Here is a 121,267-nt window from a genome sequence, read left to right as displayed (position 1 = left end):
TGCAAATCTATTTTCTTGAAAGGATGTCATTCACGTAGACTTTTCATATTCCTCAATATAATTATCAATCGCATGAAAATAATCAACATGGTCTTTCGATTTTTATATTTATGGGTTTGGAAAATGAACTTGGTTTTCCTCTTCAGGATAGAGCCGAGCGGTTTCGATTATGGACTTTTGCTGTTTTTTTTATAAGTATATAGATGGAGTAAAGCAGTTAAAGCTGCAGGAAGACTTAATTGGTTCATCTACAGAATTAAACAAACTAGTTAGAGTCCGGCCAACAACTGAAATGCGGAGACAAACATTGTCAAAGGGAATTTGACAATTAAGGTGCATGCAATTGTCGTTGGGTTTCTGCTTCATAAAAAACTTCAGAGAGAGAGACGCCAAGTGCGTGGCAAATTTTGAAAAATGTAACATGTAGTAAAAGCCCACAGTGTAAACGGGTTTTCATGTGTGGCCTTCGCTTGACTAAACTGGCGATTTAAAAATTGAAACCGGGGAATAAATAACGTACGTCAACCTTACTGTATGGGGGTGGGATCTGGGCGAAGCGCTCTCAGTGAAGAGCAGATCCGATGTCTGCTGGGGAGTGGAGAGGCTCAGGCTCAGGTTCAAGCTCAAGCTCAAGCTCAGGCCAAAAAGAAAGGATTATGAAGAGTTTTTTCTTGGTCGATAGACGTCTCCGACGCCAGCGATTCAAAAAAGTGGAAGGAAACAAGAAGATTCACAAATCGAGGGGTCACATCTCCCACGTCACGACCTACCAACTGCTAAATGTTTTTACACAAATTCTACGTCATTGACCTAGACTGTCTTTGTTTGTTATTTGAATGACAAATTTTACGTCATTGACCTAGACTGTCTCTGTTATTTAAATGCCCTGGAGTCTTGCCAAAATATGTTATAGATATTATTTCAGCATTTCTCTAATTACGCGGATTTATACGTACATATTTTGCAAAAGTAATCATTGATTTACGTATGCAGTTACTGTTTGGGAAACCTTCGTTTTAGCATTTCCTTTGTCGGGTAGGCGCTTATTCATTGTTTTGCTGACGTAGTGTCTAATGGCGCCTAAGTATCAATAAATGGATTTATTATTATTTAATGAATAAATGCCCACAGTTCCAAATACATATTCAATTTTTACAGTTTTAGGCCTCAGTTGGGGTGTCTCTCCGTGAGGGTTGTTAGTTTTTTAGAAGTCTGGTGGTTCGCTTTTCAATCTTTTTCCGTTTTCGTTGGAGAAAAATCCTTTTGCCGAAAGACCACATTCCAAAAAGACGCAAGAAGCTCAATTCAAGCTTATTTCGAGAAGTTAGAAAGAGATTCTTGCCTTTATTTTGCCTGCTCAAGACTTACCTGCCAAGGTCATTATGTAAAAACTCATGATGTCTTTTGGCTGTTCAAAAAAGACTTGCCAAACAGCACTTCACTTAAATTAAATAATAATAATAATAAGATTTTAGCTTTGATTTTCATTTTTAGGCTCAGTTTATTTCCGGTACAAATTTCATTTGAACTAGTGTAATAGTGTAAATGCATGGGAGCGTAAAAAGGCTGAGAATAATCAAGTAAATTCTGATTTACATTTGCTTTATATTCGATTTTGCCTTATTTGTTGATGAGACGAAAAATGAAGTAGGAACAAGGGAGGGGATTATTTTTCTAGGAATAAGATACGATGCAAAGATGATGCGGTTCCTATTTTATATGAGAAAGACTTTTACATAAATAAAAAAGTGGTGAAAATTTTACATTAGTTTTTGAAATGCAAAACTTACACTACCGAACCAATATATAGAAAGGAGACAAGAAGTACAATTTTTTAACTAAGTAAGAATGTAAATTGTCAAAAACAAAACTGAAGTAGCAATCAAACATAACCTTAAAACTTAAAAAAAAAAAAAAGAAAAATTGTACCGAAGTTTCCTGAAATTGAAGGAAGGTCACATGAGCCAACAAGGAGAATGTTTTACAATTTAATTGCATATTAAATATTAATGACAGGCTGAGAGGCCCATTACCCCCTTATTCTTCTTGGGTGTACATGGTTTGTCCAAGTCCAATCCTACTATTGGACCAAAGGCCCATACTTCAAATTAATAAGACCTACTCGCATTATATTTAATTTATATGTGCATTTATATTATCATTTTTTTTTTAATTCCTTGTTTGTTCTCTGCTGGCGGTGATAGAGCTCAGTGGGTATTTTATTTTTCAGTTGGCACAACTAATATTAAATAGTAATGCCATTATTCGTCATCCATCAAATTAATTTAGTAACTACAGATGGTGGCGTTGCATTTTCAATCATTTTCATTTAAATCATTTCTGTAAGTTGGAATATAAATATACCCATTACCCAAACTTGTCTCCTTTTTTTTAATATTCAATTACTATTTCTGAATAAAAATTTTAATCAAATAAAACACAAAGAAAGTAAAATAAAGCGAAAGCCTCATTAAACAAATTAAGGAACCAAGTATGGGATGGTGGAATTCCTTTGACTTTTTTTGTTTGCCGTATTTTTTGGGGGGGGGATGTTAGAAGGTGAGGAGGGAAATTTCTTAACAAACTTCGTAAATTTCTCTCAAAACTTTTTCGAAAAAAAATAATAATTTCTTAAAGCACTTTTCCTCAACTTCCTTTTTATCTCTTATATTTTACCAAACCAAATACAGCATGTCAAGTCTATCTTCTAGGATAGAGAGATGAATAAATAATAAAGAAACACAACGGAACAAATATAAATTCCTCAAATGGCTCAAAACATGGGAGCTCCTTGACATTGTTTAGAGGAAACATTAAATAAAACTTTCACATTTTTATTTAAATTTTCACTGTGAAAATTAAAAAAAAAAATGGCATTGCCTCGATCGTGGGAAATAAAGTATTAAGAGCTAAATCTACAATAAAGGTGCTTGAATCAATAAAATTGCAAAGGAAGCTGCAGATACACTAGAGAAGGAGAATATCCGACACCATTCGGGGTGAGAACTTTTGGCTGCAGTGCAATTCTTGTTTGGCTGCAAAATTTTTACTCAATTCACTAACAGTGCAAATTTTGCATCCCAAAAACTGATGCAAAATTTGCACCACCTTCCTCCTATGTGCTCACTTCTTCCTCGTATAAAGTGGATCATCTTGCACCATACTTTGTTCGTAGATAGCTGATTCTCCTCCTACTTTCATTTAAAGTAGAGGTCATTTTATTTTATATCTCACAAATAAACAAAATAAAGTCAAATTTGAAGCAACCATAATTTACATGCAGCCCTTTGGCATTCCCATGCATTTACACCAATGCAAATGAAATTTGTACTGCAATCAAATACAACTTAAATAATTTTATTTTTCTGGTTGGGAATTTGCTTACAAATTATAAAACCAAAACGAATGATGAATGCCTCAGTGCACATGAATCCTTTCTTATTCAATTATTGGATGGACCGGGATTATATATTGCTCATGTCCACGCATGTCCTAATATTTCTTTTGCAAAGATAAGTTACATAGAATTAATACAGATTTTGTTATATTAGGTTGTAGCTTGTACACCAAATTCTTAATTCATGTTGGCTGTCATATGGCCTATGAGTTTTCAAGCCCTCTCAATCTTCATTCATCTCCATAAACAAATGGATATGTTTTGATGCCCATGAATATATGATACATGAAAAAATATATATGGCAAGTGGCAAAATATCTACCAATGTGGCAAAATTTGTGACACATGGGTAAATACATGTCATGTGAAAAATTTGTGTCATATGGCAATATTATATATATATATATATATATATATATATATATTATATTATGTGGCAAATTTGTAATATATGAGAAAATATATGCAAACTTGATGTCTATAAATGTGACAAAATATATGCGACATGTCACAACAATAGAGTATAGGTCATATGACATTTTTATATTATAAATTTCAGCAAATAATAAGTTGGCACATGAGATTTATCATGTCACATGTGGTAAACCAACATGGCGTAACTACATATTTATTTATGATTTTATTAAAAGCTTGTTTTAAAAACAATATTTACTGAATTGCAAAAGACACGGTAGAAATGAAAAACATACTTCATGCTCTTGTACTTCAAAAAATACAAAAGCAGTAAAGCCATTTTAGTTTGATGGAAAAAGACAGAAATAGAAAGTTGATAGAAAATAATTGTATCAAAACTTTACTTTTAATCTTCTATTTCTCTCTTATTTTCTACCAAACCAAATATATATCGAGAAGTAATTTAGATAAGGATTTAATTAACCCGGTTATGTTAAATTTGATAGGAAACAAGATAGAAACGGAAAGTTGATAGAAGTTTCTATCAAACCAAACTTATCCTATGAGCGCTCACACGTAAGAAAATTAATTTTGATAAGGATTTAATTAACCCACAAATCTAGGTTTTTCCTTCTTCACCTTTTATTCATTTAGTACTCCTTTTGGGCAATTTCCTAGATTTAGACAATTAATAGAGCATTGTAGTTAATGGTTACGCCTTTAATTATACATGATAAACAAATAAAAATATACTTGTGCATACGTTTGTGTGCCGATGGGTGTTTTTGTAAAATAGAAAACATGACTGGTTAAAATAAGAAATTTAACAACTCAGGGGGTGTCGTGTGCCATTTTTGTTATTGGTAGGAAAATGAGGAGTAAATAATAAAAAAAATCAAGGAAATTAATTAGGATCAGCCGATCAGGAAAACAAAAGTTATAACTGGCCTGAAATTCTAAACTTTGCTAGAATTATCTTCCGAAGACACAGCCTAAGGACAAGGGGATAGCTAGGACTAGGAGAGAGACTCATCATCCAAACAGTGTTCTATTTTAAGTAATTTTCCTACGTCTTTTCTTTTGGAATACAACACCTTCCGAATCAAACCAATACATTCATCTCAACAACAATTCTACTCTCAGAACTTCGCTCCGGTTCCTTTTAAATACAGACTAGTTTCAGGCCTTTCGATCGATATTTCAATCTTCTTCTACTTTGTCTCTTCCTTCTGCATCTGTGCAATACTCTGCAACCATGGGAACCCAAACTACATACGACCAGAACTCCACTGTCTCCGACAAGGTAACCTCCCTCTTTCTCTCTCTCTCTCTCTCTCTCTGAGTCTCTGTATGTGTTTTGAAGTTTTTCTTATTGATTTCTTGGATATGGGTTGCCTTCACTCTCAAGTATCTTGCTATGATGTCAGTGGTGAAGCCTCAGTTATGTTTTCCTTTTTCTTCCGTTATAGCTCCATTGAATCACTGCTCTTTATTTTCCCGTTGATGGGAGATGGAACTCAACTGAATCACTGCTATGTATTAGCTTTTGGCCTTTACATACCCAGCACTCTCTCTCTCTCTCTCTCTGCACTGATTTGGTCAAGTTAGAAAACCACGAGATCGCTCACCTGATTTGTGAACTGTTATGTTGGTCACTCGAATTTAATGGCTTCCTTCACTGCTATGTATTAGCTTTTGGCCTTTACATACCCAGCACTCTCTTTTGATCTTTGACTTGCAACGCAACGTCGTTCCACTGGTTGCTTTTATAAACTTTTTATATATTTTTTGAAAATTGAAGTTCGTTGCAACTTGTCTTCTCCTGTATTTGTCTTTTGTTCAATACCTGATTTTTTTTTTTTTTTGCATTGAAAAAATAGAGTTGGTATCTCTCTTCATCTGTCAACTGAAATGTAATTTACAACTTAGCTCCTCTGTTCTACTGTGATTGGGTGCTGTGGCCTTTTGCCCTTTTCAAAAAAAAAAAAAAAAACTCAGAGAGAGAAAATTTGATGATTTATTTTAATTTTATCTCTTGGAATTTCTTTTTCTACCAGTTCAAGAAAATTTCAGTAAGGAATTAACTGGTGCAAATTATGGTATATCTTTTTCGTTTTAATTGGTTTAATATTAATACGGAAAGCATGAGGAACCGCGTGCTTTGTGTGAGTGAGAGATCACTCCAATCTCCAAAAGCTCCGTCCTGATCCATCCATGTGATTTGTTGGTACCATTCCTTACAGTTGGACATGTAACGCTAGGCCAATCACAATACGCCACATTGGACATTAGTTTGATGACGTGGCATGAGGCAACGTAGGTCGTAGGGTAGAGAGGTGACAACTTTTCTCTCCTTCAAAGTTGAGGGAAAGCACTCCCCTGGCCTCCACCGGTGGGCACGTAGCCATCCTTATTTTCAGGCTGACGCTATCACTCTCAGTCTCACTCTGGTTATCCCGTCCGCTCTGCGTTGGGCGTTGCTTGTGCTGCCATCCATGATTTGAGATTTCTGATTCTCCCTCTGTCCAGTGAGTATTTGCAGAATCGTACACGTGGCAAATATCCTGGGTCTCCCTCCCGAGATGGTCCTACTAATATTTTGACTAACCAATCAGACGGCTGGGATACACATACACTGTCAAGTATGGTGGCCCCACAAGGACGACTTTTTGTTTTCCTGCCTGCAGCGTGTAAAAGGCGCATGAGCCATTCATGACCACATCACCAAATGGAAGGAAAATTGAGAAGCAATTTCCTATGGTATTAACTATCGACCAGTCCTGATTCGTTGTCAAAACTTGAAAATGGAGATTCTGTGATCCGCAAATCCCGAACCAAAAAAATATCTCACAACGGCTTTTCTTCTTTGATACCTCAACAGTTTATTTTATTATTTTTTCGCTAACAAACTTATTTGGTCACTATGTATGGAAAGATACCCAGCAGACTACAGAGATTCGAAAATCTGTTCTAGGAATCAGGCTCGATACTTGTACTCTGTTACCAACTCAAACCCCTTACTTTTATTACCTTGTCAATTCTATCTATAAGTAACCCAGTTCATTCCATCACACATTCTTTTTATATCAGTTTGTTTATTGGTTCATTTCTGAGTGCTTTCTGGTTGTTGGATTTTAGTTCTCTTTTCAGTTTATATATATCTTGGCTTGTGATTGATTATTCTGGGTGAAAACTTAAGAAGAAATTACGACAAAAATGGTTGATGTTAAATCTCAGAACCAGGAACCGGCTAAGGAGAAGCAAATCGACGACTGGCTTCCCATCACTTCTTCGAGGAATGCTAAGTGGTGGTACTCAACCTTTCACAATGTCACCGCCATGGTTGGAGCTGGAGTACTCAGCCTGCCTTTTGCCATGTCGGAGCTCGGATGGTATGTTTATCCAAGCGACGATGATTTGTTTTCCCAAAATCAGATATCTGATATTGCTGAAGAAGCAAACCCAAGTTTTTATTTTCCGGTTGCAACTGATGTTTTCATCGCTTACCCATCAAAATTAAGTTGGAAATCTTACTTGTTTGTTTAATTTGGTTTTAATTCCTAATTAGGGGTCCTGGTGTGGCCATACTTGTGTTGTCTTGGGTCATCACTCTGTACACCTTGTGGCAAATGGTCGAGATGCATGAGATGGTTCCAGGGAAGCGGTTCGACAGATACCATGAGTTGGGTCAATATGCCTTTGGCGAGAAGCTTGGTCTCTGGATCGTTGTACCCCAGCAGCTGGTAGTCGAAGTTGGTGTCAACATAGTTTACATGGTTACTGGAGGGCAATCCTTGAAGAAGTTTCATGATACAGTGTGTAGCAGCTGCAAGGATATTAAGCGCAGCTACTTCATCATGATCTTTGCTTCTATCCACTTTGTCCTCTCTCAACTTCCCAACTTTAACTCCATTTCTGGTGTCTCTTTGGCTGCAGCAGTCATGTCCTTGAGGTACCCTCTCTCTCTCTCTCTCTCTCTAGATCTCTCTCTCTCTCTCTGCTGAAGATGCTGAAGATGTGGTTTTGTAGTTATTCAACCATTGCTTGGGGAGCTTCTGTTGATAAGGGAGTTCAAGCAGATGTGCAGTATGGGTACAAATCCGAGAGCACTGCTGGAACCGTGCTTAACTTCTTTAGCGCCTTGGGCGATGTGGCATTTGCATATGCTGGGCACAATGTTGTCTTGGAGATTCAAGCAACCATCCCTTCAACTCCTGAGAGGCCATCCAAGAAACCCATGTGGAAGGGTGTCATCTTTGCCTATATTATTGTGGCTGCTTGTTACTTCCCGGTTGCATTGATCGGCTATTGGATGTTTGGCAACTCTGTTGCAGACAATATTCTCATCTCACTGGAGAAGCCTGCTTGGTTAATTGCCATGGCCAACATGTTTGTTGTCATTCACGTTATTGGAAGCTATCAGGTGAAGCTTAATTAATTAATGGGATTCTCCTCTTTTTTTTTATTCTTCTTCTTCTTAAACCATTAATTAATTACCACCATGACCTTTCTTTGTGCTGTTTTAGATTTATGCGATGCCAGTGTTTGACATGATAGAAACAGTGTTGGTTAAGAAACTGCATTTCACCCCTGGACTTAGACTCCGTTTGATTGCTCGCACTTCATATGTTGGTAGGTTCTTTACATTCTTTCTTTCACTGACTGTAATTAAATTTCAGTGCTTGGATTGGTTTCTGTTGCTTCTTTTCTGTGTCTGTCTGAACCTTCATATTTCCATCGCTTTTGCAGCATTAACAATGTTCATTGCTATGACGTTCCCTTTCTTTGGTGGGCTTCTTGGATTCTTTGGAGGGTTTGCTTTTGCACCAACTACCTACTTTGTAAGCCAAAAATTCTCAATTTTATGAATAAATAATTTGAATAATTGCATTACAACCTTCGACAATGAATAGCTAACAAACTTAATCATGCTTGTATTCTTTATAGCTCCCTTGCATCATGTGGCTCGCCATTTACAAGCCTAAAAGGTTCAGCTTATCTTGGATTACCAATTGGGTAATGCTTAATTATAGCTCTCTCTCTCTCTCTCTCTCTGCTAGTCTGCTGTTTTGAAGAATATACTAATAACCAACTTTTGCACAATGTATTTCCAGATTTGCATCATACTGGGTCTTATGTTGATGATTTTTTCACCCATTGGTGGGCTAAGGCAGATAATTATCCAGGCCAAAACCTACAAGTTTTATTCATGATCATCTTCTGCTAACATTACAAGAGGACAGAATGCTTAGAGGGATCCATATGATGACAATGGAGAGAATGTTGATATATATATATACCCAAAGCTGACAGCTGCTGGTTGGATGTCGTGAGTTTTTAAGTAAATAGGACTTATGACTTGGTTCTTCTTGCAATTTCGTTCTATACGTACCGATAGATAGGTGGACTGTGTATATGAGCACAAAATAAAAGGGTTATTTTTCACCGAGTTTCGTGTTTGTTTTCGAACTGCTTCTCTGCATTTGTGTTTGTGAATGAACTCTATTCTTCCATGCTTTCTCTATTATCATCGTGTAAAGTTGATGTGAATTTGGAAATAAATATTTTCAGGGTTCCTACCAGTTTCAACTGAAAAGTTACTGATGTTCTAGTGATAAATTAATTAAAAGAAAGCTACTTAAATATACCCTATGGGTTCCAAACATAGCATTCAACCGTTAATATTCACGGAAAAAAAATAAAATGTCCTTGATGACTCTTGTTTGAATTTTCAAAATATACCAGCACGGCAGAAGAGGAAACCTTTCTACGGAAGAGAATCTAACGTCATAAACCCAATAGAATCCTTTGAGTCCTTCCTCTCCTCGATCGGCTGGGAACTGATAGTTGAAAACACATTCTTCTTGAATTCCCTACAAAAAACCTAGTGTTTTTACAATTAAGGCTGCGTTTGGAAACAATACAAATAGAGTGTAAATCCTAGTTCAGGGTAAATTTAAATTCTTTTCACTTTTGTCTGTGTTTGGCAACATTACATTTATGCATTGACAAATTACAAACCAATGCATATTCACATTGATAATAAGATGTAAAAGTACATCAATAAATTTGCATTTAAATGAGCTTTTAATAATAAGATGTAAAAGTACATCAATAAATTTGCATTCAAATGGGCTTTTAATAAAAAAAAGCATATGCTTTATTAGAATTCATGTTTGCATCAATTACAACTAAAAGCCTATTTGGTAAGAAGATAAATTTGTCAGTGTAAAACTAACCCAATTTTACAATTTATATTAACCGTTTTACACCATATTTACATTCACACTTATTTTCATCGTTTCCAAACGCAGCCTAATTTTCTAGATTAAGCAAAAAGAAATGGTGAATGTAATTCAGATGATTAGATGATTTTGAATCCTGAAGAAGAGGCCTGGATGGAGACTTAGAATTTTGTATATCATCGTCAAGGCGAGACAGACACTCTCTCATTGTAATTTTTCTTTGGTATTGTTATCTAAGCTTGGCTAGAATTGTTCCGTCAATGGTATTATTACCCACAACCTGAGAAATGCTCCCATTTAGTTGGGAAAGAATACGAATACAATTTTGTAGAGTGTAACAACCTTGTATTTTGTATGTATTTACACTGTTGTTGGGGACTGGGGAGCCATACTCTTCAGCCCATTATTATGGGTGCATCTCAAATTGGGCTTTTGTCAAAATTTAAATGGGCCTGGCCCGAAGGTCCAAACCCAAAGCTGTGTAAAATGGTAACTAGGGCCAACCTGAGTTGTACCCCTTAGCCATTATATGAGCTTCCCCTGTGGCCCTGTCACCAATGCTTCAGTTGTGCCTTTTTCCTTCATATGGTCTGGCTGGTGCAAAAAGAGCCCAGATCTCCTAAAAACATAGAAATTGTGCAAACACCCTGAAAAGCATAAGCATCCAGCTGAACATCAGAAATACTTGAATGTAAAGTTCACGAGGATTCCTGATATGCTATGGTTGGCATGTAATGATCAACAGCTTAATGGAACAGAAGATGATCCTAAGCAGCTTATCAAGAAAAAGAAATCATTATCTGAAATTGTAATTTCAACCATCTACAATCCCATCTCTGAGACCTTTCTCATGGCGGGAGATATTGAACTTGAAATTACAGATTCAGATGCGGGGGAGGTTGAAATGCATGCTATGCTACTAGCAACACTTGCTAGTGATTCACATTAAGGGAGACTGCTCTGTGGTCATCCCACGCATCAATTGTCCAATGGAATGCGGATGATCACAGTCAGGGAAAACAATAAAAACAAGGCTTAAACGAATGTGGATGGAAGGTCTGCTTATGTGATTAAAAACTAAAAGGGAGCATTTCTTGGATTATCACATTTATTTAGTAGTATGTTGTATCATTTCATCACCTGTTTATCTTTGGTAATAGTGGAGATTTTAGATGATTCCATGATTCAAAGTATCGATACGATATGCCCGATACGGGGCGTATCATATCGTATACGTTCCAAAATGCCGTATCTTTTGAAAAAGATACGTTCCAAAACGCCTGTTTCCAGGTGTTTTGGACCCCCAATTTTTTTAATAATAAAAAATATCTTATAAGCTTCCCAAAAAACTAAACTTTGAAAAAAAAAAAGTATGTATAAGTACGGATACGCTACGACCGAAACTCGTATCGTATCGATACTTTGAACCTTGGATGATTCTATAGGCATTCCTTTTCTATACCTTTCTTATGCAGGATTCTAAGTGAGATGAACATGAAGATACAAAAGGAGAATCCTTGGCCAATCCAGCCAACAGATCGATGTAAAACCCTCTATCCAGAGCCATTTGATTTTACGCCTAGAACCACTGGGAATAAGCTCAACTCTGTAAACCTATCCAAACTTTTGAGTAACCATTTTTGTCAACGAACAAAAAGTTTCTCCTTGGATAAGCCTTTAGATATAGAGTGCCAGAGTGTACTCTGGATCTACTACCTACAAATTGTTTACCCAGAACACCACCGTTGTGTATTGGGAATATCTCACCATGAATGATAAGGAAGATATTCCCAATGCGCAGCTGTAATTTCCCGTAGGTAGGGATGTGGGAACAACCCGCAGATCTGAGCCGGCCAGAGTGGTGTACAAGAATAAGTTGAGAATCCTGAGGACGACATAATTGGGAGGATCCATCCAAGTAAAAAGGTACTCTTTGTTCTTGAGTCACCGACCACCAACCAGGTTGCAGGTTTACATTGTATTTTGTGTGTTCTTACAAGTTTTCCTTTGGTCCAGATCTCTTGAAAGCAACATAAGAAGGCATGCAAGTGCAGATTGGTTAGTTAATTTAGGTAATAGGGGAAGGGTCAATTTTACTTCTTTGTAATGCGGATCAGAGGGGAAGAACTATCCCCAGGCTTGTGTTTTTGTGTAGCTTCTTGTGATTATCTTCCTTTATACCAAAACAAATAAAATAAATTAATGACATAAGAATTGTCATTCACCGATATTTTCTTTTGAAGCATGGACTCCTTAGTCCTTGTAGAATCTTTGGTCTCTGAATGAAGTGTTCTCTTCTGGCATGGTTGAAGTCTATCTTTTTTTTTTTTTTTCCAAAATAGAAAGGAAGCACTGAAAAGTGAAAATAAAAAGATTAAAGATAAATGATTATACCCTCCTACAGGCTACAGGGAGACAGGGAGATAAAAGCCTAGCAATAAAATGAGGAGAAAAGAAAAAGAAACAAAAGATTCATAAGTTCTGGCTTTATGACTTATGAGACATCCATAATGTAAAAGAAAATGATTGTATTTTATATTTCAATGGTATCAATATTTGGACGAATGAGATATTCCATTAAGGTAGCGACAGCACATACCTGTAAATGTTAAGTGTTACATCTGTCACCCAGAACAGAAGTACTCTATATATGAGAACAGGGATCACAATAATGTCTTATGAGTTCTATCATGCATCTAGTGGAAAAGCAAAATGTTACTTTCCAGCAGAAACTTTATCCTACCATAAGGTAGATATTACTTGATGACATCCATGTAGCGATGAAGTTATCACACCAAAAACCAGATGACGCGTAAGAATCCAATACATGCAACACTGGCATGATGTATCACCCGTCTAGATGAATGATGAATCAATTCAACATAACCTAACCTACCTACATGCTACAGGCTACAGCTTACCTGTTCTGTTGCACAGCTACCGTCCCTTGGGAATTGAAATGACGGAGAGTGGGAAGTAAAGTGCATCTCTGTAAATCCTGGTAACTTGGCTAAGCCTATAAGCATTGGACAGGGCACCTTTGCAGTAACTGCCATGGAAATGTTGACACAAGAAGTATCTCAGTAATCTGCATGTCAGCCTTCAGCTGTAAGGTTGAGCATGATCCTCGGGGCAGATGTGCTTCACTGATCCAAGAGCTTATCTATGAAACAGAAGAAAAAACTATGTAATGGGAGAATACTCAAAGCAACAGTTAAATCCAATACTAAATTGATGGCAATCGAGTGATAAACTTTGATGAGAGGTCCGTGTTCTGTTTGATGACATGACATGGCTTGAGCATCATCAGCAAGGGTTAGCTTAAAATGGGAAGGAAGAAGTTTGGGGGGTGCTAATTTTCTGATTTATTTATTTTAGCAAAGTGTGTTATTTATTTAGTTTGGGTGTTCTTCGGCCTACACTGGGATGAGTTGACCCAGTCTTTAAATTGTGCCATTCGTTTGCTGTTTGTAGGATTGTGCATCAGGTGAGGGGAAAATAGGAGAGAAACGAAACGTTTCAATTACTTTTACTCTTCTTTAACTCATTGGTTAAGCTTTACCATTAGGCTCAGTTTGGAAGGAGTACAAATACAAATATGTGCAGTGCAAATGCATACAAACTAATACAAAATATAAGGTTTTGTACTCCTTCCAAACTGAGCCTTAGAAACATTGGTTAACCCTTTTGTTTACCAATAGTGAAGATGCATTTTATTAGCTTTGTTGTGAAGCTAACAAATCCAGGAACAAAACAACCGATTTGCAAGTGAAAAATCAGAAGGAAAATGTAAAAACAAAGCACACACAAACACACCCTTGACTTACAGCTTACGTCCACGAGGGTCTCCAAAGAGAAGAAATCCACTAATGAACAATGGGCTGCCCATTCCTTAGCTCAACTAGTTAAATTCCTTGATGTATTTTTTGTAGTGTGGGAGTTGGGACAGCCCTCCAATTTGTATTGAACCCTATGTTTCTGTTTTTTGCTAATTTAGTTAAATTTATTTAGCAAAAAATAAAGAACAATGGAGATTTACAGATACAGTGTTCATAGCCTCCCACCAAAACCCTAACTCTCAAAACACCTGAAGTTCCCTCTCCCCTGTTTCTTACACTCTCTTGCCCTCTTTTCCTATCCCCCAAGATACAATATACGAGATGATACAAGATTATTTAAATGAGAAAACCCTAAACCGGGTCAGCCCCACAAAACTACTAAGAACCAGATCTCGCGAATCTCATGAGATCTCACTGTGAGTCTTAGGCTGTGACACCAGGCTATTGCGAGTCCAGATTCCAGACGATTTGCGGATCCACCTGATATGTGATGCAATATCCAAGTGGTCTGTGACCCTGGATACTTGCATTATCCACCTGTGTATGATACCTGATACTTGCGATATCTGCCTATCTGAGATTGCAATATCCAAGTGCAACTAACTCAATTGTGATACCTTTGCACTGAAGTCTTTTGCTTCCACCACAGACCACTATAAAATTGTCTTCAAGTTTTTCTCGGGTCAAATTCAAGGCACCAACACAACAAGTTTGGTATGCACAACACAGGAAAAGGGGTACCATCCAGATAAGATAACCCCCAAGACTCCAGAAATTACAGTGAACTCCATGGTTTGAATCACCAAAATCTGTAGTAGGTCAAGAAAGTGTGGAACAGCCAGGCCAGGCATTATGGTTTAAATCACCAAAAGCTTCCTTCATCAACATTAAAGAATTGTCAGTCTGGCGTTTTGTGCATAGGCAGTTTACTAGTGCCACTTTGTATATTTTCTTCACTTTCTCAATCAAACGTACCTGGCAGCAGCGTGGACAAAGATTACTGGTGAGACAATACCAAAAATGCTGCAGGAAAAATCATCATCTTCTTTCTGGTCTTTGGGGAAAAACTAAATAGACCTTGAAGTAGTTCCCCCGATACTAGTCACACCCCATCAGCTTGATCTCTACTTATAAGCTGTAATGAACAGGTCCAATTTTACAGCACTGTAAAAACTAAATTTTCAATTTGTTAATACATTTGAAATGGCATAATACTTTGATTTGTTTCCAGAATGCAATCTTAGATAATTCTTGGTGCTTTGAATATTCTATGTATCATGCATAATATGATATGTACAAGAGATTGCTTAACTACTACAGTAATTTTCTTTCGAAATGCTTTTGCACTAAAGCAAGGCTACCATTCACCAGTGGTGTCTGTAATCTCTACTCATCAAAGAGGGACCACCATGTCAAATAAGGAGACCTTACCAATTTCCACATAGCCCCATCTCGCCAAATTCTTATGGAACATTGAAGAGTGTGAAGGTTTGGGGCATTAAGTTTCAGTCTCAGATATCTCTAAAGAACTAAATTCTGACAGGTGAGCTAACACATACATCCACAAACTGCAAACAAGAAAGTGAATCATCCACATATATTTTGCAGTTCAATTGTTGGATAAACTTGATAATGCTAAAAAAAACACTTGCATTTTCAGAAGGTTTTCAAAGGAGTAACAGGGGATTGAAGGAGGGACGTACGATCCAAAGCAATTCAAAACCAGAAAATTATGCAGAAAAGGCCACAACCCACGGAATAAAAACAAAGCAAAAAAATTATGAAAAACTGCCAATTCTGTACAACATAATTTTTACCGAGAAAATATAGGTTACAGAGGAAATAAACTTTTATTACTTGGTAGTTGAGAAAAGATGGGGTTTTTTACATTTCATTACAGCAAAAAATTGTGCTGAGGATACAAAGTTAGGCAAAAGTTTAAATCCATTGTCATGAACTCTGTAGCTAATTGTTTTCATTTTTGACATAGCATGAGAGAAGAACCAATAAGTTGACATTCCGATACGAAACTCGTCAAGGATTGTTGGCAAAGATAACTGAAAAGCCGCATCTTTCATCTCACTTTCTTTTCCATTCTGACAGTTCTTTCTCTGTAAAGCTCCACCCAAAGATTTGAGATCCATAACATACTAACAGAAATTGCCACTACAACCACAACCATCCAAGAAACATAAATCCACCTTGGTATCACAGCATCTGCTGCTCCACTTGAATAGAAGACGCCCATCTCATAGATAAAGAGTGGTCCAGCAATCCCTCTAACAACAGAATAGAAGGCATAGAATGGAGGAGACAAGAAATTGTACAGTTTGGCAGCGGCAGGCACATCTGCTCTACGGGCATTGGCGAGTGTCCACGTATTCTGGCAAGCACTGGTGATCTCTGCAAGGACGAGAAGAACGAGAATGGCGAATGCCCCATGGAAAACCATGTATCGGCATGTCAAAAATACGAAGAGAGTTGCCAAATGATGAGCCATGAAGAGGATGTCGTTTGGGAAGAAAATGAGATAATGAACGAGATCCATCGAGAAATAAGCAATGCTGAAATCAAGTACCAAATTCTGGAAACTGGTGTTTGGAGAAGCAAAGCCACGAGGAGATTGTGTTGCTATAGCATAAGTGGCCAAGACAACAGCAGGAGTGCCATGAGCCAGAGAGATGAGGCAGCTGGAGGCTTCAGTGCGGTGTTTTGGGCTCCAGTTACGGAAAACGATATAGTAGGCGACGAGATAGATCGAGAGAAACATTGAAAAGAACATAGGGAGGATCGGGATAGGAGTTAGGGTTTCCATTGAGACCAACTAAACAAACACGAGGACGGCAATGTTTTCAAAATAAATAATCACAAGATTCTGTAATACCAATTAAAAAATCTGAACCTTGAACAATTCTAAAGCTCGGAACTGTCGATCCTCTGTAGAAGTCGATAACATACGATTTCCCCGTTTTCTCATCGCGGTGGCACACATTACATCAGAACGCAAAGACACTAATGCTAAAGAACTAGGGTTAGGGTTTTTCCCTGATAGAAAGTAAGCGAAGAGGAGTTGCAGAATTGTACCTGCGAAAGAAAACAGAGGCCTTGGCCTTCTAGCGCTCTAGAGAAAAAGCGACAGGATTCGCGAAAGCAATGTATTTACAGATGACACTGCAAATTTCAGCACATTTCAGGGACGAATTCGTAGCTCTAGAGATTTGATGTTGAGAACTTCGAAACCCTTGTGCCTGGAAATAAAAAGAAAACTTAAAGAGAGAGTGACGGGCGAAAGCTAATATATAGAGAGTATTAGAGCGTAAAGCAAAGAAAACAGTTTCGTGTCGTAGCCCCAACGATGATGATATATTGATATTTTGATCCCACTTCGGAGAGCCGAAGGTCAGGAGAATATACGAATATCTATATTCTTTACTACTTGTAGCGACGATAATTGCGTCTGCTTCACGTCCAGACCACCACATCAAAATTAATCTATCTATTTTCCCCTCTCTTTCTTCTATACGTGTCGTTCAATTTTTTATATGTGAATACTAGTGCCTAGTGGGACCCGTGCGATACGGAAAATCCGATATTTATTTATGATTATAATAATTGATGGATTCAAAGAAATGAAATCATTATATCATTATTTCTCAAAAAAATAAATGATTATATCATTCTCCCGGAGACAAAATAAATAATAGATAAAACCATAAATTAGTAATAGATAAAATCATAAATTAATGTGAGCCAATAATAAGAATAGAAAATTAATTATCGCTTAATTAAATTAAAAGGATATAGGTTCTGTTAATTTTTTATTCATATTTTATGCTATAGCATTTTTTAATTAATTACATAATTTGTGAAATAACCATAATTATTTATGCATTTAAATTTGTTAGTTGTAAATATCAGTACTTATTGGTAAAATAATTATAAATTTTGTTTATTATAAACAACCACAATCATAGATAACATTGATTATATTTTTTTGATAATTAAATATGACAAATAATTACAAATTATGTCAACAATAATTACTTTTTTACTTAATTTTGTCAGTTACAAATTATGCTTTGTTTCCATTGGTAAACATTAAATTAACAGTAAATAAAATAAATTAACAGTAAGTTAGAAAAACAAATAGTAATTTTGTTAATTATTTAAAAAAATGATTACTTGATTTATTGTTAATAAATAAAATATTTTGTGTAATAATTACTTAAATTAATATTAATAAATAAATAAATAGTATTTAATGTATAGTTAACAAAATGACAAACTACCCCCTAAAATTTAGGAAATTGAATAACTATACTCTTAAGTCAGATAGTAAATTACTATTTTAACCCTATATTTAACACGACAGGCATAAAGATGTTCTCCAGTAGAGAAGAGCATCGTCGCCTACAACGGCAACCACTACAACATCCAATCGGCGGTGCGCGTTGAGTCATCACCGCCGTCTCTTCAAATTAGAAATCATGTCGTCAATATTGCCATCCTTGAATGGTCTGTTCACACGGTCCTATCTCCATCAAAATTCGGATTGTTCAAACATAAGGCGTCGTTGCCCTCTTCTCTAGCGTTTCGGCTACTGTCCAGTGGCAAACAATATACTACACCATGCGTGTCTCTCACAGTGAACCACACAATGATCGTGATTGCATCGCAGCTGGCATCATACAGTCATATCAAGGAGTCGATCCTATGACACGGTATGATGAGGGATGGGCTTGGGACCCATGTGACAGAGAGTTTTGCAGCGGGGTTCGTGGTCGTAGTGGCGTCGAACCTAGTGGATGTGATCAAGACGAGAGTGATCTATGACGAGCATGAAGGCGGAGGCAGGGGCGGTGTCGCATTGCTCCGACGTGCTAGATTGCGCACTGAAGACAGTGAGGAGGAGGACTACGTTATGCTTTACTATTAGTAGTAGGACGGTGGAATAGGGGAGGGCAGAGGCAACGAGATTATGTGGGACGGTGGAATAGGGGACAATGCAACCGGTGCAACAGTTCTTTGCTCGATGAACGTAGTCGGCGGCATCTGCAGTGAAGCACTCCTCGGCGGTAACCGGTGATGCAACTGTTCCACTCCCTGTCTTTCATTCCGGTCAAGCTGAAGAACTTCCTTCTGCCCCAAGAACTCCCCTTTTTTTCTTCTTGTTCTCAACGTCTAATCTTGTTCGCTCTCTACGTCTTGTAGGCGTTCGTCGCCGTTGCTTGGCCTGCCATAAGCCCTTTTACCGCTGTCGATGTCGTGTCTACTATGATCTTCATACAAGATCCAAGTCGCAGAAGACAACGAGGATCAGCAATCCATCTTGCCATAAACCCTTTATCGTCGCCGTTGCTGCATCTACTGTGATCTTCATACAAGATCCAGGTCGTAGAAGACGACGAGGATCAACTCTTTGGTCAACTTGGTTACCTTCCGACCCCAACGGTTCTTCTCCGATATCGTAGTCTTTTCCTTATTGAGTTGCTTGAACTGCATTTGCTTCAAAGACGATCGCATGCTGTTGGAATCTCATTGCCACCAACTACGATATGATCTTGTGGTAGATGTCCAGAGGGTGTAGAGTGAGTGTGGTGGCAAGAGGCTGGCTCTTAATTGTATTTTACCCTTTTCCAATCGTCTTCCTTCCCGAAGGCTTAATATCGTTGTCGTTTCCGATTTACCACTATGAAGAGCTCGACTTGCCACTGCTAAAAGGAAGAAGAGATGGAGGAGGAGGAGAAGAGGGTAAAGGGAGAGGGACAAATGATAATATTGGGTTAAAAAAAAAAAAATTATACATCACATAGTGACATGTGTATACGGATTTTGATAGAACATTAACATATGCTAATGAGAGGGATAGAACTAGTCAATGACCCTATGGTCACAGTAGACGCGGGATCAAACCTCGTAACTGTAGGTTTTGTGTGTCGACCCGAGTTTTACACATTGGATTAGGCCATGATTGCAACCCGAGTTCCTGACCCAATCAAACCATCTCGACCCGAGTTTTACTGAAAATGTACGGTTTAGAGACATTAGTATATCTTAGTTTGGTAGTTGAGCGTATCATACAATCACCCAAACGAATTCTATCCGTTTCGAGGAAATATTTCCCTCCATCTTCACACGCAGTCACCATTGGGAGTCACTGAGGAGAAGACGATGCAATCCATCCCAACAACTCATACTTTCCTCTTCCCTTCTTTTAAACCAACTAAAACCCTAGTTAAACCCTCCAAGCTTGAGTACCCTATCTGCAGACCGCATCTCTCATGGCGCATTCGATTTCTCATAGGAACTCGACCGTTTTCGCGCAACTTCAGCGCCAAGTCCTTCAGTTCCGACGAATTCCCTGTCGACGACACGTTCTTAGAGAACTACCGCCCAAAGGAGAAAGAAACGGAAGAGGAAGCTCGTCGACGTAATTGGATTGAACGAGGTTGGGCTCCATGGGAAGAAATCCTTTCACCAGAAGCCGATTTCGCACGCAAGAGCTTGAACGAAGGGGAAGAGGTTCCGCTTCAGTCGCCTGAAGCAATTGAAGCTTTCAAAATGTTGAACCCTAAATACAGGAAGAAGAAAATGGAGGAGAGTGGATTGACGGAAGATGAGTACCTCGCAAAACAATTCGAGATAAAAGGAGAGATTCCTGAGCCCTTGCAGACAACTTGGGATGGACCCTTAGTCCTTCGCCAGATTCCACCGCGGGATTGGCCGCCGAGAGGCTGGAAAGTTGATGAGAAGGAGCTCCAGTTTATACGAGAAGCGCATAAGTTGCAGGCAGTGAGAATTCACTTGGATGAATTGGAATCGCCGAGGAGGGATGTTGATAACATGTGCTTGGAAAGGTATAAGGTGTTTCTTAAGCAGTATAAGGAGTGGGTTGCGGCAAACAAAGATGCTTTGGAGGAGGAGTCTTATAAGGTTTGGACTCGAGGATCTATTCTCTTTGTTTTGTTGCAACTATTTACTTCAACTTTCCCTAGTTCCCACTGCGTTCAATCAATATTCAAATTTGGATTGCCTCATGTACCAACAGCATGACCAAGATTATCATCCTGGTAGGAGGAAGCGAGGCAAGGATTACAAAGAAGATATGGTATGATGAGTACGTTTATTTTATTGTCGCTTGAATCCTCAAAACCTTGATCAATTTCTCACGTGGTGCTGTTTTTTTAACAAATTTGATTTTCTTTGCAGCTCGAACTTCCGTTTTTTTATCCAGGGCAGGTAAGCCTTGCGGGTTTTCATTCCTACAACATGATTTGATACTGATTATGCGTGAATGTTTATCAGTTTTATTGAGGCCATTCCCTGTATTCCAAACACCATTGCATGTTTAATATTGTGCGGGAACATTCAGCTGGACCTGCAGGAAATTGTTATGCGTCTGCAAAAAATACATACTTATGTTATTACCATTTACAGATAGTTCATCTGCATTTTGTTTGAACAATTGTAGCTGCCCAACCTAGTATTTATTTTTCCAATATTTAAGTTTTTTTTTTTTTTTTAATTTGGCTTCTGGTATATCAGACCATTTCTTCTAGAACTCAATCAGACACAGGATTGGATGTAATTTAATATCTTTTTCGGTATATATCTTGTTGAAGAAGTGACCAGGATATGTTATGGTGTAATAATAGCATGAAATGAGATTCTTTTTGTCTGCCATTGAAACAAGCCTCTTATTTTTTTTAGATCCATATTGAAGCTTCTTAGCAAAGCTAGATCATGCATAAACTGTTGAAGGCTGGTCATTATTCCTGACCTACTAATATTTGCATTATCTACTATAAACATTTTAGCTCCTGAATCTGTATCTGCTACATAATCATATTCAGCTGTTTGATCTTAATATTTACCAAGTGTAACTAATTGTGGGAGAAATCTCTGTGGCTGTGCAGATTTGTGCAGGAAAAGTGACCACCCTCCACCTTTACCAAGGAGCATTTGTTGATATTGGGGGAGTATATGATGGGTAACCTTATTTGTGAAGTTCATGTAGATTTACTTACAGTTTATTAATTAAATAGTAGAATCTATCTACATCATTAACTAATCCTTCCATGTCTCTCGTAAACATTTTTTGTATTTTGAAAATTTATAGACTAAATCATATTATGCATTATAGAAGGCAGAACAAATGGTGGAGTATCAGAATCCAAAGAGACATGACTCAAGAGATGGGAAAATATTATAAGCAGTAGCATTTAATTTGCTATTAACTCGAGGGGTGAAGTTAAAGACAAATTTATGAGGGGAGTCAATTATTATACTAATAAATAATATGGTATTTAATATTTAATGTATTGTTTACTTGAAGGGAAAAATATTGAGGGGAACCAATTATTTAATGTTTGGTAATTTTATTTTTTTGGAGAAAGGTAATGGAATTTATTCAGCACATAAAAGAGCGTTACAACAAGACCCAGACCACTAAAACTGCCTAGGCACAAGATTAATTACAAGCTCATCCATGATTTAGAACAAAACAAATGAGATACATTCTGGTTTTTAAATTCCTCATTCACTAACACCCAGGAACATAGCTTGCCCACGGCTCTTTGCACTACTTCATCTGGGCTTTTAAATTGGCCACAGAAGGTTCTGTTATTTCTTTCAGTCCAAATGGACCAAAGCACAACTGCCGGAATGGTACTCCAAACAAGCTTTCCTTTCTTGCTGAGACCCTCAATTCTCCAACACATCAGCAGCTCCTTCACAGATTTTGGCCTAGTCCAGCTAATCTCCAAAACCTTAAGAAAATGCCCCCAGACCAAAGAAGAAACTGGACAATGGATACACAAGTGCTCTGTAGTTTCTGCAAGATTTCCACACAAACTACAAGAGAGATCCAGAATCTGAATATCACGTCTCTCCAGGTTAGTCTTGGTCAGACATTTATCAAGAGCCGTTCTCCAGACCAGGAAATTGATCTTGGAGGGACTAGTTGGATTCCAAATCTGCCTGGCAGGGAAGTTCTCCTGACCTGATCTGCGCAGCTTAAGAAACAGGGATTTAACTGAGAAACTACCATCTGCATTCCACTTCCAAACCCATTCATCCTCTAAACTCAAATCAATCCTCTAATTTTGAAGCAGCCCCAACAACACCGCATACTCTTCCACCTCCTAATGTTTGGTAAAAAATTCAAGATTGATATTAACGAATTGGATGGCTAAAATTGTCCTTGATAAATTAGGATGCAACTAATTCCCTAATGCTGCCTTTTTTATTTTTATAAGCCCTAATGCTGTCTTTGTTTCATATATAAGGTAATTAGATCATCATCATCATCCATGCCTTATCCCAACTACATGGGGTGCTATATAAGGTAATTAGATAAGTGGAAATTTCTTAATGGGGTTGGGACCTACCCTAGAAATGTTTGCCTAAAGAAATCTAGAAGATATTTCTTGAGTTAGGGATCAACCTTCAAGCTAAAAGGCCATTACCAGGTTGATCCTGCTAGAATCATTTGGAGAGAGAGAGAGAGAGAGATCTAACATGGTGCCATCTGTTGCTCCTTAGAGAGCTCCCCTAATTGATTTTGATTATCCTCCTACAAGCAATCCCGAGAGGTCAAATGCATTGGTCAATCTCAGTAGTTGAAGTATGGCATGTAAGAGTGAATGAGTGCCACCAATTGCTCCATAGAGCGCCCCCCCCCCCCCCCCCCCCCCTCCGAGCAATGCTGAGAGACCAAATGTGTTGGCCAATCTCAGTCATTGAAGTACATCATCATGTAACTCAGATTTTATATAGTTGTCAACTCCAATTAGCCCAGAGAATGTTAAAATAGCATCCCCTATAATTATATGGGTCCTGAAAGTACCTCCAGTACCTGATTCCCTCAGGTTTCCAATACTGCAACCAAGTTCATTTTAATTCTACCCAATGGAGGGGAGTCCATATCATTATAGATCTATTATTTATGGAGGATGGAGTAGCCACTGTAGATTAGCTTCTAAGGATATCAATCTGTTCAAAAGAAGGATTACTCTTATCTTGTCTCCACTCAACGAATAACTCGAATTGTTTTCCTTTATTTTTTTTCAATTGGTAACACAACTTTATTGATTATAGAAACAAATGAGAAATATTTACAAAGATGCCAAGCATTTCCAAGGATGGCAACTCTAATTTTGATCAGATTTGTTATTGCTTATTTGGATTGGTGTCTTTGAAATTTCGTGTGTTTTGTTCCTCCCAAATAGTCCAGTATTCCTTCTAGATAGGAATTGTAATTTTTTTATGGTAAGAGTATAGATGTTTACTTAGTATGAGATTTATTTTTGTTTGATCAGTAGAAGGCGAGGCTCAAAGGATTTTAGACCGTTTAGACCAATGGAGGAAAAAAAATTCTGTTCTAAGATCCATTAGAGAGTAAAAAATCTTTTTGGTGGACCCTTTTCTTCCTTGCTTCCCCCTTTCTTCCCTTGGTGTTATTTTTTTCCCTGAGATCTGATTCTGACTTAAATGTTGACAATGCATGGCATGCTAATGTATTTTAAATTTGATCTAAGTGCACCATTATCACAAAACTTTACTCCTATTTCATATGCAGCTATTGATGCTTTTCAGGTGGGTACCAATAAAAGGCAATGATTGGTATTGGATCCGTCATCACATAAAAGTTGGCATGAATGTCATTGTTGAAATTCTGGTAAGCGATGGCATTTATTATTGATATCATGATATGACATTTTTTTATATGTGCAGGACTTCAACATCCATGACTTGCTTACTCAAGGTTCAAAACAACTTTTTAAAAAACGACCCGGAAATGGAACCGTTCTGGCCACCGGTTTCCGGGTCGATGGTCCAACCGTCCGGTTCGAACAAACGGCCCGTTCTGACAAACAAATTAAAAAATAACAAAATAACAAAAGATAACAAAAAACAATCAAAACCGTTGAATGGGTCAATGGGTCGATGGTTCGACCGCCCGAGTCAACAGGTTGTTGACTTTTTCAACGGTTTTTGACCAGAAACCGGGTTTTAGGTTAAACGGAACCGGTTGCCTGGACAGTTCCCGGGCCGAACGGTCCAACCGTCCGGGTCAACGACGGTTTGAAAACCTTGGTTCAAAGCATTGATATGATATGCTCCATATTGGGCATATCATACCATATCTTTGGGTCTCTGAAATGCTAAATGCTTATGGTTTTTAAGCTTATGTCTGACAAAATAGTAAACAGAATATAAGTTTTGAAAATTTCAAACTCTTGATACACAAAATTTGCTTATTAAGAATATAGATACACTGAACCATGTTCTTACTCTTGCACTGAAATGGCAAAACATGACATGGACTGTTTAATATGCTCTTATCTTTGATTTGCAATATTTAATCCCCTCAAAGGTCTGATTTATAATTGACAGTCATCTACTAACCACTTCAACCTGAGTAACACACCAGGTTTAGGTCATCATGAAGAGCAAGCATCTCTGCTCTAAGTAGGGGTGTCAATCGGCTGGTTTTGAGTTGGATCCAATCCGATCCAAACCTTATCAAATCGGATTTGGACGGTCCATATAATTATTGGATTGGGCCAATCCAAAATAAATTGGTCCATATTCTTATTGGTCTGAATTGGACCTAAACCAAATTTCCAAATAATCCGATCATGAGGCCAAACCCTTGTCCAATTTGAAACCGATCAAAACTGAAGCTGGCATAAAATCACTTTTACTTTCATAAAAGTGCTTTTATGAAAGCACTTTTATAGAAGCACTTCTACAAAACCACTTTAAGCACTTTTAAAAAAGTACTTTTACGCAAAAACACTTTTACAAAAGAACTTTTACGGAAGTACTTTTATAAAAGCACTTTTATGGAGGTATTATCATAAAAGTACTTTTACAAAAGCACTTTTGTGGTAGTACTTTTATAAAAGCATTTTTACGAAAGCACTTTTATAAAAGCACTTCTACAAAAGCACTTTTATGAAAGTACTTTTACAAAAGCACTTTTATGTAAGCATGTACTTTTATAAAAGTACTTTTACGAAAGCATTTTTACAAAAGCACTTCTACAAAAGTACTTAAGTACTTTTATAAAAGCATTTATAAGAAAGTGCTTTTACAAAAGCACTTGTACAAAAGTACTTTTATGAAAGCACTTTTACGAAAGTACTTTCATTAAAGTACTTTTACAAAAGCACTTTTATCAAAGTACTTTTATGAAAGCACTTATACAAAAGTGTTTTTTAATGTCAAAAGGGTATATTTTTGTAATTTTCAGATTCCTTCATTTTAATATATTTTTGTAATTTTTATATGTTCTGTTTTTGTATATATAATTTTTGATATTTCATTTGGTTTTGATTGGATCCAATCCAGTCCATTTACATTTTAATGGATTGGATTGGATTTGGTTTGTTTTAGATTTGGACTGGATTGGGTCCAATCCATTTGTAAGTGGACTCACATTGGACTGGATCATGGACTGGATCGGGTTGGACCAAATCCAGTCCAATTGACACCTCTAGCTCTAAGTGAGTTCTCTCATACTGGACCCAAAAAAAACATAGATTCTATTTTTCATGATGTCTAAAAACCCTGTCCACCATTGAGGTCATGGATTACCTAGAAAGCACCCATCAAAACTGAATTTTTATCACTTCACTGTCTGGAGCAATCCAATCAACAGAAAGTGCCTTCCTTTGATGTGCAAATCCAGCCACCACTTGCCACTGCCTTAGGTCAGAGTCTGTTGACACACTCTTGAGCTCTTCTAATGTAGAAATCCAATGGCTAATCACTGCAATGAAGCACCCAAGTACACCCCCCCCCCCCCAAAAAAAAAAAGGAATAACAGAATGACCAAAAGACAGGAGATAGAAACAACAGTAACCCCTTAAGGAGTTTACAACAAAATGCAGACTGAATACTGTCTTGAAGGATTTTATCAAGCTGCTTAGAAAAACGGGGGACTTGGATGTTTCGATCTTGACATCATCACTTGATGATGCATTGACATCTACTTCATGTTGATGTAGATCATATGTTAGCAATTTCAAATTTCCTTCCCAGTTTCTTGGTTATTTCTCCATGCATGCCTGATACAAGGTTTAAAATGTCGATGTCGATGGAAATGTTGCTTACCAAAATATAGGACATATGTCAGAAATGTCGAGGGGAAATATTGTAAAAATTAGAGACATTGTCGAAATACTATGAAATATGCAATGATATTTTGTAAAATGATAAAAGAAGCATTAATACATATTTGTAGACTATCATCTTATTCCCAAACTTTATATAAAGCTAAGAAACTAAGATCAATAACAAATTAGTAAATGATGATTTACTGATTTATTATGCATTTTGATGTTTTTACAAGGTTATCTGATATTTTCTTTTCTTATTTTTAATTCTGATTTATTATAAATTCTAATATATTTATTTCACACTAGTAAATAGAAATACATTTATTCTGATTTTTTAAATATTAAAGTTATAATACATTATGTTTTATTATAAATTTAATAAACTGATTCTCCTTTTTGTAGTATTAAGATTATGATAAATTCTGAATTCTTATAAGACTTAATGAATTTATTATGATGTTTAATACTAAATTTATAATAAATTATGATTTAGTATAAAATTTAATAAATTTATTCTGTTTTTTTATATTAAGTGTAGAATACGATTTATTATAAAATTTAATAATCCTTTTTTATTTTAATAAACATTTTAAAAAATACTAACTAGTTAATATTTTATTACTTGAAAAATATTTTATGTTTTATATTATAAAGTAATTAATTTATTCTTTTGTTTTATATCTTGTTAATTCTTTTTTATAAATATTTTATTTGAAATATTAAATAGAAATTATTAATGGAATAATTTATATTAATATAATATACTAATATATTATATTATTAATGTACATTAGTCGACATCCTGTCGACATAATAGAAAAAACTGTCTTTTTTTTTGTTATTTGGATCCCAAAATAATGTAATTTTTATATTACCATCCATTTTCATGTTAGTGAGCCTCGACATCGACATATGTCGGGCGACATTAGCGACATTTGAAACCATGGTCTGATAAGAGAGCTTCTTGTGAAATTACTTATTATGACATCTGCTTAGCCTATTCCTATCTGTTCTTTTTGCAGGCTAAACGAGATCCATACCGGTTTCGTTTTCCCATTGAAATGCGTTTCGTCAATCCTAATATAGATCACCTCATGTATGTAACCCAGTTCCTGAATTTTTCTTTTCCACACCCTGAAGCTCTAACTACTTTGAGTGTTGTAGTTTATATCCTGCTGCTTCAGATATACAGAGTTTTTTTTTGTGGTTCTTGCTTATTTGCTTGTTTTTTTATTTTATTTATTTATTTGCCTCTGCATTTGCAGCTTCAACAGATTTGAGTTTCCACCAATATTTCATCGTGATGAAGATACTAATCCAGATGAATTACGTGTATGTGCTTACTCTTTCTATTAAGTGTGACTTTTCCACCTAATGATATTTCTGAGTCCCACTATGGTATCGAAAAGGTGTGGTACCTAAAAACTGATAACCAATCAATTGGTTTTCATCCAAATTCACATGGGTTTCTGATTGGTCAAAGTTTTGGGTACCATACTTTTCTGGCACCATAGAAATTACTTATTTCTTTTCCATATTCCAGTTCCTTGTACAGTTATGCTTCAAGCCTGTGCTTTTTTAGACATAAAATTACATGTTTTGGCAACATTGAGGTATCATGAGGGAGAGGAGTGGAAAGGGAGATAGTTGCAATAGGGTACATAGATCAGCTAATTGAATGGCTGATGCCTTGGCTAAAAAAGGGGGATAAATAGAATACAGTTATTGTGGGGGACAGCTAAGGGACTATGGAAGTAAAAAGGGGAGGGTAGGTGGCAGTTGCCAGCCTAAGATGAGGGATGCATGGCATATTTGTATGTGATTCATCCTTTGTTCTTCATCATATTCAACAAAATTTACATTATCTATCAAAACAACAAATAAAAAAACTGTTTGTGTTGGGCTGGCAACTAGTAGAAACTATTGTCCTTATTCCTGTTCTAACATGCAGTGCTCTTCTAGGGGTAATGGACCAGTGAGCTTTTATCTGAGAATTGGTACACTTTTTCCATTTCGATCATAACCTTTGGTGATGGATTTCCATTTGTAGCATTAGTTAACTATGCTAACATGTACCTTTGGAATCTATTTATCAAAGAAGAAAAACTTACCTTTTGAGTCTTTTGGGTTATCTTTCTGTCTCCATGTTTTCTGAACTTAACTTTTGTCTGTCCTGAGTTTAGATCCCTTAACTTTAGCCAATTAAGGATACTGCTACACTGCATTTAGTCAAAACAATAATGAACTAGCAATTTATATTGTTACATGTTAAGCTCTGCTCTATTTATGCATCTGCTCACTATACATTGTGAAATGCGAGTGTTCAGTTTCTTATCATCTCCTACTTCTGCTCTTTGCAGCGGGATTGTGGAAGGCCACCAATTCCAAGAAAAGGACCAGGAGTCAAATTTGAAGAGCAGCCCCTACTGTCAAATCATCCATATGTTGATAAGGTAACTCTGACATGGAAGGGCATCGACTTTCTATCTTTTTTTGTGGTGGTGTGGGGGGGGGGGGGAGGGAACTGGCATGTAAGAAAAGTTTTTTTTTTTCAATTACAGTACCATTCTGAATCTGTTTTTATTTGATCTGAGCAATGAAAGAAAGGTTTTTTAGCTGATTTAAATAATATATTAGCTTCTAGTACACTTTTGAAGAACATGAAATATTTTTTCACACATTGGTGGGTGCCTCGTGCACTGGGCTGCCCTTTATACTTGTTATACCGACTAGGGCTGTTCACGGGTCGGGTTGGGTTGGTTTACTGGCGTTTTTCCAACCGACCTGACCTGGTCGGTTTACCTAGAAATGAAACCAAAACCGACCCAGTACTAAGTAAAACCGACCTGGTCGGTTTGAATCGGTTTGGGTCGGTTTTGTGAATGATTCTTTCGGTGTGAATGGTAAAGGATTCAAGTCTAAGAAAGAAAAGGCTGGATGCCTAGAAATTAAAAATGATTTGATGGATTAAACTGATATTTTATATATCAGAAATTTTATATATAATATGTATATTTCTGAAATAAAGCTGAAATATATCTGAAACATATATTAAAACTGAAATATATATAGTAAAACTGAAATATATCAGATATATATAATATATCTGAAATATTATATATATATAATATATATCTAAGTCGGTTCGGGTCGGTTCGGTTTCGGTTTTCATGTGTCAAACCATCGGTTTATGTTTTTTTGTAACCCGAAACCGACTGGTGCTGAAGAAAAATCGACCAACTCGGGTTGGATCGGACCGGGTTGGTCGGTTTGATCGGTTTGGGTCTTGTTATGAACAGCCCTAATACCGACTTGAAAATAAATCTGTTTTGATCTGACTTATGTAGTTAATTACTGTCCAATATTTGTGAAGAATATTACCTGTAATATTTTCAACTGAATGGTTGCTCACTTGGGTTTATTGGAATTAATTTTATTTTGACATGTATACATGACCTTGACAGGTATTTCCATTTCTGTTATGAATAATATTTGATTCCAAATTCTTCTGGTTGTCATGGACTGGAACAAGTCATTTATTACACTGTCCCAGAATTTCTGAAGGATGTGGAAGGCCCTCTATGCAGTTTGGAGCCCTCTTTTTACTTCTCTATACTTGTAGGATACGGATACAGCCATCAGTACTTAGATCTTGTACAGATCCTATTAGTATTTAGATTGGAATTGGATTCTATACGTCAGGTTCAGATTGGACATGAATCAAATTTATATATTTATTGAGAAATTAAACTAAAAATGACTTTCATATTATAATTCATTACTAAAATGAAATAGAAAAGAATTAATGTTATATAGTATTAATGAAATGACTTCCAAGACATGAAACAATGGTATTTTAATAAAAAACTTTTGGGAATCAAGGCCCAGATCCAATCCAGAAGCCCAGGCCCTCAGTCACTCACACTTACCTGAGGCAGAACCGAAGCAAGCCATCTCAGTACCTTGCCTCACCAGACAACATGTCAGCTGGTCCCTCTGCATGAATTCGTTATAGCTGACAGAGTTTGTTAGGATATTTCTGATTGTAACCCAAAACCACTATATATATATATATATATATATATATATATGAAGGAGCAGCATAATTGAATCCAATTCTCTCTCTCTCTCTCTCTCTCCTTCATCTATCTCTGTTCAGGAGGTTGGGTCTCCCTCGAAGAGACTCCTGGAGGTGAGCAGTATCTCATCAAAACCATAATACTTAAACCAATTTTACCTATAAATAAATGTTAGTTTTATATGCTGCATGTGCATTTATGTAGTAACACTTGGACTGTATTGGGGTTGATCCACACTCAATCTGATTATAAATGGATCCACTATTTGATATCCATATCAAGCATACTAGGATCAAATTCAAATCTGGATAATGATCCAACCCATGAGAGAGCCCTACATATGCTGGATTGATTTAAGATGTTAAACTCTAGCTTTTTATTTCATCAATTCTGGCCTTTAATTCATCCCAGAATATAAATTATTGTTCAATTGTCTTGCACAACATTTTGATTCGGAGGTCTGATGATCCTGAATGTAATCAAACAGCAAATCAAATTTGTATACCCAGTACCTATGTTTAATGTTCAGGCATTCATAATGAGTTAAAGACAAGAAACTTTATTGAGACAAAGCCAACTCACTATGCTTGCCTTTCACTGACCTGCAGCTGTGGCAGTTGCATGTTGCTGAACAAATGATTCTGGATGATGAGGAAGCTAATCCTGATAAATATAAAGACGGAAAATTTGCTGAATCAACTAAGAACAGTGACTTCAATGAAGAAGATTGTGTTGAATATACCCAAGCTTATTATAAGAAGACATTGCTCCCAAAGATGATTCTGGTGAGTGATATTTCCCTTGAATAGTACATAGATTTATATCAGTTAATGAATTTGCTTAATGGTCATAATCTAGTCTTGCTTAATGTTTCCTTATTTTTTTATCTGACAGAAAACAAATATTCAAGAACTTGATTTGGATGCAGCTCGTGCTGAGCGCCAAGTAAGATACTTGCTTCATAGCTTAGAAACTTGAATGTGATTTGAGAGTTACAGCATTCCTCACCCATTAAATCAGTTAATTTTCATGTCAAGATTGAATTACATGGTTTTTCTTCTTGTGCCACATGTGGTGCCATGCCTGCTACTTCATGGTCTAGATTGTATGTGGTTTTCCCGAGGGTCAGGTGGTTAGGATAAATCAGCTAAACTGGTTTTTGCCCAAATATGGATAGATATCATAGATTGGCCTTGTTGGCTGGAGCTGGACTTTGCTTTATTTACAGGAATTGTCACAGTACCTGCATTTATAGGATGTTAGAACTTAGGAGGGAATGACATTTTCCACATTGTTACTGATGCTCCTTTTTGCATAATTCTTTTTCTAGATGTATAACCAAAGATTTCCACTATACTTGTTTTCTTTTCTTCAATGTATGGTTTTCAAGGAATCATTATTAGTATTTAGTCAACTCTCCATGCCTCAATACATGCCCAATGGTTTGTAAGATTGTAGGTTCTGTAATAGATGTAGTTAAAGAGTTTCATGTTTGATTTAGTTGCCATTCACAATATCATCCCTTCTCTCTTTTTTCCCTCGTTTATGACAAAATGTATTGATGCAGCTCAACAACAAACTGAAAAGGGAAGCACAGGAGAGAGGAGAGGAATATAAGGTAACCAAGTTGAGACGAAATATTGAAATGGATGAATATGACTTAATCCATTGGCGCCGATCATTTGAGGAAAGAGAAGCCTTGCTGAGAGATATTAGCTGGTACCATCTTTAATACTATTTTCCTATTTAAATTTTTTATCAGCTATTTTCCTAGTTAAATATTTCTAAATTTATAGCTTATATTAGCTGGTACATCCTCTGCATCTTAGCAATTTTAGTTCTTCTACCTTTATGGTTTTAAGTAATGATTTCCATCCCTTCAACCACAAAGCCTGTGGTGAATTGCATAATTTATACAAATCACAGTCATGATAAAACTTTGGCTACATAGGGCCATAGGCATAAAACTTAAGCTCTAGAAAGTTGTTCAAAGGCACTACGGGAATCTTGTGAAACACTCTATTCTATTATACCTTCCATTCATTTGTCTTTTTTTTTGGTATTGAAACACTCGCCTTATGCCATCATAGGGGCGGTAAATCATTTTTCCTTCGCATAGTACAACACTTTTTTCAGCAACTATTTAATAATTCTTCTCCAAATGGTGGTGGGAGCTGATAGCAGGGCTCAAAACCGCATCTATTCTGGGACTACCCAGTTTACATACCAACCGAGCCACCACTCAGTTGGTCTTGGGTGAGTATTGTATGATTGTGAAAAGTTATTAGTTTTAAGGGAAGTTATTTGAGCACTTACCCAGTGGAAAGGCATCAGTATTCTTATGTCAAGTATTAACATCCTTCATGTTTTAAAACTTGTAGTGTTTGACTAATAATTAGATGTATACCTCACTTTTATAAAAAATGGGTTATGTCCAATCACACCTTTTTGAAGCATGGTTTTATTTCTATCTTAAAACAATTTATTATAATAATTTTGAAGCATTCACTTTTCCTTTGTTACCTTTAATGAAATTATATGCTCCTTTACAGCCGTCAAGCTCTTGGCCTCCCATTGGAAGAGCCAGGGAGATATGTTGATGACAGTTATTTTGGAAAGGATCAGTATGACCCTTCAAACCCTTTATACCGTTATGATTATTGGGGAGAACCCAAAAACTCAGAAAAGAGCAAGCAGGAGCGGATGACTGATGCCCATAACAAATCTATTGTGGGCAAGGGCACCGTCTGGTATGAAATGTCTTATGAAGATGCCATCAAGCAGCGGATGCAAAGAGAAGCTCATTCGAAAGGAATGGGCCACAAAGTGGCTGAAGATCAAGACACAGATAGCGACATGGATGCCAATGAAGACGATGATGATGACTTTGATTACAGCATTCTAGGTGAATCTAGTGTAAATTTATCAACTCAGCCTCTTGTTAATGGAACTGAATCTTCTAGACTTTTAGATGAAGGTATGTTCGAAAATTAGCTTAAGTACATATAGTCTTGGTGTGCAAGTTGTTCTGTGTACAGCAAATTTAATCTTGTTACAGACTGGAACAAACGAGCATTTTGTTTTCTCCAGGCCACGTACAACATTTCTTTCTCCCATCTAGGAGACGACATAAAAACTGATACCGCCTGCCCACTGACTGACCATCCAATCGAGCTCATACTTTTGGATGTTTAGAAAATTACCTAATGGATCAGAATGTTACAATTACATAATTGAGTACAGGTTTCCTAGGTGTTCAAACAGGGATCAATTATACGGTAGGTCGAATTGCACCCTAAATCACTGCTTTTGGCCTCAGCACCTGCCAACCCATTTCCTTAATTACCACTGATATGGGTCATTCAATTCATTATAAAGCGCTAGGTTCCAGGTTTTTTCTAGCTTACTCCTCTCCCTCTCCTGTTTTCTTCCTATTTTTAGTAACGATTTGTAAGAAAAATAAAATACAACCGATGGAAAGGAGTTGGAATCAGACTATCGAATGCGGGCTAAAAGGCATATGGCTTTCATCTATTGGGTTACTGATGCAAAGTTGCGTACACGGCCAAAAGAAAAATATTGAACAAAACAAGTGGAGGAAAAATCATTGTAGTTATCGAATAGGGTTGCAATTTACATCCAAGGTGATCTGAGTTCCATTCATTTATAATTGGATAGAATACAGATCCGGTACAATCCGATCTAATTTGATAACATTTAAATGTACATTGTTATATTTGCATAAAATGAAAATGCATCCATTGATAAAGTTGGTTCGATTCTTGTAGTTTTACAAATTCGATAATGTCGCATGTCTCAGTACAATATTTCAGTTCATTTCATTGATAAAATGCAATATTCTGATAATTTTTAGTTTAATTTATTAGTAGTATTCCATATCCAATCATTGTCTGAATTCTAATTGAATCCATTGATTTCTATCTGAATATTAGCGAATCAACTTCTATCAAATTCTATCCTCTAGTACCCATCTTAGAGTCAAAGAAATCAACTTTTCCAAGGACAGTTTTCAACATGTGAAAAACAACCTACAAGACATATCTTATGGAAATGCATCATACTCAAGGTTCAAAGTATCAATGGGCCGATACGTATCATGCCGGTGGCTTCCCGATACACCCCTAGTTCTAACTGATTCAGGGGGTGAAGGAAACTTAAACCGGTCACCTGAATCGGTTTTAAAAAAAATAATAAAAAAAGGGTTGAAAACACTATCAATATCACCCGATATGCCCCTACCGGCGTATCAAGCATATTGATATTTTGAACCTTATATTAGTCAAACAATAAAAACCAGCTCAAGACAGGAGAAAGGTTGAGCCATTAGCACAGTTTTGCATTACTTGGTTTGATCTGGGATGCCAACCGCTACAAGGGTGGATACGGGACACACTACAAATGGACACTTTAAAATTTTAGAATCAAGAAATCAATTATTCCATGAAAGAGTTTTCCTCAAGCGCTACAAGTACAAGCCATAACTTGTAGAAATGCATCATACAAGTCAGACATTAAAAAACAGCTCAAGGCAGGAGAAAAGGTTGAGCCATTGGCGTGGTTTTGCATCACTTGGTTTGGTTGGGATGCCACTATGCCAGGAACAACAATAGCGTATCCAACGCAGTTTTCATTATAGCTTTTGGGTGAACACTACTATAATGTAGCATAATCCATACCTAGAGCATAAACTGGTCATCGACTTATCCTGCAAATGCATATTCATATAATTACGTTTATGGATGGATCATGGAGCATATATGGAAGTGCGATTTCATTGGATGTGATGAGGAAGGCCTACATCACATATTAGTGGGTCGGTGGGTTCAAGAAACAGCATATCCGCCGTATGGAGAAACCTTTGGCTGTCCACATCAACGTTTTAAAAATCGACCCGGAAACGGAACCGTTCTGGCCACCGGTTTCTAGGTCGACAGTCAGGTTCAAACGGACAGCCTGTTCTGACAGCAAAATTAAAAAAATAAAAAACAGTCAAAAACCGTTGAACAAGTCGACGGGTCAACGGTTCAACCACCCAGGTCAACGGTCTGTTGATTTTTTCAACAGTTTTTGACCAGATTCCGGGTTTGGGGTAAAACGGAACCGATTGCCTGAATAGTTCCCGGGACAAACGGTCCAACCATCCGGGTCAACAGCGGTTCGAAAACGTTGGTCCACATGGCTCTCCCTGCATGACATGCTAGTGTACAGTTGACACTGATAAGGCTACAAGGAGTCCGTGTGAACTGAGTTGTCCTGCGGGGGAAGGCCCTGTTGAGTGTTGACAACCTAAAGATGTTGACCGTGGACAGCCAAATTCCTCTTGGGCTTTCTTAAGGGATGGCTCTTTTGGTGTTTTAAGCCTGGTTCGGTTCACAGGAACAAGGGTTTGGAATCGGAATCAGAATAGCAACTATTCAGTTGGCTGGAATCGAAATCCTATTTTCATTCCTGCTAGAATGGCATTCCTCCATTTGAGGGAATGACCATTTCCTGCCCCTCCCTTGGGAATAAAATCCTATTCCTGCTGATTCCAATTCTCATTCCCATTCCTGTCTGAACCAAATAGACTATGGGAATAAACCATTCCGATTCTGATTCTGACTACAAAACACACGGACCCTTAATTTAAATCAGGAGCAATGGAGGACCAATTCAAGAATACAGAAAATGAAAGAATGGTAGGATCCATCGTATGGACACCAAAAAGGTTGCGGAATGGGTGGGCGAATTTCAAAAATTTCCTACCTTTCTTCCAACTGGGAATCGCATTCCCTTATTTTAGAATCAAATATTCAAGGATCTACTCGAACCAAACCAGACCAGATCCGAACCAAAGATCAGGGGAAGGGTTATACCTGATACGGAGAATCAAAATCTCCCAACGTCGGTGTTCACGCCCAAAGAAAGATCCAAGATCTACTCCCGCTGAAGATGACACAACGATGGTGGGGCAAAACCAACAGTATATGTCTCACGTACCAAACTCTTCACAAGAACTCGTTGGAGGCTTAGAACACCGAACCAAATCAGTCTTTCGGCAAAGACTGATATCAAGAACAGATTTCTTGATTCTCTCTTCAATAGAGTTCGAACTATGCAGTAAAGTGGCGGCGGTTGGAGGAGATCCCTAAGGCTGAAAGAGGCGTGAATGCAGTTTTTAGCTTAGGGGAGGTGAGATCCTATCTCAGATTGCAGAGAGTATAACTGCATAACCCTAGGTCGAATTCTTGTAATTCTTTATTAGGGTTTCCTCTTTTTTTAGTGATTAGGAAACCTCATAATCCCATTAGGAGTTATCTCAATCCAAATCTGTATTTGAATAGGAGATAATCTTAATCCTATCTACAGATTAGATCAGCCCATTCCTGATCTCATCAGGAGGTTAATCCTATCTGCAGATTCGCCCCCTTAAATGGGTGATCATATCAGCCCAGTTCGGCTTCTTTGTATGGCGTGGGACCCAAACATTGATCTCCACATCAGCCACATGGATTCGGCCCAGCCTTTGTTACAAGGCTTAGCCGAATTCACTAGAAAACCTAATGAACCCCTTGAGCCCATCACATGGACCCTATGAGCCCAACACTTACACTAAGTGGTCCCTGGGCCAAACCATCTTATAAAAACCCAGGGACTGTGGGCAGATGCATGATTAGCCCATCAGGTATTATCCTTAATGGTCTTACACTTAACCTCTCAACCCATAATGATCAAGCACTGCTCGACAAGAGAGGACATCTCCCTCGACTACAAGGAACAGTGTTGCACTCTCTACTCACATGGATCCCGGGAATTAAAACCATTTGCAAACATTTTGAAACCGTATATAAGTATATATCATATATATAAATTTTGCAAAACAAAATTCCAACGATTGAAATCAACTGCGACAGTTTGGTTTCCATCAGAGAGAGTGCATCCCCGATCATTACCTTTGTCCGACAAAGGGGCTGATCATGTCACTATGATCATCCACTCAAATGAATTATCAGACTGTCCCAATATGCCCAGGTTTTGAACCCCGCATAGGATCATGTCACTATGACACCTAGTGCAGTATCATAATCGAGACTAGGGGTTAGGTGTAACTTTCCAGTTTTGCCCATCAATCTCCAAGATCCAGGGCAATACTGGAAATCTGGTCTGGTTCAAGGGTTCAAGTAATCCTACATTGCGTGTGCCTTGGGTCTCACCCTGGCGGCTGAGACAAGCCACCCCAACAGTTGGCAGCGCACCAATGTCAGCCTTGGCAAGATAAATCTCCCCAGACTTATCCAACGACTGTGAACATTTAAAACTAACATAAGTCTCATTAAGTGTCCAGTTTTAAGGTCTTACATAGAAGCATACCACACAAAATGAATCAAACATGTACTTTATTTATTACATTAAATATCAAAAGTACATCAAAACTTATTGGAGCTAAGGGCATACAAAACTGTTTAACAGAAAATTGCATCCTCGCTTGGTTTTCAATATGATGCCTATCCCAAAACCTACCAAAAAAATGCTTAAATATGCCCATTACCGTTAATCATTCTCACACTGTTATTCCTCATATGAACATGGGGTGTCCATTTAACCATAGTGAATTATCCCAAAGGCCTTTGGGAATCTTACCAGGCAAGAGGATCGCCAATCCTTCTACATTACCATGCCTCCATCAATTGTGAATACCTGTAAAACAATAGTAACGATCTATATGAGATGCTTGGTGAGGGCCTCATAGGGTATATGGGGAAGTAATAAGGGCTCACAAGGAGAAGACAATTAGTAATGACTTTCTGCAAGCCATAGTGATTAAGTTTATCAAAAGTACCTGTCCAGTAATGTAACTGGCTGCAGGGCTCAAGGCTAAAAATTCCACCAGTCCAGCAACTTCTTCTGGTTGCCCGTACCTCCCTACAATCACAATTGATAATAAGATTGTCACTTTGTTTATTTAAATGGACAGCATAGGCAACGTTTCAAGTTTCTCTTCATCCAGATCATTGTCAATAAACAAACAACAAATCAACCTCAAAATTCTTGCTTGATACATAAAATCCAGATCAAAATAATTTATATATTAATATGACACCTAATAGCAATCTGACCAACTGCTAATCTACTGTCTTGCAGATACCAATTATGGATAACCAAAAAGCACCCAACACAGAACAGAATGGCAGAACAGGATTCATGTAGACAAGACTTAGATGATGATGATGATGATGATGATGATGTATTGACCAAAAAGACAAAAGGGATAGTTATTATCCAACATTATGTGTGAGCCATCCCCATCCAGAAAATATTTTGCAGATAAAATGTTTCTAACAAGTTTAGCATAGAAATTCCAAGGACAATGGACCACAGCCAGTTGGCTCATCATGTATGATCTCTATAACAAATGATCTAGCTAGCAATTTTGACTACTAAAGAACTACTTGGCCACTTTAACAGGTAAATATCTTTAATGAATTTAATACCAATTTTCTCCCAGAAGAGCCAACAACCAGCTAATCTGCTCTTACCCAAAGGGATGGTCTCCAAAATCTTCTTCTCAATGTCTTGTCCAAGCTTGGCAGTCATATCAGATGCAATGAAACCAGGAGCAACAGCATTCACCTGTGCAACCAGTGCAATAAATGTTACACACACTAGCACTGGATAGGTCAAAAAAAAAGTATTGGCAACTATTATGACACACTCACATTGATATTTCTGCTTGCATATTCCTTTGCTACGCTCTTTGTGAGACCAATAACCCCTGCTTTAGCAGCACTATAATTAGCTTGTCCAATATTGCCAACTAGACCAACAACAGATGCTATATTAATTACTCTTCCCTGCACAATAAATTATTAAATCAATAGGTAGAACACACATGGAAAAGCACAAAAAAAAAGAAACTAAAAAGATGACAGGCAAGCCAGAAATAGCCAACATAATTTAGAAACTTCACTTCTTATCTTTGGTAGTAAGAGATCCGTTCAGGAATTTCAACATAAGGTGCACTAACCACAAAAAAGGGAAGGACAAGTTGTTTCTATTACAAATGTGAATAAAGCCCACTGGAATGTATGATAGTTTTTCAAGGTACCAAGGTGATGCTAGGTGAAAGGGGGAGCACCTTGTTGCCTAGTCGCCTAGGTACGGGTTTGAATAAAAACCATGAATCCTAGGGTAATTCCCTATTTTTCGTAGCAAGCAGGAACCATCTTTCACTATTATTTTCTATATTCTTCATAAAAAATGTATGGAAGAAAAGAAAGAAATTTCAGAAAATAGAGGGGCTGAACCTCTATTTTTGTCCTAGGAAGAGAAGAAGATCAATATGTGTTGATTGGAGAACATTTGAGATACACATGCTTATTAGTTCAGGTTTTAAGTCTTCGAGAGTTCAAGACAGTATACATCTTGATACCCAAACAAATAAGAAAAATAAAAAACAGAAACTAGTATTTTAACTTAAACTGAATAATTTGGTTTAATAATGTCTATTTTACTATTATAATCCCAGAAAGTTAAGAATATAAACATATCCAAGTGCACTGTGTAAAAAATATCTTGGTGATTAAGTGAGGCAACCCTCCATGAGTGCCTTATTGTCTACGTATCATTCTATTTGTTAGTCTACTTTGGTATTACCTGATTGTCATGGTTAGGTAGTATATATCTTAGAAGTAATCTCTATTTTATATGATAGTAGGGTTGTTTTTCTATTATTTGGTGTAGCAATAGCAGACATGACTTCGTTGGGTTATTTGGTTTTTCATTTTTTTTTTTATCAGCAAAGAAGAATTAATTTTATAATCAGTGAAAAGTCAGAGCCAAATTACAATAAAGCCAACATTCCAGCAAAGCCAAAAAAACTACAATTGAGCCCAAAACAGCTGCTGCCTATGGACCCCTTGCTTAGCTAAAGAATAAACCATTCCATTTGCAGTCCTTCTGATCCAAGTGAATGAGGCATTGAGTTCCCTTGCCAGACTTTCTATCTCTCTCAGTGTGTATCTATTACACCTTGTAACAGCGCTAGCAGCTCAGCCTTTATTGAATCTCCTACCCCTAGAGGACCCGAGTACATTGCCAATACTTTCCATGAACAATCTCTAAATACACCCCCTATGCCTGCCGGTCCCAGGTTTCCTAAAGAGCTCCCCAATGGAAACTTCCAGAGCCACTTCCCTAGCAAAGATGTATTCCTTTGGATTAGATTCCCTATTCCAAGTCCATCATTCTCCTTAGTTTTGCACACTTGTTCCCACTTAACTAAATGATTCCTTTTCTCATCTGCAGGTTCCCACAAAAAGTCCCTCATTAACTTCTCTAGATGTTTGGCTATCCTAGCAGGGATCCTAAAGGTGGAAAGGAAGTAGACTGGTAGGTTAGCTAAGGTTGCCCTGATTAGGATGATTCTCCCTCCCAAGGAAAGGTAGTTTCTTTCCCATTGAGCCAATCTCTTTGTAAACCTCTCCACCACCGTCTTCCAAAACACTTTTAATCTTGGGTTCCCTCCCAACAGTATACCTAAGTACTCCAAAGATCACTATTTAATCTCACACAAGAATTTTGGCCAACACACTTAAAGCTTTTTCTTCCAAATTATTCCCTGCTATGCAGTTATTTTCCCAATTCACCTTCAACCTAGAAACAGATTCAAAAGAAAGGATGAGCTTTCTCAAGTTTTTTATATCCTCCCGACTCCCTCCCTCGCAGAAAATAATGATGCCATCTGCAAATTGCAAGTGAGTGACTGTCACCTCAAGCCTTCCTACCCTCCAACCTCTAAATAGGTTGACCTGATCAGCCTTTACAATCATCCGACTCAGGAATTCAGCAACTACAATGAACAGGAACGGAGATAAAGGGTCCCCTTGCCTCAAGCCTCTTTTAGTAGGAAAAAAAGTCTCTAGCCACTTCATTAATCAGAATTGAGCAAGGTTCAAAATATCGATACACCCGATATGCCAGTAGAGGCATATCGGGCGATATCGATAGCTTTTTTTTTATTTTTTTAGTTTTTAAAATCTGATTTAGAGGGACCGGTTTAAGGTCCGTCCACCCCCTGAACCGTCGAAACCCTGTACACCCTCTGTAGGGGTGTATCGAGAAGCTCCCGATACGATACATATCAGCCAATACGGCCCGATACATGTCGATACTTTGAACCTTGGAATTGAGTAATGCATTGAGCTCAAGCAACCTTTTATCCACATCCTCCACCATGCACCCAAACCTATTCTCTCTAACAGCTCGAGGAGAAATGATGAATCAACTAAATCATATGCCTTCTCTAAGTTCAATTTACACACCAGCCCCTTTACCTTTTATTTTCCCCTTTTCTGCTACACATTCGTTTGCCACTAGTATCTGATCAATTATTTGTCTCCCTTCAACAAAGGCTCCTTGAGACTGTGAGATCACATGTGGAGCTTTTGCCTCCTTTTTCTTGGAGATTAAAGCAATAAAGGTTGACTTAATTCCTTGAGAAATTTCCCCTTCATGGAAGATATTCTCCATGGCTGCAAACAAAGGATTCGGCACTCTATCCTTGAGAAATTTCGCTCTATCCATCGAAAAAACAGCTTCTCTAATTTCTTCTAGGGTGAAGATATTCTCCAAGGCTGCAAACAAAGGATTCGGCACTCTATCCCACTAGAGGTCTAGGAAGACAGAGCTCCTCTATCCTAGGCTCGGAAAAATGCCTTTGAAATGATCCACAAAGATCTTCACAGTTTCATGCTCCCTAGTTACCTCGTGACCATCCACCTCTAGTCTAGAAATCAGGTTTCTCCTCCTTCTACCACTAGCTAAAGAGTGAAAAAAAGTTGTATTCCCATCCCCTTCCAACTCACTTTAACCTCCATCTCTCCTCTTTGTCTCCCTCACTGAGGCTTTTCTGACCTTTCTTGTCCAGTTCCTCAATTCTTACAACAATTCTTTCTTTAGCTTCCTCCACTTTACCAAAAAGCTCCTTATTCCAGGCTTTTATTTTCTCTTTTAGTCTCTTTAGTCTTCAAGAATCCAACCCCTTTCTTTAAGCCTCTGGTATCCAACTTCGGCCACCAAGACTTGATTTTCTCCACAAAGGTGGGATCTTCTAGCCACATGTTTTCGAACCTGAACAAAGAGGGCCCACCTAACAAAGTTTCTTGAGATAACCTAATAGGGCAGTGATCTGAAGTTACTCTAGGCACGGCTCGTGTGGTCAGATTGGGACAGCTTGGAAGTTTAACCAAGTATAGTCCGCTTGTAGCAAAGGAGTTTCCTTCAATTCAAAAGCGTCCACAAACTCATTAAACTTCCTCATGCTTACGGAATTTCTTTGATTTGGATTGTTTATCCCTGCCGAGAACCGTATTACATTAAAGTCACCACCCAAGCACCAAGGTCCCTCCCACAAACCCCTTACTACACTCAGCTCCTCCCAGAAAAGAGGCCTTTCTTTATAAGAATTTGGGCCATATACATTTGTTAGCACCCACTCCTTTCCATCTATCAGACTTCTCACTTTGACTGACACTGAAAACCAAATCACCCAAGCATGCACTCACTAGGTGATTTGGTTTATCCTTTGACTTATAGCATGTCTGTTGCTCAACATGTTAGGCTACCTTCGTATTTCTTGATACTCATGATAAGATATTGGATCCTAGAGGTAACCTCTATTTTATCATAGGGTTAGACTATGATATGGAAAAGATATGATATCGGAAAAATATTTGACTAATAAAGTGGAATCAGAAACATGGAAGCGAATCAGGTGTTATTTATCAAAATTCATGGGTGGGTTTTGATTGGTCAAAACTCTCTCCATATCATATCTTTCCCGCATCGTAGATTTTCCCGTTATCATACGATAACGGGTAGTTCATGTATCACTTGGGGTAGCAACAGCAAGAATGCATGCATTGCGTAATTTTATCTTTTATTTGATTGATATAATCTTTATGTTTTATTAAAGGGTTGCAAAAAGTGTTTTGACCATGTGGCCTAATTGAAACCAAATCACCCAGTAATGCACTCACAAGGTGATTTGATTTTAAATTTGATTACTAGCATGTCCGTGTCTTATTGGAGGGTCAAGAGAAAGTGTTGCCATCACTTGACTCATTGGAACCAAATCACCCATGCATGCATTCATGCATTCAATGATTTGATTGACAGCATGTTTATGTTTCATTGGAGGGCCGTATGAAAGTGTTGTGGTCGTATGAACTCATCACATACATGGTCACAAGTAAGTGTTGTGACCATGTGAACACATCGAAACCAAATCACCCAAGCAAACACTCATTGGGTGACTTGGATTTTCATTTGGTTGATAGTATGGTGTGTCTTATTCAATGGCCAAAAGAAAGTGTTGTGGCTACATGAACTCATGGCTACAAAAGTTAAGCTATCTTTGTATGTCTTGATTGTCAAAGTAACGGGAGTAGAGCCTATAGGCATACTTTAAAGCCTCAAAGTGAATCTAGGTGTCTCATCGCCTAGTCACCTAGGCAATAGCTTTTTTTAATAAAAACCATGAATCCTAGGACAATCCCCTAGGTTCCATAGCAAGTAGCAACTAGGGATGAGAATGTTCCCCATCCCCATTGGGTACCTAGTCTCCCTGACCTGATCGGGTCAGGGAATGGAGAGTGCCTTGGTGGGGTCGGGGATGGGGACGGGGATAGGGACAAAGGGGAGTGAAGTCCCTACCCCACCCTGACCCTGATGACATATATAAATATTTTAAATATTACGTGTGTTTTAAATTTTGAAAATAATCTGGTACAATTATAATGCCACTACATAAATTTCAATTTCTATGTTATTTATATTTAAATTTTTCTTTATTTTGAGTAAATCTTTTTCCCGAAGAAATTGTAATTAAAGAAATCAAGAATTCAAGTCCCTAATGGGGAAGCCTGTCTCAAAGATTGGGGATGGAGGTTAATTTTTATATTTTAAGTTCTTCCATGCTTATCAGTTCAGGTTTTAAAGTCTTCGAGAGTTCAAGACATTACACATGTTGATTGAACCCTTACAAATAAGAAAAATAATGAAAAGAAACTAATATTTTCACTCAAACTGAATAATATTTTGGGGGAAATCATACCTTTTATTGCAGAAGAAAAGGGAAGGGCAAACAAAATCATAGCTTTTATTGCAAAAGCTTTAGCAAGGTTGTTTACACATTATTAAGTCCTCAAGAAGATCTTTGGAGATTTGAAGAATACAAAAGCATCCAAGAGCATTGCATAAAAAATATCATAGCGACTAAGCAAGGCAACCCTCCATGAGCGCCTCTAGGCGTTGCCTAGGGATCACCTTGACAACTATGATATATTCTAATTTCATAGTTAGCATGAAACCAAATGGAGGAAGAAACTCAGATGTTGTGTTGAACAATGAGGTGAAGGGGTGTTGCGTCCCAGTCTGAAAGAAAGCAGGAGGAAAAAGTGCTTGGAAGCTAAACTACAATAATCTGAAATACCTTTTTCTTTTTCATCATAACTTTAGAAGCTGCCTGCACATAATAGACAACCTTGGTTATAAGAAAAAATATAAACTCAAAAATAGTAAAATATTTCAACATACATACCTGGGTACAGAGAAATACACCTGTAAGATTCAAATCTATAACCTCCTGCCACTGAGGTTTCTTCATTCTCATAAGCAAACCATCACGAGTAATTCCTATTAAAGAACATTGTGGAACAGTTAGGGGAAAGGATGCAAGTAACATAATGCTTAATGTTTATCAACCACATGCAAACTCATGACAACCTGCATTGTTTATCAATATATCGACCGTTCCCCATGTATCTACTACCTGGAGACAAAGATGCCATGTGTTAAATCTAAAAACTTCAAACCATAACAACTTCAAAAGCCACTCAATGAATCCAATAAACACAAGGAATGTTGCCTCACAGTTTTTATCATTGATTCCGCTTCTTCTTCTTTCGAAACATCTGCCCCAAAAGTAAGAGCTTGACCACCAGATGCCTCAATCTGGCAAAAGAATAAAAAACAAAAGAGGAAAAAAAACTGTTTTAAAAAAGGAAGAGGGATAGAGATTGTTAACAGATGTTCCCAAATTTCACAAAGTAGACATAACAACCCAAAAGTTGAAATCATAAACTGTTGGCCTTTCTAATTAAAATCCATCTAGTAGACAAGCATGAAGGGTGGAAATGGACATCCCTCTATTTGGGAATTCATTTTTTGTTTTAAGTCTCTTTAACAATGCAACCCCAGAAGGAATGAAAAGAGAAGAAAACCAAAGGGAGCTTCAAATAGTGAAAACAGTTTAGTTCTACATGATCAGGTCTCAGTGCCAAAAGAATTAGGATATAAGTTTTGATTAGATATCTAGAAACTTAATGGCATTCTCCAATCCCAGCCTTTCTCTAATGCAAAGAGGAATTTAATGAGATGAGGTTGAGGTTTGATGGAAGCTCTCTAGGAAACCCAAATTCAAGGCTCAAGTCTTAGAGAGTGATCTCAAAAATGGCAATGTGATTTGGACTTATCATTGGCCTCATTAGTGAGTCAATCTCTATAAAAGTGAAGGTGATGTATTTTCATTTGAGACTCAAAGCCACAATAGACGAGTGGATGAGTGACAAGACATGCACAAATGATCAATTAGCGACAAGATAAGAGAAAGTTGATTGAGATGGTGTGGTCATGTGTACAGATGGTAAATAACTGCTCTACCGAGGACTGGGAGAAATTTGGTGAAAGTAAATGGGTCTAAGAGGATAAAGGGAAAACCGAAGATAGTGTGGTCTGAAGTCGTAAAAAATGATTTAAAGGCTTATAAATTGACAGAAACATAACTCTTGATCGAGCAGAATGGAATGACAGGATTAGTTGTAGTTACTTCTCTCATTATTATTGCATATGCAGAATAAAAATATCACTTCTCTTGGGTTCTCATCCTCCAGTCATCAAATATGGAATTGTAGGAGTTTTAGCATTGTTGTTTACTGGTGGCTAGATCAGGGACTAGCCGAAATGAAATTTATTTTGTCATCATTGTCATAAAACTTGTAGATGACCCCATATAGTCAGGACAAGGCTCAGATGATGATGATTATGTCATAAAAGGCTTCAATAGCTTACGACTTGTACAGTTCTTTGGCGGTCATCTTCTTTTATCTAATGTCTATTTTGTGCATCTTTTTGTTACATCCTTCTTATTGATACAATTAACATTACTTCTCAAAAGAAGTATACTTGTATACCAAAAACATTCCTAGCCCTCTGTCATGTTATTTCATAGGATGCTAGAGGATGCATATATCACCTATTGTAATCTCCTTAGTCAACAAATAAGGTCAATGTCTACCTTAACCCCCAGCTTATGTACTGGAACACACGGTAGTAAAGAACCACTTCTCTTCAGTTTCCATTTTTATATGAAAGAGGAGGTTAGAAAGGGAGGCCAGGCCAAATGGGAAATAAAAATGAGTCTTTCCACTTTTTCATTCTTGATAACATCAGAGACAGAGAGAGAGATGTGGGTGAGAGTTTCTACAAGTGATTCCCTTTCTTAGTGAAGATGCCATTTGTTTTGATTGATGTGAAGATGCCATTTTTTATAGGTGTGAAAATTGCAGATTGTGAGTGACACTTTATCTCTGTCACATTATTAATTACTAATAATCACCTTTTTAACCCTGCTTTGAACTAATATCTCATGTCATTTCCCTTTAAAACCATTACCCTTGAAACTGTGAATTGAAGCCATGTTTCCGCTTTATACAGTAAATATAAGAATTATTGTTCATTCCTTGGGTTGGAATAACTTAATAATAGAAAGAAATTTTAGTTTTGTAATTAGGCCTTGAACTTAAACATCTTGTTCAGGTGGGTACTGAGATCAGCCAATGATCTATCGGACACTCTTGCTAGAAGAGAGGAAGGGAGATTGAATGACATTTTCATGAATGGGAGCACCCACTCCTAGTGTTCATCTAAGTGGAAAATGTAAACAATTTATCTCTACTTGGGTCAGCTTTATCTATTCATAGCATCACTTCTTTTGACAACTGCACAAATGCAGAGGTCATGTGTTACTGATTAAAAAAAGTTATTTGGATCTAGTGTTTAGAGAAATATCTTATGAAGCCAAGATTGACTTGCCAGTGGAAGATTGCTTAAAACTCAGTTGTTTCTTGCCACAATAACTGGCTATATATGTAGATAAATAAATTTCTTTTTTTCTCAAAAAAAAAATATCTTATGAATCAAGAGAGAGTTATTTGCTCCAATGAATTTTCATCATAAAAAGATATCTTCTTGAATAAAAAATATGTTAACACCAAATTATATAAAGGGGATTAAGATAACAGATACCAACTCAAGACAAGCTGTATGCACTAGATGCCTTTACCATATGAAAATCACCTTGATTGTCACAAGCATTATTGCATGGCTGATGGCTCATAAACAACAATATAGTACTAGAGAAAGAATTTCTAAAAAAACGTTCATCGGAAATGATAAAACTCACCTCCTTGGAAACTTCCTCAGCATCTTTAGATGACCTTGCATAATTCACCAGGACCTATCAAAAACATATGCATATAAATGGATGCATCTTTAATTACTCTGACCAAATTAATCACTGGTGCTGCATTAGTAGCTTCTACTTTAATCTCCTTAGGCATGCCAACAGTAGAAAGTAAAGAACAGTTCAGTGACCATATCCATGAAAATTGAATTAAATGAACTAACCTTACAACCAGCTCTACCCAAGGCCAAAGCAATAGCTTTGCCAATTCCTCTAGAAGCACCAGTGACAACAACCACAGGAGCTTCCAGATTTTGAGATACTTGAACACTGGCTTGTTCAGCAGCTGCAACCTGAGCTTTTACTCCTGCATATGCCATCGAAATCAGTTCGCTCTATATTCTTTTACAAGAAAATTTATGGATCATCTAAGATGCAAGGAAGGCCTAAAACATAAGAAACAAGGAAGCTAAAAAGGGAAAGAAGACTCCTAAAACCAACATTATTGTGCAATTAGAAAGTACAAGGACAACGGTCGTACACATCACTTAATAACTGGATTTCCATAAGCAAGTAAGCAAACGAATGAATCACGAAAAACAAGCAAAGTATCAAAGTAAAACGTCTAGAATTAGATAAGTTACTTTCATATATTCGGTTTCCTCTGTATGCATTTCACCGATTGAAGAAAGTGATCTACTTCATGATATAGAATATCCATCAGAAAGTGCGTACACAGTGAGAGAAATTATATGGAAATCCCCGACTTCAAAAGAAAACGATTTCAACAAAGTCAATTCAGTTTCACCATTCAAATAGAAAAGGAAAAACAAACAGATTAATCACAAGAAGGAACCAAAAGATTACCAACAACAACTAAACAAGACAAAACAAAAAATAATAATAATAATAATAAAGAAGTGCAGATTGCAGAGAACACTAAAAAAAAGTTCCGAGAGGAACGAAAGTGTATTACCAGAAGAAGCAGAGGAACTATTCGATCTGTAGTGGAGGCCAAGGCATGATTGCAACTGCAACGATCGATTGTTCTTTCCAATAGGAGGGCATTGCCGGAAGTGAACGATGTTCCGAACAGTTTGTCCGGCGTGAAGTGACGATTTGGCTGGAATTCCTGCGGAGTTGAAGGCTACGGCAGCGGATCTGGTAACAGCAGCCATGAACACTCTGGAGAATCTCCCAATGGCTGCGGTTGAAGAAGAAGAAGAAGAAAAACTAGCAACGACGTTGAATAAAGTGGAGGTGGAGTAACGAAGAAATGCTTGTAGTGATGTGAATGCGATTTTATTTCCTTGGAATCTCCGAAGACGTAAGCACTGGCAGCGGCAAACAAATGCAATGTCCCGGCAACTTCACATCAAAACTGCTTTTTTATGTAAAAAAAAAAAAAAGTGTAAATGTGTAGTGTACAACCCATTTAATCCATCTGGTTGGACCAATTGACCCGAAAAACTGGTTTATTTTACTCCAAATTCAATATGGGCTTCAAAAAAAATCATTGATATTAGTCAAAATCCATCGACCTGAACTGAATAGTTAAACTGGTGAGTGGAGAGTCATTTGAACCATGGGTGATGGTTTAAAGTACATTAAATTATATCAGATATGTTTCTATCACACATGTAAAAGGATCGGGTCCACATCGGCAATATTTTGTGTACTTTGTGATTCTTTCAAATTTTCATTTTTTATATTTTTAAATAAAAAATAACCGAAAGTTATTAGGATCCCTGTTGTCATTTATTTACAAAAGGACTTGTAGGAGTTCAATTGTCGTATTTATTATGTTTTTGCTTTAATTTAGTATTAATTTAATGTTCAGAACTTATACAATGTAAAGTATAGGAAGTAATAAAGGTTAGTTGTCTAAACATATTAAAAACAAACAAATCATAGAAAATATCAATTCGAAGTGTTACTTTTCTTCGAGTTTAATTTTTAATATTCTATGTGTAGAAAAATTGTATACATTCTTGGGGAGATAGATATCTACAAAGTGGAAAGATAGAGCAAAAGAAGAAGTCTTCTTGCGTTGTCTTTCAGGTTTTTCAAAGCTTGAATTTGGTCTTTTTCTTTTTGGCAATTAAAGACATGAAACATCTCTATAGACCATGGAAGCCTAAAATGGTCAAAAATTTAGAATTGACTTTACACCTAAAATCTTTTATTTTAACAAATGGTTTAGAATTTTAAAGATAGGACCCCAAAAGCTTATGGCCCCATTTGGCATGTATTTCCGTGTGGGCTATCGGCTGTATGGAAGCCCGCGTTTTCATCTTTTTCCCGTTTGATTAGAAATAGATCTAACCGCCGAAAGGCTACACCCCAAATATATGCAAAAAGCTTGATTCAAGCTTATTTCAGGAAGCTAGAAATGGAGCTTCTCACCTTTCTTCATCTTGTCTTCGTACGAAAAGACGCACCTCCAACCAAAATCAGTCAGTGGGCCGCCAAAATCTTTATGTAAAAGCCCACTACGTCTTTTGGTTGTCTTGCAGAAGATCATTCAAAAAAAGACTTGTCAAACAACACATCTTTTGGCCATCTAAGCTATCAGAAGATCTTCTTGTGCCAAACAGCACCAAAATTTAATGACCTTGGAACTCCTACTCACTACAGCTGTACATTATACACATGTTCCATGTTTACATGTTACCATTCATGGGGAGATATTCCTAATGTAGAGCTATAGTGTCCTATGGGTAGGAAATCCAGATTCAAATTTAATTGCTATAGAAAGTTTAATAAAATCAAACCGAGACACAGGGTAGCAACAACCTCATGTATCTCTTTTCTCTCTTTCATTTCAAAAAATTGACAATGAAAATCATAAGAATAGTTCATCATCATCTAAGCCTTGTACCAACTATATGGGGTTCACCATCACATTATCTTTAGTGCCATATCTATTGTCAAATTATGAATGCAAAGAAATAAGACGAGTTAGGCTCCAAAAAGTTTTCCATTCATAGATTACGTCTAATGTTGAGGGACCTTAACCAACTGAATGGCTCAATTGGCATACTGAGGTGAGATGTGGTTTCTAGTCCTGTTATTAATGTTGCTAGAAAAAGTAATCTACTATGCCAAGAAAAACCATGGGCAAATTGGCATGCTAAAAACAGTACTGTACTATACTAAGAAAAACCAAGGCAATGGACCATTCTATTTGCATCACCGAATCCGTGGTGGAAACTAAGGCGGTATCTGTTCTGGAAACATCAAACATGTGATTTGTTCTCTTAGACTCTACTCTCCACATAAGCGATAAGCCTCATCATGTAGAAATGTAGGCCTTCCAGACTATCAACATACATGAATGAAAAAACACATAAATTTCTTTAGGTAGATTAAACTTCAAACGTTAATACTATTTTACATCTTTTTTGACAGTCTACTGTGGCACTTGTGTTACTAAACTACAATAAACCATTGTAAAGCATTTTGTGTTTAATGCAATGTACCAAAACACGTTACTTCTCCCCATTTAAGTACGAAGGTTGAGAACTTAAGATAAAGTATATGTTTGGCATCGTTGCCGTTGATCCAGAAAACGGCATCACATCAGCGCCACATCAGAAAAAACGGTGCTTCAAGAAATGGGCATTTGTTTGAATCTGTTTTTCTATAAAAAATGGATCTCCAAGCCACACCTTGAATATCAGCAAGGCATGGCTTGAAACAATACCAGAAATTTAATGCGTAATCTCAGCATTCAATGTGTATTCCTGAATAATCTCATTTTTCAATTATTCAACCATTTCATTTTATCAAGTTCAATGTTAACCAGATTAGTCAACATTTATATGTTTCGATGCAACAACAAGATGTTATTTGTAACAAGTAGTTTTGTTGGTTGGTTAATTGGTCACATTTTATTCATGAAATGGGTTGGATTGGTATTATTCTGGATATGCAGATCCATTCTTTTTTCTATTCAAAGATCAGCCCTCTATCTCTGTGTTTTCACGTCGAGAATTCTTTGCAGATGAAGAGATGTCAAAGGGGCTTCTTATTTCCCAAACAAATCCTCCATCTATATATAAACACTGGTTCATCAAGAATACACAAGAAAAGTACTTCGAATTGTTGATTCACGTAATCGTTGACCTCTTGCCAATTGATTCTGAGTAGCTTTATCGAGATCAGAAGCGCCGGGATCACTAACTAATACTAATATAATAGAAAAGAGTTGTCTTTTCTGTATACTTTCCCCGGTTCCGTTGCTACCGCGGGCCTTACGCAATCGATCGGATCATATAAATATCCCTTCAACACAACATAGGTCATCGAAAGGATCTCGGACGACCCACCAAAACAATTTGGCATTTTATGGAGCTGCAGCTCATTGCTGCCAACAGGGATGTGATGTGGCAGTTATGTGGCACTGGATAATGGATACCAATGCTGAAAATGTATTTTGGAGCATTGGTACCAAACAGAAAAAGTTGTTGCTACAGGAAACTTCCTACCTGACAACAACAATTCCAAACGAAAAAAAAAACACAGTTTTCTCAGAAAACAACGCTTCCATCCCACACATTAGCAACATCGTTCCTTGAGAAAAATGGTGTTGCATCCACAGCATCAATGCCAAACATATACTAAAAAAACAACCATGTAACAAAATCACTTGATCTTGGACCAGAATATTTCTCCACCTTGACCCTCACCCTCACAGTTCAACTTCAATGCCCATTTAATCCACCAAGAGCAGAAGGAATATCACACATACAGGAAGAACAAAAATAAAGAAAAAGCACGCTCAGATTTTATACTTCCCCCTTATAATTAACAAAATGGATTAGATACATAGAATCCACATCCATAGGCGTTTCAAAAAAATGGTGCCACATCGGATCCACAGGCGTTTCGCATTTCAACAAACACCTGTGTATCTCATTGTCTGATTCAGCCAATTATTAAACAATCAGGCATGCCTCAAAAATTAGGACCCAACCATGCATGAAACGTCAAATTTGGCGTTTGACTGATGTGTATCCTATGTAGTGCTTACCTGTCGGCACATACATGAAAAACGGTGATAGGAATCACCTTACCAAACAACATAGTACTGCTCACTGCCTACATGACAAGCATTTTTTTGTGAAAAACGGGTCTTAGAAGCATGTGCGTTTTTTATTGAAAATCAGTTCCAAAAAGTGTCCACACTTCCAAACACCATACTAATTTGTGCAAAAGAACATTAATAGAGAGTGCCATGCATGGATAGTGAGAGGCTCAGGAGACCATCTGAATATCTGATTTTAAGAATGAAAAGAAATGTCATGTATCTTCAGATTTTATCTTTTGTACAGTTTAGGAGTCAAGACCATTAGCCCATTCGGTCCATTACGGCATGAACACAACCCCCGTGAGATGCAACAAGCTTCCCTCTTTCTCACTCTTGAACATCGATGCCACCTACTACCCCCATGCCAGGATGCAAGTGTATGTATCCTATTTACAGCAAATAAACACAAGCTTAACACGACGTACTTGGACTTGGACATCATTGGCTACTTACCCTTTTGGCTTTTGGAACCCAAAATACAAACACTCTTCAGAAAGTGCAGAAATAACATACAGGCCACTCCGCGCAAGTCAAAAAGCCAAAATCAAGCCACAAACCCAAATAGAGTAGATGTATGATGCATCTCCAGTCTCCAGTCTGCACCCCAAGAGTCCATGCGTATCATCACTTGGCTGATCTGATCAGAGAGTCGGAAGAGATATTCTTGTGCCTCGTTGCTAAAAAAAAAAAGAGAACTCGAGTGCCCCGCCGATGTTACTTACCAAGCTGTTGGGACCAAGCCCTTTGGTTTGGTTAGTGCAAGAATATTTATAATTATATATTTTTTATATGCAGGCAAGAATTAAAATAGATCCAATCAATCAATCTATTTCTCCTTCCTCTACATCATTTACTGGGTCCGGTACACTGCTTGGTTCAACATCTTCCTCCTCCTCATCATCCATTTTCATGTACAATCCAAGTTGTTCCAAGGGGTTACTACTACCCCGGAATTTGAAACCACCCATACCATCTTGAGAGTGATCTGGACTTGTTTCATCTACAGAACTTGGCAAATGCTCAGCAGGTGCTGCCCTAAGCATTTCTAAGTCTTCTAGGAAGTGGCAATTTTCATTTATCTCAACCGTCTTCTCCATCTGTACACGGACAAACCAGCATCTAACTAATTGTCAGAGTTAAGCAAGAAAAGATCCAATAGGGCCAAACCCATAAAAATATTCCGCTTAATTACCTTCTGCAGTGCCTGACGTGCCGCCTCTCTCTCAAGCTCCCTCTTTCGTTTCGCTTCAGCTGCAGCTTCTGCTTCAGCTTGCCTTCGAGCATCTTCAGCAGCCTTTGCTTCAGCTTGCAACCTAGCTTTCTCTGATTAAAGAGTAGAAAACCCATAAGTTTTCATTGGGTTTTACGTTCGAACCATTCATTGACAAGGTGCTCTTAACATTTTATATATATATAAGAAATAAGTACAAGTTCCAAATGTCTAGTCCAAACCTTCTCTTTGCTGCTTTTCGAGTTCCTCCCTCTCACGTCGCAGTTTCTCAGGATCCCCTTTTTCACCCTGGCCTCAGAGCAGATTACATTGTACCCGATCACATCCAGAGTAGAATACACTCGGGAAAATTGACAGGTACAAAGTAAAAATAGGGTAAATTCAGAATACATAGCCCAATTTTGTAACCAACCTGATCAAGTGCCTTTTCTCGAGCTTTGAGGATAGTATCAGCAAAACGGCTTCTCAGCAAAGCTGCCCGATACAACTTTTCAGGGGAGACGTGTCTCTCGGATGCAACACTGTCCCCTAAAAAATCACTGCAAAGGGTGAGATGATGTGCCAGTCAGAATGGCATACCACCAAATAGCTCTATGCTTACCCTCATGGTGCTCATTTGTCTCAACAGAAACTGGTTTAGCTGGGGCATTTTGTTCAAGTTGATCTAATCCACTGACAGATTCTACACAATCAGCAACAGGATATTAGTGTCACCTGGAGCATTCTTGAACAATATACAAAGAATTATATCAAACAATGCACATAGAATAGAAACAAAACCCAAAGAACTTACGATTTCCATCATGTGAATCAATAGGATTGCTTCTCTTTTGTTCTAGCTCCATCCCAGAACCTAAAGTTTCCAGTTTCTGAGAATGTCAAATGGTTTAAGTGTAAGCACTAAAACAGAAAAAGAGTCGTAGAAAATGAGAATGATTTTAATTCCCATATAGCCCCCTGAAGTAGTAAAGCTGCTTATTACACAACATCTAGAAATACCTTGGTTGTATTCATTGGAGATGTAGCTTTAGCACCCTCTGACTCACTGCCGGAAGAACTGGCTGAATCCGAATCTAGAGAATGAAGTAAAAAACTAAGAACCAGAACAAAAGTACATGCACAGTGAAAAGTAACCAGATAAATTGGAAACTCGAGAGCAAAAGTCTATAATAGAATAATGATAATCTAGATTTAAATAAACTACAAGAAACAGTACCTCAAGATAAAATTCTAAAACATCTCCAAAAACATTTCAACATGTGACATACTTTCAAAAGAACACCTTAATAAAATTTTAGAGAATTATTATTTTTTATCAAAATTTTAGAGAATTATTTACCAGGAAAGAAAATCCTAGCTATAAGGAATAAGCTTGTACACTATTCAAGTGATTGATCGTAGTTCACAAAATAAATCAAGCCTGCAAACTACAATTACCTTATAATAGTATTACTAGTTCACTTGAAGCAGGTATTTCTGAAAGAGTACTAATGGTTCTTAAAAATAATATCACAATCTAACATTTTATTATAACTCACGACTCAAACTATGAATCTCAAGGGAAGCAATTTGAATCTAACTATCAAATACTTTTCTGGAAAAATCTATCAGTTATTGCTAGAATTTTATAAATTTGTCAACTGATGCAAATTCAATCAATTTGAATAGGAGCCAATTCAATAACTTGACACTTCCATCCTTTCTTTTCTGATTGATATTTGTCCTTTCTATTCTTTTCCTATGAAAAGGCTTTTACTTTAAAAATCCCTTACCAAAGACAGGCTTCAATTATTAAACACCTTTTTAAAAACCCTTCTTGAGTTTATTTTCCATCAATATATGGATTAATGAACCTTTATATGTGGCCCCAGGCTCAATGAAGGAACAATATGATTCCTGGATTCTATGAAACTTTGGGAAAATATTATTGATCAAAAAAAAAAAAACTTTGGGAAAATACTCTGAACATGCATTGTTAATTTGGTGAATCTCAAAAGGGAAAAAAACAAGCAAGGTAACAGTTTGGCCATGAAGATGGAGGCCTTTGGCAAAGGGGAATATCCACAGTGAAGCAAGTATATGAATAGAGAAAGAAAACCCATCCAAATGGATTTGATATGGTTTTTCAAAGTACTTAGGAATTGATGAAGATTCTGGAAGAGAAATATTGATCTTATTTTGTATATGGGGCGACTGTAATGGCTATTATTCCCAAGTGAGGGGTAAGCAACTACTTGCCAAGTTGGAGGTGCCCAGCGATGGCAAAACTTATGCCTTCTCCCTACCTATTTCCTATCCCTTTTTCCAATTCTAGCTCAATAACATTCTGGAAAGGAAGATGAGAAACTTCCTGTGATGTGGAGAAAATCCACCTGGTAAAGTGCAAGGGACAGATTGGGTTTGAGGGAGTTAAGAGTGGCAAACAAAGCCTTGTTAGGTAAATGGTTTTAGCATTTTAATGAACAGCCAAACAGCGTATGGAGAAAAAAATAATTGCAGAAAGTATAGCACAAGAAACTAGGAGTGTGATCCATGAAGCTCTAGAGATCCTTATGGGGGTGTTCCCTTATGGAAAGGGGTTGAAAAAAGCTATAACAGTTTCAGCTCGGGTATAAAATATAAGGTGGTGAATGATCTTTGGGGCAGAGGTTTTGGAATTCATGGTGTTCAGATAGAGCTCTTATGGACCTTTTATTGGAGATAAATAAAAAAGGAATTTTATTGAAAAAGAAAGCAAGGTACATCAACTAGGTGACAAGGAGTCACCAACCATTATACAAACTGTATTCTACTTATCCAAGAAAAACAAACAAACTGTATTCCAGCAACTAAAATAACAAAAACAAATCCAACTACCAATATTAACATTCAAAGTACAAAAAAAAATCCGCTGCAAAATTTTCTTTTCTAAGGCCCTCAAATTCTGGAAGAAGCAACACCCAGCCGATAATCCTTGAGCTGATCAACATACAGCACTCTTGTCAAGCTTGATAAAGTACCAAAATTTTCTCATAATCATTGATCATTGGGCACCCACCCAGCCATACTGAAGAGCTTGATAAAGTAGGCTCAAATACCTCTTCCACGATTCTTATTCTGGAAGTAGAGGGTGCACCTCCACCTCATCGACCTATTCCAGGCACTCTTATCAGATTGCCAGGGACAGAAATGCCCTGGTGGCTGATTGCATCCACATAAACAGCCAAGTAGACTGGAACCTGTCTTTTAGAAGACATGTATATGATTGGAATGTAGACCATTTAACAGAGTTACTTCCATGATTCAAAGTTACAAAGTCAATGTTAATCAAGAGGGCAGAAGAATATGGAAATTTATCTACTTGGGTAGATACTTAATAAAGTCCTTTTACAAACACTTACAGGGGCAGCCTCTTTCTGCCTTTCCCAGCTCCAAAGGTTTGGCTTTCCTATATCCCTACCAAGGCGGCTTGCTTTGTGCCACTGCATTAGACAAATGTTTGACAAGATGCAATCTGACGAGGAGAGGGATGATTTTAGACTCTGTCTTGTGTGCTATCTGTCAGCAAGTGGAGGAGACTCCAGGTCACTTATTCCTTTGCTGTAAGCTAGCTTCTGCACTATGGGGAAGATTTCTCAAAACAGACTCTGGGTCACTTATTCCTTTGCTGTAAGCTAGCTTCTGCACTATGGGGAAGATTTCTCGAAACAGACTCTGGGTCATTTATTCCTTCGCTGTAAGCTAGCTTCTGCACTATGGGGAAGATTTCTCAAATGCTTTGAGGTATATGGCTGTATGCCAGCTTTGGTTGCTGATTTGTTATGGTGCTAGAAGAAGAGGGAAATTATTTGGAATTCTATTTGGCATGTAAGGAAAGAAATGACAGCTTTCAATCACCATCAAGCATCGGAAGAGGAAACAGTAAACAGAATACATGGTTCCCAGCTCCCGTTGCCTTTACTCAGGGTAACGAATCTTGTGTAAATGGGCTATACATTGTATCTCTTTTTCTTGTACTAATACCAAAAAGGCAGAAGATATGGATGGGGTCTGTTGTCTGATGTATTTAAAAGAAAGGTGCTCTACAGAGATGATCAACATATACTTTTGATCAAAGGACAATAAAAAACAACTGAGTACTGCCACAAATCTATGTTTCATTCTTTAGAACTTGCAGGTGGAAACAGAAACATATAACTTCATACAACTTGCAGTTCTTTTGGGACATTCCAAAATATGAGATTAAAATCATTGGACAATAGGGCTCAAGGCATACATATCAATGGCATAAAGGTGACTCCATCAAACAGACCAGCTCCAATTCCATATTTCTTAACAGGAACTTCCAGAAGACACTGGAGAGGTTTGGGTGCAATAGTGGGTCATTGGTATTACTTCTTACTATTTTAAGTGATTCTCTTTTTTCTTCATTAAACACCTGCATGACCTTTTGTGTTTCTTCAGATACAGGGCTTCAAGATGGATTTAGACCTTGATGATGAATATGAAGGAAGGAATTTACATAGGTGAAGTAATTTCCAGACAAACCTTTACAGGACGAGGGGGAATGGGAGAGCTAAATCAAGCAATGAACATGATGTTAGACCTATTAGATCCATTCTCCACATATCTAATCAATTTATGTTGTTAATACTTAGCTGATGAAGAATCTGACGATCACTTTCTTTTTTCATCAGCAACACAGAATTGATTTCATTAATAAAAAAAGGCATGAATAAAACAAGAGGTTGTGAAAAAAGAAAAAAAAAACGCAGCTATAGAAAAGCTTATTCAACCCAGATATTACAATTGAGTTCTTTGTACCCCTTGCTTAGCTAGACCATCTGCCAAACTGTTGGCAGTTCTTCTCACCCACTTAACTCTGGTTGCCAAGTCCTTTGAATTTGATAACCATTTAAATCGCCTGAAATCATTCCTCAGGTGCCATGTCACCCCCACCCTTTATTCAGTCAATTCACAACAGTTCTCAAATCACCCTCATTGACCAGACTATCAATGGCCAACTCCTTTGCCTTCTCAACCTCATATACTGTAGCTAACAGTTCTGCTCTTGCCAACCACATCACCCTGTTCAGCAGGCCTGGAGTACAAGGGTATAATGTTTCCTTCCACATCCCTAATTACCCCCTATGCCCGAGGGGGCCGGGTTACCCAAACAACTCCCATCAAAATTCAGTTTCTTCTAGCCGCATAATGGGAGTGACCACATCTCAGTGGGTTTCTGTACTCTAGAAGATCTAGCAGCAAGAACAGCCCAGGCCCTAAAAAATCGCCAACCTTAAAGTCTGAAAACAGTTTCAAACTTTTTGCCCATTGTGCCACTTTTAAGGTTATGATTTCTACCAAGGAGGCTTCCTTGCTCCTTTAACTTTCTTCAAACATTCTTGAAATTCTATCCTCCCAAACTGTCCATAGTAGCGCTGCTCCAGTACATCTCCCCAATATCTTGCCCCTCCTTTTAGTACAGCTAAAAACAGAAGGGCTAAACAATCCTTCCAACCCATCAGGAGGAGACGAAATGCATCAAAAGAGGGAACAAAACCAATTCCAAATAAAGTTAACAAGAGGGCAAGAAATTAGGAATTAACTCCAATTTGTATACAATTTTGTATTTTGTATTTTTGGAGGAATTAATTATTAGTCCAATAAAGGGTTGCATTTCTTCCTGTCACTATTCCATTTTGGTTAATGGGGTTAGCTACTAGCTAGGGATTTCTTCCCAGCCAAGAGAGGTCTTAGACAAGGAGATCCCTACCCCCCTTCCTCTTCTCCCTAGTAGCTGACATCTTTAAGTGTTCTGATTGCTAGGGCTGACTTCTAATAACTTGATTAGAGGCTAGAGAATCAGGAGGGATGCAGTGGTGGTTACACATTTGCAGTTTGTGGACGATTCTTTTTTTTTTTTTGTGAAGAACAAGAGGAATTAATCAATCTGAAGAGGATGGTGACTCACTTTGAAAGGGCAGCTAATCTCAAAATAAACTAGGGAAAGAGTTGTGTAGTAAGGTAAATAAATCGGAAGAAGAGGTGGGAAACCTTGCTAGAGTGTTGGGATGTGAGGCTGGTGAGTGGCCGTTACAGTATCTAGGATTACCTTTAGGAGGGAACCCAAAATAAGAAAGTTTCTGGTATTCGATCCTGGAGATATTCTCAAAGAGACTAGCAGGGTGGAAGAAGATTACACCTCTTTGGGTAGAAAAAGTACTTGAATAAAGTCAATTTTAGCAAACTTGCCAATAAAGTCATACCTGGATAGCAGAATTTGGGCAGCCTCTCCTTCTGGGTTTTTACTAGTGCTTCTTTCTACAATGTTCTTTAATCCTCTAACAAGGCAGAAGGCACCAAGGTGAAAAGGAAGCAGGAAAATATGATGGAGGGCAAGTTCGAAGTAGTGGGAAGGTGGAGAAAGTAAGTTTCATTTGAAGCAAAGCTATACAAACTAGAAGAAGTGAAAACAAGGTCTCTGGTCTTCCTGAAATGCTTGGCTGAAATGCCTTCTGGACCCGTAGCTTTAGTTTCGAGGAAATCACAGGCCTGGAAGAACTCAATCAAAATCAATGGAAAGGTATTCATAGCTGAACTTTGTTTCAATAGGAAGGGATGGTTCGCAAATGTCTCAGAATGGTTAGGAGAATGTAGAAGACAAATGATTTGTATCCCCATGGAAAAACAGAGTAAGGGGTGGATGCTGTTCGTAAGGGAGTTGCAGAGCTTTCTATGGAGAAATGAAAACAGACCAAGAGATATCCAACCCAACCAAGCACCGGAAAATCAACCACAACCAGATGGTGAAAAGGATGTTGCAGGGAGTGAAGATCAAACCTACCAGAACTGGCGTAAAAAGTATGTGATACTTGCAAACAAAAGAGTGGTTAGTTGGGGCTGTGTTGCAGAGGAGATTAAACGAAAGCTGAAAGTGGGAGGACGCTTCGATTTTCGACCGTTTCAAGAAGATAAGGCGCTTCTAGAAGTAGAAGTTGACAATCTGATGGAAGAAATACATGTATTTCCTATTCAGACTTCTGAAGGAGTAATGGTGATCAGTCAGTGGTGTCTGAATGCAAATCGTGTAGATTAGACAGATATTTTCCGCCTCAAAGTGCTAGGGCTCCCATTTCATCTTTGGTCCCTTGCAAACTTCAAGAAAATCACAGCTCTGTGCGGAGGAATCATGGAAGAATTGGACTTGTCCAATCTCAGTGCAGCTTCAATGAAATTGGGAGGAGTTAAAATAAAGTCAATACCGAGAACAGTGGGGTTGGAACTAGGTGAAACACATGAGGTAGTCTGGTTGCTGTCGTCGGTGGAGGAGAGACTTTGTAGAAGCCTGCAGGAGGTAGAAGACGATGACATGACAAAGGTCAAGGCAGGGGAAAGTATGAAGGAGAAGTCCGACCGTTTTTACAAAGACAAGACAAATGGGCAGACGGTAGAATCGAAAGAGGACGGTCAGAATTCTAAAGAGGGACTAGAATCTGGGCCATCAATCTCAGATCAAGGGGCTACCAAAATGTCCTATGCTGAAGTGGCAACTAGAGGGGGCAGTAATAAAGGAAAAAATTTTGAAAGAGCACCAAAACTTGACCTAGGGGTTAAACCGGTTGAACCAGACACCCCAACACCAACTTTTAATCTAAACAGGTCATGTGAGCACTTAAAAATGCATGTGAGCAGGCCGGCCCAAAGGTTTGGGGACGATTGTTGGGGTCTATCATCGTCCAAATCGATGATAGACCCCAGGTTTGGGGATGATTGCTGGGGTCTATCATCGTCCAAATCGACCCCTGCAACTTCCTCTGTTGCAGCAGTTGCGAAAACCCTATCAGGACCCCTTTGAAAGCATTCGGCGACGCTGGTTTTGGAAGCACCTGGTCAAAGAGCAACTAGAAATAGAAGCTGGTTGTGAAAACGAACTCCACAACCCTAGACAAGCCGAACCCGGAATTTAACAGGCCCGAGCATGAAGACTTTGAGGAAGAAGATGATTGGGAAGACCCAAGGCAAGTTGATGTTTGGAATGACAAAAGTAGCATCGGAAGTGCCTCGTCCACTAAAACTTACAATCTGTGGAACGATGAGCTAATAGGAATGCAAATATTGTTTGAAGAACCCTCTAATGCCTCCCTGTCGACCCCTGAAGAAGAAACAGTGGTGAGACCTACCTCAATCTCTAAGGTGGACCTAGATGTAGCCGACAGTGGTCCAAGAGAAATACCAAGGGGGAGGCACAAGTTCAGGATATTCAAGATAGAGAACCGGATATCAGCACTATCCAAAGCAAAGATACACAAGAGGAACAGAATTTAGATGCTATCCCAGTTTTACCTGCCAAGGACTCACTCAGCGGGTTTTGATCGAAGGAAGGATTTGGACTTGTCGAATCAGGGAACCCCTACACTTTTATTTATTGTTCAGTCTTTTATTCCTTTGCTTCCTTCTAAAGAGCTTTCTAACTTGTGATCGGCTACCTATGCAGGTCCTGTCAGATTCCCACCTGTTATGGAACTCTCAATCCGAAGTGCATCAGTCTTGGAGCCAAAGAACTTGGTGGTTGATAAAATAGAGGAAGAGAGGCTGAATTGTATCTTTAATCGTGGAGGTTCTAGCTGACCCAACCTTAGGTCTGGATTGTGCTGATGCTAGCCTAAACCAACCCATTACCCAAACAAAGCCAACCCAGAACGAGACCCTGGAGGGAACAGAGGAAGGAAGGCAAGAGGGGAAGGAGGGCTTAGAAGGAGCTAGGATGGTCGGTATAAAGGCAGAAGGAAAGAAAGTTTATCTAAGAAAGAAGAGTAAGCAATGGAAAAGGAAAATGAGTGAGATTGAGAAGCTTAAGAGTGGAATAAATTATGAGGAGAACAGGAGTATAAAGAAAAGAAGAGGGGAGTGTTGAGTAATACCAGCCCAAGGTGTCACAAATCATTACTATGAAAATAATAAGTTGGAATGTAAGAGGATTAGGAAGTGCCAAGAAGACAAGGCTAATCAGAAATGTATTCAGAAAAGAAAAACCAGACTTGATCATGATTCAAGAATCAAATTATCAGAGCTGAATAGAAGGTGGATAAGGAGCATTTGGGGAGGCAGGGGTTTAAATTGGTCATATGCACCCTTGTGGGGAGCTTCAAGGGGAATTTTGACCATATGGAGGAATGAGGAAATGGAATGTGTGGAAGAATTGATTGGTCAGAATTCAATCTCCCTAAAAATTAAAAGAAAGCCGGACGAAAGAGAATGGGCATTAACAAATGTGTATACTCCTAATTCTTACAGAGACAGAGAAGCTTTCTGGGAGGAATTATGTGCTATCAGGGGCTTGTGGGATGGTTCATGGTGTGTGGGGTCTGATTTTAATGTCATCAGATACTCGGGAATCAAACAATCCAAACCAAGGATTTACTACTAGCATGAGGAAGTTTAGTAGGCTAATTGATTCTCTGGAATTAAGAGACTCCCCCTTGCTTCAAGTGGACTATACTTGGTCAAACATTCAATCCCCCCCAACCTGCTCTAAGCTGGACAGATTCCCCTCATATCTCCTAAGTGTGAAGAAATGTGGGGATCCTTAAAGCAAGAGGGTTACCTAAAGTTACTTCAGACCATTGCCCTATTTGTATTGAGAAAGAAATCCCAGGAAGAGGCCCTTCTCCTTTCAAATTTGAGAGTATGTGGTTTGAAGACCTTACATTTAAGATTAGGCTAAAGGAGTGGTGGGAGGCACTCAGGCCTTTGGAGAGGTTGAAAATGATAGGTTTCTCCAGGAAACTAAAGAGGCTAAAAGAAAAAATATAAAATTGGAATAAAGCCCATTTTGGAAGGTTAGAAGAAATAAAAGATAACTTGGTGGGGAGGATTGAGGAGCTAGATAAGAAAGAGGCTCTCAAAGTTACTTTAGAAGAAGAAAGAGGGGAAAGATGGAATCAAAAGCAAAAACTGGAAGAGATATAACAAAAAGAGGAAATTTGTTGGAGACAGAAATCAAGGTGTTATTGATCAAAAAATTAAAAGAAATCAATGTGTCAATGGCTTGTAGAGGGGGATGAAAAGACTAAGTTTTTTAATTCTCTTGCAATTGGAAGGAGAAAGAAGAACTTAATCCTTAGTGTGGAGGAGAAGGGACAAGTGGTAAGAGAAAGTCGAGGGATTACAAAGATTTTCATATATCACTTTAAGGAAATTTTCTCAAGCCCACAAGGAGTGTTGCCAAAATTGCCAAAGTTGGAAGGGGATGTTCTGTCAGAAGAGCAATCTCATGCTTTAGAAAGGAGATTTTCTTTGCAAGAAATCAAGGAAGCTATTTTTTCAATGGACAGATCTAAAGCCCCTGGGTCAGATGGTTTCTCCATGGCCTTTTATCAAGAGTATTGGGATATGGTGAAATCAAACATCTTGGAAGTCTTTAACTAATTCTTCTCCAAAGGGGAGGTTTCACCAGAAGCAAAGAAAAGGGAGGCCAAAACTCATAAAGACTTTAGACCAATAAGCCTCATTGGGAGTGTATACAAAGTATTGTGAAAGGTTTTATCAGAAAGACTAAAAAGGGTGTTACCCTCGATCATCTCTCCTTTCCAAGGTGCTTTTGTAGAAGGAAGGCAGATTGTGGATCAATATGCGTTATGGAAAGAAGAAATGGTAGAGAAAAGGGGTTGGTTTGTAAAGTAGATCTAGAAAAAGCCTATGACTTGGTTAATTGGGAAGTCCTTCTAAAAATATTAAAAAGACTGGGATTTGGAGCTAAATGGAGGTCTTGGATTAAAGTATGTTTAAGTTCAGCTCATTACTCAATGGTACAGCAAAGGACTTCTTCCTTGCCAAGAGAAGAATTAGGCAAGGTGACCCCCTATCCCCATTCTTGTTTACCCTAGTGGCAGAAGTGTTAAGCAGAATGGTGGCAAAAGATGATGCTCAAGGCCTTATTAGAGGTTGGAGGGTAGGTAGAAATCGGGAGATTGTTACCCATCTCCAATTTGCAAATGGCACTATCTTTTTTTGTGAAGGAAACAACGAGGAAGTTGTGGAAAATTTGAGGGTGCTGCTGAATAATTTTGTGGGAGTGACAAGGCTGAGGATAAATTGGACCAGAAGTGGAATTGTAGGGGTTAATTAGGAGGAAGGAGAACTAATAAGATTTGCGGAGATCTTGGGATACAAGATCAGAAGCTGGCCTCTCAATTACTTAAGTCTACCCTTAGAAGGAAATCCCAGGTCAGTTGGGTTCTAGAAACCAGTTTTGGAAAGGTTTGATAGGAAGTTAGCCCTTTGGAAGAGGAATTATATTTCTTTGGGTGGAAGAATAACCTTGATTGGAGCCACTCTGGCAAACCTCCCCACCCATTCCTTTCAACCTTTAGAATCCCTTCTAGGGTAGCAAGGTGCATAGAGAAGTATATGACAGATCTCCTTAGAAGCCTAGGAGAGGAAAGGAAAGACCATTTGATTAAGTGGGAGCAGGTTAGCAAACCAAAGGAACAAAGGGGTTTAGGAATTAGGAACATCCTTTTAAGGAACACAGCTCTACTAGGTAAGTGGCTTTGGAGGTTTCCCTTTTGAGGGCGACAGACTATGGCACAAAATGATTGAGAGCATTCATGGAGTGGGACGGAAATGGCTGGGATGCAAAAGTTTCCCCTCACAATTCTTCAACTTCTCCTTGGAAAGCAATTCATGAAACCTACCCTACTTTCCTCAATTCCATCCGATTCAATGTGGGACATGGTAATAAAATTCTGTTTTGGAAAGATCTATGGGTAGAGGAAACCCCACTTAAAGACCAATTTCCTGATCTCTTTGCACTATCTAACCTCAAGGGGGAAGCTATCTCCATGTTGGGAACACCATGTCCAAACGGTGTGAACTGGAATTTGGGCTTTAGAAGGGGACTAAGGGAAAATGAGTGAGTCTTTAATCCGACTACTAGACCTCCTAGGGCAAATCCACTTGGACCCTTTGCTGGAAGACTAGAATTTGGGTAGGCTCTCCAGATGGCCTCTTTTCTTGCTCCTCTTTCTTCAAAGTACTTGCTTCCCCCAACCTCCTAAGTGGGGATTTCCCTGTGAACGAAATTTGGTGCAAGCCTATTCCCCCGAAGATCTAAGCCTTCTACTAGGAAATATTCCTTGGTAAGGTAAACACTTACGGTATACTATAGAAAAGAAGGCCATACATTTGCCTCTCTCCTCATGTGTGCTCGTTGTGTAAGGAAAATGGTGAGACCCTTTCTCATTTAATGATATCATGTTCTTTTGTGACTCGAATTTGGGAATTCTTTTGTACTCTCTTTGGTTGTAGGTGGGTTCCCCCTCAAGATGTGGCAAGACTCTTCAACCATGAATTCTTGAGACAACGAAAGAAAAGAGGGATGGTAAAGTGAAAAGAACCAAAGGCAACAATTTGTTGGGTAATATGGAAAGAGAGGAACAACATAATTTTCTTGGAAAAAAGTAGAACGATAGAGGAAGTGATTGATAGTATCAAGGTGAAAGTAGCCCATTGGGTAACACCCTTGGATAGCTTTCAAGTCTTCTCAGTCACAAACATTCTAAGAACATGGTCCGAAGTAGCACACTCTTCGAGAGTAAGAGATAAAGGGTAGAGTGGAAACCACCAAAAGGCAATAAAGTAAAACTGAATTTTGACGGGAGCTCCTTTGGAAATCCGGGCATCTCAGGAGTAGGAGTACTAAGAAATTCTGAAAGGATGATATTGGGTATGTTGTCAGGACCGATTGGCATTGAAAACTCACTGAAAGCTGAACTATTGGCATTACTACAAGGGTTAAAGCAACCCAAACAGCTAGGATACAGACATGTTGAAGTGGAAGGGGATTCAAAAGTAGTAATTTCATGGGCAGCAAACAGAAGGCATACCCCATGGATGTTTAAACATGTGATTAGGGAAGTGGAGAAGATTGCAAAGGAGGTTGAGGCTGAATTTAAATGAGTCCAAAGAAGTGCAAATGGGCTAGTTGTTGGTTTAGCAAAACAGGGGGTATTGAGACAGCAATTGTTTTGGGCTGCACTATATTGAGGAATAGAATAGAGTGATAAAGGGGGATAAATAGTCCCATCACCAAGTTGTATAAACTGTTTACAATCTAAATTTTAATAAAATACATGTTTACTGATAAAAAACAAAAAAAAACAAAAAATCCCCTAACAAGGCAGTCTTTTCAACAAAGAAGGTTTGGTGCAACCCTGTAACCCCAAAGATGAGGGCCTTCTGTTGGGAGGTGGTGCTCCAGAAAATCAACCCCTTATAATATGGCTTCAAAGAAGGCCAAACTGTTGCCTTTCACCCCATGTATGTAGCCTTTGCTTGGCACGTGGTGAGACAATTGCACACTTACTAATATCTCGTCCTTTTGTTTCCTATGTTTGGAATTGGTTCTCTTCACTTTTTGGTTGTAGGTGGACCCCTCATTCGGATGTAGCAACACTCTTTGATCCATACTTCTTTAGACATCCAAAAAAGAAAGGAAAAGCAATGTGGGTTGTGACAAGAGCAGTTGTTTTGTGGTCAAATCGGGAAGAAAGAAACAATAGGATCTTTCAATGAACTGAAAGATCTAAGGAGCAAGTCATTGATTGCATAACTACCAAGATCTAAGGAACAATGGCTCCCTCCTGTACAACAATTGGTGAAGCTGAACTTTTATGGAAGCTCTTTAGGTAACCCAAGCCCCTCTAGAGTCGGAGGAGCTTTCAGAGATAGAAGGGCAGATTAATTGAACTTTATTCTGGTCCAATAGGTGTTGGAGACTCTTTGAGAGCAGAAATTTTGACCCTGCTCCAAGGCTTAAGGTTGGCTAACTAATGGGGACTACAACAGATTGAGGAAGAAGGGGACTATAAATTATTAACTGAGTGGATATAGTCACACAATTTGGGGGTCTGGGTACATCGTCAAATCATGAGGGAAGTAATGTGCTTAGCAATGGAGATTGGATTACAGTTCAGGTGGACAAGGAGGATCGCCAACTCATGAGGGAAGTAACTTGCTTAGCAATGGAGGTTGGGGTACAGTTCAGGTGGACAAGGAGGTTGGGGTACAGCAAGGAACTTTCAGGGAGAACTTGTTTTGGGCTGTTCTGTAATTTGAAAACATTCTTCTAAGGGTCAACACCCTTATCGTGGGTGGTAACAGTGTATTTTATTAAATATTGTCTAATGAAAGCTACCGATTCTGATCAAGAGAAAAGACGATCTAGCACCTATCTACATGTGGGTTTAGATGGATTCCTAGAGATATGAATACCACTGCAGACAAGATGATCAGATCTGGAGTTCAGAAAGGATATACAGTACATCGTTGCTTTAAATCTCACATATAGCAATATTTTTGTTCAGTGTATATTTTTTATTGACCTTGTTCCATGCTTTTTAAATCTCATGTATATCCTCCATAATTCTCATGTTAGTGACATTTCTTTGATGATTACTGAGTAGCAAAAATAATGGTCTGGCTTATCACAATGATCCTTATATGCATCAATTAGAAATCGGCAGGAGGATTCCAGTAGCGTGTTACTTGTTTTGGGGAGGTTTTCATGAATCCCACAGTGCTATACCTGTTTCTATGAAAGCAAAAGCCTTGCTACGGCATCCACTAAAGATAAAGCATCTCCAATCACTTGCCAAGTGAAGTAGATTGATTATATAACCAAGAGACTTGGTTGTCTCAAAAGTGAAGGCCTGTTTAGCAAGCTCTCCTTGAAATTGTGGTCCCCATTTTTCTTACGGAAGCAGGTGAGGGGAATACAATTATCATTGACCAGAACCAGCACATGCTAGAAAAAATACAAATAATCAAGACTGGCCCAAGAGAACTGGTCCCCCCCTCCTTGAGAACCTGTTAGCTATGGTACTTTGCTGATCTTGGAATCCACCAGAACAACCTGTTCAACCAGAATGGCAAAGATTTGGGTTCTCTAATGCCAAAAATTTAGCTACAATCCACATAGACACCACAAAAAGGAACTCTTTGAGATAAAGAGTTCAACTCCCCAAATAAAATAACCAAAAAAGATTCCTTATTTGCCTATGTTTAAAATACAAACAGTGTATAGAACATTGGAATAGCCCATGTAAAACAGATGATTCTAATCCATAATTGTAATGTAAATGTCATGGAATTTCAAATTAACAAACAAGATATAAATCCAACTACAACTTAAGAAATATATACAGGTGACTTCAGATGTCATTCATCATCTTCATCATTTAAGCCTAAATCCAACTACTTATATCTACATGGATTCTGTTCAAATCAAGATTCATAGATCTTGCAATGCCAACCTGAGCACCACCCCCTTCATCAGATGGGCATGTATCATAAACACATGATGAATAAGTAGGAAAACATCTAGTCATAATGATAAATTATAATCATAAATAAAAAGAAAGAACACCAGTATCTATTTTTTGTGTTTTTTTTCTGTTTTTGTTGTGTGGCTGTGTTCATTATAGATCAGGTTGTTTTAGAGCTGGTTTGATTTTGTTTCTTTACTCTTGTACTGTACTTAAAAGCAGTGGTTCTCCTTAATGAAATTTATCTGTTGCTTATCAAAAATAAATAAATAAATAAAAAGAAAGAGCTGCTTCAAATTTTCACTGGGACACAAAAATGCAGAACTTTCCTAATAGAAAGAGTTCCTCTCTAATGAAGTTTCTGATGTTTTTTTAAGCCACGAAGTTCCTGATGTTAAAAAAGAAAAAAGTACTTCTTTAACAATGAAATTAAAAGTTTTCCTTCACAAGACTTAGTGACCAATAGAAAATAAAGAAAAATCGGAAAATATATGCCAAAAGGAGATACAAACCACTAGATGAAGAACCAGAATCACTGCTGGAGCTACTAGAACTACTGCATTTACTGTTTCTGTGTGTTGTATCCTTTTCTATCTCGATTGAAGGGTAGCTCGAGACTGGTGGATCATTCCCACCAATATCTACATCCTCATCAGCAGGTTCATTGCCTGTGGATGTACAAAAATGAAGATGCAAAAACAAAATTATGGAATTTTTGTTTATCAAAACAAAGAAAAAATAGGGAGTTTTTTTATATTGATAAAGAGGGAGAGTTTCAGAATTCTTTCAAGTGAAAGGGAAAAAACCTTTGCAAGGCTGCATTGACGAATTGCTAAGTCCAGACTCATTCAAAATCTGTAACCAAAGAAACATAGATGATAAATAGTCCAACATATGAATATATGATAGTTTTTTTTTCCTTTTTTTTGGGGTGGGGGTAATTGCAATACCTCCATTTCACATGGTTCGACTTTTGCCTGGTTCATTTGTTTCTCCCGCAAGTGATCATCTAAAAGCTTTCGTAATGTGTACAATGTTTCATCACTCAGAGCATCAATATCAACCTCAATCTCATCCTCTCCCGTCTGAGATGAATTAAAACTATGTCCTCTCAGGAAATCAACAATATTTTCCGGAATATCTCCTAGCAAAGATTCCAATTCTTTGCTCAATTTATGCTTCTCTTCATCTGTCATGATCCACTTAACTGACTCTGGCTTAACCTTATGATTTGTTGAAAAGATTTTCCTTTTTTTAGATGGTGGCATTGGTTTACCATCATCTTCTCTAGGAATGCTCAATTTGGCAGGAATTGGCTGTGGATCATTTACCTGAAGTTTCTTCTCAATAGGTTTCCACCTCATTTCGAAGTATTTACTGAGAGCATCAGCCATAGCGTGAACATCATTCCCAGGGGGATTATAAGTCATCGCATTGGAAAAAGTAAGCCTCACATCAGCAGCGAAACCCATTGGACTTGAGTATGCACCAGAATGGAGCTTGCTCTTAATCGTGCCTAAATCCATCGGATGCTTGATGACAGTAAAGTAATCAGGAATGTTCAATTTAACTGCATCAACAGGAGTATTGAAGACCCATGCATAATTATGACTCATTAAACGTTTCAAAAGTGCCTCACACTGTTTCATTAACATTGCATCTGTTGTGCTTGATGGGGGTATCTGCTTCACAGATTCAAACCTTCCTGAAAGACCTCGCTTCAAGTTGGGCCCATTCCGACCAGGAGGAACCCGTTTCTTACCCTGCCCAGAAGATAATTCTAAAGACTTCCGTAAATTCTCGTGTGTAGGCCTCTTTTGCCCATTACTGCCACTGCGAATGTCACTGGTAGATGAGACAGCAACAACACCATTTGTGCACCGCACGGCAATCTTCTTTTGAAGAACCCTAACCTGTTCAAGCTCCGTCCTGAGTCTCAGTACCAATTCCTTCCTTTCTGAGCGTGACATCTTTGATACTGACAGGACCTGTATGGGGACGGCAAAACCATCACACCTATCAACATTCAGACTAATGCATTTTCTCTTGGGAGCACAAGAATCCTCTGAAGCTGTCATCTCCGTGTTCACCCGACCTGAACTACCAAGCCCTTCGGACTCACCGATTGTTTCAGCAGCATGACGATAATCCGGTACGAAACCAGAAGAGTATCCTTTTGAGGACCTCTGCGTCCTCCCCATCATTGCAACCGAAACTTTCCGTGAGTATTTCTTCGACTCTTTCTGCCCAGTGTACTCTACAAGAACTGTCGGTGCCATAAGACTAACCCCTTAAATCTGCACATGTCAACCGCGGGAGTAAGATTTATCCCCGCAGGCCCTAGAAAACCCAGGTTTGCGCTATTCCAGGATAAGACAATAAAAGCAGTGTACCCGGTCAAAATCTTGTATTGTTGATTGAGGATAAATATTAGTTCAATGTTTCCAGCGAACAGAATTTCTTAATTATTTTACTCTGTTCTTCCAATATGAGACCAACAAACAATATATTCAGCTTAAAAGTCGAGCTTTCGTTAAATAATTAGACGTTTACGCCAAATCTAGTTGTATTTCTCCTCCAATAAATCAAATTCGATTTACACATACATTTACAGAAAAGCACAGCACTCATAATAAAAACTCTAACCTCGACGCATTCACTGGATTCAAAACAGACACGGAAAACAAAGAAAAAAAAGGGAATTCGAGAAAAAAAGGACCCAAACCCTAGATTATAATTACCATCAAAACCCGCGATTCTTCTGTCTTCAACACACCGGAAACCCCTCCTCCTCGTCACAAATCACGAACTCTTTGCTAAGGCGAGTGTAAATAAGAAGATAATGAAAGACGCCACGAAATCTCGGAAACGAATACCGCAATCCCCCCAACCCTATCTCAAGCATAAACCCTAGATCAAAAGAGAGAGAATATATCGACGCTCGAGAGAAGCTGGAGAGGGGGAAATAATAGAAGAAACCCTAAGAATGCTTCATGAATCCAATACAGAACCTGGATCTTGAGTAAAGCCGCTCTATGCGAAAGAACAACCCTTCTTCGTATTCTTCTCCTGCCAGAGAGAAGTAGATACCCAATACACCTCGGATGGAAAACGAAAATCTGCGATCTCTCGCCTCGTTCGCTGCTCTACTTAAAGACCACTGACCCTCTTCCCACCGCTTCTCGGGAGATCTGGACCGTTCAATTAGCCAGCCTACTCAATCTGACGGATGTATGCTACTTTTATATTCATACCCTCGGATCTAGATCTAACGGTTAGGATTCTTGTCCATGACTATATGCATCTTATTTTAACAATTTTTATCTTGTTTTTAGATTATTTTTTTTACCTAAGGTTAATCTAATTCTGATGATATCGATCAGGGCTAATCGCTTGACGAGCTAATCAGTTTAACTAAATCACCTCGGATTTTCTAACCTCACGTGCACACTCTCTCACGCTAGCCGATAAACGTCCCTCCAGCACGGTAGAGCCCTGCGGAGTGCGGATAGCACAGGCTGTCGTTGATTGGATACACACGTGCTCAATAATAAGATTCTAGGGGGTGTTCCATATGGCTGTCAATGGTCGGGTCTACCCGATTGAACCGAATCTTCCAAACCGTATTTATCGGTTCTGGTTTTATTTTATGTCTTCTGATTAATATCGGTTCGGAACCGGTTTTGACTATCCGGAACCGATTGGATGTATATCTTTTAGAGTTATAGGTAATGCCTAAAATTGTAATTTTGCTTTTAACACCTAAAACCTTCAAGCTCAAACCCTTTGACCTTTACCCTTTTGTTTTTGCTTTTGCTGCTTGAGGCTTTAGCTTCTAAAGTTCCACTCGTCACTTTCTCTTTTCCAGGGAAAATTTCTCATCACTGTCTTTGTGTCTCACCGGTTCTCATGCTTCACCAATTTTCAGTCACTGTCTCCTTAGTTTAGTTTCTCAATCACCGCTGCTTTAGCTTTTAATCGGACTTCGACACTTTAGGCTGACACGACAACACTTGAAATTTACTTCAGACCTTTTGTAGAATATAGTTATGTTCTTCCTCAGCTCGTCACTTTTTTCTGTTCGGAAAAACCAAAAAAAAGGGAAAATTTTGTGAAGTTTTGGTCTTTGTCTTCTAATTTTTTGTTTCATTTTCTCTCATTATTTTTTATTTTTTGGTAAAGAAAAAATGGGTGTATTCCAATATTTGGAACTCAACATTTCGGTATTTGATAAAGAATAATTTATTTACATAATAAATATACAATTAGTGGTGGTAGGTGGTGGGATTGATGATGTTGTAGCCTATAAATGGGACAAGATAGTCTGGGGGGAGGAGACATTGTTATTGATGGGTTTTGTGATGCTACAGATTATATAGGTTGTTTACATGTTGATTCCTAGCAATATTACATAAGTAGAATGGTTTTTCTTTTTTTTGACAAATATCCTACTGATATTCTGATTTATTGAACCAACCGTTATTTTCTTATCAAACTAGCATCAAGTAAGTAATTCCTTGTTGTTGTATTCATATATTAATTAATTAATATGCATTTTTATTAATACAAAATATTGTACCAAAAACTGCAGGTCTTACCAACTTAAGTATGGGTTTTTATTTAATCGGGTCCAACCGAGTTAGACCCGATTGGGTCGCCGATTCAATAGCAGTTGTGAAATAATATAACTGATCGGGTCTGGTTCAGTTCCAGTACTGTCGGTTTTATCAATAGGTTCGAAGCAGTTCTACCCTACCCCGAACCAAACTCGAACCATTGACAGCCCTGGTGTGGCACAACATGATTGGTTTTGTTGTAAAAAATGGACAATTCTCGATTATTACCCTATATTTTTGGGCGTAGTGCCACATTGGTCATTAAATTTTAAAATACAATAATTCAGTACCCAAACTTTTAAAACATGCCAATCCAGTACTTGTCATTAACCAAACGTTGAATGGCATTTGAAAAGACACAATGCCCTTTTGAGTGTCATCTAATTCTCCTTGGAAGCATTGACAAAAAATGAATAATCACAAATCATTGCCTCTTCTACTCAATAAAGTTTGGAGACACGTCTAAGAGGACATTCTAATGACCCCAACTTTATTGAATAGAAGAGGCGAGGATTTGGGACTGTTCATTTTTTTTATCAACATTTGGATGGTTGATAAAAGAAAATTAGATGACATTTAAAGGGTATTTGTATCTTTTTAAATGCCTCTTAAATGATGGTTAACAGTAGATACTAAATCGACACGTTTTTTAATGTTTGGGTACTAATTTGTCATGTTTTAAAGCTCATGGACCAAAGTGTCATTAGGCCCAAAGTATATGGTACTGATTGGGAAATTTTCCCTTTTAGAAACAAAAACAATGACATATCAGCAAAAATAATACAATTTTGTTGATGTAGAATTTGTTTGTGTTTTAAAATATAAAATCAACCATGTTGTTGAATACCCCCATATTTTATTTTATTTTTTTGTCTGGATTTTTCGGACTGTGAAAATAATGAATTTTGACATAAATGAGCCTCGTCGTTGAACAAACAACAAGAAAATCATTAGAGAATCACATAATATAGATTATTACGATCACATTCATCTGGAGGGTAATCAAGTTGCGGATTGACTAGTAAATGAAGGTCAACTCAGAGAGTTTGTTGCATGTAAGGTATTTTTTTTCCACAGGGCTACACGATAGGGGTAGCCCACCCTCAACCCTAGTGGTAGTGGGATTTGATACCAAGTCTCTACTCCATGAGTGCATCCTTATCATAGATGCCATAGATTGTTCCTTCAGAAAGAAAAAAAAAAAAAAAGTTAGATTAGCCTCACACCAAGCCAAAATGGTGATATTTCTTCTCAAACCATTTCCATATGTGTTGCTTCCACAAACCCCCTATATCCCCAATCATACACTTGAAGTACTTTTTTATAAACTACATTTGAAGTACTTGATCCCAGTTATCTACTATTCTACTACACCAAGCTAAAAACTATACTAGCAAATTAGTTGGTACCTTTAGCTCACTTAGAGATATCAATGGGTCAGGTCTATTTGACAAAACTGAACTAATCAACCAATTGTGTTAGTTTTAATTGCATGGTTTGTGTCTAAATTTAATTGGATTGGGTTTCGTTCTTGCAATTCCGAATTAATTAAGGCCTAAAATATAGACGTGTGATGACTTTTTAGAAATTTTTGTTACATTTTTATTTATAAGAAGGATAAATCTTGTAGAAAAAATGTATAAAGAAAATTTTGGTTAAAACACATGTTTTTATCAACATATAAAAAGTATAATATTTTACTGCCATTTTTATTAAGATTATCTATACTATTATATGGGTTTGGTGCAAGTCATGAAAGTGATAATTTATATCTTCACCTTTACCTACATACACGCATAACATACATCCTCACATTAATATTGTTAACTATGAAATTCTAAGTTATTATTATCATCGTTAATTATCAATATAAAGTATAATAGGGTTAAACCTAAATATCCCAATTGATAATTGGTTTGGCTTTCGGTCTATCATATAAATCCGATTAATAATTGGACCAAGATTGAATCACATTGTCCCAGACCAGGCCTGACCCGTTGACAACTATAGACCCGATACTTACTAAATTGAATGTGTTAGAATTGTTGGTGTATCGTTCACCCAAGATCAATCCCCTTTTTTGACAATGATATGTCCTTCCAACCAGGGTGGTTTTGTGATGATCAGAAAGTTCCTATAAATCTAGTTAAATTTGTTGAGTACGAAGAAGCTCCATCGATGCTCAATAGTTTGAATTCATTTTTTAAACAAATGTTCCTTTTAAATGGGTTATTCTTCGTACACACATAACAACAAAAAAAAAATCATATTAACTAAGAAAAAAAATACAGTAAGTTTTAATTGCACATTAAAATTTCGAGAAAGGGCTAAGGATCATCAGGGACAAGGTTGGGGGTTTAGGCCTAAATATAAGTTGTAATTTATATATATATATATATATATATATATATATATATATATATATATATATATATATATATATATATATATATATATCTCATTGCTTCAAACCCCTCTTCCTAATTTTCTGTTTTTTTTGAAATTTTTATTTATTTTTTAATTCTACACAACTACCCATTAAACCAATCAAGAAATCACATATGTTTAGCTATTTCTAATAATCATAAAGAAAGAGGGATTTGCTTTTCTAATGTTTAGTCAAGTGGCACCACTTTCCTCCACTTCCTCCTAAATTGTCTCTAATTCCTATTTATCTCCTAAATTATCTCTAATTCCTATCCTCTCCCCCACTTTTTATCTATATCTATTTAAAGAAAGTTTGAATTAAAAAAAATTTAGAACTATTTAAATGCTATATACTAAATTTAAAATATTTATTCAAAACACAAAAAATTAATATATTTAATAATATTCATATTATTAATAAATCAATATTTTTACAAAATTCAGCATGATATTATGTAGTAACAATATAAATTATAACTTTATGAATTATTCAAATTAAATGTTATAGCTAAATAATATAACAAAATATTTAATGTTACATAATAACATTAAAATAAGTAAAATTCAAATAATTAGATTTTTTAAATATTTTACATGACAAAATTTTAAATAATCAAAATAACGAAATTATGTAATAAATAAAAAAAATCTTAAAAGTAGAAAATAATTATAATAGAACTCATAATATTCATATTAGTAATAATTTAATATTTTACAAGATTAATAACGAATTATGTAATAATAGTACAATTATTATTTTATGGATTATTAAATTCAATAAATAATTAATATTTTAATAATTCAAATAACAATATTATTTCAATAACTAAATAATATTGTAAATAACTAATTTCACTTATATCAATTAATAATTATAGAAAATAACTATCAACAAAATTGTATTTATTCATAATAATTTTACCATAATAGTCTATATTCATTATATATTTATATATACTATAATTAATATTTATTTTATTTTTAGTATTTATTTATTTATTTTTATAAATATGATTTCAATAATTATTTATAAATGTATTCTGATTTTTGTTATTTAATAGAAATTTATTGGAGATTAAACAACTATTATTTAACTTTTGAAATTTAATTTATCGTATTTATTGTATTTTTCTTATAAATTTATTTTTAGTAATTATATATTTTTATAATTTATAGATTGATACTTATTAGAGATTAAACTATTATTTAAGATTACACTATTTATTGACTAATTTAGTATATTTTCAATATTTATTATATTTTTATCATATATCTATTATAATTTCATTGTAAGCTTATTTTCAATGATTGTGTACGTTTGCTATAAATTTTCAATAATTATTGGAGATCAAAGTATTGTTATTTATTATATATTAGACTATAAATTTAGTTGAAATTATGAGTGTTAAATGATTGGTTCAGTTCAGTTGAAGGTTGTTTCGCAAACCAAATCGATCTGGTCAAGTCCGCAGTTTGTCACTCAAAACTGATTAACCATTAGCGAAAATCCACTAACTCGAGTTGTATCGATTTGGGTTTATTTTCAATTTAGTTTGTTTGTTCAAATGATTTAAACTTAAAATTAACTTTAAATTTCATAAATTACAAGGATATTATTAAAAAATAAATTACAAAAATTAAATATATGATATAAAATATTTTAGACTAACAAATATGAGAATTTTCCTACTTTCCCGTATTAAAAAATTAAGTTTAAAATATAAAATATTAATATATTTATTAAACCAAATCCGATTTGAGATACTAGAAAACCGACTAACTCGGTTTGACTTTGATTGGATTGTTTATTAAAAAGTTAAAATATAAAACAATTATATACTCTTATGTATTTCTATTCTTTAACTTTCGCTTAACAAAGCACCGTCACCATACCTCTCATTGCTCCATTATCCCCACCCTACATTCTCGCTCTCCCCTTCCCACCACTCCCATTAAGTCATCTCACCCAACTACCTAAAAATATTCCTATAATCTCTCTCATAAGGTTCAATAGGAAAGTATCATGTTGCCCCACTCCCTAATCAATTCCTAAAATGCATCCCCCCAATCTATATCCACTCTCCCTCATTTAAAATATTCATATTAATTAATAAACAGTTAAATATAGCTAATATTTAACCACCCATATTCAATGAGTATTAAATAGTGTTATTACCAAAAGTTAATAAATATTTTATTAATTAATTCATTAACAACATTTTATAGAAATTGAAAACTCTTTAACTAATTTCTATAAAATTGAGAATTATATTTAACAATTATAAAAAAGAATAAAATTTTAGTTATTGTTATTATTATAATTAATAACCAAATACAAATGGGGAACAAAATATTATAATGTTAGAAAATTAATTTATATTGAAAAATAAAAGATAAAATAGTGTAAGTTTGTTAGTAAACTACAGAATAAAAAATATATATTTAATAACAATTTAAAAAAAATCAATAAATCCCCGTAGTTACACAAATGTAATAAATTGTTTAAAATTTTTCATAAAATAACCTTTTTGAAATTAAAAGATATAAAGTATTTGAAAGTTTATTTAAAATGCATTAAATAATTATTGAAAATTATTAGAATATTTTGGAAATTATAGGAAAATTTATTACATTTGATAAATTTTGGGAAACCATTGAAAAATTATGTAATTTTTGTTGCAAATTACTAAAAATTATTAAAGATAAATGACTATGGGAAATGGAAAACTATAATTTGAACAAATAATTACACAAATTATTTAGATAAATTAGTATAATATTAGAAAAAGGAAATTATTGGTTAGTTTATATTAGAAATTATAAGATAAATTACTAAAATTCTATACGTAAACCATTTAAGAAAAATAAATTATTTAATAAATTTTCAAAATTACACAAGTACAATAAATTTTCCAAAATTTTCATAAAATTACATTTTTGAATATTAAAGACAATTTAGTGTACTTTTAGAAATTTACATTGTGGTTGATACTCAATATATCATTTTGATCATTTCTATCATCAAATTGAATATTGGGTTGACAGGGACATTGTTTTCAAAACTGGATCAAACTAGATGGTTATACCGGAAAAAATGGGAACCAGACACCGTTTCACCTCAAAACCGCTTTTTGTCAAAAAATCGTTTGTTTGGTTAGCGAACCACTGACCTAGGTAGTCGAGCCGTCAACCCGAACAATAGTTTTTGGCCTTTTTTTGTTTTTGTTTTTTGTTTTTGTTAGAGCAGGTCATCCATTCAAATCGAATAGTTAGACCATTTGACCCCAAAACAGTTTCCTATCCATTCCAATTTTAAAAATCTTGGATGGGGAATGGGTGCCTTGCCTTGAGCTTGGCTTGGTGTGCGGCATGGCTTGGCCCAAGGCTCGGCATGGGCCTGTGCGTGCCCGAGCCATGGGCCATGCTGAACTGACCCCCCAAATTATTCTAGAGGAGGGAGGCATGGCCTGGGACGCCTTGTGGGCCAGCACAACACGACTCAGACTTTATGCGGGCTACATGCAGTTCGTGTTGTGCCGACCCAACACTACCCAATTTACACCTCTACTTGAACCTGCCCAATACTGGGGGCGGGGCAAGGAAATTCAAGGATTCTCCATCCTTGATGAGGAGTGGGGTGCCTTGACCCTGAACTCACCCAACATTGAATAATGGTTACCTTGCCCTAAACCCACGTGACACTGAGGACGAGATGGGGATGGGGTAGAGTGTCTTGACTATGGGGCAAGGAAAGGGATGGTGTGCCCTGTCCTGAACCCACCCCATTGTCATTACTATATAATTATTAATTATTAGTGGAATTAATAAGAATATTATCTTTTATAATTATTTTTATTTATTTAAAATTAATCAAAATGTCATTTAAAAATAATAAAAAAATAAAAATTATTAAAATTGTTCATATTCAATTAACAATAATTATTTTTTATAAATCAAGATTAAATGAAAAACAAAATTATTAAATATTTAAGATTTTTCCGTGCATCGCATGGGTTATTTCATTATGTTCCATTACGATACTATAAAAACTTATAACCAATCAACCGAAATCTTAAAAACAATAACTAATCAGGTGATATTTATCATAACTCATAGGAGATTTTGATTGGTCAAAGCCATGTTTTCCAACAACATAGATTTTCTTTTTCTTTTTTGTGCCTCTTTTTAAAGCCCAAATAAACGAAATTTCTTTCATAACTCGGAGAAAAATTAGAAGATATACAATCCTTTAAAAATATGGCGTTCCTGCTCAAGTCACACAATCAAAATCTAAAAGAGTCGATTTAGCCACCCGATGAATAGCAGTGTTTGTAGAAGCAGGAAATAAGACATTGAGCAACTAGGACAGCGACAGATTATAGCCTTGCAATCTGCTATCAATTGATTGATGCGCCATTGCGGGTTGGAACACCCCAACGAGAGCTTGGATAATAGTCAAGGTGTCGCCCTCCACGAGCAGTATGGGTGTAAGCGATTTGGTTCGATTTATGCTCAACCCATGCCTAATCTTAATATTTGGGCTTAAAAATCAAGCCCATACCGAGCATGAGGTCAAATCTGATATTTCAAATTCAAGCCTACCTTGTAACTTGATGCACTTGAATTGGATTCGGGGTTATGCCAGGTTTAGGTTGGTCAATGAACCTATTCTAAAATTATATAAATATATATGTCTCTCTCTCTAGTTGGATTGGGCTTGGATCGGGTTCGAATAAACTAAGGACTAAGCCTAGGCCCACCTCCAAAAGTTAGAAAAAAAAAACGGTACAAACTCAACCATATGATTGAAAATTCAAACCTAGCTCATATAAAATTTTAGATTGTATTAATTCAGGCTCAAGTTGGACCCCACCCAAGTTGCACCCTTAACAGGCTCGTAGTGCCATCAAAATTTGAGCCTAAGGAATTTATTTGGTGAACGGGCCAGATGACACACAAATTTTTTTTTGGGGGGGGGAATGTGAGCCCGCCCGAGTTAAACACAAGACCCATGAAAATTGTAGAGTGGGATAGCAGCGAACATCCCTATAAAGAATCCTATCAATAATTTGGCTACGGCCCAATTTGGCTTTTGCCAAGAGGCCTAATCCAAAGTCTGAGCCCAATGCAGTGCAAAGTTAAGCTCGAAACCCAGACGATGAATGGGTATAATTTCAACACATCTATGAAAATTGATTGAAAAAAATTTGGAAAACTACGGGCATATCCAATGCAGATTTCTGAATTCCACTACAAATCTATAAACATTTAAAAAGTCAAAAACCCCCACTCTAGACATCAATGCCCGCCTGTGAAGTGGCATCAATTCCAGGCTGGCACCTACCCCAACTGTATTTTGGGCCTAAAAATTCTAACCCTGGGCTGAACCATCATTCTCCCCCAAAAAATATAAATTGAAGGTTCAAAGTTTCTCCACTGTTTGTCTCTTCATATGCTTATTATTGATAACATCTTTGTTGTTAAATTTAGAAGTTTATTTTGTCTTTAGTGGGGCTCCATATTATACTTAAAGGACCGCAAATGGGATTGTCTCACACCAACCTCACTGGCATGTCTCCCACTGTATTGAGAACATCTCCCGTATTTATGTGTTATTATTTATAGGAGATGGTTCCAATGCACAGTGGGATGTGCCTATGAGGTCATTCTGAGGCGCCTTATGTGAGGAGCAGATTCCACCTCGTTTAGAGGTGGTAAAAAACAATAGAATTGACAGATTGTATTGGGATAGGTCATCTATATCCATACTAGACTAAAATACTCCATCTCTAAGGTGTTTTTTGAACTTATTTAAAGGATGACCACACGGGGCTCGCTGTTTTGAGAATTGATTGATGTGTACCATCTTTGGTTTTTGTTGTCATCGGGTACGGTTGAGTGGAAAATGGAAATGATTGTTTGTTGTTAGCTTCTCATGGTAAGATCTTTCCCTATTTTTTATTATTCTTTTGATTGGTTTGATTAATAAAATTTAAGATGGCCACCTTTCCTTCCGGTGGAATAAAGTTTGGGGTTAAAACAAATAGACAAGGGATAAGGGTTTTAAAACATTTATGACTGTGCGATTAGCCAGGTTAACCGGTTAAGCACACCAGTGAGCTGGGTACATGTACCATGAAGCTATCAGCTGATCGCCTGATCTTAGGGGTGAGCATTATTTGGATAAAATAAAAAAAATAAAAAATAAATCGAATATTTTGGTTTCAGCTTTTTCAGTTTTTGGTTAATTTGGCTTAGTTAATTCGATTTTTAGGAATTTTGATTTTCAGAATTATAAATTTGATTAATAAAAAAAATGAATTTCAGTATATAACATGTAATATATAATATATATTATACTATATATTTATATATTAATATATATTGTATATAATGTATTATAATGAAATTCAGTTTCATAATATATATTATAGGTTATAATATATAATATTTTATGTATATTAATTAAATTCAGTTTTATCCGAAAATCAAATAAAAAATTTAGATTTCGGTTATTTCTTTTCTTATAATTCAGTTTTGGTTCAATTTTCATTATTTTATTTCGGTTTTAAAATTTTCAGTTTGTTCAGTTTGGTTTTTAACCGATTAAACCGAAAACTTACCCCTACCCGATCCCCAGTTCCCACATTTTAATTGTCTGTGTTTGGTTTCAAGGAAAAGGTAGGGAAGGGACCTTCAAACCAAACACAGCCTTAGAATATCAACATTGTACAAAGCACGATGAGGGTTTGGTTTAGACTTTAACCTTTTTTGAATGTTAGGCCATCACTGGTCTTCCATATAACCCAGAGGTAGACTAGAATCTCCCCCACCGTTGAAATGCTTGCCTGCTGGTTGCTGCTTGTAATGACAGTTGACAGAGCCACCATCCAATCCAGACTCTGACCAACTGAACAGTTAACCTCTCTGATTTAATAGTTAACCTTGGTCCCAATAACACATCGTTAACCTCGGTAAACTGAAAAATTCAGTTTTTGGTTTAGAGCAATGGAAAAAGAGTGAATATCCATCAATTAACCATACTCTAAAGACCCCTAATGATATCCATAGATCGAATATTGGCCAATATGATCAATACAATAATTTAAGCCATACTATAACACGCACTACTTGCAAAAGAGTGAATACATGGTTTTGAAAACCGTATGGTCAGACCAGTTGACTTGGGAATCGGTCAGGTAATAAGTTTCATTTCATCCTAAAACCTTTGCTTTTTTTGCCAAAAAAACCGTTGTTTTGATCAGCGGCTTACTGATCTGGGCTGTCGAACTATCGATCCGTCGATTCAAACAATGATTTTTGGCCATTTTATTTTACTAGTAATTAAGTATGTGCATTTGCACATGGAAATTTTAAATTACAAAAACAATTATTATTATTAAACTTTGCATTCCATTTATTGAATAAATAAAAATAATTTTTATTTAATATGATGAATATACAATATTAGAGATATGCCTAATTATTATTTTTTGTATTATATATTTATTATTTTATTATTTAATTACAACATTATTTATTAACCCATTTGACCTAAATGATTGAATACTTTAATTGCTTACTCACCATTGGGAGGGAAGAAAATGGTTTTATTTTTAAATTACTTTTCAAAATATTTATTTTTATACTATTAAAATTAATATTGTATATTTAATTAGTTTAATTTAATGATAAGAAAAATATATCTTAAATATAGGAATTTAACGAGTACCTTAGATATGAGATTTAATGAGGGAGAATAGGAAAATAGTCTTATTTCTAATTGGTTTTAAATTTTACATTCCATTTTCCATCATTAATAAAAACATTTATTATTTATCATACTTATTATTATTTAATATGTTGTATATATGATTTTAAAAATGTTTCCAATTTATTTAATTTAATTTTCTTTTGCATTTTATCTATTATTGAATTTTATTGTTTAATTGTGACAACATGGATTGACCCATTTGACCCAAAGTGATTTAATTTCTTACCACCACTTAGACGAAAACACAATTTTTCTGATGTAGACTTTAAAAGTGCAAGTTTTTATGTTATTGGAATTATTAGTTTATTATGCATTAATTTAATTAATAGGATTTAATGATGAGAAGAAATAAGAATGCCTTAAATATATGATTAAATGGAGGTGAATGCAAGTTAATACCTTAAGTGTTGGATTTAATGAGAAGGGATTGAATGCATTAAATATCTTAAAGTTACATCTTTTCAACTCATTTAATATCAATTGCAAATTACTCTATTGCCCTCATTTTTTATCAATACATTGAAATATAGAGGGGTAAATGTTATCCTCGTAAAATTTCATAAATATTATTGTGGTTATTCGTGCTTTTTTAAAGTAGTATAGATTGGATTTAATAAGAGGAGATTGAATGCATTAAATATCTTAAAATTACCTCTTTACTCATTTAATATCAATTACAAATTACCCTATTTGCCCTCATTTTTTATCAATAAATTTAAATATGGAGGGGTAAATGTTGTTTTCAGAAAATTTCAGAAATATTATTGAGGCTATTCGTGCTTTTTAAAGTAGTATAAATTTATTTATTTTTGTCAGAATGGCGCTATCCATTTGAACCGGGCGATCCAACTATTCAACCTAGGAACCGGTCCCTATAACGATCTGGTTTTTAAAACATTGAGTGGCTATTTTTTTAGCTAGGGTATGGATTTTTATCTCATGGCAAGAATAATGAAATTTCTTGTCAAATAATTAATCAGTCCAGTAGTTCTAGACTATAAAATGAGATTACATAAATTCAAGAGGACCATACACCGATACACATGACATGGGTCAAAATAACATACAAAAAATAAATAGTGACTGGTTGAAGATATTGAAAAATAAAACATTACAAACAGAGCGGCTATCAGAACATGAAGTAGAAAATGCTACTTTGTGTTACTATACATTTTACTGATGAGGAGGTTGGTTTTTGTTTTAAAAACAAAATCAAACAATGTTTTTGAATTATACAATATCAAGCTTGGGCCCTTGACGGCCAACTGGGCCTAATATATTTAACAAATCCCCAGCACAAGCAAGCCCACCTTGCACCCCTACAAGTAAGGGTGGGGCAATTTTTGACCCACCAACCCATACACTTATACACTAACCCCTACTTGGTGGGTTGTAAATGGGCTCACAATACAACTAAAGCATGTTTGATTTTGGTGCTGTACCCACTCCCCCCTCTCTTTCTACACCCTTCTATCCAAAGGTTTATCTATATACAACATAAAGCAGATACTTGTTTTCGTTTTGATGCAAAGGAATAAAAGTTAAATATATGTAACTTTGATTATATAATGTTAACTCGTATATTTATTTTTTTAACTGCAAATGTGCATAGCACCTGCCATTTAGTTTCGAGAAGGTGCACTCTTCTTGGATGTATTTTGTAAGGGACAGGGGGGGGGCGGGTAATCCATTCCACAACCAAAACCCTTGTGGTAGTGGAGTTTGATTTCAACAAGTAGGGGTGTCAATTGGACTGGATTTGGTCCAATCCAATTCAATGAATATTTTGGACCAGTCCAATTTAATGTCCGAACTGTCTAATCTGTTCAAATTCATTTTAATTTAGATTGGTTTCAACTCAAATTTGGTCCATTGATACTTATATTCTTATCTTATACCAGTGGACCAAATATTGGCTTAATCCAACCCAATCCAATATAAATTTATGACCAAATCCAATCCAATCTAATAAATATTTTGGACCAAATTGGTCCAATCCAATATGTCTCATTGGTCCATCCAATTCATCCAAATTTATTTTGGACTGGACGGGGCCGGTCCATTGACACCCTTAATCTTAAGTCTCTGCAAAAATGAGCTAGAAAACCTACCAAGTATCAACTACCAACGGACCCATGATGTCAGTTGGTCCTTTATAACCCCAAGTTTAACATGGATGTATTAGCAACATTCCCTACTAATGTAAAATAAACATGTTGTTGAATTTAACTTTTGTCAAAATTTGAACAGATACAGCTAAAAGCCCAAGCCCAAAATAATGTAACCTGAGTCCAAAGCCCAACCTGTGAAGAGGTCTAATGACAGTCAATAATTTTCACACTTTTTATACCAAACTAGCGGGGACCACCTGTGCAATGCACGGGATTTATTAAGTGAAAGATAAATAATAGAATGGGTCATTTACTAAAATACCCTTATATTTTCATGGATTTACTAAAATCTACCCATATAGTTAGCATTTTACTAAAACACTACTTATAATTTGCAATGGAAAATGAAAGTGTTGACACTAATGCTCATTTAAATAATTTTAGTTAAAAGAAAATAAAAATTAAAATACCATTTTTGCCCTTAATAAGACAGGCAACCACTCAATTGGCTATATTTGGTCAATTTTGTTTTATGTACAAAAAAAGTGTTAATGATGTTTTTGGATAAAAAATCATGGGCCTAATGGCAAAACAAACACTCCTTAATAAGACACGGGCAACCACTCTATTGGCTATATTTGGAATGTTTTAGTAAAATGAAAACTATAAAGTAGGTTTAAGTAAATATGTAAAACTATAAGGTGTGTTATAGTAAATGACCCTAAAAGAAACAATTAAGAATAGAGTTCACATCTGCACCCCACAACACATCTCCATCGTGTATTGGGAACATCTCCCGATGATAGTACCAGAACCGATGATGTCATCATCGGGAAATGTTCCCAATAAATGACGGGGATATGCTATGAGACGTTGTGGGGCGTAGATATGAACTCATAAGAGTATATAGTTGTTTTATATTTTAAACATTTTAAATAATTAATAATTATTCATATTTTATATACTACTTTTAATAAATTTTTATAATACAAAAAAAACAATAATTAATTTTAGTTAGGTTTGTTCATCAAACTGATGAAACCAACCAACTCAATCAGCTCGACCTGAGTTGATCGGTTTTATAGTATTTTAGGTCGGCTTTGGTTCAAAAATTTTATAATTTGACAAAGTTAGATCAGTTTCACTTTGGCCATTTGTGAACCGACTAAAGTTGAATGACCTAACCATGGATATATATTAATATTTTATATTTTAAATATAATTTTTAATATGGACAAGTGGGAAATTTTCCATATTTCATAGTCTAAAATGTTTTATATCATAAATCTAATTTTTAAATTTATTTTTTAATAATTGCACTTTAATTTTTAAAATTAAATTAAATTTTTAAGTTTAAACCTTTTGAACCGACTAACCAAACCAAAAAATCAACCCAAACCGATACAACTTGAGTGGGTCGGTTTTCACAAAAGGTCAGTCGGTTTCAACTAACCAACTAACCAACTCCCCAACTTGACCAAGTCAATTTGGTTGGCCAAATAGCCTATGATCGAACCAAACCAACTAATGAATACTCATAATTTCAACTAAATTAATAGTCTCATCTCCGATAAATAACAATAGTTTAATCTCCAATAATTATTGAAAATTTATAGCAAAAATACACAATTATTGAAAAATATAATGACAATGAAAAAAATACAATAAGTACTAAAAATATATTAACTTAGTCAATAAATAGTATAATCTCAAATAATAATTTAATCTCTAATAAATATTAATCAATAAGTTATAACAAAAATACAATAAATACAATAAGTACAATATATTAAATTTAAAAATTTCAATAATAGTAGTTTAATCTCCAATAATTATTGAAAGTTTTATGTTAAATAACAAAACAAAATAAATTTATACATAATCATTGAAAATAGATTTATCACAAAAAACAATAAATAATTACTGAAATACCATAAATATTAATTTTAGTATATATAATTATATAATAAATACAGATTAAGAGTTTAAAATTATTATTAATAAATATCAAATTTTTTAAACTTATTTTCTCGTATTATTATTTGATATAAGTGTAATTAGTTATTTACAATATTATGTAAAAATATTAAATTATTATTAATTTCAATATTATGTTATAATTATTTCTCTACTTTTTCAGTTTTTTTTTTTTAAATTTATTACATAATTTCTTTATTTTAACTATTTAAAATATAGTTATGTTAAATACTTTTCTATTTAAAATATTTAGTTATTTAAATACTTAAATAATATGTAAAATATTTAAATTTTAAAATATTAATTATTTATTGAATTTAATTATCCATAAAATCATAATTTATACTATTATTACATAATTTCGTTATTAATTTTGTAATATATTAAATTATTATTAATTTCAATATTATGTTATAATTATTTTTTACTTTGAATATTTTTTTTTTAATTTATTACATAAATTTGTTATTTAACTATTTAAAATATATTTATGATAAATATTTAAATAGTATATAAAATATTTAATTTTTTTTGTTATTTGAAGCTATTACATATTATTAAATATTTGAAAAACATTTAAATTGATAATCCGAAAAAACATAATTTAAATTGTTAGTACATAATTTCGTGATATACTTTGTAAAAATATAATTTTTTTTTTGTGTTTTTAATAAATAATTTAAAGTTATTATATAATTTTGTTAGATTACTTAAATAATTCTTAAATTTTTTATCCAAACTTTAAATTAGAGATAGTTTAGGAGAGAAACTCTCTACTAAATTAGAGATAATTGTGGAGATAAATAGGAATTAGAGATAATTTAGAAGATAAATAGGAATTAGAGATAATTCTGGAGAAAGTGGGGGAGATAATTTATGATAAATTTTAGGAGAAGATATTATTTAGGTTATTGGGAATGTGGATCTCATTAGTTGTTTAAAAAATAACATGGAATAAAAAAAAAGAGAAAATTTATAGAGAGAGAGAGAATCAGTGTGTGTTACTATTATCAAAGAAAATAAAACAATTAGGTGTTTCGTCAAAATGTGTAAAGACTCGTACATGTGAGAGCATCTTGGGCACCTACCATACTTGTATGAAGTTGCATTTTACATGTGAAGTTAGACAAATAAACTTTATTTACTGCCATCTGTGTTTATAAAACAGAGGTTCATCTCATGGAGTAAAATCTAAAATGTGAGAAATAAAACGAAAAAGGTGTTTTAAAATACCATAAAATGCAAATTCCACAAATATATGTACACAATAGATACCATTTGAGCTACAGCCCCTATAATTTTAATTTAAGAAGTTTAGTCAGGAAACCAGATGATTGGGCCTAATGGGAACATTTCTGAGGGTGATCATTTTCGGCCCAGAAAAGGCCCAATTTAGCCCGTAATATGCATCCTCTCGTTTTAACGGTTAGAATGTAGTAGGGCTGTCAAAGGGTCAGTTCTGGGTTGGAACCTGGTGGAACCGGTTCCGAACCAACAAGAAAGGACCCAGAATTGAATTAAATCTTATAGGGTCTATAATTTTGGACCCAAAACCGAACTGACCGGTTCTCGGGTATTTCGGGCCTGACCCGATGGTTACCTGCGAGAAGAAGAAAAACTAATAATACCCAGGGCTAGCTAGTAGCAAACTTCCGATATCTATCAAGTAATGGAAATGATTCACACAGCGCTATTGCCTATGATTCCACTGGTTGGACTCCACCAATCGTTGCTGCCGCTGTTGCCTCCACCGGTAATTGTTGCTGCTACTTTTGGTCTCTGTACAAGTTAGATTTTAATTTATTGGAGTTTAATAGATTTGAGACTAAGAGAGCATTGATGTTGAGTGAAACTATGAAAGGGAGAGTGAGAATGATTGAGTGAAAAAAAAAGCATAAAGAAAAAAAAGGGAAAGAGAGGAGAGAGTGTACTTGCAAGGTGAAGCCTAAACTTGAATACTTGGGTGTTGGAGCCGATGGTCTATACAAGAGAATTGAGAAAGATAGAGGTGAGGGAAATGATTTTGACGTTTTTCTTATTTTGTCTTAGGGTTTCTTATAAATAGATCTATTTAATATATACTAATCGAGGGGACCTTGCATTGCAGGGATTCGCTCATAAACTAAGGTTTAAGTTTTATTCAAATTAGAGACTTTAGCTCGACTCGCAATTAGAAGCTTAAAACTTTAACTGGCTTATCTTTGATTGTAGGTCTCTCAAATAACCGTAGTTACAAGCCGATGTATCCCTCAATTGCCGAAGTGCCAAATCGATGTATCCGTTTGCTCTCCATTCCACACAGGGCCGTAGAATAAAATCTTCTGCCAATAAAACACATTTCAAGCCTATACCAACATATCTCACACTGCACATCTTAATTTGAGAATGGGACCGGACCCGCTTTTTATGAATGTACGGTGTAAAATCATGCTGATAAAGGGTTGAAACGTATTATATTGGCAGGTGATCCGGACATGAAATTGAGAACAAGCGTGACTGATGCACGATTGCTCGACGTGGCTCCAGCATGCGGAGACACCTTGCTTTGTGAATCCAAAGGTTCCGGTATGAGCCGTCCTTGAGACCTGAAAGCCACAGTACCGGCGGCGATTCACGACAGAAGTCGGTAAATCTCCCACCCCCCTCTCTCTCTCTCCTCCCCATTCTGGCTCGGGTCCGGATCATCTGCCAACAAAACACGCTCCAATATCTACATATCTTCTCTGCTTCTCTTTACCATGTCTTACTGTCCAGCCCCTGTTCTTCGCCATTCATGGTTATCTCATGCACAAGCAGATGAATGCAAGTGAAAACACATTTTGTTACTTCATATGTACGGCGTCTTCTGCAAACAGGGTATGGGTTTTTTGGATCGTGCAGTGTTTTTTCTCATTGGCTTTTGTTTGTTCTCCATGCTAATGTATATTTTTTCGTTCCTATTTTCTTGAAACAGTTCTAGTTCGCAGTTTACTTGGGGGCATGCAAGGGTTCCACCGGAGAAAAATCGGTGTGTTTTCTTGTTCGTTCATTTGTTTGACAGGATGCCTGTATTACTTGGTTCAGAAAATACAGTTTTGTTATTTCTTTTAGGCAGTCCGAGTCACTTGTTCTATCTGCGCCCTACCCTTCCCCCATTGTTTTTGTGGATGAGTGCATCTCACGGCTTCTGGATATTATCTGTAATTATGGCCTCCTCAGACGATACAACAGTTTCTGTTGTGTTTGGGTTTTATTCACGCTCTTACTTCATTCTACGTTCTGAATTTCTGATGGCTTAGCTTTACACCATGCATTTTATCTTTATAACAAAATCAGACATTATATTGATATAATTTCCCCTCTCAAATTCCCCAAAGTTTTTTTTTTTTTTTTTTTTTTCTTTTTTGGTGAGATTCTTATTTACTTGGCGTATAATACATCAACATCAGGATCTCATGGTCTCCTTTATCCGGGTTTGGAACCGGCAGTGTAAGCTCACACTGGCGGAATTACTTGGCTAAGGATAATATATGCAAGATGCTGGATATAAGATATTGGAGTTGCTAAACAAGTATTGGCCAGAGGACGTGAGTAATTCTAAGGTCATTTAATGGTATTGTTGTTAATTATCATCACTGGAGTTGTATACCGCTTCATTGGATATAAATGACGAATCAGTTTAGAGGCATATCTGTTTATTTGGTGGTAAGGGATTGGCTAGTCATCGTGCACTTATCGCATTCTAAAAAATCGTGGACTTATCACCAATGCACATGCAAGCATATTATGCAGACATGGTCCCCTTGGAGGAGTGTATTATAGGTCATGGAGGTAAGATCATTTTGGATTATTTTGGTCTAGTTGGAGCAGGGGATTCTGAAAATATCTTGCCTTTCTTCAGGGGCCAAAGCTGATGTATTCTTTGGGGATGGAGTGAGTTAACATGGAAAGAGACTTCCAAGATCATTATTGGTTGGTTGCATGAAGGTTTCATTGGCTCTTGGACATTGGCCCATCACATTTGTCACTTCGTCCAAATTCCAATTTTCTTTTATTATAGTTTGTCTTTAAATTATAATTTTACCCTCCTTTTAGATAAATTTTCTTATCTCCTTTTCTTCTATCTTTTAATGTGAACACCTACAATAATTGATCTATGTTGTATGGTTAAGCTCTTCCTCATAATAACTTTATAGTCTTTATACATTGTTTGTTTTGTTTTATTAGTAAGGAGAAAAATCTATTTATCTTGACTTTGATTCACTTCTACAACTTCTAAATGTTATTACCTGTTTACTCTTCTCTTTAAAATATGTGTCTACTATTGCTAGATCATATGCTGTTGCAAAATCTAAAATTGTCTCTTGTCTTATTCTTTTCTCCAAACCCAAATCCTATATTCACCCTTTATTACCTTGCACTTCTTTTCCCCATATGACTATTTGGACACTTCCCTCTAAAAATCTTCTCCCCATTTTGGAATTTTTTGATTTAGTCCCTCTACAATTTTTTTTTTCCAAAAATTGTCTTATTGTTTTCTTCTAAACCTACAAACCCACTTGAGGTGTAAAACCACCAATTACATAACGATTTCCTCACTTTAACAAGTTTAATTAAAACTATTATTATTATCCTCAATTCCACTAACATTTACAATTTAATTCTTAGATATTTGCCTAAAACAAGTATAATAATTATACTTTATAACTATCAATTTCTTAGTTCTTTCCCTTCCATTTAGTTTTTTGTAAGCATGTTATTATTAATTTTTTGAGAAACAATATGCTTGTCAAAGTTCCAACATTTCAAGTATCTAAATGAATTCTTATCTCTTGGACTAACTTTTTTCCTACATTTGTTCAAAAGGATGTGGGAACCCTTGTCCACTTCTCACCACAGCCAAGTGTAGTTCTAGATCGTGTTTCTGGGGAACATATCACTTTTGGAGGACACCCTAGAAAATTAATGCTTAGATACTTGGTCAAATGAAGGACAGATTGGATAGGGCTTGAAATAGGTTCATTTTCTTTCTTTTCTTCTTAAAAGAACAATAAAAAACAATTAAAAAGAGCTTTTGGTTCCGTATATTTGGGAAAGATGGATTGTTTGATCTCTGTAATGGTATTTCTTTCTCATCTTTTAGCTTGGCAGGGAATTTTTGTAGTTCTAAAGAGATATGGTGCAAATTGGGTCAACTGGGCCAGGTTTAAGGCTAACTCATTGTTAATAACCCCACCATTACCGAGCTCATACCTGAGGCAATGCATGTGCTGGCCAATCTAAGCCCATCCCAAACTAAATTTTGGCAAAATTCCAGTTGGACCCTGGTTTGGACTGTCATTGGGCTGGCTTGTTGGGCTTGTCAGGCTCTAAAGGTTTTCTTACTAGATTTGTACAATAAACCCCACTCTCATAGATAAATAAGCCTATAACCTCATAATAAGCAAGCAATGAGGGAAAAAATGGAAATACATTCCATGTAGATGACATGCAATTAATAATGCAGATTAACATTTTAGGAAAAATCAAGCAAGGCCTACATATTGGGTACTTTTAAGATGCTACAACTGCAATGTAATAATTTCTACCCCTACTGAAGCGACCATTTGATTCTATATATCATATCATTTATACTTATGCAATATATGTGAGGGGTTAGTCTGGGCTTGTGTTGGGTTGCCCTGACTTGGAGCCTTGAATTACCCGGGGTCTAAGCAACCCAACCAAAACTTACAGGTACAGGTCAGTTTGATACTCAAAAATAAAAACTTGTATTATGCCCACTCAAGGTGCATACTAATGAGAGGCAACAAGGGTAGTAGGAATTCGGAGTCAAAAGTTTGTTTTGTGTTATCTTTTTTCCTAATTTCCTTTTGAAATAATCTTATGGGGGAGAGCATGCGTTGGAAGCTACATCATTTTGGTAAATATAAATAGGTAATGGATGCTACTGATAAAAAAAGTTACAGGTAGCCAATTATTAGGGGGTAGAGAAAGAGAGGAAGGGTGTTAGAATTGAGAGTTGGAAGGTTGATTTTATTTTGTTTCTTTATACAAGTTATGATAAAAATAAAAGAAAAGTTACCTATAGCTAATAATTAGGGAATAAACTATATGGCACTACCCTAAAGGAAACAATTAGAGGACCTCTAGGTTTGTGACTACCCAATAATCCTTTGCCAAGTGGAATTAGAAAAAATCAATCATCTGGTCAACCATTTTTTTTTGTTTTCTCTCTCCTTTTGATCCTAAGTTTTCAGAAGAGGTGGGGAGGTCTTTGAATTTGATATGTATTGTCTACCAAACCTCAAATCTTCATTCCAAATCAGAAACAAATTTTTTCAGAACAGACAAACTGCAACTCCAAATGAAGCTGTGAAAGTTATAGTGTTGTCTTGTCATCAATTCCACATTTTTCCAGTTGAACAACTTACTAGATTTGAATGGTTTAGTGAGTGCATTTGATTGAAATCTCCAACATCATTCTTGGTGTATGACCACCCAATATTTTCTTGCCAAATAGAACTGGAGAAAAATTTGTCTTCTTTTTTATTTCATTTTCGTTGTAAATTTTTAGAAGAGGGACTGCCTATCTTTCTTTTTTTTAGAAAGATAAAGTATAATGTATTGTATTAATATCAAAGTGTGGTCCTCTGTACAATGGATGCTGTACATGTAAAGCCTACTAGGGACCATCAAAAAAGTCCACCCTCAAAAAAGAAGAATAAGACATATCATCCTTAAATATGTGAACAGAAAACCAATTCTTTAATTCCTCTACTACCACATTGATCACCCCTGCCTCAGAATGGGATTTCTGTTCAAAGATTCTTTCTAGCTTTGATCTGTATTGTAATCTCTCCTGAACCTCATACCCTAATTTCATCCAAATAAAAAATCCTTTTTGAGAGCATCAAACATCAACTCCAAGTTGAATTTTGATTGCTGCTCTTTCAGAAACCCAAGGGATTTATGAATTGGAGTGTGTAGACTCTATATATTCACAGAGATAAACTTTATGTCTAATCAAGTTCTGCTAGGTTTGGGACTGTAATCAGAGCAAATATTTCAACCTTATTGCAAGGGTTGAGACGTGTGCACTTATTGGACTTCCAAAGATTGGAAGTGGAAGGAGTAGGGCAGTCAGTGGTTGAGTCCAAGATCCAATTCTATTATTTCGGACTCAGATGTTTCATTTATGTAATAGGATTGAAATCAAATTAATTAAGCAAGATCCATCTAATAATGGGATTGAAGATGGGCATAACTCAATTTATTAAGATCAGTGTTCAAGTGTTTTTATGGATATAGACACATTTACATTTCATCATATAATAGGTTTTACAGTTAACATGAATGGAGCTATATGGTATTATTGTAATGTACAACTCTAAAATGGTCAAGAAGAACCTGATGTATAATCTCTTTACAACGACCCAAAACCCTTACCATCTACCTTTAGATAGAAGATGTGGAGTGCAGAACACTTTGAGAATGAAGACTCTAACTTGCCAGAGCTAAATAGCAAGTCTCAAACACCTAAATTTCGTTCAACTTCTGAAGTTTTAATGGACTCCTTACTAGATTAAAGAGACTGAGATGCCAGGAGAGATTAGCAAGAACTATGCCTATCAACTTTCAAGATTATAATCAATCCCATCTTGCAAAGCCTCAAGATATTACATGTACATCTTTGAGCTCCTAAAACCGTAAACAATTCAGCTCTGCGAAGCCCTAAGATTAGGCAATAATGTTTTAATTGCCAATCATGTAAAGATTTATGTTTTTACTTTTTTTTTGGTTTGTTCATTATTTGAGGGATCTTTGGGTATTTAGCTCATTCCTTTTGTTTCTGTTTCTGATTCATAGAAAGAACAAAGGAATCTTTTCTACATAGGTGGGTTGCAGATATCTACTAGAAACCCCAAACCAGCCTAATCCAAATCTGCAGACTTTGAAGCTCAATTAAGTAGGGCTTATTGCTGCAATTTGAGGTATCCAACATTCGACAGGCATAAAATTATTATTATTAGGGAAATTGTCAAAAACTCACCATGAGTTTTTAGCATTTCTCTTAAACTCACCACAACTTTTCAAAATGTCTAAAACTCACCATGTCACTAACTTGATGTTAAAGACACTAACGGCTGTTAATATATTACCATTTTAACCTTCATAGAAAAATATAAAATATATACATTTATTTTAATATTTAGACATGAAAGAAAGAAAAAAAGTTCAAAAAATATTTTCAAATATAAAAACAGAGAAATTACAAAAAATATAAAAAAACTATAAAAACTGCACACAAAATAAAAAATTATTTTCAAATTATAGAAAAACACAGAAATTGCTAATAAATAGCAAAAAATACAGGAAATATTATGAATGGTAGAAAATAGAAAAATGTAAAAAAAACAGAAATTATAAAAAACATTAGAAATTATAACAAAACACTAAAAATGTAAAAAAAGAAAAAGAAAATTGAAAAACGAAAAAGACCCTTTTCCTCTAACTCGCCATTCAAGGGTGATTTGGTCATAAAAATTGTTATTTATGCTGATGTGGACATTTCTGTTAAGAAACATTAACGGTGCACTAACAGAAGGTGAGTTTTGGAAAATAAAAACTTATTGATATGGTGAGTTTTAGACATTTTGAAAAGTTGTGGTGAGTTTAAGAGAAATGCTAAAAACTCATGGTGAGTTTAAGAGAAATGCTAAAAACTCATGGTGAGTTTTAGACAATTTCGCTTATTATTGTTGTTGTTGTTGTTGTTGCTTTTCTTTTCGTTTTTTTTTTCTTTTGGTTTTTGTCCTTATTCCATACTTGGTAGTTGTGAAAGCTAAAAAAGGACATAAATATATGATGGTTTTGTTTTTGGAGTTTACTGTTGTATGGAAACTTCTTTAATTTGTCTTTCCTTATTTTCTTAAAAAAACTTTAATACGTGAAACTGGAATTGGATTAGATCTGAATGTCCAACCAGCAATTCGACAGGACTTTATCGAATTCAAGTCGAACATAGATGCAATGGATCCTATTCAAATCAGACCCTTTTACAGAGGTTCTCGAGTTTAGCTAGTCATGGAGTTGACAGAAGAGTGCTACATTGGGAGTCATCCATTCTTGGGAAATGGTTCTGTCATATGTTCGGATTTTATCTATTGGGATTTTCTTCATTGAAGATTGGGTTTGGGCTTCTTATTGGGTATGCGTTATATTTGTTTATCATTGTTCATTTTCTCTTAATTATTGTGATGCAAACAATGGACTCTGTGGACCAAGCTATGGGTGATTGGGTGTTCGATACCATTTTTGTTTCTGAGTGCAAGAACTCTCTACTTTCCCATGCTCATGGTCATTGATTTGCACCAGTTAATTGATGTGGAGCTCCTATTTATGTCAGTTCTCTTTGTTGCAGATCAACAGAATTTTGGTAATCTAGCCCACTTCTGGGCAGTGTTATCTTAGACTTGTATCTGTAGGAGTATCTTTCGATTGGTTCTAGCAGACTGGCATTCTTGTCGGTGCCGCTTGGTCATAAATGGAAATCTTGGGTGTACTAAAATGATGGAGATATTGCATCAGTTGATAAGTGAACCTCATCGTACATGAAGTGGGTAGCCTGGACGCTTTAATTGGGGGATCTAAACTTTCTGGGCGTCATATGGGTTCGACACTTGGACTTAACCGTATGTGGTCTTTTCGTGTATACTCTCTCGCCCTCTCTCTGGAAATGGTTCCCTGCAATGAAATGAAAAGTGTGGTATTCAATCATGATGCGGGCAAGTTCTCTGCGAGGAAAAACATGGTAAAGACCTGAGGAAATTCGATAACAGAAGAATTGGGGAGGTGGGACATCTTCAAACCAATGTGGAGGACTTGGATTAGCGCTTTGGGGTGATGGCAGGATGCCTGGTACAACACTTATGAGGGGTTGAACCTGCTAGTCGCTGTGCTTTTATGGAGAGATGATTGCTGATTACGTAGGAGACTTTGGACCTGTGGCGATTGTTTTCCAACTTAAAGTTCAGACTCGCAATGATGATTGATGAAGACTGGTGTATTATATGGTTCATACCCAATTCTGGGCCAGTTTGCTTTCCATTTACAAAGGCGACCGTATCGACAGCTGGTAGTTGGTGGTGTTGGACCTGTTAGTGTTATTCCATTTCTCAAAGAGGGAAAAGGAATGGAGGCCAAAGCAAGGCATGCAGAAGTCACATGCTCACTATGAGGTTGGCTTGTGTTATTCCATTTCAAGCAATGAAGGGTTGGACCTGGAAACACTGTTCGTTCTGATCCGATTCTTGAACTACAAGTGGCTCAGTTTGGAAGGAGTACAAAGACAAATGTGTAAAGTGCAAAATCTTTTATTTTGTATTATTTTGTATGTATGTGCACTGCACTTGTTTGTATTTGTACTCCTTCCAAAGTAAGCCAAACCGGGTTTAAATATTACAAAGGGCAATAATAAGGTTTCTAAAACATGGACCTACACGGCTACAGCTACGGCCATTTAATGTGTGTGAAGTTGTGAGCTCTTAAAGTTGGGTAGGTTAATATCTTATTATTTAATTATTTTATACAGGACAAAGCAATAAATTGTTCAGTTCAGCAGTCTCTGATATTGAATGGCCATTCAAGTGAAAATTTTCATAACCCTCCCTCCAAAATCCAAATGCAATAAACAAGGTTAAGCAATGAGCTGAGATGGGACAATGAAAATATACATGTGATTTGATTGAGAACCATGGAGGGGCTGTGGACGGGGATGAAGCACACAGAAGAGCGTTTACATCTTATGGATAGTTTGGGTTGTTCCTGTAACCGTTCTGTGTGGCTTAAAATCTTTTTTCTGCACGTAATTAATTGCTCTCATTACCAAAAATGAGAATGGTACTAATGTTTTAAATAGTCTTTGCACTCTATTCTCTACTTGGACTCGTTTCTTGAAGAATTTTAAGATTGTCATCATCTAGCCTCAGCTTTCTCAATTGCTCAAGGATTAACTAGGACTTGTTTCTTGAAGAATTTTAAGATTGCCATCATCTAGACTCAAGGCTTTCTCAATTGCTCAAGGATTAATTAAGGATGCACTCAATTGCTCAAGGATTAATTAGGGATACAAATGGATAAAATATTATTCAAATTGGGGCATATCCGAATTTGGTTTGATAATATCAGATTCGATCCAATGATATGATTGGATTTTACAAAGGTCAATTGAATTTGAATTCGTTAAGGATGTTGGATATCTGAATCTAATTTGATTTGATTGAATTTCTATAAATTTTAACTAATTTATTAAAAAGGAAAACCATGAAGTCTATATAAAAGAAGCATTTTTCAACTATTTTTAATCATATATACATTTTTTTTGTAAAAATAATTAATATAAAAAATTGCAAACATGCAATATAACCATATTTATATGATTGGATTGGATTCTTTTGGATGGATGGGGGATCCAAATTCGATCCGACTGACCCAAAAATCTGATTGGGAGGGGGGGGGGGGGGGAGGGATCTGAATCTGACAAAATATAATGACCAAAGATCATGATCTGGCCACTTGCGCCCTTTGGATTAATCATCGGAAATGCAAGATGGTCTGTCAAAACTTTACCAACTTGCATGTAAACAATTGCATCTATTTTGTGATTTCTCATCACCAATTCACCATTCGTGGTTTAGATTTTAGTGGAGCTTCTCTTCCCCGGTCCCAAACCATCTCAGAATAACTCCACCGAGTTCATCCAAACATCATATCCCTAACTATAGTTTCTTCTAGAACTAACCAATTTGTCGGATTTTTATCTTATACGTAGTGTAAAATTTTATAAAGAATTCCTGCCTACACTTAGGCTATGTTTGGTTTGAAGAAAAAGGTAGGGAAAAACAGGGAAATCAATACAAGGTTTGTAAAAGTTTCCCTACCTTTCTCTTCCTTTCCCTACATTTTTCCTTCAAACCAAACATAGCCTTAGTTCATGAATTTTCTTTTTTTCCACGTCATCAGGAAGAATCTCTAGTTTCTGCATTTCAACCCAAGAAACCTTACAACTCCAATTGTTCAAATCCAATAACTACAAAAAAACCTTGGACTTCATTGACAAATGTTAGACAGTCATGGAAACACTTATTCTTCAACTCTCATATCTTAAGTCGAAAACCTATTCTGCATCAATTGATCATATCGTAGCACCTGTTCATTATATCCTTTACATTAGTTTAATTAGTATCATAGCAATCGATTCTGCCTGATGCAGTGATTTTGAAATTCTACTTTTCTTCTGTGGAATTCAATAACATTCAGAATGTACGCTTGCATCTTGATTTGAACATAACCTAAGAAAGCATTTATGTCAAGGAATTTGGGGATGGGAACATAACCTAAGAAACCATGGTTTTTAAAAACGAATTGGTGACCGAATCGGTCAGGGTCTGGTTAACGGTTCGAACGGTCCAACCATTTGACCCGAACGGCTGACCTGTTCTGACAAAAAAAATAAAAATTTTTAAAAAAATTGAAAAACGGTCAAAACCGTTTGAACGGTTAACCGTCCAATTCAGCGGTTTGCTGACCAAAATCAACGGTTTTGGAGGAAAATGGAACCGGTCAGGTGACCGTTCCCAATTTTTCCGGTCCGACCGTCCGGTTCGGTCCGGTTTTGAAAACAGTGCATAAAACATTGTATTTTGTATTCTTTTGTAAATATTTGCATTTGCATTTTTTCCAAACTGAGTCTCTCAATCCTGATTGCATGGAACCAAAAACACAGAAACAAGCTTGATCTTAGGTTGTTTTTGGTCTGAAAAAATAAGAGAATATGATGGATAATTTAAGTGATTATTTTACTTAATTGGGAAAGGAAACCACTAAGTTGGGATTAACATTATGGAACCATGTTCATACGGCCACTAATATTGAATTATTGATCTGAAGCCTCTTGTTTTGTTTTGTTTTTTTAACTAGAATTTTACTCAATGGGGTTACACAATTGGGGTTGAGCTAAGAAGCCATTCACAGTTTTAACAGTTGGGCTTAATAGCTATACTGTTTTGATGGAAAACCCATGGAGATAGTTTCAGTGGTGTCCAACTCCAAACTGTGAAAGACTTTGGGAGGTTCACGGTGGAACTTTGTTTGGCTACTAGACGACGAATGTACTTCGATATGGAATGGTACACACAGAGATTACATCAACCTTCATATATTGCAGACCAGAATTCAAAAGGTTGAGCTGTATCTGGTGGACATTCCAAGTGGAAGTCCTCTCATTAATTATCAGTGTTGCTTCACGTGGTAACTCTGTACTACTGTGCCTTTTTTTCTTTCCTTCTCTGTTTCGCTTTCTGTATTCTATAAGCTCTAATATATACTTCATTTAACGAATGTGTTGGCATGGAAATTTTTACCCTCGCCTTAAAAATCCATTGGATTACATCGGCTGTAACATAAACTTCGCCAACACTCAACAGGGGCCAGGAGCCTATTAATTCTTTGCAATAACAGATAAGATCAGGAGTCAAGAGTCATTAATTAGCCCAGTGTTGGACGAAATTTGTATTTTATTTTATACATGATATTAGCCCTATCAACATGATACTGATCAGCTCATGAGCTGGATATTTTATCTCCACAACAACGTCTATTTCTGGTCTAAGAGAACAGCTCCACTGAGCTAGTACGTTTTTTAATTTATGTCATGATTTAAGTGTGTTTTCTCAGCACTGTCAGCTAGGGTTTATAGCAGCAAAAAGTAGGTATGTGCACATCTTTGTTAATTTATTATTTCATATTAACAATTAAACTATACAAACACAATGAGTAAATAGGTATCAAGCTTTAACAAGGGCTAATGGGCTATAGTAATATTCTATTTATATAGATAACGGTATAGAGAGTGGCCTCTCAGACGCTCATTTTGGAATTAGAGCAAAGCCAGGAAAGCAAATCCTAACTGGCTAAGGATTGAGGGTTGCTAATAACTAGCTATTCTCCCACTCACAAGACACACTTTCTACATTCAACTAATACATGGGGTTCGAGGGGTTTGGCTTAATCTGAGTCAATCTGAATCTCATCCTAACTTCCTGACCGAAAAAAACAAAAAAAAAAATTCTCATAATGATTATGGAGGTACCAAACACTTCCTATATTTCTCCCGTTGCCGGTGCAAATTTAATCATCACATGAAGACCATTTCCCTCCGTCTTCAGTTTTGTTCCTTCACGTGCCAACTGTCAACATGCGTGTGTGTGTATGTATGAGAGAAAGAGAGAGACGAGTGGTAGCACAGATCTACGTTACAAGTATCATTCAAAGTTAAGAAACAACAAATGGCCAAACACCCAACTCCACTCCTCCACCTGTCCCTTTGCATGCCCTTCTGCCCTCCGTTTGTCTCTCTCTCTCCCCTTCTCTTCCCCCCCAAACGCCCAAAGCTACTCTCTCTCTGAAGCCTGAAAAAATTCCAAACTCAGAGTCTCCGGCCGCCTCCAAGTTCTCAAAACCCTCCTCCTCGGACACCCGCACACACGAATAGACAAATCAGAGAGGAGAGGGGAGGGCAACAACTATACACAGCATTTCATTGTAAATCTCCTCTGAACAAAATTTCCTATTAAACATGAAATCCTAGAGAAAAAAAAAAAACGGACGATAATCCTAACAAGAAATAACTGAAATTGAACTTAAAAAGCATATAACTTGAACTAAAAAATATTTACATTTTTTTTGCTGGGCAAGCAAGACGATTGGATGATTAGATGGGGTTCCATTTTCAGGTGCTGATGGATTCATCGACCCAAACTAAGTGCAGCTTTGACGTCCAACTTCCATGCAAACCCTCCATCGTCCATTCTCCACACGTCACAAGGAACCGTCAACGAGTTCTTCTCCTTCTTACAAGAAAGTTGCAGCCTCACTCGACACGCAAATACCGGGCAGGTCACAGGCAGCCTCTCCTTGGTCACTAACCACACCATCTCCGGTCCCGATTCCCCCTCTCCATTCCTCACCATCCTCCTATAAGCTTCGTTCGTCCATCCCACCCTACAGAAACCGTCCGATATAAAACCAGGACACGTGCCTCTCTCCAGATTCTTCCTCTTCTCCTCGTCCGTCCTCCCCAACCCCAACCCTTCCCCATCCACACACGCTTCCGTCACGCACTCAACAATCACCAATGACCCAACGGGCTTTACAGGTTGTGGCATTACCAGGGTACAATCAGTGGAAGCAGACATGCCAGAATTACCCGTCGGATTATTGAAGTTCAGCCATATCGGTACGTTGTTCGGTGGCGTTTTGATTTCCATTGTCGTCGTCGTCGTCGACGACGACGATGTAATCACGTTTAGATCAAGATCCGATGATACTTTCAGCGGCCTCAAATCTTTGGGTTCGGGTGCCTCAGGCAACAACGGCAACAACGTGGCCACTGTATCTTCTAACCCATCTTTCTTTTCTTCCGGAAACACCCTTCTCTTCCTGTTGCACCGTCGACTGTTGTCTCTAACGTATCTTTTCTTGGCTCTTCCCGTCCTCCCAAACACGTCCTTCTTCTCGGGAATAGACGAAGCAAAGAATGATCCACCAACAGCTGGTTTAGGTGCGATCGGCCGGAACTTGAGCATTATTCGATCGACCTTTGACATATCGTACGCGTACCGTTCGATGCAGCAGCCTCCTCTACCATCCATGTTTTCCCTCCTCCTCCTTGTATCTGTCTCTCTCTCTCTCACACACACACACTCACCCTTCCCTCAACGAGTCTCTCTCTTTCTGACTCTCAGTCACAGATCGTAGCGCAGTGAATGCAAGCAAACGAGTTAGCTGATACTTATATCGGCTGTATGAGGGACACGTGTTTAGATTAACACGTGTTTAGTCAATATTCTCAACAGCTCAGATAAGTTATTGGTTGGAAGCGAAACGTGTCGTCGTGGGCCCACGTGATTGGGTTAGATCTAACGAATAGGAGGTTGCGGTTGGGCCCCAGGAAATAGCCAATGATAAAAGGCAGAATGTAGGGTGGTGATACCAAAAAGAAGGACACGTAGACGGACCTCGGGCGCCGTGTACGGTTTTCAGGGGGATAAAAAGCTTTTCTGGGTGGAGGTTCTGGAAAGTGGACACTTGGGCGAATCGAATTCGGATAGAAACAACAACTTTAGCGTTTCAGCTTTCCATAATTAGAAGGAGATGGTGGTGCAACGTGGACGGTTGGATAACGATGTTGTCATGTAAGAGAAGCGATTTTGTCTCCGCGATTGGGGAAAAGGGTTAGACGGTTTCTCTCTCTCTCTCTCTCTTTTAAATTACTTTTTTCTCTTTTTTTTTTTTCCCTGTAGTCTGTGTAGTCTCTGTGATCTCACCTGTCCTTTTGTTTTCAATTTAAGGAGTTCCTTTATCTTTTATTTGCAGAGACAAACACTACGACAGTACGCCTTTTCGCGAATTGAGGGAGCCAAAAAGAAGGGGGTTCAAATCGGGTGCCCACTACCGCATCGGATGCCCAGGATCCATTGAAAATTTATAACAAAGGTCGCCTGCCTGCCTGTGGGAACTGGGAAGAGATAGTGGATGAATCATGAATGGCAGAAGAAGAGGGTTTAATTGTGTAGAAGCTGACATGACAGGCCAAAATATGTTAATGCATGCATGGATTTCTCCATTGGTGTACAGTTGTGTTCCCAAGGATTAGAAGGTCATTTTCATCATTCCTTCAAGGTTTTTTAAAACCGAATTGGACAACCAATCGGTCAAGGGTCCAGTTTACGGGTGAAGCGGTCTCACCGTTTAAACCAAACAGACGTCTGAAAAATAAAAAACGATTAAAACCGTTGACCATTCGAATCAGAGGTTTGCTGACTAAATCAATGACTTTTGACAAAATAACGATTCTGAGGTAAAACGGATCAGGCCGGTTCCTGATTTTTCCAATTCGACCATCTGATCGGCCGGTTTTGAAAGCCATGCCTTATCTTATGTAAAGAGCATAGAAACAAAAGAATGTAAGCGAATATTCACGAAGGAAGGGGAACGGGGGAATATCACAATGTCCATTGGAGGAGGACTCATGTGAGCAAAGATGTATCACGGGCTGATCCAGTGTTTTATGTCCACGTAACCATTTCTTCATGTACTGTTAACTTAAAAGCTAGCACAGAGATTTAATAATTCTTTGAATTGATTTATTGTCCTATTTACCCCGGTACACACTAAACCCTTTTTCTTTCGCAGTCCACGATCCACAGCCTCATCTCCGGTTTTTATTTGTCCTCGACACGTTAGCTCAGGCGTTCAGCATTGTTTTCATATACAGACTGGTGTATGGTATCATGGTATGTCACACGGGACAGGGAGGGCCCTACGGACAGCAGAGGCTGTGAACGTAGACAGCCATTTTTTTTTCTTTTTGAGTCGAATTTCCTAAAATCACTCTAGGACAGGTGTTCTTCCTTTATACTCAGAGCAACTGGATTTGACAGTTGACACCTGGACACATGTCATACAGTAATTGCGTAACAATTACTCAGAGCAACTGGTAACAATTTTTGTTTGAAACCTTATAGCACAGCTATCCAATGGATCGAGCAGTTACAGGGAAGCAATATCAAAAGGCCCATCTCTACTTTGTACTTTTTCATTATATATTAGTAGGGTCCAAATGTATATTATAAGATTCGATCAGAAATCTTATAATATAAATATATATAATATATAACCTTTCAATATATATATATATATATATATAATATGTTGTTTATTTATAAATATGTTTTTTATATTATATTTTTATAAATTTGTTATATTATTTATTTTTTTATAAATATATATATATATATATATATATATATATATATATATATATATATATATATATATATATATATATATATATATGATGAAAATAATTAAAAAGCTTGTATTTTTTGTTTTAATTTTATTTAAATTAGTATATTTTATTATTTTTTAATAATTTATTAATTTTTACAGAAAACAAGTGGGATTGAATCAGATCCAAAGATCCAACTTACCGATAGGATTCAAATCTTATCAGATCCAATCGGATTGGATCCGACATGAAGAGTGGTAGATCTGATTCAAATAACCTTAATTCGAATCCGATTCCATCCATTTGCATTCCTATATATTAGTAGACAATACAACCAAGCTGCTATCCTTTTGCTTATCTAGCTTGTAAAGGGCAGCTAAATATATACTACAACTCCTCTACTTCTGCTCATTTAACTTTTTCTATTCATGAATGAAGCTGCGCCTCTTATGTTGCACAAAAAAAATCAGCAATTCTTCAAACATTTGGTAAGATTATATTAGGGAGTGATTATTTGAAAAAAAAAGTGTTTATTCTAATAAGTACTCATTATTTGGTGAAAAAGCAATTATTTCAAATAATAGTATTATAGGTATTTTTAAGATTATATGGTGGGCTAAGACAGGTTAGAATTGTTAAATAAGCACTTAAAAATAAGGTCGAATTTTGGGTTTTTCGAATAAGTGTTTATTGTCGGAATAAATACTTATTTAGGGCTTGATGAATCAATTTTTGGTGATATATCAATTTTTTGTGCTAAGTACCTCATCATTTGGTCTGCTTCCAAGCGGCCGATGATTTAGAGGCCGAAGTGAACTTTTGTTGGATGAGGACCTGGATGCCGAGCTGGGGGCAGATTAGGTGCCAAATTAACTTGGGCGAACTGGGTAGGTTAGGTGCCGAACAAGGCAAGTTAGGTGACGAGCTGGATTGATTGTTGAGCTTCGTAGTTCTTTAGATACCTGCAAAGAATCAATGTAAGAGGACCCGGGGTGGCTAACCCGGCGATGTCGCTCCGATGCTTAAGTCAGTACTCTCATAGTAGACTGCGAGCTAAAAATCACAAAGTATGAGAGCTAGAATATGCTTATTTACCCCCCTATGCAATTGGGGTTGGTGCCTTTATATAGGCATTATTTGGCATGGGCTTCACGCACCGCATCCGAGATTTCCGAGAAATCATCTAAGTGGTCCGAGATTCATTGGGGCAACCGCCATGCACGTTGATCACCCTCCGGATCGTTCGGCACGTGAGCCAACTTCCAAGGATCGTGGGAGGGTTAGGATATGCATGCCGAATTTATCGGCGACCCAAGCCAGGCCGCCAGGTCGCGCCTGAGCCAAGCCACCTGTTCGCGCCTGAGTCCGGCCGCCGGGTGGGACACCATCAACTTGGCTAAGGCAAGTTGTTGCCTAAGTGGTTCCGGGTGTCACCTATTTGTTCTGAGGTGCCATGTGTCACAATATCATTGGAGGGCCAAATCCGCCCTCATCAGGGCTTATTTCCAAATTGCCAGTAAATAATTACAAGTGTAGTTCCAGCCCAAAATAATAACTTATTCAAATAAACACTCCAAAACTTGGCTAAGTTTTTTTATTTGAACTAACTTGAATTAGTAAACAATACTACTTTAAAACTATAATAGGAACCACACAATTATATATAATTCTCTTTGAAATTAAAATTCATTTGCCCCTTTTTTGAGTGGAAAAACGAGACCATGGTTTTCAAAACCGGACCAGACCAAAAAAATCGGGAACCGGTCACTTGATTGGTTTCATTTTCCCCCAAACTCGCTTTTTCCCCCAAAACCATTGATTTTGGTCAGTAAACCGTTGAACCGGCAGGTTAACTGTTTGAACGGTTTTGACCATTTTCCAATTTTTAAAATTTTTTTGTTAGAACAGGCCGGCCAATTGGGTGGAATGGTCGGACCGTTCGAACCGGTAATCGGACCCTGACCGATTCAGTTTTAAAAAACTTTGACGAGACCTTTTAGATAAATAAGGCATCAAGGATCAATATTGGGTGTAATGCCTTGTCCTTCTATATTTTAGAAGACATGTTATAATATAATTTATTTAGCCAATTAAGACTTTAAGGGCCAACCATTCTTTTCTACATTTAAGGGCAGCAAGCCAGTAATGTCCCAGTTCATGGTTTTCGAACCGCTGTTGACCAGATGGCTGGATCTTTAGGCCTAGGAATTGTCTAGGCAACAGTTTCGTTTTACCCCAAAATCTGGTTCCTGACCAAAAACTGTTGAATCAATCAATAACCCGTTAATCTGAATAGTCAAACTGTCAACCTATTGATCTGTTCAACGGTTTTTAATTGTTCTTAAATTTTAATTATTTTTTATTTTTAATTTATTTTTGTCAAAACAGACTATCCGTTCAAACTAGATAATCAAACCGTCAACCAAAAAACCGATGACCAAAACGGTTCCGCTTCCACGCCATTTTTCAAAACATTGTCCAACTCCATAGAAGTAGTTATAGAAGGTAAAGAATATGGGCCATCCATGTCTTTCCTCCAATGGAATTGCCTCCTTCCATAAGCGCCGGGCCATAGGTTGCCTTAATCTTTTGCTACTAGCTATGATGAAAATAGGGGTTACACCAAATACACAAATCTGGTGGTGGTTGTCCCCAACTGTTGAAAGTTTATGTCCATATATATTTGACGCTCTATCATATAGTTAAAGGGATTTTTGTTGTGTTTTATTACACACCAGCAGCAATACTAGGTTGTGCCACCTAAGTGAAACGAAAACATAACAATGGTTTTTGCTGTTTCCTGTATGTGGATGTTCTTTTTTTGGATTTTGAGAGGGGAAAATTGGTTAATAGGATTTTGATTCTCATTGACCAAGAAGCCCATGTTCATTTTTCAGATTTATGTGGGGACCAGGGAAAATTTATTTTCTTAGGTATCACTTACCTTTCTTGGGTATCATTTACTTGGGAAAGTGATACCCATCTCTTAGGTGGATGAATAACTTTCCCACCTAGGAGGAAAGTTGCTAAGACTTTAATGGGACAAAAATATCTTTTTAATAATGGATTTTTATAGCTAAAATGGTCATTACCTAATTTACATAGGAAACGAAAGAACATAGGTAAATGCATTTACCCGGATAAGTGTTTCTCAAGAAAAATGTACCCAGATAATTGCATTTACCTGGATAAGTAATTTACCGAAAAGAGAATGGAGCCTAAAAGTGAGATTGGCATAACCGGAGATAAGAAAAGTATAAAACGGTACAAAATCTGTGTATTTAATGAACCGACTAAACAAGAGGAAAGTATAATCTTCTATATGGAGCTGATGTATCGTATAAATGGAATCGACACACAACACTATGATACCACCCACTTAGCCAATAAGTTGTTTGATCAGCTTTTCTCTGAATACATGTTATGTTAATATTCCACCTTAAGCCCTGTTTCTACTACTAACATGTGACAACTTTTTTTCTTTTTATTCCACAGTTCAACATTGCTTTGAAGGCTTGGATTACAAATTTGAAATCTCCTTCTATCTGTATCTGTATTAGTGTCTATCCGCATATCCTAGCTATTAATATGCACTTATATCTCCCCTAAGTTTGGCTTCCGTCATTGCAAACCTATGCTCACACCATTCCAACGGCCTCTTACACCCTTACATTAAAAATATTCCTTATAAAATAAAATGCATTAGTACAAAGATATTTCGAATGCAAGGCAGTAAAGGCTCTTTCGTTGCACATGGAAGCCGAATTCGTCTCCTTTTAAGTTTATTATATCATTAAGGTTGATTATTTCTGCCCAGAGCCATATTGCCTTGTCTGTTCCAGCCTAGAATCTTCCTGGCCTTACTAGATAATTTATAACAACTGTCGTTTCTTTTAGAATTAATTAGATTTTATCAATACAATTTAGTGAGAAAACTATGTTGTCCCATTACATAAGAGAGTTACTTCTGCTAGGCATATGGAAGATTAATAATTGCTGTTTAGAGTTAAAGACACAAATTGATCATTTAATACTAAACGACTATGACACATGCAATTTTTAGTTGAAATGGGTCTCGTATGTGATGCGACTCTACACGTATATCTCACCACTTTGTACTTTTTAAAAACCATCTTCAATTTCTATTTATCAACCTCAAACATGTCAACAAGAAATGGCAATAGTAACAAATAAAACCCATGATTGCGGAAACTTATAAGTTATAACCAACCAAATGCAGTATTATAAAACTGATAACCAATTAGTTGGTTGCATCAAAATTTACATGGGGTTATAATTTGTTAAAGTTCTTTTGATAACACCATAAAATTACCATATGTTAAATAAAACATATATATATATATTTCTAAATTTCAAATTAAGATAAAATTAAAATATTATTATTTTTAAATTATATTAATTTATATGGGCAATCCCGCGGTGCAGCAAGTAGGTTTGTCAACTGAAAAGGCTGCAATTATCATGTAAGAACTAAGAACCCAACTTTGCACGGCCTATTGTCATCCTTGATACCCATAATCGCCCTAACCCATGTAAGGACAAGATTTGATCCTAAGTCTCCATCACAATAAGGTTGATCTCAGGGCCTATTTGGTGTGTTTTTCCATGTGGTCCTTCAGTTGTTTATAAGTTGGGTAGACTAAATTTCGGTCTATTTCTGTTTGGCACACAGAAAATCTATCTGCTAAAAGACGGAATTCCAAAAAGACGAGAAAAGTCCATTTTAGGCTGATTTTGGGAAGCACCAAATGAAGCTTTTTGCATCTTTCACGTTTTATTCTCGTGCCGGAAGACATGGAAAGACATGCATATGCCAAACGTGCTTCGAGCTGCTCAGATCTTCATGCAAAAGCTCAATGCGTCTTTTGAATGTCAGAGCTATCAGAAGATCTTCCCATAATGATGCGCTAAACGAGCTCTAAATTGTTTTTTCTCAACTGCTGGACACAAGAATAATAATAACGAGTTGAGATCTACTATCAATAAGATGCTACCAATAGCCAACTAACGGTGGCCTGGTTGGTGGAATTTATGAATCGTTAGCGTTGAGACCTGGGATAAAGGGTACACACACACAGAGGGAAAACGTTGCTACTGAGAGTTGCAGTGGCAATGGTTCGAAGATAAGGGGAGAGAGAAGGAGAGGGAGAAGAAACATCGCTGCTAAGAGTTGCAGCAGCAGTGGTTGGAAGACAAGGGGAGAGAGAGGGAGAGGGTGAGGGAAATCGAGGATGGGAATTTCCGTCTTTTAATGCGGTCTGAAAAACGTCAAATCACATTAAGTTATTGCCTTGACTCTTACAAATTCAAATCTAAAAATGCATTTCGGTTCTGAATTTTCTGACTCAACCCAAACATAGGTAGCGTCTGAAAAGTAACATTTTCAGACTTCATATGTCTAAAAGTATTATCAAATGCCACCTTAATTTATGTTTTTTTTTTAATTTTTTAATTTATAAAAATGTTAAAAATTGCAATTTGACACCTAAAAAGGGTTTTTTCGCAAAAATAGCACGGCTACGGTGCATTGGGACGCATAGATTTCAAAAAGTTACCCAAAATAAAAAATCACCTCAATCGTACATCGGTGTGCAAATTTATGACCTCCAAAAGTTTTGCATGCATTGAATGTGCAACTTGCAACTCGACCACCGGGTCGAACAGGTCAACGATAGAACCGCTGAATTGAATGATTCTTGACAAAGTCAACAATTTTTAACCGCCTAACAAGTCTTGACTAAACTCGATCCACTGTGTAAAATTGCGATACAAAGCTTGTAAAATTGCAATATAAGGATGGAAAGCTGCAAAATTTGCAAAGAGTTTGGCAACCACATGAATTGAAAGCCTACTTTACTTCAACTTGATAAATAAATGGCGGAACTATATATTTCTGTATTTGTATTGTAAGGGCCTGTTCCTTTCTTAGACCCACCCTACACGGTCTCACCGAATTTGATCATTCAACTTATCTCGTTTGTTCTTGGCTTCAATCTTCTTCTTTTGTATACCCAACTCAAAGTGGATTCTTATCTTCAATTGAATAAGCCTCTCCTAAAAAGTGTTGGGTTTTGTTGGAAAGAAAGAGGTATTAAAAAAAATAGAATAATACAGTCAAAATAATCCCCCGGATGCCATTCCAATTCAAGAGGCATACATCCATTAATCAACTTTCTTTGCGAATGCTCTAACTATTCAAAATTGTAAGTATTTTGGCAATTCTAGGTTATTTCTTCTTTTACTCTCCAAACAAGTCCTATCCAATTCTTCAAGTCTGATGAGTTTCCACCATTTTTATGAGGTTGTGTAACATGTCGGTGAACCTTTTATTAATTAAACTATTTTGCATGGTTTTCAAAACTGGACTAGACGGTTAGATTGGAAAAACCGGGAACCGGTCAGGTGGTATGTTCCGTTTTTCCCAAAAACCGGATTTTCCCCAAAAACCGTTCGAACGGTTTTGACCTTTTTTTATTTTTTATTTTTTTTTGTCAGAACGGGCTGAGCATTCGATTCAAACAGTCAGACTGTTCGATTCGGTAACTGGACCCCAGATCGGTTCGGTCTCCGGGTCTGGGTCAATTTTAAAAACCTTGCTATTTTGGTAATCAAGTGGTAAATTCCATGATTGGGAGAGGGTGGAAAGAAATTTCGTGGATTTTTATTTTAAATTAAAAATATTAGTTAAAACAAACTCAATCATTAATTGCAACTCTTTAGTGGGCATGAACATGAATTACCTACCCTACCTATTTTATACAACGTTTTCGAACTGCCGTTGACCCGGATGGTTGAACCATTCAGCTTGGGAATTGTTTAAGCAACTGGTTCTATTTTACCCATAACACAGAATCTGGTAAAAAACTATAGACCTAGGCAGTCGAATTGTAGACCCGTTCAATGGTTTTGACTGTTTTTTATTTTTTAATTATTTCTAATTTTGTTGTCAGAACAGACTGTCTGTTCGAACCATTGACCAGAACGATTTCATTTCCGGATCATTTTTTAAAACATTAATTTTATCTCGCTTTGTATGGGATATTGGGATGAGTGTCTCAACTTTAATGCATATAGAGTTTATACAATATAGGTCCGGAGTGGTGTAGAATAGATGAAAGTTTTTCACTTATCAGATTGACCGGATTAACATCAACGTGGTTGTCTCCCTCCTACTCTTGTACTTGTAAAGGGGAAATGTTCCCAGTTAGGATAGGTAGGCTGTGTGCAGAGGTGTCAATTGAACGGATTTGGTCCAACCCAATCCAGTTCAATGTGAGTCTATTTATAAATGTACTGGACCCAATTTGGTTCAAATCAAATCCAATCCATTAAAATGTAAATCGATTGGATTGGATCCAATCTAAATCGAATGAAATATCAAAAATTATATAAAATCACTTTTAACATTGAAAAAGTATTTTTTTAAAAGTACTTTGTTAAAACTATTTTCATAAAAGTGCTTTTATAAAAGCAATTTATTGAAAGTATTTCGAAAAAGTACTTTTGTAAAAGTGCATTCATGAAAGTAATTTTTTAAGTGTTTTCATAAAAATACTTGTATAAAAGTTTTTTGTAAAAGTGCTTTCGTGTAAAAGTACTTTTGTAAGTGCTTTTATTAAACTACTTCTGCAAAAGTGCTTTCACAAAAATACTTTTGTAGAAATGCTTTCGTAAAATTATTTTTGTAAAAGTGTTTTCATAAAATTACTATTATAAAAGTGCTTTTATAAAAATATTTTTGTAAAAGTACTTTTATAAAAGTAATTTTATGCTGTTTTCAGTTTTAATTGATTTCAAATTAGACAAGGGTTTGGCCTCATGATTGGATTGTTAGAAATTTGGTTTAGGTCTAATTCAAACCAATAAGAATATGGACCAATTTATTTTGGATTTGCCCAATCCAATAATTATAATGAACCTTCCAAATCCGATTTGATAAGGTTTGGAGCGGATTGGATCCAAACCAAAACCGGTCGATTGACACCCCTAGCTGTGTGCGCTTATATGAATTCCTCTTAATCCGACTTCTTTGCATGCATTAAATTGACAACCATAAATCAAAACAGTATATGTTTGTTTGTCCAATAATTTTTAAAAAAATATTGTGAAACTAGTTGCTTGATAGCATGGTTTTCAAAACTAAACTGGACTGGAAAAGTGGGAACTGGTCAGGTGATCAATTCTGTTTTTCCCTAAAAATATCTATTATTTCCCCAAAAATCATTGATTTGGTCAGTACACCGTTGACCCAGGTGGTCAAACCATTCGAATCAACCAATGATTTTGGCTGTTTTTTATTTTTTATTAAAAGGGGTCATCCGTTCAGTTAGAACAATCGAACCATTCAACCCAGGAATCGGACCTGACCGTTGCGGTTTTAAAACCTTGTTTGACAGAATGACAGTGCAACCAAAATGTATTGTTGATTGATGATTAGGATAGGGCAGACATCCAATGCACAAAGTAAGGGGGGAAAGGAAAGGATAGGAGAAAAGGACAGAGAGAGAAGATGAGAACAAAGCGACGTTGTTCGTCTGTCCAGGGTTTATCTTTGGCAAACTTTCATTTATTTATTTTTTCTGTTGAAAAGCAAATTTGCAAGGGTCAGGCAAAAGTGGGGGAAAACAGGTGTATATAAGTAAGATTCAAGAAAGGAAATTAGGGCTATTCCATTTTGGTAGCGTAGCCTAGGCTGTCAACATGGATAGTGTAGCCTAAGCTATTCCAGTTTCATGCAAGAGATCCTTCGTCATATACTACTCTGGTTGTGTGGGGCAAAATAGTAAATGCATCTTATTAATTTTTTTACCAAAAAAGACAATGGGGGTGAATGGGTTAAATGCGTCTTACACGCTTTTGAGCAAGTGGGTTAAGGGCTTATGATAGACCAATCGCACGCCTACATGTGTCTGAGCGCAGCCTACAGTACGGATCTAATAAGGGCGTCATGCAGAGCAGAGGTCAGCATGCGACACGGACCAAAGGTGCAACCCCACGTGGTGACTTCGGATGGCCGCATCCTCAAGGCCGGACTACTGGCCATCCGTGCCCACCCACCTCAAGGCGGTCTCGAGTATATGTAGAGGGCGATCCCTCATAGGTTAGGGATTTGGATACCCACTATTCTAGTTTCTTTGTGACCTCGTTTGAGCTTACTAACTTGACCGTCGTAGTTTTCGCCCCTAGAATAACACCTGAAACCTCTAACGTGTTTCCTCTACCATAGGTCATTCTTAACAAATCCTCGGTAATAACAGACCTCGGATTCCATAAGTCGAACCTATATGTCCTCATCCTCCAACTAACTCATCTCGAAAACGAATCTATTCAGGCAAAAACCAGACTGGTGAACAAATAATCGTGCGTACCTTGGGACGTTGGGGTCGGTGTCCTTATATAGGTGAGGTGCCGTAGGTATTACGAAATGCCTCCGAGATCCTCGGCCTGTGCTACTAGGAATCTGTTTCGCACCACGATGTGGATTTCGTGTTAGCCGATAAAGCTTATCGAGTTTATCCGATTTGGGCGAGACAAGGATAAGACTTGCAGATGTGTAGCGTGATCTCGGAGAGGTTGGAGACAGCTGGCTAGCTTCTGAAAGTTGGCTACGTGTCACATCGGCAGGTTGGCCATCACGACTTGTCGGACCTCAGTATTGGCCGAGGTGCTCGAGGTATCCGAATTGACTTAGCTCACTGTGGTGGCAGGGAATGCTGAGTCATCATCCAGTCAGTAAGCCGCTTCCACATGTTTGGGTGTTTATAAGTCAGGCCAAATTAACCCTCATCAGTTCTTGAATATATTTTTATTCTCTAACACACTTATATGCATGGTTTTTAAAAACAAACCAGTCAGGGGTTTGGTTACCGGTTCAAATGGTCCGACCGTTCGACCCGAACGGTCGGCCCGTTCTGACAAAAAAAATAAAAATAAATAAAAAATTACAAAATGATCAAAACCGTTCGAACGGTTAACCGGTTGGTTCAACGGTTTGTTGACCAAAATCAACGATTTTAAGGAAAAAAATGATTTTAAAGGAAAATGGAACCGGTCCCGGTTTTTCTGGTCCAACCGTCCGATTTTGAAAACAATGCTTATATGAATCTTTTGTGGTTGTGAAATTGTTCTTCAACATCACATTATTGAACACCCTTTCATTGACAACCCAAGTTGTCGAATTTAGTTCCCGTTTGAGAGGGCTATATTGAACGTTCACCTAAGTAAGTTCAATTGTTTTAAAGCACTACAAAGGATCTACTTAAAGAGGTGGAAGTTGACAGGTCAAGAAATGACTATAAACCTAAGTAGTGTATGACCCACTTCAAAAAACCAAAAGTCATTGTGCTCCAGCCCTCCCATACTTGAAAAGCTTGACTTTTTGTAACAAGAAAGCAAGGTTATTTGAATGATTCCTATAATATATATAAATAACATAGTCAGTACCTCATTTTTATTTAGATCTTCGTTTAAACCCCCAATTTACCCTAAACGGCCGATCAAACCCTTACAATCTTTTTGAACACCCAAAAACTAAAAAATCCCAATTTTTAGCCCTTAAAGCCCCTAAATCCATTGTTAAATCCATCTAATACTAATTTGATGGCCCCGATCAACCCTTGTCTACACTTTTATTAGCAACTATTCAATTTGACACCACCAATAGACTCAAGACCTCCCCCAATACCTACATGTAAAATTTCAGCACAAAATTCTCTTGTTTACCCCTTCATCGAGCAAACATTCCATTCCAACGCCTCTCATTAGCCTAAACACACAACCTAGGTTCTCTTGATCTTAACACATCATAACAATCAAACCACACCATTAAACTCTTGATACACCAAAACACCTGCCCATAAAGTTTTAGCCCTAGATTTCCCCATTAGCCCTTCCAACAAACTATGATTTCGTTCCGAAACATTCAGTTGACCAAAATTCCTACGATCTTGACCCTCCAAGACTAATCAGACATCATCATCAGATCCCGAACACCTCCAATGGCCCACTTGCAGTTAGCTTGACAATTAGGGGTTAAAAATAGAGAGGATACTAGAGAATGACAAGGTTAAAATTAAAAAAAAAAAAAGATAAATTATATAAAAAGAGAATTAAACAAATTTTAGGATAAAATAGGATAAATCCAATAAATAACAAATAACAACAACAACAATAATAATAATAAAAATAAAGAAATAGGGTTTCTTAGAAAAAATGATGAAATGTTAAAGCTAGATGATTGATAGAAGAAAAGTTAGAAAATACAGAAAAAAACAAATGAATAAATAAATATACAAAAATAAATTAATAAAGGGAAGTAAAAATAATAATTACAATAAATTAATATATATAAACTATTAATAAAATAAAAAATAAAAGTGGGTAAAATTTACTTTTAATGTTGGTGTGTTTTCTTTATTGTTGTTTTGTGTGATTAATTGTGTTTTGTGATTATTGTTGTTCGAGGTACCATGTAGACCCCACCTATTGGACTCGGGAGAAGTGTGCCTAACTATTTCCCTTTCCCATTTGAGTCATACCCAGTTTGAATTAGCTAGTGCCTTTGACCAAGTGAGCCACTTTCCTGATGCTCAAGAACATGTTAGCAATTAACCGAGAGTAACCCAATTGGTGTACCGAATGAATTGTTCCAATGGTAGACAGTTTTGAATCTCACTTTTGTCATCTTTATAAAATAAAGAGGTTTTTGCGTTCAATCCACCCCTAGCTGGAGCTAGGATTTCTAGGGGTGGACTGGAATCTTGCCCTTGATTGATGCAGGATTCATGGGTTAGATGTGGTTTATAGGAGGGGCTACTACTAGATTAGGAGGGGACCGCAAATCCCATTTCTAAGGGGGATTTTAGTCCAAAAATCCCTATAAAAAAAGAACTATTGATGTAATATTGTACTCTTCACTTAAAAATAAACGATTCCTTGGTTAGTGAATTTGTTTATTAGAAAACAGCCTTTCTCCTCCCAAAGGGGCACCGTAGACAGCCAATTTATCCTCCCAACCTCAAAGACGACAATAGCGATTTGATTTATTTTTGGCAACTCCCTCGAACTCAAATTCAATGCCCGAAAAAGTATGGGTGTTGGGGGAGCCATCTACAGAGCAGAGCAGAGCAGCAGCAGACCACTTAAAAAGAGAATCTTTTGAGGTCGTACTCAATGCCCGTCAATCTATCAATCACTCATTAATCGAGGTCCCAGCCATCTCTGCCTGTGAAAACTCAAAAAATCAATTATTGGTATAGAGAGCTGAGAGTCAGAGAAAAACAGAAAATATCTGGAGCCACCTCATTTATACAGTTCTATTTCCTCTTTACTCCTCAATCATCATTACAGCTCTTTCTTCGTCTTCTTTATTTTCAGTTTTAAAAATTTAAAATAACGATTTTATCCTTTCCATAGTGAACAACAGAACAGAGACTAGCGTGGGTGTGTGGGGTTACTGTCAATTTCTGCATCCAAGGGTAAAAGTCAGTCATTCCACCATCAGCATCGTGATTGTTATTTGAGGATTATATCTGTCTATATGTGTTCAAGATTTCAAATCGAAGGAGAATTCAATGGGTTTAAAAACAGCCAATCAGAGTTGAACAAGAATGGCAAGAAGACTTCACAAAGATTGGACGCCTACGTCAGCATCGGAAACATATACCATGCATTCACGCAGTCACGCTTTCACTTTCCGCTTTTGGAGTGAGAAGAACGACAGAGAAGTTGATCGTCCGATAAGACTGAAGACAGCCCACCCGTTAATTTTTATCCACATCAACAGATCCGTACCTTCTTTCAGTTGTTGGGGCCTACCTGCATACCCAAAAGAAAACGTCGGTTTCACTTCTGTTGCCACGTGTAAACCATATAATCTAACTACGTTGCTGCTTCTATAATCTTATTGGTCAGTATTAGCTACGCTCAGATTTTAAATGTTGGAGTCACATCAGCGCCCCCACCGACGCCCCACATTCACAATTGAACGTGTATTGAGAGCATCTCTCGTATTTAGACCTGGCAAAAATAGGGTTAGGATCTCATATTTAGCTACATGAATGGAATAATAACCCGACTCGATCCAACCCGAAACAAACTGGCTTGGATTGAGTCATGGGTCAACCCATTGACCTGATTGTCAGGTCTAATTGGGATTATTTATGTATTGTTAAAAGTTTTTTACTCTTTAATTTTTTTTTATTTAGTCTTTACTCTTTATTGTTTACTCTTTGAATTGTTAAACGTTTAAGTTTTTTTATTTTATATTTGGAGTTTTAAGGTTAATTTATTTAATTGTGACATTTTTCATGTATTTTTTATTTATGTTTTTATATTTCAATTATCTTTGGGATGCCCCGAAATTACCCATGGGTCAACCCTAACCCAAACATTTAGGCTTAGGGTTTAGCATTTGGCAATCCAATCTGACCCAAAATTAACCCGAAATGTCTTGACCCAATCCGAACCTGACTCACCCAACCCAATTGCCAGGTCTACTCGTATTTGTAATTTAGAGGAGACCGGATCACCTGTTAACAAAAAATGTTCCAACCAAAGATCATCAAAGTATGGGTATCAGGTATTATATTCGATAAGTTGGACATGGATATGGATAAGTTTTGAAAATGCATGGATTTGAATGAAAAATATAGAAATACTTGAATACAAAAGGAAAATGTAATAAAATCACATAAATGTATTAATAATATTAAACAGAAAGTTGAATTATCTAAAAATAAGATATAAATACATCAGAAAATGCATACTTCAATAGGTTATATGAAGAAAAATATTACAATAAATAATATCAGGACTCTAGAGCATTCAAGCATCATACAATAATTATCACTATTTCATTTTTTATAATTATAATTTTCAATTTTTATTAATTTTTGGGTGTATTTATTAATTTAGTATTTTTACTTAAATAACAACTCTTTTTTTAAATAATTAATAAGTTTTCATTTTTAACATTTAATGCTTTAATTTTACATATAATTGTATTTTTTATAATTATAATTTTCTATGTTACATTAATTTTGTTGTGAAAATTTATTTATTTAGTATTTTTATATAATAACTCCAATTTTTCAAAATAATAACTTTGTTTTCATTTTTAGTATATAATTATGTGTAATATAAAAATATAATTCATTTAAGATAGATGAAATATATTATTTTTATAATTTTTAGTTTTTATTAATTTGTTGGAAAAATTAAATCTTAAATTATTTATTTCAGTTTTTATGGTACAATTT

The 121,267-nt window shown here is 36.5% G+C and overlaps 7 protein-coding genes and 1 long non-coding RNA gene across 16 annotated transcripts; 3 read left to right on the top strand and 5 right to left on the bottom strand.

Annotated features, from left to right (window-relative positions):
• Window positions 1-4,930: 4,930 nt before the first annotated feature.
• Window positions 4,931-9,259, top strand: LOC104591641 (lysine histidine transporter 1-like). Its single transcript, XM_010250576.2, has 8 exons — window positions 4,931-5,114; window positions 7,049-7,203; window positions 7,380-7,763; window positions 7,841-8,234; window positions 8,338-8,443; window positions 8,561-8,652; window positions 8,759-8,827; window positions 8,926-9,259. The coding sequence occupies exons 1-8, from the start codon at window positions 5,067-5,069 to the stop codon at window positions 9,022-9,024; spliced, it is 1,347 nt and encodes a 448-aa protein (XP_010248878.1). The 5' UTR covers window positions 4,931-5,066; the 3' UTR covers window positions 9,025-9,259.
• A 4,585-nt stretch (window positions 9,260-13,844) lies between these two features.
• Window positions 13,845-17,370, bottom strand: LOC104591643 (uncharacterized). Its single transcript, XR_016085153.1, has 3 exons — window positions 16,980-17,370; window positions 14,871-15,463; window positions 13,845-14,771 (listed from the first exon to the last, which is right to left on the bottom strand). It is a non-coding gene; the product is annotated as an uncharacterized LOC104591643 (long non-coding RNA).
• LOC104591642 (TLC domain-containing protein At5g14285-like) lies at window positions 15,727-16,984 on the bottom strand. The gene has a single exon (XM_010250577.2). It carries the CDS (start codon window positions 16,708-16,710, stop codon window positions 15,970-15,972), a length of 741 nt encoding a protein of 246 aa, XP_010248879.1. The 5' UTR covers window positions 16,711-16,984; the 3' UTR covers window positions 15,727-15,969.
• Window positions 17,371-19,967: 2,597 nt separating the features above from the next.
• PDE312 (Nucleic acid-binding, OB-fold-like protein) lies at window positions 19,968-34,190 on the top strand. 2 transcript variants are annotated; one of them, XR_016085152.1, is made up of 13 exons: window positions 19,968-20,828; window positions 20,944-21,003; window positions 21,105-21,134; window positions 21,812-21,885; window positions 24,492-24,573; window positions 28,045-28,118; window positions 28,288-28,354; window positions 29,383-29,475; window positions 31,710-31,886; window positions 31,996-32,046; window positions 32,669-32,820; window positions 33,192-33,357; window positions 33,654-33,779. XR_016085152.1 is itself a non-coding variant. In XM_010250578.3 (12 exons), exons 1-12 carry the CDS (start codon window positions 20,067-20,069, stop codon window positions 34,093-34,095), a joined length of 2,064 nt encoding a protein of 687 aa, XP_010248880.1. In that variant the 5' UTR covers window positions 19,969-20,066; the 3' UTR covers window positions 34,096-34,190. The 2 variants fall into 2 exon arrangements, 1 of the variants encoding a protein (XP_010248880.1); XM_010250578.3 differs by lacking the exon at window positions 33,192-33,357 and having other exon boundaries at window positions 19,969-20,828; window positions 33,654-34,190.
• Window positions 34,191-38,481: 4,291 nt separating this feature from the next.
• LOC104591645 (3-oxoacyl-[acyl-carrier-protein] reductase 4) lies at window positions 38,482-49,980 on the bottom strand. The gene is made up of 11 exons (XM_010250579.3): window positions 49,599-49,980; window positions 48,847-48,989; window positions 48,623-48,676; window positions 46,033-46,113; window positions 45,886-45,931; window positions 45,701-45,795; window positions 45,593-45,625; window positions 39,819-39,953; window positions 39,639-39,732; window positions 38,942-39,024; window positions 38,482-38,799 (listed from the first exon to the last, which is right to left on the bottom strand). Exons 1-11 carry the CDS (start codon window positions 49,798-49,800, stop codon window positions 38,767-38,769), a joined length of 999 nt encoding a protein of 332 aa, XP_010248881.1. The 5' UTR covers window positions 49,801-49,980; the 3' UTR covers window positions 38,482-38,766.
• Window positions 49,981-53,872: 3,892 nt separating this feature from the next.
• On the bottom strand, window positions 53,873-73,377 carry LOC104591647 (transcription factor GTE10-like). 2 transcript variants are annotated; one of them, XM_010250582.3, is made up of 11 exons: window positions 72,995-73,377; window positions 71,204-72,550; window positions 71,060-71,108; window positions 70,766-70,921; window positions 55,945-56,018; window positions 55,739-55,814; window positions 55,547-55,627; window positions 55,358-55,473; window positions 55,167-55,233; window positions 54,907-55,037; window positions 53,873-54,811 (listed from the first exon to the last, which is right to left on the bottom strand). In XM_010250582.3, the coding sequence occupies exons 2-11, from the start codon at window positions 72,530-72,532 to the stop codon at window positions 54,536-54,538; spliced, it is 2,355 nt and encodes a 784-aa protein (XP_010248884.1). In that variant the 5' UTR covers window positions 72,533-72,550; window positions 72,995-73,377; the 3' UTR covers window positions 53,873-54,535. The 2 variants fall into 2 exon arrangements, with proteins under 2 accessions (XP_010248884.1, XP_010248883.1); XM_010250581.3 differs by having other exon boundaries at window positions 71,204-72,613; window positions 72,995-73,376.
• Window positions 73,378-90,781: 17,404 nt separating this feature from the next.
• Window positions 90,782-99,760, top strand: LOC104591648 (uncharacterized). 7 transcript variants are annotated; one of them, XR_016085251.1, is made up of 6 exons: window positions 90,828-91,166; window positions 91,370-92,014; window positions 92,112-92,165; window positions 97,007-97,131; window positions 98,109-98,348; window positions 98,562-99,760. XR_016085251.1 is itself a non-coding variant. In XM_088902723.1 (5 exons), the coding sequence occupies exons 2-5, from the start codon at window positions 91,959-91,961 to the stop codon at window positions 98,578-98,580; spliced, it is 369 nt and encodes a 122-aa protein (XP_088758849.1). In that variant the 5' UTR covers window positions 90,782-90,911; window positions 91,622-91,958; the 3' UTR covers window positions 98,581-99,628. The 7 variants fall into 7 exon arrangements, 4 of the variants coding, with proteins under 4 accessions (XP_088758849.1, XP_088758848.1, XP_088758846.1 ...); XM_088902723.1 differs by lacking the exon at window positions 97,007-97,131 and having other exon boundaries at window positions 90,782-90,911; window positions 91,622-92,014; window positions 98,562-99,628; XR_016085253.1 differs by lacking the exon at window positions 97,007-97,131 and having other exon boundaries at window positions 98,138-98,348.
• Window positions 99,761-103,710: 3,950 nt separating this feature from the next.
• On the bottom strand, window positions 103,711-104,973 carry LOC104591649 (uncharacterized). The gene has a single exon (XM_010250584.3). The coding sequence runs from the start codon at window positions 104,848-104,850 to the stop codon at window positions 103,945-103,947; it is 906 nt and encodes a 301-aa protein (XP_010248886.1). The 5' UTR covers window positions 104,851-104,973; the 3' UTR covers window positions 103,711-103,944.
• Between the last annotated feature and the right edge of the window lie 16,294 nt (window positions 104,974-121,267).

This window comes from Nelumbo nucifera, chromosome 4 (assembly GCF_055504915.1).
Source record: "Nelumbo nucifera cultivar China Antique chromosome 4, China Antique-T2T, whole genome shotgun sequence".
NCBI lineage: Eukaryota > Viridiplantae > Streptophyta > Magnoliopsida > Proteales > Nelumbonaceae > Nelumbo > Nelumbo nucifera.
Note: the sequence above shows the minus strand (reverse complement) of the source record. Positions and strands in the feature narration are given on the sequence as shown.

Bases quoted from the DNA above. Each gene is read 5' to 3' on its own strand.
- PDE312 (XM_010250578.3), top strand. From the start codon at position 20,067: ATGCAATCCATCCCAACAACTCATACTTTCCTCTTCCCTTCTTTTAAA. The intron at 21,004-21,104 runs GTATGATGAGTA...TTTTCTTTGCAG, and splicing joins AGGATTACAAAGAAGATATG to CTCGAACTTCCGTTTTTTTA. The intron at 32,821-33,653 runs GTACCATCTTTA...GCTCCTTTACAG, and splicing joins TTGCTGAGAGATATTAGCTG to CCGTCAAGCTCTTGGCCTCC.
- LOC104591649 (XM_010250584.3), bottom strand. From the start codon at position 104,850: ATGGATGGTAGAGGAGGCTGCTGCATCGAACGGTACGCGTACGATATG.
- LOC104591642 (XM_010250577.2), bottom strand. From the start codon at position 16,710: ATGGAAACCCTAACTCCTATCCCGATCCTCCCTATGTTCTTTTCAATG.
- LOC104591645 (XM_010250579.3), bottom strand. From the start codon at position 49,800: ATGGCTGCTGTTACCAGATCCGCTGCCGTAGCCTTCAACTCCGCAGGA. The intron at 48,990-49,598 runs GTAATACACTTT...TGGCATATGCAG, and splicing joins TAGTTCCTCTGCTTCTTCTG to GAGTAAAAGCTCAGGTTGCA. The intron at 39,025-39,638 runs GTAAGAGCAGAT...TTGTGATTGTAG, and splicing joins TTTGGAGACCATCCCTTTGG to GGAGGTACGGGCAACCAGAA.
- LOC104591647 (XM_010250582.3), bottom strand. From the start codon at position 72,532: ATGGCACCGACAGTTCTTGTAGAGTACACTGGGCAGAAAGAGTCGAAG. The intron at 55,815-55,944 runs GTATTTCTAGAT...TGACATTCTCAG, and splicing joins CTCCAATGAATACAACCAAG to AAACTGGAAACTTTAGGTTC. The intron at 55,038-55,166 runs GTTTGGACTAGA...CTCTTTAATCAG, and splicing joins CGAAAAGCAGCAAAGAGAAG to AGAAAGCTAGGTTGCAAGCT.
- LOC104591641 (XM_010250576.2), top strand. From the start codon at position 5,067: ATGGGAACCCAAACTACATACGACCAGAACTCCACTGTCTCCGACAAG. The intron at 8,235-8,337 runs GTGAAGCTTAAT...GTGCTGTTTTAG, and splicing joins ACGTTATTGGAAGCTATCAG to ATTTATGCGATGCCAGTGTT. The intron at 8,653-8,758 runs GTAAGCCAAAAA...TATTCTTTATAG, and splicing joins TTGCACCAACTACCTACTTT to CTCCCTTGCATCATGTGGCT.
- LOC104591648 (XM_088902723.1), top strand. From the start codon at position 91,959: ATGCAAGTGAAAACACATTTTGTTACTTCATATGTACGGCGTCTTCTG. The intron at 92,015-92,111 runs GTATGGGTTTTT...TTCTTGAAACAG, and splicing joins CGGCGTCTTCTGCAAACAGG to TTCTAGTTCGCAGTTTACTT. The intron at 92,166-98,108 runs GTGTGTTTTCTT...GAATTGGATTAG, and splicing joins GTTCCACCGGAGAAAAATCG to ATCTGAATGTCCAACCAGCA.